The 140053-nt window shown below is 47.3% G+C and overlaps 9 protein-coding genes across 21 annotated transcripts in view; 5 read left to right on the forward strand and 4 right to left on the reverse strand.

The window, feature by feature from the left end:
* The first annotated feature begins 621 nt into the window (after positions 1-621).
* On the forward strand, positions 622-6806 carry LOC114509948 (olfactory receptor 8A1). The gene is made up of 2 exons (XM_036014081.1): positions 622-1026; positions 5640-6806. Exon 2 carries the CDS (start codon positions 5659-5661, stop codon positions 6586-6588), a length of 930 nt encoding a protein of 309 aa, XP_035869974.1. The 5' UTR covers positions 622-1026; positions 5640-5658; the 3' UTR covers positions 6589-6806.
* Positions 6807-11787: 4981 nt separating this feature from the next.
* PANX3 (pannexin 3) lies at positions 11788-18196 on the forward strand. Its single transcript, XM_028528748.2, has 4 exons — positions 11788-11968; positions 13186-13328; positions 15612-15826; positions 17483-18196. The coding sequence occupies exons 1-4, from the start codon at positions 11788-11790 to the stop codon at positions 18120-18122; spliced, it is 1179 nt and encodes a 392-aa protein (XP_028384549.1). The 3' UTR covers positions 18123-18196.
* Positions 18197-21576: 3380 nt separating this feature from the next.
* TBRG1 (transforming growth factor beta regulator 1) lies at positions 21577-28743 on the forward strand. Its single transcript, XM_036014508.1, has 10 exons — positions 21577-21938; positions 23596-23666; positions 24532-24764; positions 25345-25481; positions 25771-25917; positions 26506-26603; positions 26864-26974; positions 27540-27682; positions 28361-28568; positions 28605-28743. The coding sequence occupies exons 1-9, from the start codon at positions 21789-21791 to the stop codon at positions 28504-28506; spliced, it is 1236 nt and encodes a 411-aa protein (XP_035870401.1). The 5' UTR covers positions 21577-21788; the 3' UTR covers positions 28507-28568; positions 28605-28743.
* Positions 28744-29309: 566 nt separating this feature from the next.
* On the reverse strand, positions 29310-66760 carry SIAE (sialic acid acetylesterase). 4 transcript variants are annotated; one of them, XM_036014505.1, is made up of 11 exons: positions 66610-66745; positions 63534-63695; positions 57376-57551; positions 47945-48083; positions 44278-44455; positions 42757-42866; positions 42049-42182; positions 35065-35222; positions 33805-34000; positions 31948-32245; positions 31720-31730 (listed from the first exon to the last, which is right to left on the reverse strand). In XM_036014505.1, the coding sequence occupies exons 1-10, from the start codon at positions 66674-66676 to the stop codon at positions 31994-31996; spliced, it is 1572 nt and encodes a 523-aa protein (XP_035870398.1). In that variant the 5' UTR covers positions 66677-66745; the 3' UTR covers positions 31720-31730; positions 31948-31993. The 4 variants fall into 4 exon arrangements, with proteins under 4 accessions (XP_028384068.1, XP_035870399.1, XP_035870400.1 ...); XM_028528267.2 differs by having other exon boundaries at positions 29310-32245; positions 66610-66760; XM_036014506.1 differs by lacking the exon at positions 66610-66745 and adding an exon at positions 66504-66526 and having other exon boundaries at positions 29310-32245.
* Positions 66761-66841: 81 nt separating this feature from the next.
* SPA17 (sperm autoantigenic protein 17) lies at positions 66842-78515 on the forward strand. Of its 5 annotated transcripts, none has more exons than XM_036014511.1 (6): positions 66842-66949; positions 68009-68189; positions 73653-73723; positions 75482-75507; positions 75580-75622; positions 78192-78514. In XM_036014511.1, exons 2-6 carry the CDS (start codon positions 68036-68038, stop codon positions 78333-78335), a joined length of 438 nt encoding a protein of 145 aa, XP_035870404.1. In that variant the 5' UTR covers positions 66842-66949; positions 68009-68035; the 3' UTR covers positions 78336-78514. The 5 variants fall into 5 exon arrangements, with proteins under 5 accessions (XP_035870404.1, XP_035870405.1, XP_035870403.1 ...); XM_036014512.1 differs by having other exon boundaries at positions 75482-75488; positions 75561-75622; XM_036014510.1 differs by having other exon boundaries at positions 66842-67011; positions 75482-75622.
* Positions 78516-110491: 31976 nt separating this feature from the next.
* Positions 110492-115812, forward strand: NRGN (neurogranin). Its single transcript, XM_036013861.1, has 4 exons — positions 110492-110669; positions 114114-114340; positions 114573-114590; positions 114995-115812. Exons 1-2 carry the CDS (start codon positions 110655-110657, stop codon positions 114333-114335), a joined length of 237 nt encoding a protein of 78 aa, XP_035869754.1. The 5' UTR covers positions 110492-110654; the 3' UTR covers positions 114336-114340; positions 114573-114590; positions 114995-115812.
* A 251-nt stretch (positions 115813-116063) lies between these two features.
* On the reverse strand, positions 116064-121264 carry VSIG2 (V-set and immunoglobulin domain containing 2). The gene is made up of 7 exons (XM_036013860.1): positions 120733-121264; positions 120161-120324; positions 119163-119370; positions 118252-118410; positions 117169-117288; positions 116909-117053; positions 116064-116249 (listed from the first exon to the last, which is right to left on the reverse strand). Exons 1-7 carry the CDS (start codon positions 120791-120793, stop codon positions 116120-116122), a joined length of 987 nt encoding a protein of 328 aa, XP_035869753.1. The 5' UTR covers positions 120794-121264; the 3' UTR covers positions 116064-116119.
* Positions 121265-121744: 480 nt separating this feature from the next.
* ESAM (endothelial cell adhesion molecule) lies at positions 121745-129790 on the reverse strand. The gene is made up of 7 exons (XM_028528211.2): positions 129557-129790; positions 126048-126241; positions 124849-125050; positions 124487-124642; positions 123150-123272; positions 122733-122859; positions 121745-122525 (listed from the first exon to the last, which is right to left on the reverse strand). The coding sequence occupies exons 1-7, from the start codon at positions 129624-129626 to the stop codon at positions 122285-122287; spliced, it is 1113 nt and encodes a 370-aa protein (XP_028384012.1). The 5' UTR covers positions 129627-129790; the 3' UTR covers positions 121745-122284.
* Positions 129791-133466: 3676 nt separating this feature from the next.
* The window catches only part of MSANTD2 (Myb/SANT DNA binding domain containing 2), a 28124-nt gene continuing 21537 nt past the window's right edge, over positions 133467-140053 (reverse strand). Inside the window, exons 1-4 of one of the 6 annotated variants that reach the window (XM_036014736.1) lie at positions 139630-140053; positions 139042-139297; positions 137482-137542; positions 133467-134977 (exon numbers count right to left, since the gene is read on the reverse strand). The exon at positions 139630-140053 is cut by the window's right edge and continues 985 nt beyond it. In XM_036014736.1, coding sequence (XP_035870629.1) covers positions 134125-134977; positions 137482-137542; positions 139042-139117 — 990 coding nt within the window. In that variant the 5' untranslated portion in view covers positions 139118-139297; positions 139630-140053 and the 3' untranslated portion in view covers positions 133467-134124. Of the gene's footprint in view, positions 134978-137481; positions 137543-139041 lie in introns of those variants that run through there. The other 5 variants (XM_028527923.2, XM_028527924.2, XR_004900562.1 and 2 more) reach the window with 5 other exon arrangements.

The following is a 140053-nucleotide window of genomic DNA, read 5'->3' on the forward strand; positions in this document are numbered from 1 at the left end:
ATTGTGTTTGGCAATATGCCCTCTCCTGAGTGTGTTGTCGTATAATTTTGCAAAATGTTATCACCGGGGAAACTGTATGAAGGGTACAAAGTATCTCTATATATTATTTCTTACAACTGCATGTGCATCTGAAATGATCTCAAAATAGCTTTAAAAATCTTCATCAGCAAAATTTTGTGGATTACATATTACACAATATATTCTTGAAAAGTACATTTTCTTATGAACATATTTCACTTATGAATGAGAACATATGTATGAAGGGTTCTTAGAAGTCTATCTTCTCATGCCCCTCAACCTCCTGCTATTCTATTCTGTCAGTGCAGGTATGGTGGCAGGTTGACAATTTAATGTACACTACGGCTTCACATCCCTTTGCTAAAGTTGTATGACTGACATTAGTAAAATAGTTGAATTAGCTTCAAGACCCTTCAAAATTAACATTTTAAGCCAAGTTGATTATGCCTAATGATGAATAAGGATATGGTAGTAACTGGTGATGATATTGATGGTAATGACTGAGGTGGTTTTGGTGGTGGTGGTGGTGGTGGTGGTGGTGGTGATGATGATGATGATGGTGATGGTGAGAGTGATGATGCTGAGGGCGATGATCAGGATGACTGGGTTGTTGTTCGTGAGTTATTTGCATGCTAGCATTAGATTCTAATTTTTCCAACCTGCATGGTGACTGTCTCAGTAAAAGGAAAATTACCATACCTGGGAGACAGAACTTGATTCAGAGCAGAGGTGTAAACCAACACTTTAATTGCCCCTGTTGTAAGGGCTCCAGTCTCTGCAGTGACTTCATCCCACGAGAGCTTCTGCCCATGTACATATAAAAAGACACCCAGGTCTCCCGAGCTCAGTGACCTCCCCTTTTTTATGGCCGTGATAGCCCCTTTGAGTAAATGTAGAACTAGAAATAAACCTGTATGTCCTCTCATTTTCTGATATTTACTTCCTGATTGTTGAAACCAAGGACATCCTCTAAAACTTCCAGAGACTGTCCATTTTGCCTCAGCACAGGTACTTACAGATTTAAAGCAATTTTACGAAAACAGTATTTCTTTCACGAACTCCCGCTTTTAATGCAGGATGTTTCCGACCTATGTTCACCTTCATCTCTAAGTGTTTTTTTCTTTGTGTGTTGTGTTCTCAACAGTAGTCACGAGCCTCTGATAATGGTCTGGTGAAACCGGAGGTAATAGTTTATATCCAGTGTGGGGGGTCATGTCTCCCTATTTGTGTCATTAGATGACCGTGGGAGTGAAAATTAAATCAATGCTATCTACGATTTTCCCATTTGCACTGTGCTGGGTGAATGGTATCGACTCTGCACTGCTTTCTAAACAACTCTGAATTCTGGTAATGGTATATTCAGGTGGATTTTCTGTCTTTCTGATTGTCTTTAGAGGTGGAAATTAGGTAGGAGGGGATATGTGAGAATTTTTAATCTACTGTTATCTAGAGGAAATTTGTTTTCTCCTTTGTAATAAATGGAGATAATAGTCAAATAATCCTAGCTATCTCTGGTAGTAGTTATTATGAAGTTAAATACCTCTTAAATACCCCACTGCTGATAAGATAACAAATAAAGGTCAGGATGCAATGCAGATTTTCTTCTCTTTAGCCACATCCTAAGGATTTAAAGACTCTTTTTTTAAAATATATTTTATTGATTATGCTATTACAGTTGTCCCATTTCCCCCTTCACTCCCCTCCACCCTGTACCCCCTCTCCCACCCACGTTCCCCCCCTTTCGTTCATGTCCATGTGTCATACTTGTGAGTTCTTTAGCTTCTACATTTCCCATACTATTCTTGCCCTCCACCTATCTATTTTCAACCTACATTCTATGCTACATATTCTCTATACCTTTTCCCCCTCTCTCCTCCTCCCACCCCCCTACTGCTAGCCCTCCATGTGCCCTCCTCCATTTCTGTGGTTCTGTTCCTGTTCTAGTTGTTTACTTAGTTTCTTTTGGTTTTGCTTTAGGTGTGGTTGTTAATAATTGTGAGTTTGCTGTCCTTTTACTATACATGTCTTTTCTTTATCTTCTTTTCTTAGATAAGTCCCTTTAGCATTTCATAAAATAAGGGCTTGGTGATGATGAACTCCTTTAATTTGACCTTATCTGAAAAGCACTTTATCTTCCCTTCCATTCTAAATGAGAGCTTTGCTGGATAGAGCAATCTGGGTTGTAGGTCCTTGTCTTTCATGACTTGGAATATTTCTTTCCAGCCCCTTCTTGCCTGTAAGGTCTCTTTGGAGAAATCAGCTGACAGTCTGATGGGAACTCCTTTGTAGGTGACTGTCCCCTTATCTCTTGCTGCTTCTAGGATTCTCTCCTTCGTTTTCACCTTGGCTAATGTAATTATGATGTGCCTTGGTGTGTTTCTTCTTGGGTCTAACTTCTTTGGGGCTCTCTGAGCTTCTTGGATTTCTCGGAAGACTGTTCCCTTTGCCAGTTTGGGGAAGTTCTCCTTTATTATTTGTTCAAATAACTTTTCCACTTGTTGCTCCTCCCCTTCTGGTACCCCTCTAATTCGGACGTTGGAACGTTTAAAGGTGTCCTTGATGCTCTTAAGCTTTTCTTCGATTTTTTGAATTCTTATTTCATCATGCTTTCTTGCTTGGTTGATTCTATCTTCCTTCTGGTCCACTGTATTGTTTTGAGACTCAGATTCCTTCCTTTCACTATTGGCTCTCCTCTGCGTATCTTCCTGCATCTCTTTTATGGTAACCTGCATCCTTTCATCTAAATTGCACCTAAAGTCAACCAATTCCGTGAGCTTTCTGATCACCAGTGTTTTGAACTGTGCATCTGATAGATTGGCTATTTCTTGGTCGCTCAAAAGGATGAGTCCTGGGGGACTGATCTGTTCTGCTGGAAACACGTCTTATGTCTTTCCCTGTCTCTCCTATTATTTTTTTTTTTCGGTCTGGTCGCTCTTGTTATGGTAGGGGGCAGAGCCTTAGGTGTTCACCAGGGCTGGGCACCCCAGTCGCTAGATTGTGATGTTATATGTGGGGGTGGGGGGGGAGTGGAGACGGGAGGGAACAATGGCAACAGTTCCGTTCTCCTGGGCTCAGACACTTCCCTGGGCTCCTGAGCTGCGAGCTCTGCCCTGGTCCACAGTTGCTGCCTCACTGGGTTCCCCAGCCGCAGCTTGTGTACTCAGGGACCACCGCTGCGTTCTTACGCCCCAGATGGCTGTCGCGTCGATTTTGCGCCAAATTTCCCCCGACCTCCGTGTGCCGCTGACCCGGGCCAGCCCCGCGCCCGCCTGGCTCGTCGTCCCCTACCAGTCTGGATGTACGGGTCTACTTCAACTTCTTGGCTATCCAACTTCCATTCAGATAAATCCTCTGACAGTTCTGAGTGATATTATGTCTGTAAATTATTGTTGTTCTATTCTTGGTTGTGTGAGGAGGTACGGTGCGTCCACTTATTCCTCCATCTTGCCGGAAGTCCTCAGGATTTAAAGACTCTTACAGCTAAGTAAATGCAAAACAGTTAGTGCAGAAGTTACTATTATAGGACCCAAATGAGACAAAGGGTTTTAAATTGCTATATTAAAAAACAGGTTAAGATGTTTTAAAGCTATTTATACACTTACACATGTGTAAATACATCCACTCATTGAAAAATGTAGAAGGCAGTCATCGCCAGCGTTGATCTCCACGGAGCAGAAAATGGTATTTTATTTTTGCTTATTTGTATTTCTTTTCCTCCTTCTTTTAACTTCTTATTTTTTTACTTTTCTATTTTCATACCTATTTTGTTTTCTTTCCTATTTATTTATTTATTCATTTAATTTTCCTTATTTGTATTTCACATTTTCTACAGTGCAGATATACTACCTTGTTAATTTTCTTCAATGTACCTAAAATTGCCAATAAACTCTTCCTTCTACCTCTGAAAATTCAATAATTTTAGTGAATGATAACAGATTTCTACGCAAAGAGAAGCTACAGCAAAACAGCAGAGCTTAAGAGGAACAAAACGCACTGGTAGGCAGAGGTTCCTGGTTTGGGGCCCAGTTCTGCCTCTTGCTCACTGCATGGTAGGATAACGAGGTGTTTAACTTTAGAGCTTCAGTTTCCTAGAGAATGGAAGATAATGGAGATTACCCTTATCTCCTACTCCGTGCACAACCTAAGACATCAGGTGGAAAGCACGCTGAACAGCATTTCTTAGCGCTGGAGGTGTGCAGGTATGTAAGGCTGCGCACATGGGCCGAGGGGAGAAGCCAAGGACCAAGGGAGCAGTCTGAGTCCCAAGTCCCAGTAATTTTGAGTCTGGTGCTTCAGTTTTCTCAACATGAAAAAGGGAATAAAACTCCTACTCTAAACATGTTTCTCCTCATACCCAAAACTTGTAGCAGGGGTTAATAACATGGACCTTTGAAGAGCACTGTCAAAAAGTTAGTAATTACATAAGGAAGCATGAAAATGCTGAGGGTTTATGGTTTTTACCTTAGGAAATTCGTCTCAGAGACAGTTTTACCTTAGGAAAACTGTCTCAGAGACAGTTTGTCTACAGGTATCATATCCAGCAACGAAGATCTGTGTATCCTAGGTTCCTATCTATAATTTGAGTACCATGCCAGTAGGTGGATAATGGGGCCACGGTTTACTCAATATTATGGTCTGAAAATAATGATGATGATAATAAGAGTAATAATAATAATAATAATGGCTGTTGGGCACTTAATCTGGAGTATATTATGTGCCTGGGACCAGGCTGCAACACAGATCAGTGAAATCAACCACTGTTGGTAGAACTCACACATCGTTCCTTACTTTGAAAGGCTCCAGGTAGTTACAACATACAGTCAATGTTGAGAACCACTGTCTCATGGCCTTAAGTTCAGTGAAAAACAAAGAAACGATTCTAACAACCTAATGACAACTCACATTTTTATAGCAGCTGAGTGCTTGAAAAAATTTTCTGAGTGATCATTGACCAATATTAGTTTTACAACTACTTTGGAATTGATATCGATAATGTCTTCATCTTGCAGATACAAAAATCAATTTGTACTCAGTGTCACAGATTTAACTACTGTATCATCCTGACACTGCATCAATTTGAGATGGGCATTCATATATTCATATGCAGTAAATATTTAGGGATTGCATAGATTACAGCTAAATTTCATTTGTTAAGCAAAGTATATCTCCAGCTATAAAATATGAAATATAATGCTTATTACCTACAGGGAAGAGGGTCTCAATCTTTAGCATGCATTGGCATTGCCTGGAAAGGATGGTGAGCCTAGACTGAGGTGCCCCATCCCCAGAGTTTCCGACTTGGTAGGTCTGGGGTGAGGCCTGAGAGTTTGCCTCTCTAATGTACAGGTGCAGCTGGTCTGGGGACTACACCTTAAGAAATGCTCTAGGATATTTGAGAAACATGCAAGTGTTAAAAGACCCAGATCTCGGCCCTGTTTCCCTCCCATCTTCTTGAACTTTGAACACCCAGGATCCAGTCTTTCTCTCAGAGACAGCAGAAGGAGAGAAGGATGCATCTTGAAAGAACCCAGAATCATTCAGCTGGTTCCAAATGCGCAAAACCAGCTTCACCAAGCAGTCCCAGATGCATCCTCTCATGGAGTTCTCTCTTCCCCTCACAGGGCTCCCAAATGAGGGAGAATGGCTGCAGAAAATCACTCTACAGTGGTGGAGTTCATTCTCGGGGGATTAACAAAGCGACCAGAGCTCCAGCTCCCCCTCTTTCTCCTCTTCCTTGGGATCTACTCCGTCACCATGATAGGGAACCTGGGCATGATGACATTAATTGGTCTGAATGCTCAGCTTCACACCCCCATGTACTTCTTCCTCAGCAATCTGTCATTCGTGGATCTCTGCTACTCTTCTGTCATTACCCCTAAAATGCTGGTGAACTTCTTGTCAGAAAAAAACATCATCTCCTATGCAGGGTGCATGTCACAGCTCTACTTCTTCCTTGTGTTTGTCATTGCTGAGTGTTACATGCTGACAGTGATGGCCTATGACCGCTATGTTGCCATCTGCAGGCCTTTGCGTTACAACATTATCATGTCTCATCACGTCTGCTCCCTGCTGGTGGCTGTGGTTTATGTCATAGGGCTTGTTGACTCAACAATAGAGACTGGCCTCATGATACAACTGCCCTATTGTAAGGTCCTCATCAGTCATTACTTCTGTGACATCCTCCCCCTCATGAAGCTCTCCTGCTCCAGCACCTATGATGTTGAGGTGACAGTCTTCTTTTTGGCTGGATTCAACATCATAGTCACCTGCTTAACAGTCCTTGTTTCCTATGCCTTCATCTTCTCCAGCATCCTCCGCATCAGCACTGCAGAAGGAAGGTCCAAAGCCTTTAGCACCTGCAGCTCCCACCTTGTGGCTGTGGGGATGTTCTATGGATCCACTGCATTCATGTACTTAAAACCCTCCACAGCCAGTTCCCTGGCCCAGGAGAACGTGGCCTCTGTGTTCTACACCACAGTGATCCCCATGCTGAACCCCCTAATCTACAGTTTGAGGAACAAGAAAGTAAAGGCTGCCATCCAGAAAACACTGAGGAGAAAAATGTTTTGATGCCAAAGCTATCATTCTTCCTTATTTTGAAAAGTAATTGTTATAAATACCCACAGGAAGCCCTCTGAATGCCCAACCAACAATGGGGAACAAGCACTTTTCTGCAAGGTTGGGCAAAAACCGCCTTTGCTTCTTCCCTCTTCCTTCCTCCCATCTCACTACTCTCATTGCTTTTTGAATCCAGCTGATTTCAAGGTCACATTTCCTTTTATTTGGGGTCCATTTTCTCTATCCTGAGCCTTTTGCATTGAGTTTTGAGAGTCATCATTGTTTTGTTATCTTTAGATAGAAAATATTACTCAACCGAATTCCCTCTCTCTCTCTCTCTCTTGCATTTAGGAGTACACAAAGCAAAGAGAGGTGAATTTGAAAACCACCAAGACCTAATACACAGCTCATTTCTCAACTCAACTCTTACTCTCCTTTCTAGTTATTCCTGCACAAGAATTTCTACCTGGTCTCTTTATGTAATTTTCTTAGTGATAATAATACTAGCTGTTAGCATGGTTTTTGTTGCTTATTCTGAGTCTACAACTCTTCTCGATGCTTTATATGTATTATTTTCATTGTACTTCACAATAGTGAGGTATTTTTGTTATCCCACTTTGCAGATATGGAAACCTGGTTTAGTTACCTCTTTAAGGTCACATAGCTGGTAAACAAAGACACTGGGATTTACACCAAAGCCTAAGTGACTCTAGAACCCACGCTACTGGCTCTCAATCATTATCCCCTTTGCTATAGGTGAACACTCCCTTTGAATATCCAATGAAGTCTGCCTACTTATGTTCTTCTAATTTCAAATGCCTCCTGAAAATACAAGGTCTGGAAAAAATTCCAACCATTGTTAATAAAATGAGAATGATTTGTGTGACATGGATGTAACCTGGCAGTCAAGGAGATTGGACTGGAATGCACATGTGTGAACAATGACAACTTCACTGTTCTAGTCAGTTGGGGCAGTAGATGCCATTGAGTGAGTATGAGTATGTAGTGTGTGGTCATCGTATTCAAAATGACTGAACAAGAAGATCAACAAATCTGCATCAAATTTTGCGTTAAGCTTAAACATTCTTCTGTGGATACTATTCCAATGATTCAAAAGGCCACAGCTACGGGTAACTGGTGATTGGCAGCTTCAACACAACACAACATATTCACTCATTCGTCACATTGTGCAGAGTTTTTTGGAGAAACATCAAATCAGCTAAATGACTCAGCCCCTCTACAGCCCAGATTTGGAGCCTTGCAACTTCTGTCATTTCCCAAATCTAAAATCTCCTTTGAAAGGGAAGAGATTGCAGGCCATTGATGAGATTCAGGAGAATATCACAGGGCAGCTGATGGCGACTGGGAGAACTGTATGAAGTCCCAAGATGCCTACTTTGAAGGGGACTAAATTATCATTGTCCTATGTACAATGTTTCTTGTATCTTCTTCAATAAATGTCTCTTTTTTGTATTACATGGCTGGATACATTCTGGAAAGACCTCCTATTTTCTCAGACTCCCCTCTTTTACCATCTGCCCTATCCTCTCCCATTCATGAGAAACTTCTTCAAGATGACCAAGGAAAGCTTACACTAGAGTGACCAACTCAATCTGCTTTTAGAACTGAAAGTCCCACCACATCCTGGGAAACCCTCCATCCCAAACAAACCCGGCTGCTTGTTCATCCTACATTACACATGCTGCAGAATCTCTGGCCATGCTTAAGTAACTGATAGATCTACTGCCAAGCTCACTCAGCAGATCCAGTGGCCATGGGACAAACTTTGTACCCTTCTTTATAGCGACATCAAGGATGCTTGTTTTAAACTTAGCAGCCTGATATAGTGTGAAGCATTTGTGGACATCCTCTTGTCATTTCTAGCTATTTTTGGTGTAATATTGTATCAATCAGTGGTTATTATGAGAAAGAGGACTAGTTTTCTCAAGCAGAAAGAGATTGCATACAAGGAATAACTTGCTTACAGTTTTTTGAATGACTGAAGAAGGGGTGAGGGCCCCCCAAACTGACTGCACAATGGATATGACTCAGAGGTCAGGAAGCTCCTGCTGCCACTGTGACCCCTGCCACCATGAAAAAATGCCTGTCACACTCACAAAACTGGTAGTAAACAACTGCACCCCAGTTTGAGTGTCACATGGAAACTTGCTGGCAATGAAAATTTGGGGGCCCTGCTCCACACCTACAAAATTACCAGGTGGGGCCCTCCAATGATTCTGCTATGTACTGAAGTGTGAGAGCCACCTCACAGTCTTCCCACTCCTCCCATCTTCCCAGTCTCACACAAGTGCACGTACATACTGGAAACTGATTCACATCCAGGGCTCCAGCTACAAGGGAAATTGGGATATGTATTTTAGCTTTTTGACCTGACTACAAGGAGGGTAGAAGGGATATTGAGAGAGCTGTTACTGCCAAATGGCTATTCTGCCCTTTTTCCTGGCCTCCTTCCAGCAGGAACTGAGTCCTCTACCACTATAGGTCCCCTCTAATTCGGAGAAAATGTAAGAAAATATCTTTGTTATCTAAGGATGAGAAACCAAAAAGCCAAATAAATTGGTGAATATGATAACTTTCAAAATTCAGATTTTTGTTCAGTAAAGGACAGCAGAGACAGACTTAATAGAAATACAACAGAATGGAAGAAGACATCTCACTGGCACTTATTAGAAACTTCAATATCAACAAAAAATATAATGGGCACGCTATGTAAAACAATTTACAGAATAGAAACTTTGAAGTGCCACTCAGTATATGAGGACATGCTCAAACCTATTGCTATCAGAGAAGTACAAAATAAAACAAGATCTATTTTTACACTCACCATGGGATAAACAAACAGGTAAAGTGTAGTGGAGACTTTGCAGCAGTTGGAAGCAAAGGATTAGCCACAGGCAACATAGCTTAGAGCCTTAGAGCCATAGTGACATGTGAGAAAAGAAAGTTAATGAGATGTGAAACAATGTTATTCATGTATATTAAGTTACACATACACAAACCAGAAAAAAAGCATATTTAGAAAAACATAACTAATAAAATACTCATTAGGCAGGTTAGAATCGTTACCCAGAGAGCTCAGATGCATGGAAGTAGGGAGGGAGAAAAAGAGAAACAGAATCAAAAACTGCTTTTCCTAGATCCACCCCAAGGTGCATACGATGCACTGTGAGAGATGCCCAAGATGAAAGCGTGTATACACACGACTCCACTTCCATAGGGTGCGATGAGACACAATCCATCTGTGCTGTTAGACGTCAGGATAATATACCCCTTTGGGGATGATAGTTATGAGAAAAGAGCACAGAGAGAGCTTCTGGGCTGTTAGTAACATTCTGTTTCCTGATCAGATGAAAGCTGATTGAACTGTCCACTTATGTTTCTATGAATGTATGTGTTTTATACTTCACTCAGTAAAAATGTAAACTATTTTTTAAAATCGAAAGAAAATACATGGATACAAACCAATAATAAACATTTGGCAAAAACACACATGATGAAAAGATACAGAAATGAGAGTGTGGAGAGGCTAAAGTGAAAGGAAATAAAGGATCCCTGCTCTCGTCCCCATGCTGGGTCACTCCAGTTAGTGTGTGCAGGGCTGCCGTGAATCAGAGCTGGCCCCTAGCCTGGCGATGGGAGAGAGACAGGCCCAGGCCAAACATTTCTAGGCCCAGGACAAACAGTTCAAATAGAGGCCCACATACTATTTATCTAAAAATTAAATGCTATAAATAAAGCTAGCAAACTGTTAAATAAAACGTGTTCTATCTGCCTACCTTGACATATTTAGGCACACACACACACCCTTTCATAATGATCAGGGATGCCAGGTTTAAATTTAGAATTCTCAGACTCCCAAGGTCCCTTCCCAACCCAGCAAAGTCCCCACATTGCAAGTAGCCTCATAATTGCATGTGTGGGCATCCCAGCACTTCTTAATTCCACCTGAACTCCCACAAGGAGCCATTCCTTAGTGACAGGGGTGCACACCAGTGACCAGATTTGCCCACGTGAGGATGCACCCAAGGAAAAGGCCTGCACAGGCCTTGGAAACATGCTGGTGCCTCCTGGTCATGGAATTACAGCACTCCAAGTGCCAGGAGTGGTATAGAGCAGACACATAGGCTCTGAATGTGTATATCCCTTTGGCCCCATGGACTCTTTGCCTTGTAGAAGGCCACAGCCAGAGGGGACCAGTGTGAAGGCCAAGGTCAGGGCCTCTCAGGGCAGATGGCCTATGCCCCAGTCCTTTCCCACAGATCCAACCCCACCAAATGGAAGTAACTTGACATTTGCCCTACACTTCACAGTTTACAAAATACCTTCACATATAATACTCTTAATCAATCCTCTCAATCTTGTAAGATTACAATACGATACCATTTGATAGATGAGAGCACTGAACCAAAGTAACTTCCTGAAGTCACACAATAAAAAAAAAAAAATGAGTGCTGCCAGGTCTCCAGTAAAAGACTTTTCTTTCCCAATGTCAAAGGTCATGTTCTTCCATTATTCAACACTGCCACCCATCCCTTAGTTTTCTAAAGAACAAATGGAGGCTTAAAATTATAACTATATGGAACTCATAAATATGAAGCAGGGAGGGGACTTTAACACCAAATACAGAGTCCTTTCTGAGAAAGAGCCTGAGCCCAAAGCAAATCTCATCACTAGTACAAACAATACTATGTAGGAGTAGCAGTCCTAGCTGAGTCTTGGGTTCCCCACCCCCACTTCAAACCACAAAATGAGGACCTTCAACACAACTAAGCAATCTCCACCCAAATTCTGCACCAATTACATGGGTGGGGGGAGGCCTAGCCACACAGCCCGCCTTCTCTCCACCACCCCACCAAAAATACTTTATTAATAAGAGGGCAGCATAAAGCCACGGGCCTCCATCTGCTCAAGGACAGTCCAGAGAGAGTAGCCTGGCACCAGCCCCGGCTGATACCCGACCCTCCTCTAGCAAGGACCCACTAAGCTATGCCTCCCTCTAATTACCAGGTGTCTGGCCCAGGGCCTGGCCAGTTATTTAGAGAACCAGTGCCTGCTTCTGGCACAGATGTCTATAAGGCTGGGGTTGCAGGCACTATCTGCTCAAAACCAGCTGCTTGAAGCTGTCATCTCCTCACACTACTATCCTGGGACCCCTCCTGCTGACTGCGCACCCCAAAACTCAGCAGCATCATGTCACTTGCACACACAGCTGCAGAGTACATGCTGTCAGATGCCCTGCTGCCTGACCGCAAGGGCCCTCGCCTCAAAGGACTGCACCTAGAACTACCCCTGGATCGCATGGTCAAGTTCATAGCCGTGGGCTTCCCCCTGTTGCTGATGTCCCTGGCATTTGCCCAGGAGTTCTCCTCCGGTAAGTGGCTTCCAAGACCCAGTGTATAGGAGACTCTACCTTGTTTTCTCTTTACATCATGGGTTCTGAAGCAAGGCAGCTCCCACATCATCTAGGTGTTATGACTGGCCTGGGCATTACCCAAAAGGCTAACTATGCATGAGTTTAGAGTACCAGCAAAGGCACCAACATTTTTTGAAAGTTATTTCCTAAATTTGAAAAAAAAAGATTTATTTTAAATTTCAGTATTCATGTATTTTATGTCATTGCAATAATTAAACTTTTGATTTTATATGGATGAAGGAGATTGGGGGCTCCATAATCTTTTCAGGACTCAGGACTTCTAAAGGTCTTGGTCATCCACACTTTTGATAAGCCTTGGAGCCTTCTTCCTACTCCCCACCTCCCAGATTACTGACTTAAGAAGATGTGTTAAGTGCCCAACAGAGCTTAGCACATCACAGGTGAGTAAGTCCACTCCTTCCTCTCCACACACTAACATTAACACACACGTATGTAGTGTCCTATGGGAAAGATTAACTCAGCAAATCTGCCCCCTCTATTAAAGAGAATTGGGATTTCTGGCTTTCTTTCCCAGCTGTGTGAGTAGCTTGCTACATTTCCCAAAGAAGTGTGCCAACTTCCCACCGCCTCTCCCTTTAGCCACAAAGGGGAGAAGAACTGGTTCCCATTTCTGCCTCTTTCTAAAGAATGATGGGAAAACCAAAAACGAGAGATTCTGCCTCCAAGCCCACTTTCCTTCTAGCACTATTTATCTACCTTTTTTCTTTAGGACCAGGAATCCAAGCAACTAATCCTCTAAATTTTAGAACCCAAAGGTGTCAGCTCTCTTACCATGAAATTGAAAGCCTTCTGGTGTCAAACTGCAAGACTGCAGGGAGCCTCTTCTCCTCCGACCCACACCCCTACCTCCGACCCTGTGACCCCATGCTGCCTGCCTGTCTTGGAGTCCAGGGGGAGCTCAGAGAGAAAAAAACTGGCAGGCATTACAGGGAAGTCAGTACATGGGCAGGCCTGAGTCAAAGAGCAGAGTGCTGTCCTGTCATGCCCGTCTGACGGTGACACGGGCTCACCAGACCCGGAAACTTGGGCATGGCAAGAAGAAGGTGCCTACCACGTATACAAATTGGCAGACCTGTGGGGTGGCTCCTAGAAAGCTTTTAGCTGAATGTCCCCTGGATTCCGAGGGCTTCCTCAAAGGTGTATTACTGTTCCAGGGTCTCCCATCAGCTGCTTCTCTCCCAGTAACTTCAGTGTTCGGCAGGCGGCCTATGTGGACAGTTCCTGTTGGGACTCACTGGTTCACCATGAACAGGGTGAGCCTGGGAGGTACAAGCTGAAATCCCTCTGGCCTCATAAGGTAAAGTGGGCTCGGGCTCAATCAGGCCAGCTTCATGGCTGAGTGGGGTGGGCCTGGACTACATCATTATACACATTTTCTCTCTTCTTCTTCACCACCCTTCCCCTTTCATGTGTCAACCATTGATGTTCACGTTTCAGGCATTCTTCGAATGCCTGGTGATCTGTGGTTTCTCACTGTTATCTGATTGGAGGTTTTGTGCTGATGGATAAAGCTTGCTGACCACCAGCCTTCAGTTTAAGGAGAGCCCTTGGGCCATTTCATCAGAAAAACCTCCAATGTCAGCATCTGTAATTCATTCTCTCAGGCTGGTCAGTTTTTACAAGGAGAATGACTCAATCCCTAATTTGTGTGGAGGGGGCAGGGTGGAGTGGATGTCAGGCTGAGCTGCCAACCCTGTGGGAACTCAGATGTGGTATCAGCATTCAGTATTCATTTAACTTCTGCCAGGTTCTCAGTGTGGTCCCCCTGCCCTCAATGGACCCAAGTGCAGAATCTCCCCGGTTTCATGTTTCTAAGGAGTAAACCATGGCCTTCTGCCAGGGGAGGGACGGGGCAGTCACTGCGTGCGTCCTGTTACAGAATCTGCAGGGCTGGATTTTCAATATTCCTGTGTTCAGCCCCCCTTTCAGAGGCACCTGGTGTCTCTAACTCCTGAGTCTTTCTGGTTCTGCGGTGCAAAAGAGCTTGCTTGCTCGCTCCTGCCTCAACTCCCCATCCACCCGCAGGCTGCTGTCCTTGGTCACGCAACTGCTTTTCAGTTTACAGCGTTTTGTTGTTCTTTTGTCCTCTCCTGTTTTCTTTGTCCTCACAGGATTATGTCATTTTGATCTCTTTACTGTTGTTCGGGAGCAGAAGTCATTTATACATCCAGTTCGCAATGTTTAGTCACAAGTCACTCGTAACATTTTGTTGTTACGACAGGTTTACCAGGTCTCAAAACACTGCAGTTCTCAGACACAGACAAAACCAGAAAATTAATGCGAAGAGGCCACGAAGTGTCTGTCACTGGAAGTGTTTGAGCAGGATCTGGAGGGCAACAGGTTCAGGACAGTACAGAGGGAATTCGTGTCAGAAAAGAGTTCAGTCTCTAGGGATGAAGAGTTTGTTTTCAAGAAATGTCATTTTTTAAACAGGCGTCAAAAGGTTCTAATTTTTTCATGTACCTTTCCCAACACGTTTCTCTTTAGTTCTGAAACTCTCTTACACACACATACACACACACACACACACACACACACCACGTCCCTCTATCTAGATGCAACCAAATATGCGCCCTCCCTCTTATTCTTCAAAGTCTCCCCCCAGATCAAAGTGCCCTCCCTGGTTCAGAGAAGCTGTAGCCAAGCATCATAAGGGAATACGCTCCAAAATCAGCCTGCTGGGTCCCAATTCCCATTTGCTTACCTTCTAGATGTGAAACTTGTACAAGTTACTTAATATTTTCCCATTTCAGTTTCTTTGTGAGACAGAGACACTAATAGTACCTACCTGATAGCACCTCTGTGGAAATGAAGTGAAAATATGCGTGTTAAGCACCTAACACAAATGTGGCTTTAAAAGCCTTTATAGGTAGTTTTTACTGTGGGCAGGGTAGGGTCCCAACCTGGTAGGTATGATAAGCATGTCGAGGAAGCGAGGAAAAGTCCCTTATCTCAGGTAGCTCAAGGGAGGGGGCAGAAAAGGAAATGGGATTTGATCTCTTCTCTGGAGAGTCTAAATGCAAATCAGCAATGTTGGGGCCTTTCGCTGGACTTAGCTAATGGGCTCTAGATGTTTGGTGATAAGAACCTGAAACAGTCAGAGAAAGAAAAGGGGAAGACTGAGAATAAAGACACCCTCTCCTGGGATGCCATGAGCATGTTGGCCTCGATTTCTGGTTAGCTGCCTGGGCTGACAAGCAGGGGGAACAGGGACCCTTCTAGCTCTCTCTACAAACCTTCCCCCTCCCCTACCACTCCATCCCCCATCTCTCTTACCTCCTTCTTTCCTTCCTTCCACTCTCCCTTCCATATTCCGTCTCTTGCCTCTCTGCCTCTTGCCTCTCTCCTTCCTGAGAACCTACACAGACCCCAGATCAGAAAAGCGGAGCTGGGGAGGGTAGAGATCCACCATCCCTTCTCTCCTGGGCCTCACTGTATTCAACCAGGTCAACAGAGAGCCTAACAGCCTGGGCATGCAACAGCTCTTCCCCCTTCTGAGGCAGAAGCCCCACAGTCAGAGCTCTCCCCACGAGGCCCCAACACCCTGGGCCTCCCTCCTCAGCTCACTCTCACCCCACAGGCCCTCCCCTACTCCCTGCTGGCCCTGGCCATGGTCATGTACCTGCCAGTTCTGCTGTGGCAGTATGCAGCTGTGCCGGCCCTCAGCTCAGACCTGCTATTCATCATCAGTGAACTGGACAAATCCTACAACCGCTCCATCCGCCTGGTGCAGCACATGCTGAAGATCCAGCAGAAGAGCTCGGATCCTGATGACTTCTGGGATGATCTGGAAAAGTGAGTTGTCTCTTCCACTCCTTTCTGAAGACTTGGTCAAACATCAACGTGATTTCCTTGCAGAGTAATGTTTCAACTATCCTTACCAGGGTGGTCCAACCTGCGGTTCACGGGCTGCATGCAGCCTAGGATGGCTGTGAATGCAGCCCAACGCAAAATTGTAAATTTACTTAAAACATTATGAGATTTTTTTTGTGATTGTGTCACACTGTATTTAATGTGTGGCCAAGACAACTCTTCTTCTTCCAGTGTCGCCAAGATGCCAAAAGGTTGGACTCCCTTGCATATCCACCTTCTCTGAGGTGCAAACTGACACACCCTCTCATTTATTTGCTATCACTGGAGTACAGGGAGAAGAGAAAGGGTTCTGCCTCTAGTTTACAGGTGAACACAGAGCCTCCAAGGGATTGGATGCTCCAAACTACCACTTTCATATGCCACTCCCCTGCTCAGGAACCTCCAGTTGCTCCCCTCACGCATACAGAAGAATATCCACGAACTTCCAAGTGTTTGTCCAAGGCCCTCTACACACACTGTCACCAACCACTTTCTCAAACTTCTAACTACCAGGTGACAGAAATTTCCCACTCTACCTAGCAAGTCTCCTTCTTTTCTCCTAACAAGTCAGTCAACCACCATTTATGAGTACCAGACACTGGTCTGGGTGCTTTAGAAATACATGTCTGTGTGTGCACGGGGAGCAGAGGTAGGGAGGAGACAAAGCTACACCGACCCATATGGGGCTTATTCTCTACTGAGAGAAAACAGACACGAATACTCATAACACATGTGTAAATTGTAGGATAGAAAATAAGTGGTTTGAAGGAAAAAAGTCAGGCAGGGTGAGGGTGGGGTGATCAGGAAAGCTGGACGTGGTGGAGTGGTGCGGTTTTAAATAGAACAGCCAGGGCGGGCCCCACCAACAGGACAGTCGGGCTAAGATCTGAAACCATATTCTGTCTCATGTTTGTGTACGTACTCCTGAACTCTATCTTTTGAAGGCCAACTCTGCAACAACGTTTTCTGTAAAGGTTTCTGAATACTCAGCCCATACTGTTATCCTCCCTCTCCTCATTTATAGCTACCACGGGTTGTACTCATCATTTTAACAAACCAAGCACTATTTTTACTTTATGTTTGTGTATCATAGCTGCCCCTTCCCCACAAGCCAGACTGTAAACATCTTCAGAACAGAGACTGGCTTATGTGTACCTGAATACCACAGCTCTCAACGAGTACTTGTTAGCACATTTATTTTTATGAAATAACTGGATTGACCTAAATGTCATACAGAATATACAGACCAGGAACCAGAATATGCTTATTTAGACTCCCCGTCCAGTGCTAATTTAACGAGCCTTACTGCTTGCTAAAAGGTTTCTTCTGCCTTGCTGGGCAGAAGTAAACCAGAGTGACAACTGATTGTTCATTGATCATTCACTGGGTTTACTGCACTGCACTCACTGCTTGGAGAACTAAGATATACTTACTTGCCTCCTTTTGGGGAGAGGGGTGGTTATGCTCAGAGAAGGCAGACTTTCAGGAGTTGAGAATGCCATGTTGGATAGGCAGATTCTGTGGCTTCCCCACATGGCTCCATTAGGATATGGTTCTAAATGGTCCCTCCTAACCTTGCCTCATTTCTTCCCCACCCAGGGCTCGGAAAGAACGATACTTTGAATTCCCCTTGCTTGAGCGGTACCTGGCATGTAAGCAGCGCTCACATTCACTAGTGGCTACCTACCTCCTGAGGAACTCCCTCTTGCTCCTCTTCACCTCGGCCACCTACCTGTACCTTGGCCACTTCCACCTGGATGTCTTCTTCCTAAAGGAATTCAGTTGTTCTGTCAAGACAGGGCTGCTAAGTAATGAGACCCACATCCCTGATCTCATCACATGCAGACTGACATCCCTGTCTGTTTTCCAGATTGTTAGTCTCTCCACTATAGCAGTATACACCCTGCTGGTTCCAGTGATAATCTACAACCTCACGCGGCTATGTCAGTGGGACAAGCGACTCCTATCCATCTATGAGATGCTCCCAGCATTTGACCTCCTCAGCAGAAAGATGCTGGGGTGCCCCATCAATGACCTCAATGTGATCCTTCTTTTCCTCCGAGCCAACATCTCCGAGCTCATCTCTTTTAGCTGGCTGAATGTTTTATGTGTGTTGAAGGACACAAGCACCCAGAAGCACAACATTGACACTGTGATCGATTTCATGACTGTACTAGCTGGCTTAGAACCTGCAAAACCTAAACACCTCACTCATCAGGTATCTGATGAAAACCCATAGTTAAGAAACGATGGGGTGGGAAATTTTATGGGTAAAAGTCTTTCTCCTTCCTCCCAAGCCTCACTCACTAACATTAAAAAAAAAAAATCCACTTTAAAATTGCTAAGCTTGGATTCAGCTGAATTATATATCCTGTACCGTGTTATCCCAAAGCTGAGAAGATATAATCAACACATGGAAACAAATTGGAAAGTTAAGGCTAAAGAGTCGAAGAACTAAAAAATTAGGTCTAGAGCATAATATGATAGGGAAAAAAACCTACAACTAAAATTAAATCTAGGCATTCTGCAAGGAAAGAAGGTTCTAAAGGCTATTTATGGAGGCAGGTTCTTCTTCCTATATCTAATACTCCATGGCCCTTCTAGGATACACACTCAGCTTACCCCAAAGAGCAAGTGGGTTAATCTGGTAAGAGAATAAAGATATGAAAGCCCTGAAAACCCTTTGGTGTGGCCTCAGATCCTAGGAACATGTCCACCTTGCTTTGTGGAAGACACCAACCTTGCCCAGGCCCTCTGCGGCCTGCAAAGTGGTCAGGAGATAATGATGGCAGGAACTTGCGATATGCTCTTGGGGCTTAAGGACAGTGTCGAACATGGTCAGGGCCATGCATCAGCTGTAGCTGGAGCCACACAGTGTGCAGATATACCTTTTCATCATTTAAATCAGGAACGCACTTAACCACGGGCTGGGGTGGTTACAGGATGTGGACCCCTTCACAACTCTTAGTGGGCCCATGTGTGCTTTTAATAGCCCAGGGGAGGCTATACGTCCACTTGCAGCCCATCACTGAAGAGCAACCACTTCAGTAAACTGCTGGTGATCCCCTTCTCTCCATCCTCTGACTCATCACCCATCTTATGTGCTAACTCCCATTCCTGTGTCTGTATTTAACGAAAACTTGATCCAACTCCAAAAGCCACGCTCACCCACAATACCAAATGTCTCCCAACTGGTATTTCTTTTTCTAGATGCATATTATACCCTTCTTCACACAGGTATGTAGAAAAATGATGTTGTTCCTGACAAATCTGGGTAAGTTTACCCTAAAACAAACAAAGGGGCTGATACATAAACATTCCTTAATGGCTTCCTATTGTCATTGGTAAAGGTCTGCCTCTTCAGACTGCTACACAAGACCCTTTGCTATCCAAACGAAGCCTGCCACTTTGGTCCTCATGCCCCTCTCCACATTCCTTTTTCACTCTAATCAACTTCCTGCAATTCCTATGCTTCTCATGATGCTAAGCCTTTGGATGTACTGTCCCCACTGCCCAAGATGCCCTCCTGTTCTTCTCTTTCAGGGTAAGGGCAGGCACATTTCCTTCAAGAAGCCTTCCCTAGCTCCTCCCCCTTCCCTAACAAGGTGCTGCTGTATCATCCAATACCTGCCTTTGAGATAAAACTGACTACACTGTGTTTATATGGCCCCTTTTTTCCCTCTTAAATAAGTCTCCTAAATGTTCTGCCATAATAAGCTCTATTCTTCTGAATAAATAAGTGACTCAGTGAGTTGTTCAGGAATATTACATTGTTGGGGCACACAAACCCAGCCTCTAAACAATCCTGTGTGAAAAAAGCTTTGTGCACAAAGATGCACTTTGCAGCAATTGATGTCCAAAAAGTCAAACAACATGAAGATAATCATGTTAAATGACTATGCCATAACTGAAATATTAAGCAGCCATTTAAAATTATAAAGAAATCATAATAACGTTGCAAAATGACTATTATAGTGGTAAGTGAACAAAAAGAAACCTTGTGTTTAGTATACAAAGATGCATGGAAATATTCAGTATGATACACCCCGTATAAAGATGCATGAAGACACACATACCAACGTGTTACAAATGGTTCATTCCATGTGGCAGCATAGGGATTCTTAAACTTTTTGTACTATATTTTCTAAGTTTCAAAAGTTTGAATGAAATGTTTTACCTATTGTAAGGAGATGTTTCTAATGAAGAACAAACAAGAAATATTTTAATGAAAATTCCACTGAAACCCATTGGCCAGAACAGCTTGCAAACTAAGGCAAGCGGTAGCACTTTTCCTCCCACTAAGTATGAAGAGGAATAATGAAAACAAAAGACAAAGCCTGCAGTGACAAAATACAGCTAGGCAGCCAATAAACCTGGCAGTTAGGGAATAGGGGTTTACAAAAGAAAAGAAAAATACCCCAAACCTCTTCTGATCAATCAGAACTGTCTGTTTTCAGGGTCCAAGGTAAAGTGCCAATTTATACTATCAAAGGCATGAGTGTGGATATTTTGTAGGCTGAAAAAATTCCTGGCAGTTTCGAAACATGAACTTGTGTGGCTGCCTTGAGTGTGTCTGTGGAGGCACACTGGCACCAGGAGGGGCTGCTCTGCTAAACCTCAGCCCAGCCCCACAAAGGGCAGCTTACAACATGGGTGGGCATAAAAGGACTTCTGTGAAATCTATTTTTGTCAATACCCCATAACCATTTTTACAATTTTCAGAAATGAAATACCTGGGTCATCGATCCTAACCTCTCTTTTGAACTCTGATTATGTTACTTATTCAGTATTAGACTTTTCTCCAGTAATTCAATAAATGTACTACTTTTCTTAATTTCGATATGTCACCCTAGAAGTCTATATTTTTAGACTTTCTTCATTTGTATATGCCACTCTAGAAGTCTGTATTTTTAACCTGTAACTGTAATTCTATTTCATATAAATAGTGCCTTGCAGTTTAGAACTCTCGCTCACATCCATTACTCCACAGCATATTCAGTTTTCGGAGGAAACATCTGTTGGCCCAGAGACTCAGTCAAGTAGCTAGCGGCACTGCTGTGAGAATGAACAGACGCCTCTGTCTTCCGGACGGATGCACCAACACTGCATCCTAAAGAGTTTTTTCTCTTCATTTGATTTTAGATAGACCTGGACTACACATAAATAAACGTAAAGGTACAGAAACTTACTTTTGGTGCCATCAGACAAACTATGACTGAGTGCCTACCTGTGCTTGCGTATTATTAAAGCTGTTAATTCTTCCACTTTTCCTGCTACATTCTAACCTGCGGGAGCAGAGGCTTTTTGCTATTCAGCCCCGAGCCCGGACTCGCACTAAAATCACGGCACTACGCTGCCAAAAGGTAAGGAAGCCAGGAAGACAGCCGGTCCACACAGCTGCGTACGAGCGCGTCTGAGTCCTCCCCACGCTGTAGCGCCGGGAGCACTCTGGGTACCGAGTGTAAAAAGCTGGTGTCGGCCGCAGTCGGCTGCGGGAGCGTGTCACACTCGCGCGGGGAAGGTTTTTGCCGGCTCCTGCCTCAGCCCAGCAATCACACTACTAAGCTAAGCATGGGCACGTGAGTCAGGGAGTGTCACAAGGGTACCGGCCCCCGAGCGCGCGCTCGGGGCGACCCTACGCTCAGCACCCGGATATTACGCCAGTCGGCGCCGTGACGTAACTTCCGGTCGGAGTTACTTCCGAGGCAGACGCAGAAGTACCGGAGTCCGGGGTTTGACTGCGAGGACTCCGTGCCAGCCGCTCTCCTTGGTAGCGTTCTTGGAGAGGTCGGTCCTTCAGGGCCCGGTTCCGCCAGCGCAGACCGGACGGGACCGATGTCCCGCCGCCCCTCGGCCAGGCGCTGATGCCCGCTGTGCCCGGGAGGCCCCGCAGCGGGCCCGGGTCATGAGCCTGCTGGGCGGCCTCACCCCTTCTCCGCGGGCCGCGTCGCAGGCCGCCAAGGCCAGGATGAAAAAGCTCCCGAAGCGGAGCCAGAACGAGAAGTACCGGCTGAAGTACCTGCGGCTGCGCAAAGCCGCCAAAGCCACGGTGTTTGTGAGTTTGATGCCGCTCGGTCTTTCCAGTCTCCACACTCCGAATTCGCGAAATCTTTCCCGAAACCGTCCCCCATCCCAGAGTGGCAGTGGTAGTGTCGCGTTAGCTTTCGCAGTTTTACATCGCTTCTCGGTAGCCCTGTACCCTTGGACAGGTCACGTGTTTCTATGATTTTGTTTTTTATCTGTGAGAATTAGTAACTGTCTTGCTGAGTTGTGAAGGTTAAATGAGGAAAGTGGTGTCTAGAAGATGTGCCAGTTTTAGCCATTATCGTTATAACCTCAAAACTCTTGGAAATGCGTTTGATTCTCAAGAGAACCCTGAGAACGAGGCACTACTTTTAAAATAACACTGAATCGCCGAGAGATGATTTGCTTACAGGCACCGTGTCAGAGCCCTGACACCAATTTAGACCCCGCGATTCTAGTTTATTACTTTCACTAACCCAGCCTATTTCCTAGGCGGCCCATGTACCCCTTTCCTAAACAGACACATACAGGAAGCTTTCAATAATTTATCCCCTTCTAACTTCTTCTGAGTCTTCCCAGTATTTCTGCCATTTTTTCAATTGTAGAGGCACTGGGTTTATTGAATGAATGAACTGGTTGGCCAGCCCCACGCTTTGTGTTAACATGTTCTGACTCGCTCAAGCTTGCCTCAATGCAGGGAAATATAAAGAGTGGAGTCCCCAAAGGTCCTCCCACATCTGAATTACCACCTCGCCTGGTCTTTCTACCCAAAACTTGAACATCTCTCGGCTTTTTTTGGAAGCATAAGGAAAAGTTTGTGAATTAGCACATTCATTCCAAAAACATTTATTTAGCACTTGCTGTGTGCACTGGAGAGAAATAAGAAAAGTATAATTAAGAGGATTTGATACTTTTCTTTTATTCCCTACATGTCAAAGGTACATGAAGCTTGGAGCCTGTGCTGTTAGGAGGACCTTGGTTCCATTCACTACTACATGAAGGTTTTGTGAAGAAAAGGGCTATTGTTTTCGACTCACAGGCAGAGTTTGAGGTCCCACCTATGGAACATCTAGATTGCAGCATCACCCCAGGACTGCTGCTTGGGAGACAGACTGAGTCGTCAGTAAAGAAAGACAGTGCTTGAATAAGTAGATGAGGAAGTCTAAGAATTGTACATACTGGGGTTGATTTTATTCCTTCCAGTTATTCTCTGACGTTCATATTGCATGGGATGCTTCAGGTTAGGCTGATTTCATAAGCTCCCCCAAGAGTCAAGGTACTTGGGAATGGCTGGTCCTCATATTCACAAGGATTGAATTTAAGCATCCATGGATTTAAACAGGATGCCCTTTTCTCTGCCAAAGGCGACCCTAATTAGGATGACTACACATCTTGGTTTGCCTAGAACAGCCATAGCCCACCATATTGTTCTGGCATAATCACTAATAGTGCTCCCTTTTCACTCAGAGGTACCCCAGTTTTGGTAAATTCTGTAATTACTCTGCATATAGTCGAACTGGACTCCACTGTTACCTGTAGGTTCTTTTGTAGTTTGCAAGGTAGCCTAGTTCTTCCTTCTTTTCTAGCAACATAGGACTTCTTTGGTTTGAAATATAACTCATCTTCCCAGCATGATATTTTGATCTTTTATTCATTTTATGTGATTATAATCAATTTTTTTCTTAAAGGAAAATGCTGCTATTTGTGATGAAATTGCTCGTCTTGAGGAAAAATTTCTTAAAGCAAAAGAAGAAAGACGGTGAGCTGAGTTCATTTTGTGTTTAGAGTCACAGTTTTGGTGATTGATACGCCGTTACTGCTCTGGGGATTGTGCTGCAGTGGGATTTTTGTGCACCACTCGGCCTGCTGGCTGCTGGCAGCACAGAGAAACAGCCTGTGATGTCAGCTCCCGTTTATTCTAGCTGCGTTAGATCAGTGATGAGACAGCTCTCTATTTATCTCTCTAATGAAGCCCTCTTGCCACAACTAATAAGTAATCTAAAAAATGTAACTCCCCAGTTATAAAATAAATTGTCCCTCATTCTGCAAATATGTGTTCAGTAGGTACTAGTCTGTGCAAAGTCCAGTGGGTATGTGTGCATATGCAGTTCGTGGTGCATGCCTTTCCGAAGTCTAACACTTTCCAACCTCAAGTTACAACCACTCTCCAAGTGCACAGAGACACACTACAATTCTTCGCTTCTGGAGTATTGCCCTTGGACCTTCATTATTCTTAGGGTCCAATAAGAATATTATTTTTTAAGCCCTGGCTGGCGTAGCTCAGTGGATTGAGCGCAGGCTGGGAACCAAAGTGTCCCAGGTTGGATTCCCAGCCAGGGTACATTCCTGGGTTGCAGGCCATAACCCCCAGCAACCGCACATTGATGTTTCTCTCTCTCTCTCTCTCTCCCCCTCTCCCTCTCCCTCTCTCTCTCTCTCCCCCTCCCTCTCCCTCCCTTCCTTCTCTAGAAATAAATAAATAAATAAAATCTTTTAAAAATATATTATTTTTTAAGTGTAATAACCTTGTACATAGTTTTGACTTTTCCCAGTAGTTAAGTAAAACATTGACTTGAGATAAAATGGAAGCTCACACCTCTGCTTCCTTTCCTTCCCAACCTCAGGTACTTGCTAAAGAAGCTTCTCCAGCTTCAGGCTCTAACTGAAGGGGAAATACAGCCTGCAGCTCCTCCCCACAGCTCCAATTTGCCCCTGGCTTATGGTGTGGCCAGCTCTGTGGGAACTCTACAGGGAGCTGGACCCATTTCTGGGCCCAGCACTGGGGCTGAGGAGCCATTTGGGAAGAAATCCAAGAAGGAGAAAAAAGAAAAAGGCAAAGAGAACAACAAACTGGAAGGTACCTGGAGGGGATATCAGTTGTGCCGGTGGCTCAGTACCTGTTGACAAAGACCTGATACTAACTGGTGGACACACATGGCCACCACCATGCCTAAACTCTCAGCCAGTCCTTAAGCAGCCCTAACAGCCCTTGGAAAACAAGCGGATCAGAGCCTTTTTGAGAGAAGGAATGCCAGTTAGACCTGGTTAAATGTGCAGGGAGCAGGCTAAGTCTTCCACCTTCTTCCCTATCCCCAGCTCTCTAGGCTGCCTTCAGTTCCCTCTTTCCTAGGGGCAGGGAAGTGAGCTAGGTGGCCTTTGGAGCATATTGCTGGCTTGGGAAATTTCTGATGTGTGAAGTAAGAGGCCTTAAAAAGTATAAGGCTTTTGGGTCCTGAGCAGTAATATTCAAATTGGTTACTGCCAGGTGGGTGGCTTAGAAGGATACTCAGGGCTTTGGGGGGAAATCCCATGTGCCCATTCAGTGAGTGTGTGGAGCCAGGATTGGCTTATTGCTCTTAGCATTTACATGTGAATTTTCCCCTTCCCCTTAGCATTGGGAGGGGCCTAAAGTGGGTGACCCCAGATTTGCGTTTCAGTTCTGAAGAAAACATCCAAGAAAAAGAAAATGGAGGGAGGTGCTCGCAAGCTGGTTCAGCCCATTGCCCTGGATCCCTCAGGACGGCCTGTGTTCCCCATCGGACTGGGGGGTCTAACAGTATATAGCCTGGGGGAGGTGAGTGAGACCAGCGATACCTAGAGAGGAGCTTCAGAAAGGTGGGAATGGGGTTGAGCCTTCCCTCCCCGTTCCCAGTAGCAGCAGCACTTACTGTTCCAGACCAACACCAGGAAATCTCCAGGCCGTAGGAACCAGGTCAGTTTGGTCTGCCACACAGCCTGCACACTTTCTGTGACGTGCATCACTCTTTGTAGCACCGGAGTGGTTCCAGAGGTTACCTGTGGCACACTGGGCTTCTAGATTCTCCGGTGACTTCATTTGCAGGTTGGGGGAATCTTTTTTGTAGATCATCACCGACCGACCTGGCTTCCATGATGAGAGCGCCATCTACCCTGTGGGCTACTGCAGTACTCGAATCTATGCCAGCATGAAACGCCCAGACCAGAAGTGTCTGTATACCTGTCAGATCAAGGATGGTGGTGTGCAACCTCAGGTATTTTTCTTCACAAAAATCTTATTGAACTTTACAGAAAACTAGTCAAGGAATTTTCTAGCCAACCTTTAAGTTGGCTAGAAAGCACTACAAAAATTTTCTTGGCAAAAATTTCTCAGTATAATTTTGATTGAACCGTTTATAAATAGTTAAGGTATTCTGCAATTCAAAAAGTAAAGAAAATTAACTGAAAAGGGGATTTGCAGTCAAAATGGCCCATGAGATATTGTAAGGTTAACCCAAGATTACATGGAGAATGATCTCATTGGTTTTTAGGATACCATTTGCTTTTGTATTTAGACACATAAGTAAGTGGATCGAAAGGGGTCTGGAGAGGCATGGAACCAGTTCATTGTTGACCTCTGGAGAGCAGTAAGGCCAGGAGTATAGAACTGAAAGAGTCAAAAGACTTTGTCTTCTTGGATTTATTTGAATTTTTAATGGCACTGCAGGAAACTGTACCCACCTCCTAGTGTGGTACACATCAGCTTCACGTTCCAGAGTGGAGAACAGTTATAGGACAGTGTGACTTCCTCTCTCCTACTTCTTCCTCCAAGGTTGCTCTCATGGCTCCTTTGTCTTCCTCAGTTTGAAATTGTTCCTGAAGACGACCCCCAGAACGCCATCGTCGGTTCTTCTGCAGAGGCCTGTCATGCAGAACTGCTCACGGCCGTAAGTGCTACTGCGTAAGTTGGCCAGCAGCTTGAAGACAGACAGAAAGACCACTTTGGGGACAGCTACAGTGAGACCTTTTCTCCTGCTGCACTGAGTGGAGATCTCTCACTGTATAGAATGCTCTCTTTCATCACCCGGCTATTGTGGCAACTAAAGTCTCCAGAGTGTCCAAGCCAAGGCTTGTGTGGCTGATCGTGCCCGCGTCCCAGCCCGAAACCCACTCTCATCTCCCTCTAAGCTCTTGAATTAAAATTCTCCCTCTCCTATTCAGGGGGAAACCAGTGTCTAATGTGCTTCCATCTGGAGCAGACTTTTTTGGGTTTTCTCACCCAACCATCCACAACCTGATCCAGAGTTGCCCCGGAGCTCGAAAATGTGTCAAGTAAGTGTGGTCGGATCCATTCCTTTCAGAGAAGCTATACAATAGCAGGCCAGGGACATAAACCGTTTTGTACACTTACTGAGCTGCTCGTGCACATAAAGCATGCTTGCTTCTTGACCACTGTGCCTGAGTATTGCCTTAGTCCTCTGCACGGGCGAGCAGAAGCCAGTTCCCCACTGTACCGTAATCGTTTTCTGTGTACCATGACAGCAAGAGGAAGTCCTACAGAATAATGTGCCACTAAAGAAGCCTATCCATCTTTTTAAAGGTGTTTTTGTTGTTGTTGTGTTTTTAGATATATATTGGAGAGCTCTACAGAAAAAATGGGTTGTGGCTAACAGCTTTTTTTTTTTTAAGATTTTATTTATTTTTTAGAGAGGGAAGGGAGGGAGAGAGAGAAATCAATGTGTGGTTGCTGGGGGCCATGGCCTGCAACCCAGGCATGTGCCCTGACTGGGAATCGAACCTGTGATGCTTTGGTTCGCAGCCTGCGCTCAATCCACTGAGCTACGCCAGCCAGGATGAGGCTAACAGCTCTTGACAACGATGTCCTTTGGTCCTGCAGTTACCAGTGGGTGAAATTTGATGTGTGCAAACCTGGAGATGGGCAGCCACCCGAAGGCCTGCTGGAGAGTGAGGCAGCTATAAGCTTTGAAGCCTTTCAGAGACAGACCTTTGATGAAGATCATACTGATCCCATGCTACAAGGTATCTTTTAATGTTATCTTCTGGTTTGAAAATTGAGCATATTCAGGCTGCCCTCCCCTCTTCATCCATAGCTGAGTACCCCAGATGTCTGGGCAGAGGTACAAGCTTTCACTGCTCTGATCCTGGAGAGTCCTGTGCCAATAGAACCCACTGTCCTGTGCGGCTCTCCAGCAGTCCTCACAGAAGTCACAGGGCACGGCTGGGATCATAACAGTAAGGCAGGGCCCACCGAGAAACTAACATTTCTTATTTTCTCCTGAAGTTGAGACCTAAGTGGGACTCCAGGAGCAAATTTACTGTGCAGGTCTAAGATTCCAGGTGGGGTAAAGGGGATTGCGTCACGGTCTCAGTCCCGCCTGTATCCCACGGATTCCCTACCGTAAATGCAGGGAGCAGCCAGGGCATCAGCACAGGGATCATACCGGCAGAGCTCTGAACTAGAAATGAGAAAGTGGAATTAAAATTCCCTCTCTTGGCCTGATACACTACATACCTAGGCGAGTCACTTAATCTACTTCAGGCACAGTGAAAGTAAATACCTTCATTGTGAAAGTATTGTCCTATCTTACGAAACAAGGGTGAAATTGGGATGTTAGGGATTTGAAAGAACATACATGTATCTGATCGGTCTCCTGAGATTCCCAGACAACACTGGAACTTAAGGAATTTTTTCCCCAGGACCGCTGGACCTCCCGGAGCTTCAGCCTGCAGCCTTTGTGTCATCTTACCAACCCATGTTCCTGGCACACGAGCCCTTGGTTGACAATCACCTAGAGCACTTGAAGTCTCCAGCGCAGTGTAGCCCAACGCAGTCTCTAGACTGAACGAGAAGGGGTCAGATACCACAGCATTTTCACAATGACAATTTTTTTAACTTAATCTAAAACTTAGAATAAAAGCTTTCTTAGAAAAAGTTCTATTTCTTAGAATATATAGAAGAAAGCAGCAGTTCAGAAGAAATTAACACGTTTTGTTGTGGAGCTTCCCATGGTGGCAGTTTTCCCTGAGAAAAACTTCACCTACTTTATTTTTAGTAATAAATTTCTCTTGACAATTCTGCTTATTTTCATCTTGTCATCAGATAGAATCTATTTTGCTTAGTTCCACCTCAGGTAAACTTAAACCCTTTGTTAACCAGAGTAAGAAATGGCTGCTGACTCAGGAAGGAGTCAGTACAGTTCTGACGACCTTCTACCCTTGATTCTGATCCTACTTCAAGGACTGTTGAGCCCCAGCCCCTGCACCCCAAGCAGCCGTTTTATTTCTGTGTCGGTATCATCGAAATCAAATCCTGTGCATCCCCAACCTGGCGTCCAGCCCAAGGCACACTTTTTGCCCATTCACATTTCACATTTCTCCAAGGGGAGCAAAAGGTTCTCTAGATGCTTTCTACATCCTCTTTGTGGTTTCTTATCAGAGGTGTGCTGTTAGCTAAATACACTGAAACTGCGTGATAACACATTTAGATAGGACTGGGGGGTCAGCTCCCAGCCTCCATCACAGGCTCACCGTGTCATTAGTCTTTATACGTTTGTAAGCTTTTACAGTGCAAAAAGGTATAATTTGGGTTATGGCAAATCAAGGGTGGAAAGGGTATTACTCAAAGCTGTTAATATTTTAATGTTTCTTTTCTCTGTGTAAGTTGCCTGAACATCATATCTGTACTTATACAGAAATGATATATGCTGCTTTTATCCTATAGAAAATACTTTTCCATTCTATTACAGCTTGAGTAAATCACATATTAAAAGAAAGCTTCATTTTAAGAAAGACATTTAAAAATATTTTAATAGGTTAGTGTGCTATTTACTCTTATTAAAGAATATTCATTTTGTAGCTTTCCTAGAACAGAGAGAACCCATTTGTCGTTCTTAAACTTAGGGAGTCAAGTACTCTTTTAAAATTAAAGTAATCAGGCTATATTGGAATGCATCATGTGCCAAAAAGGTTAAAACTGGTGTCAGATATAGTATGTATATATATATCACACATGCAGTCACATGTATGGGGATACATGGAATGTCAAATGTTTTTCTTATGGACCATCATGTTTAAAGACTTGAAAAACAGTGCCATAGATCTGTCATCTGCTGGGTTGTTAGGGATTTCCTAAATTGGACCACATGCAGTATCGGTGAGAAGGAGATGAAAAACGGGACTGCGCCTGGGCAGGAGTAGAAACTGTTGGACTCCTGAGAGGGTGAAGCTGCAGGTCTCACAACTGTAAACATTTATCCCTAAACCCGTTCCTGCATGTTAAGGGTCCTAGAGAAATTAAGTGTGGTATGATGTTTGCAAGTAACCATTATCACAGTATTAGTTTAACAGTGAAAAAGTGGGAGAAAACCTCTTAAGTCCACTAGTGGGCAATTGGTTAAAGCATGGGGCTCCCACAAAATGAAACACTCAAATCTGTATACAGTTTAACAGGGAAATTATTTTGCTGGAATAAAGGAAAAGCACAGATTATAAAGTAATACCCAATGTAGTGTATACAGTGCAACCCAGACAAATGAAGTGACTATTCACCAAAATACTGCTTCTCTCCAAATGATGGATTTGGGGTGATTTTTTCCTTATATTTTTGTTAGCATCCAAATCATCTACAGTGATTATAAATATCATTTTTCAAACAGTAAAATGTTATCTGGGAAATAAGCTGAGTTCCCACAGAATGTTTTAAATTATTCAACCATTAAAAATAAATCAACTTTTACATAAGTTTTCATTAGTATGTCCACTCCCTACACCTCATTTTTCACACTGTGCACTAGGTTATCAGGGATGAAAGGAACCCCAATTGCTTGGTTGGTCTAGTTTAAAAAGTAGTTTCAGTAAGCCAAGGTTAATTTACTATGGAAGAAAACATTTGTACATAAACTCAGAGCGGCCTAAGAGCCGCGTTTGTGAAGTTGACAGCGGTGAGCAGGAATGTCCTTGGCCTTCACACGCACCACTTCCTGCACTGCCTCACCCAGAGCGACTTCCGGTCCTGCCAGCCCCGTTCTCGGTGAGTGCCCTGCACAGGTGCACCGTTTTATCTTTCATTCCGTGATTTTACTGTACCTCTCGTATGCTTAGATACGTTCAGGCACACAAACACCACTGTAGACTGCCAACAGTCTTCAGTACAGTAACATGCTGTATGCAGCCCAGGTGCAGCAGGTAGGCAGTGCCACCCAGGTTCGTGTGAGTGTACCTGTGATGTTCGCAAAATCACTGAATGATGTGCTTCTCACACTGTGTCCCCATCAAGCAGTGCATGACTATGCTTTTATTTCTAACTTCTAATAGACAACACACAATTAAAAAGTGCTGTTAACCGTTTTTAATCAACCAATAAATATTATGATTCTTAATAGCACACACAAAAGCCCTCTTTCACATTTGTCCCATGAGGGTTATTTTTCTAAATGCTCATCACGTAGCTTTACTCTCAGCCTCCCTTTTTTCTTCCATCTGGACTATCCTTTTTATAGTTAAAACTCTTACCTTTAAAGAGCCTGAAGTTTCTATTTAACTGCAGTGGCCTGTTTGCCTGTCAGTGACCTCCAGAGTCACACTCTTTCTAAGCTTGTGATCCCCCCGGACCTGCTGCTGGCAGCTGGGGTGTCTTCATTACCACGGCCTCACCTTTTCTGTGTTCCTGAGGCTGGCCCTCCGCGCCTCCCCTGGTGCATACACGTGGTTCTGCCTTGCTAGCTCTCGGCGTTCACACTGCTGCTACTCAGACTGAAAGAGGAGAACTGCTTTTGATGTGGAGTGCAACATGGAATACTTCGTCCCCCCACACCCGGAATTGTGTAAACGAGGCTGGAAGGACCTGCAAGGCCTTGTGGGCCAGCCAGCTGTTTCACCCTGATGAGGAGGAAGTGAATGACACTGAGGTTCTATCTGTGGTCTGGCATGAGTCCAGTATGGACACCAGCCTAACCAGAGCTGCGGTTCCCAACCTTTTTTGGCACCAGGAACCAGTTTCACGGAAGACAATTTTTCCATGGGTGGGGGATGGTTTTGAGATGGTTCAAGCGCATGACATTTAAGCTCCCTTCCTGCTGTGTGGCCCAGTTCCTAACAGGCCAGGACTGGTGGTACTGGTCCGTGGCCTGGAGGTTGGGAACCCCTGAACTAGAGGACAAAAGGCAGGCATTTCATTACCAGCCCTGGCTCATCTCAAAATATAGAAACAGCCACGTGCTCGCTGGGAACTGTCCAACAAGTTTCTGTTAATTTCCTTTAAAAGCAAGTGTTGTCCTCATTTAAACTAAATGCCCATTTCTAAGGGACCCATGCTTCTGTGATCATACTGCATCACTTAGCAACTCTGCTGTGAGATCTAGGCATCTGGTCTGCCATGAAAGCAATGAAGGGAGGGGCTGGCAGGGTGCTGCTGGGGTGGTAGAGGGGACACAGCTTATATTCACAAGGCCATGCGGTCCAGGCATAGCGGACAGCAACCACAGCACCGGAACACAAACTGGTATTCAGGGCCAGCGTCCAGGTGGAGAAAGTGTTCATGGGAGCTGGAAGCCACGTGCACTGCTGGTCACCACAACATGAGACCTGGTGAGAGAGCCGTAAAAAGGGAGGGTCAGGTCCGGCCGAGGTGCTCCTGGAGGCTGGGAACTACCCTTTCAGACAAAGAGCTACTTTCAGCCAAGAACCCACTTCCTCTGGTGACCAGAGCAAACCTGAGTCTGGGTCTGGTGAACACGGCCACAAGCTGACGAAAATGGTCATGTGATGAGCAAGTGACTTAAGTCACTAAAGCATGAAGTACCGAGGGAGGCAGGAAGCACAATCACAACCAGCATGTGGGGAGGGTTCCCCAAGTACCCTCGCTGTAACCCTCCCAACAGAGGGCCACGCAGGAGTCGAGCGAGCCGAGCACTCCCGCTGCTGCTCCCCTCAGGCGCTCCCCAGGAACTGAGGAATGAAGCGGGGGAACAGAGACACGGGATGCCAGGCCTTCCTGCAGGCAGAAAGTACTCCAGGGAGGGGAACCAGAATGATCCAGTACCCAAAGGTTGAGTGCTGACCCGACCACAACTGTGTTTCTGGGTCCAGGAGATGGACAGACTGCCAGCAATGGATGGAAGTGGAGAACACAGAACTCGGAATCTACCTAAAACCCGGTGTCCAGAGTCTCAGTGCCGTAGTGCTGACCAAGCACCTGAGGCAAGTGGACACTGAAGTCGGGACTGCAGAGCAGAAGCTGCCCCAGACTGACTGTGTCACTAAAGTGTGTTTCCAACATTCTCTCACCTCCTCCAGGGCCCTCTTTTCGCACCCCGCCAATTCCAGCCTAATGGTGTCTTGGTTCCCAGGCACTCGCACAAACATCCCATCTAGGAATGCCCCCACCCCACCCCCAGCAATGGAAGGCCCTTCAAGGAACCTCTTTAATCAACAGCCCCAGCTCCACAGTGGGGTGATCGTTGCTAGGTGTAGAAGAAAGTCGTTTCACTATATAAATTCACACTAAGCTACAAATCACCAAGCTTATGCCTCTTAAAAGAGACACCAACTCAAAAGAGTTTCAGATTTAGGATAAAAGACATCCAAGGATGAGGAAAATATTCTGGAACAAGGGTCCTTTCAATGCAACCTACGAATACAGTGGCAGCCTTGCCCAGAGCGAAGATGGTTGCTCTGGGAGGGAAAACATGAAAGGTGTACTATTTTCATTTGGACGCCTCTCCCCTTCCTTGATTGTCCCATCGAAACTGCCTCTAAGACAGTGATTTTCAACTGGTGTGCCTGCCACAAGAATGTTTAAAACATGCAATACCTGACTATTTAGTCAGGGGCACGGACTCTTCCCTTAGACTGTCAAGGAAAAAAATGACGACAGCCAGCACGGCTCCAGCTGTCCAGTGTGAATGAACCAAAATTACACCTACTTTTTTGTCAGACTGGCAAAAACACTCTTCTCCGGTGTGCTGCACGATTCTGGTAATTTGTGTGTGCTGTGAGACGAAAGAGGATAGAAACCGCTGCTCTGAGCAAATGAATGAGTGGCGGCTCACCTGCCCCTCCAAGACAAGCCCCGCCGTACAGTCACTTCAATTCAGAGACGGGCCTCACCGTGGAGGGGCCCCCGTTGTTTCTGCCATCCTCACCTCAAATATCCCATCATCCTTCTTCTGCACCAGGATTCGCTGGGAATACGTGAGGTTAAGCAGCCCCTCGTCCGCCAGGAGCTCCATCTTCTCAGGCAGCGGCCCCTGAAAGGTCAGCTGCTTCTCACCGTAGGCCACAGCACGGGCCCCCAGGTGCAGCCGGTAGGCCACGGTCTGTTTATCTCGAGGGTGGATGCTACGGGGTAAACAAGGAGAGAACTTTGGGTTTGAGCTCAGTAATGACTACATTTAAAAAGAAGAATAGGGTGGTGATTGCGGGGGTGAGGGGGAATAAGGAGGATAAATGTTAACAGGAAAATACAATAAAAATAAATAACTACAAACAAACATAAACGAGAAATAATATACAAAGCACCCTTTAAGAAGGTGAGAATAGAGCTGACTCAATCAAATAGCCAGTGATGAGTGGCTGCTACTCAGCTTGAGAGACCCAGTGAGTGGCAGGCAGAGGTGCTCTCTGGGCCTCCTGCGGGTTGGGAACCTTGAAATAACAGGAGGAAACAAAGGGAGGCGGGGAGGATGCTGGAACTGACCTAGGCGAGCTAACTCAACAGACTATTCCAACTAACATATCCCGTGTTTCCCCCTGCATCAGCTATTTATTACTTGGTCCTCTCCAGGTTTTAATTTGTTCAATAAATATTTATTCATTCAAAAATAAATGAATTATTAGTTCAAGCTCCTACCAGTGTCCAGACACTGTGTTGGGCTGCTGCTTTGGAACCCCCTCGTGTCCGACAGCACGTGGCAGTCATGGGCAGTCACACGCCAGTATACCACTGCTCCTCCTCTGAGCCCACGGTGGAACCACGGTTCCACCCCCTGCAGCCGGGCGTGGCCACAGGGCTGCTTTGGCTCCAGCAGAGTGGGCAGAAGTGACTGGTGCTGTTCCAGGGAGAGCCCTTCATCGCCAGTGTGGCGCTTTAAGGTGGCTGGAAGTACAGGTCAGTGTTGGTGCCTGTTTCCCTGGATCTGTGAGTGACTGGGGGAGAGCCTCTCGGTTGACCTCGGGACATGTAGTGTGAACAAGAAAAAATTTCTGTTGCATTGAAGCCCTGGGATGTTGAGGGTTCCTTTTTATTACTGCAGCACACTCCAGTGTAAGTGATTACAAACAATGCTTCTATGGTCCGATCCTCGGCCCATCTACTCTCTCCCCTCACAAGTGAACGCATGTCCCAGTGAAGGTCACAAAGAACACACACTATTATTCAAGCAAAGCCCAAGAAGCACCCATACCTGCCAAAAGGCGAGGTCCTGTCACCAAGATCCATTGCTACAGCCATGAAAGTGTTGGGCATCCTCAGGTTGGGGACATAGCCAACGTCTGCCGTTTGATGCCAGCGGATCTGGGAAAATCCGTCATCCAAGGCTGCACCAGACAAAACGGATGACAACTAAAAGCAAAGAGATTATTGCATCAGAACCCTGCACTGGAATCTTTTTCACCAGTAAACCCTGGTTGTGTTTCCCTCATTTGTACAAACGTTCATTCAACAAGTCTTTGCTGAGCTCCACACCGCAGTGGCAGAATCCCTCTTGTCCCACCTGCCACAGGGTAGCTCTGCCACCCCTCTCATCACGAGGGGGACTCTGGGTCTCCTCCCATGGAATCTAGGCTACATCTGTGACGTTCTCTGACCAATAGAATGCTCACAAGTGTGTATAGCTTCCATGCCTTTGCCTCAAGCGCCCTGCCTCCTGATTTCATCTTCCTAGAACCCTGAGATGGCTGGGTTAAGAAAACAAGTCCAGCTACCCTAATGGAGGAATGACACAGATAGAGGAGCCCTGGAAACTGGAAGATCGTGAAGGAGATAGGCATCAATGTCCCAGCAATCCCAGCAGAGGGGCCGGTCATGTGAATTCTAGAGCCTTCGATTCCAGCTGCAGCCACACAAGCAAGCCGACTGGTAGCACCAAGAGTGGAGTGAGCCATCCCAGTTGGGACCACCTGGCCAGCCCATGGACTCATGAGCACAAACAATGGCTGATGTTTTAAGACACCAAGTGTTGGGGTAGTTTGTTGCAAAGCAGTAAGTAATGGACACACCTGTGTACAACACAGGGCTGGGCACCATTTTGTACACGATAGGGGAACTCAAGAGTTGGAAAAATTTTACTTTTAAGTTACAGTTGTTAATAAGCTTATTAACTATATACAATAATTAATGCATGTAAAAAGCTATCGTTTCAGGAACTGAACGGACACCCACCCTGACTCCAGGAGACCACAGGCAAGTCAACCTTTGTGCCCCTAGAGGACTACCAGCCATCATGCGTGCTCCAGGGAAGAGACGTCCTGCCACCCAGGACACAAAGAGTCACTGCCAACAGAGGAAAGGGTGCTAGGGAAATTGCTGGACCACAGCTTTTATTTGATTAACCTTTTCCCTGAACTCCACTGACCATCAGAACAAAGTGTCATAAAGATTCAATCCTTGTCTCTACTTGTTGGTTCTGGTAGTGACAGGCAGCATGAACGCTGACTTTCCTGGTTTCAGTGTAGGAAAGCAAAGAGGCATCTGTCCTGGAGTGTGTGTGCAAATTGCATCAAAGATCCCAATTCTTTGCACGTTCCTATAGCCACACCATCTTGTCATGTGACTTTATGGTTCCTCCTATGAAGAGAAAAAGTATATTTACCTCCCCACCCCTTGATTCTGAGCTCAGCCATGTGGACTGCTTTGGCCAATCAGTGAAACAGAGAGTTACAGTGGGTCAATTCCTAGACTAGGTCTCACTTACTCTTTCGCATTTCTGCTGTCACCATAAGAATGACACGCCCAGGTTGGCCCACTACTCTCGAGAAAAGAGCTGTCTCGATGACAGCTGTAGAACAGAGCCGCCTCCTCTAGCACAGTTCAGCCCAGCCTGGACTGCACGGAGCTCCCTGGCTGACCCACAGAGATCCGTAACTGCCCCAGGGAGCTCAGCCAAGAGCGGCCAACCCCCAGCTGCCCAGGCACGGGAGCTAAAATAATAACTGTTCTTTTAAGTCATAGAGTTTTGCGGTGATTTGTTACCTAGCAGTAGCTAACTAGTACAAGTACTTCACAGCTTTGCTGGGGGGACAGACCTGCACATGAGAAATGTTAATAAAAACTCTATACAATAGTATGAGTTAAATGCTGCATTGGTGGCACAGACAGCAAGTGCTCTACATTTAGAACAACGTTTATTATTACAAGAAAACATAACCTCAGAATATGTTTAAAAAATGAGTGGGTACAGAAAACATGAGAGGCCATTGCAAACAGGACTGCTCGTATGTCCCATGTTAGAACCTTATGAGATGCAAAGGTAAAGGATAAAGGGAGTTTTGAGAGAGAGAGCAATCCAGTTGGAGTAGAGAATTTACGTGGGAAAGACAAGGCTGGAAAGACAGTCGGGGATGTGTTTGGACAGAACTTACACTTTGTAAGTGACAGGGAACCACTGGAGAGACAGTCACAAAACACTGTGAATGTACTACATGCCACTGAACTGGGCACTTTAAAATGCTTATGTGAGAATTTCACCTCAACTTAAAAATTAGAGACACTGAAATTATTAATATGATAAATAGACTATTTCAAAAGATTCATCTAGTGGTCATACAAATGATCTGTGAAGAAAAGAAAGAGACCCATTAGTTCAGAAGGTACTATAATATTCTAGACACAAAAGAGACAGGGCTAATCTAGAACGATAATAGTGGGAAGGGCATGGTTAGAAATAAGGCAATCTAAAAGACAAATGGACAGAACCAGGCATCCAGTTGAATGCGGGGACAGGAGAGAAAGGGTGATACCCAACATGCAGAATCTGTAACATCCGAATTATCTGCTTGGGGTTCTGCAGATGTAAGTACGGTCCCTCATGACAATTGCCTTCAAAATAACCGAAAGCTAGAGTATTATGGTGAAGTCAACCCAGTCGTCAGAGACTTTCTCCTGCTGGCCTTCAGGAAGGAAGCTGCCACGACTTCTACGGCTTCAAGGAAATGAATTCTGCCGGCAGCCACATGAGCCTGGGAGGGAACACTAGGCTTCAGATGAGACCCCGGCTCTATCCAACACCTGCACTGCAGCCCTGAGCAGAGGACTCAGCTGAGCTACACCTACCCAGACTCCTCAGCCACAGAGACTGTGATAGATCACAGCATGGCCTTGGTTTACGCTGCTAAATACGCAGTAATTTGTTGAGTAGTGACAGAAAATTAATATACTGGGAAATCACTTTCCAGGCAGAAGGGGAAAACTATGGTGGGCCCCGAGGTGGGAGTACACCCGGTGTGACTGAAGAAAGCACGACAGCCATTGTGGCTAGAAAATCAGGAGGTTAGAGGGTAGTGGACACAGGGGCAGACCGTGTGTGGCCGGGACGGGGGGACCAATGGAGCCTTCTCATACAGCATACGTGTCAAAGGGCTGCTTTAACTTACATACTGAGAATATCCTAAAGGGGGAGAAAAGGAAGCAGTAGCAGCAGAAAGGATATGGCATGAAGGGTACGTGGATGGAAAAGGGGCCACACACTAACCCTGACAAGCTCAGGAGTGGCCCGCATGGCGGGTCATACAAACTCAGACACAGAAGGTGAACGCATAGGAGGGTCTGAACATAACGGAAAGCGAGTCACAGTGGCTAATGACATCCAAGGCCTGCAGATTCCTTGACAAAGGTCAGTCTTTACCGGAATGAACCTGTTCACTGTCCCTTTGCATCTATGATAACAGGCCTGTGGAAGGTCAGAGTAATCCCCTTTTCCAGACCCTTCAGGGCACAACCTCTGCACCAGAGCACGAGACCCCAGAACCCCTCACTGCTCTCTTGTTCCGCCATGCCATCTCTGTGTGCTGTAAATGTTAGTTATTAACTGTCCTGTACCCGCCAATGTAAGAAGTATGTGTCTTTCCATTTTACTTTTTACGCAATATTAGAGGTTTCCCTGCTTTGCTCTCTCCCACCTCTTTAATCTAACACCAAGGGATTCCATGTAACCCCCTCACATCTCCTGCTTTGATTGTATAAAATAACCTGCAAAACGGCCCTTCTCTGCAGCAGATCTCAATCTATTGAGATTGAGCTTCCCAGCAATTGTCTTCAGTTGGGCTGCAGGTTTGGATGTTTGTCACATTGACAGGTATGATATGGAATGTAGAGGACATTTCCAATTCTCTTAGTAAAATCTCTTATGCAAACTGGCTTCAATCTGTACGATAAGAGGTGCTGACGTTTCACAACGCAATCTCATGAAAACCAGAAGATGAAATAGATCGGTGAGTTATCCCACTTCTTCCCCCACAACTCCAAGAACACTGAAAGTGGAACCCTGCCCATGGTTCCCAGTCAACGCCATGATGGGAAGCACAGCAAACAAGCTACCAGAAGGATCTAGAATAAGTACCAGCCTGAAGCATGACAGGGAGAAATGCTAACAACAGTCACTCACGCCAAGGAAATTTTCTCAAAATGGCAGTCTTGCTGAGAAGTCCTGCCCTGTTCATTCCATTTCATTGACTGCACTAGCGCACACTGGCCACATGGGGGCACCAGCAAACTAAACTCCACAACTACATGGTTTTTCCTAGTGGGAGATATAGTTCAGTCTCCCATGGTGATTAGCAGAAACACTGCTGCTTATGAAGGCAAATAGCCAAGAATATAAAGGCGGCCACATTCACAGGACTTTACAATAATATACTATAGTCCGCAGTCTCTTCCACTGGTCCCCTAAACCCCTTTTAAGAAAGCACAGTCCCAAGGACTCCAGTCCCCTAGCCTCCTGCTCCCTTCCCCTCCCTGCTTCAGGTCACCTCTCTATGAATGACTCTCTGACACACGTGTCTGGCCCTGGCCTGCCCACTGAGTTTGATCCTTCATCTCTCGTCGCTCCAGCTGCTGCAACCACCAGGTCAAACCCACAACCTCATCCTTTTCTACAGACCAACTGTCCTCCAGATGTTCTGCCTTCTCTCACTGATAAAAACAAACACTAACATTGTTTGTCATGCGCCAGGCTTTCCGTGAATTGACTCACTTGATACCTAATAACAAAGAAGTCTGAGGTCTTGTTTGAAATCACACAGCTGAAGAAGTGCCAGAGCCGGGACTTGAACCGGGCAGCCTGGCTTCAGACCCACGCTCTGGACGCCTGTATGGTCAAGTCTGACATTTCCCTTGGGAGGCAGATGTCCACAGTCTCAGTCTCCCACAAGCAATCCACATATTTTCGCTGATGATGTAAAGCGAAAGCCCAGAGGCTAAGGGGCTTCTGCTAAACCGTCAGGCCTCAGGGCAAGGGCAAGGTCTCTGGGCTGCATGCTGTTTCTAGCCCTCACTCAGCTCCTAGCACATCATACACATACAATACAAACTTTTGGTTTGAAGTGGCTGAAGTCACATTTAAATCACCACATACACAGGCTAAGAGACAAAAAAAAAGTCCCTCAAATCTAAATGTAGTTCCCACCAACAGTAACACAGAGCTGGTGACAGGAGTTGCTATTTTGATAATAATGAGCAGAATAATCTTGTTTCAAAGTCAAAATAAATGTAAGAAAAATGATTTTAAAGTAATTATAAGTGCAAGGAGTATCTATAAAAATCTTTATCCAAAAAAAGTACGGTGAAGTAGGACAAGGTAGAGGAGACGGGCGGATGGTGGGAAGGAGGGATCCGTGGACTTTCAGAGGCAGCCGCCTGGACGTATTATGTCTGATTCAAACACTGAAGCCCGTCCCATCACTATGTTGTGAGCCGGGCTTTGTTTTCAAAACACCTTACCTGTTTAATTTCCTAAGTTCCAGCAGAGTCAGAACTGCCACCCTACTAAAAAGTCTAGGTCTTAGAAACAGGTGGGGCAAGGCAACAGTGAATTTCGCTAAACATGTGATTCCTTTCGGACAAGGCTGAGAGCAGAATCTTTTTGACTGGTTGCCACTAATTAGAAGTACATTTTCTCTTGGGGCATATTTTATTCATGTGTCAGGCCACATTTAACAAGTGTCAACCAATTAGATACTGGGGACACACACATGACCCAGGAAAATATGGCCACGCGAGCAATCTACATGCGAGGAGAAAGGGCAGTGGAAGGTGCTACAGAATCACCCATCAGGGGAAAGCGGGTACCTAACCCAGACTGTGGATGGTCCCAGAAGGCTTCCTAACTTATTATACCCAGGCTGAGGTCTATAGGATAATTGAAAGTGAGCTAGGAAAGTACGGGAGAGAGAGGTTACTTCAGGCGCAGGGTACATGGAATGGGCGGGCAGTGAGAAAACGGGGTTTGTTCTAAGGAGTGGTGGGGTGACACCACGCTGGGGAGGGTGTGGGGAAGTGCGCATTCTCGCACGCTGTTGCTGAGGGTATGAATTTACACAAATTCACAGACTTTGACAGAGAAATGTGAGAACATGTTTAAAGCCTTAAAAAGTATTTCATGTAACCCAGCAATTTCATTTCTGGGAATTTCTCTTATGGAAATAATCAAGCATGTATGCAATGATTTAGCTACAAGGAATATTAAATATGCCACTACTTACAAAGCAAAATGTTTAAAGCAACAACCTAGGTACCCATCAACTGAGGACCAGTTAAATAAATTATAACATAACCATATTTCAGAACACTCTATAATCATTATAATTATGCCTAAGGTTAATATTGGTTGGCGTGAAAAAATATTCACAATACAACACTGTGAGAAAGAAAAGTAAGACATGGTATAGTATTATGGTGTGAATCCTACTTCAAGAATGAGCAGAAAAATCTGCTTATTTACGGATTGTGGAATTACAAATGTTTTTAGCTTATCTTTTTAATGTCTCTTTAATGAACATGTAACATTTTTTTCCTTTTTAATTGTTAACACTACTCCAGACGTCCCTGTTCTCCCCCACTCTGCCCGCCACCACCCAGCCCCCACTGCTCCCCTCCCACCGGCCACACCATGCTGCCGTCCGAGTCTCTGGGCCACACACGCGTGTGCTTTCGCTAACCCCTCCACCTTCTCTGTAATGCTTTTTTAATAGGAAGAAATATTAGTTAGTTATTAACTTTTTCAAAAGATTTCATTGTCCCATCAGTGAACAGAGATGAATTAAGTCTTATATTCAGTTCCTGACCAGCGGCTAGGAGGGTGAAAAAGGAAGAAACACGAGGTCCAGGAAAGAGATCTCAACAGCACGTCCCCACAGCGAGGCCCATGCCCTCTTCCCCCCAACCCAATACGAACCTGAACGAATCCAAACGGGAAGAGACGCTCCGTCTGCCCCTGAGAGCCGTGGTGGAAGGTCTGGCGCCAGTCTGCGATGAGCGCGGGGAACGTGCAGTTGTACAGGTCTCTGTGAAAGTTCACATTGGCCTCCCCTGAAAACAGACCAAGTTGTCAGAGCAGCTGGGGGGTCCATGCAAAAATGGCCGCACATTACCCTCAACTTCCACCATGTCTTTAGGAAGGGGGCCTTCCTGCAGACTCTCTGGCTTGGCCTGTGACTTGCTTGGCCCACAGGGCAGTGGCAAACATGATGCAAGCAGAGACTTGCAGAGTGCTTCAGCTTAGGGGTCTGCTCTCTCTGGACACACCCGGAACCCTGAGACTGCTATGTAAACAAGAAGTCAGTCTGAGCCAGCCAGCTGCAGGCAGGGGCCACATGAGAATCACGGGCCCCACGGAGAGAGCTCCTAGTCCTCACACATGAGGGGGAGGCCAATCTAAGTCACCCAGCCGTTGGACAACCTGCCAGGTGGCCAGAAACACGTAATAGATTTTAGCACAAATTGGCTGCAGCAACACAGACACAAAAACTACCCTGCTAGCCAACAGAATAGTGGGCTTACAACAAAATTATTTTTGTTTTAAGGCACTAAATTCTGGGGTCGTGTGGCATGCAGCACGGCTAACTGACACAGTGAAGAAAGAGTGCACGGAACGAACACTCACCCTGGTACCATATCACGCCTTTCAGAGTCACACTGCACAGGGGATGGACCATGGCGTTCCAGAGAACCGAGTGCTTGCTGGGGCCAGTCACGGAGTCGGGTGGGATGAACCTGAAATCAGTACGATGCACAAGTGTCGCAAGAGAACTAGTAATTGGCCACATCAGATCCCGAAGCTGGGCATCTATCCAGCTTTCCCTTGGGGCGAACTTCCGATGAAAGCAACACAGAATTAACATGAACCACTCTGTTTCACAGGTGAACATGAGAACAGTCTCTGAATTTCACCCCCAGGTTCTTCCCAAGGTAAGTGTATCAACCAGTTTTCTATGAGTTCAGAGTGGGCCATCCCAGCTTCCAGATGAGGTCATCAAAACCACAGAGAGAAGTGTTTTATTATGAGTCTCTCACACGGGCAATACATTTATTTAATTCACACTCAATGGATAGACGCTTAGATTATTGTAAGCTGTTGGCTTTTATAAGCAATGTCATGACTGTCTTTCTTATAGCTTGATCATTACATACAGACTTAAATATTTTCTTTAGATAAATTCCCAGAAATGAAATTGCTGGGTCAAAAGGCGTATTTTTAAGATTTGCAACGAGCTCCTAAATCTCTCTGTGGAATACTTGTGTGAACTCATATTTGCAGCCGCTGTACGTGAGAATGCCCACTTCCCTACACCCTTGGAATTGTCCCTTCCAAGCGAGCTGGAGGCCTGCCTTCGGATTCCTCCTACTTTCCCACAGGCGACTCTTTCTGCTCCAAAACTAAATGTGCTCACACAGGCATGCCTTTCTTTGCCCAGGCCACACCAAGAGCGCAAGTCCACCCTCTGCCAGAGGCCCTCCCAGAACTGAAGGGACAATGTCTGTGAAAGCAGTCCATGTGTTGCTCACGTCCAGCTTTGAGGGAGTGTCCAGGCTGCCTCCACGAGCCCGTTCTCCAACCCCCACCACGCCACCCAGCATTCTTCCCAGTCCGTCTCTTCCTGAGTGAGCTCCCACAACCAGTGTGCCACACACGTTCGGTTACACGTCCATCTGTTCTCCTCATCACACTGCATGTTCCTACAGATAATACGGTCAGTGCTTCAGAGCATAGACACCGAAGCCACACTGCACCACTGACTTGGCGTCCGTGAGCAAGCCACTAAAGCGCTCTGGGACACAGTATCTTTACCTACAGTAAGTTAACAGTGTCCGCATTTCAAGAGGTTGTTGTGAGTATTAAGCAAGTTACTATATATAAACTGCTTATAACATCTTCCAGCATAAAGCTTTTGGCAAGCATTAGCTATAAGTATTATTAAGAAAAAGAATCACGATTGCTTCTTGTCATATTCTCAGGTGCCTGTGGTAGTGACGACAGTGGAAATAACAGCTCACCTAGCGCGGAGTACATTGATACACATTTGGACATTCAACACACGCCTGACTCCCCAGAGGAGCCCATGGGCCTTCTGCCTTGGATGACCTCCCGGCAGGCTTGCTCCTGGACTGGAGGGCGCTTTCTTACCCTTGCTTAGAAACCCCGCAGGCTTTCAGGGACCTTCCAGATGACCAGGCTTCAATGGGGGTCCCACCCCATGAGGAGGAGATCAGCCCAATGGGGTACTGCAGAGTGTCGTGCAGGTAACGCCCGAAGAGCCAGCACACAGCTGACATGTACTCGAAACTACCATGGCCTAAGTTTTCTGTTCGGAGAAACGGTTAAAGAAAAAGAGTTAGGGAAGAGCAGACAGCTGCGAACTGCAGGTGCAGATGGGTTGAGGTGACAGGAGTGGGTGCGGGTCACCCTTGTGTTCCTTGCTAAGAATTTCTGAAAGCAGGGTAAGACTGAGAGGCAACTGTCCCCTGGGCAGAGAGTGAAGCTCCCGCACTCTTCCTCAGACCCCCCGCCGGCCGCTACCCTCAGGAGCTCTCCAAGCTCCTGAGAACCCGGAGCACGAAGAGTTCCACTGAGCAGGTGAGGGGCAGAAAGGCCATTGTCCCCTACACTGCCCTCACCTCGCCTCTGCCTTTACCTCCGCATTCTTCCCCAGGTCACTCTGTGGAAGGGAATAAGCAAGCTGGGAACACATCGAGAAAAAAATTTTTTCTGGGTAATGTTATACCTGGTTTTATAGCTGTGGTGATGAAAATGTGGACAAATCAGTAATGGGAGGTCTGGATAAAAGGGAAAGCAACAAGAGCCATCTGTCCACACAGCCCAGTCACCACACACACCGGAGTGGGCCTCTTCCCTGTCAGAAGAAAGCGGAAGAGGGGAACGCGCACACACACACCCAACAGACGGGAACGTTCAACCTAACGTCTACTAAAGAACTACTCTGTGCACGTCGCTGGCTTGGCGCTATCAAAGATGCAAATTCAATATACCAGTAGTTCTGGCACTCAAAAAGTTGACGATGTTATAGAGGGAATTCAATCAATTTGAAATCAATTAAAATTGGCTGAGCACCTAGTAGGTGCCAGGCACTTCTAGGCGGCGGTAGGACAGTAAATAAAAAGAAAAGGAGAAACATGCAACCTCTCCCCATAGGTCTTATATTCTACAAAATAAGGCATCTATTCAGCTGAATAAAATATATGGCAAAATACAGTTAAGTCCCTCAAGAGGCACTAACATATATTAGGGGGTTTAACAGCAAAAGAACGAATATAAAATGAAAGGCAGAACATAAAAAGCCCAATAAAGACTGACCTCCTCCTGGTGCCTCCATCGTATCCACTGCATAGTGTTTCTCTTCCCCCACCAAACTATTAGTTTCGTCCACCCTACTCAGTGTCTGGACCTCCGGAGAGTCAGCAGATGTTTGCTGGCCGGGGCAGGGTGGCTGTGGGTGGCTGGTATGAAGCTGGACTCATTGATGCACAGGGAGAGAGAAATGGCAACTAAGAGGGACAGCGAGAGAGGTGGGGGAGTCTTGGAGGACAGACAGAAGTTTAATAAGCAGAGCTGGCATTCAAGGCAGAGAAAAGTGATAGATAAAAGGCACATAAAGTAGGAAAAAATGTGGAAGTGCTTGACTGGAGCACAGGTTAGTTACAAAAGGGAGAGAAGGTTGGAGGGGAGGCTGAAGTCGCACCCGGGGGTAAAGAAGGGGGAAAGCCACTTGGAAATGCGTAAGAATGAAACTGCATGTAGGCAGAGCAGCCCCTGAAGATGCCCCCACCGAATGCCTGTACCCTGTGAACATGGTCCCTCACGTGGCTAAAGGGACTTTGTACATGTGACTAGGGTTAGGGACCCTGAGAAGGGAGATAATCCTGAATTATCCAGGGGGGACCAATCTAACCACAGAGTCCTTGAAGTCAGGACCCCCCCCCCAGTTGCAGGTGGAGGGACGACAACAGGGGAGGCAGGACCGACTGGAAACGTGAGACGGACCAGCCCGCCGCGCTCTTCCTCCGACATCCGCACTCTTTCAGGTGGCGCTTATTACTGAAGCGTCATCTTTCTCCCACGGCCATTCACACTGGGAACCACTACCCACCCTCACCCCAAGAGTCCCTACTGCTCCTTTTCCTGATGAATTTTACTTATTTTGTCTCATTGGCATGTATCACCATCTAATCTCTCCCTTGATGCCCCCAGATGTATTTGGTTTCTAAGTTCAGAGAATGAAAGGGAGGTGAAAGCAAAGTACAATCACACCATCCAAGTCGGAGTGATTCCAGAGGTTTGGATAGCATGTGGTGAACGCTCATAGACCAAAAGATTCACCCAAGAAGTTACCAGAATAAACTTAGTTTCTAAGTTCTTTTTTTTTAAGATGTATTCATTTTTAGAGAGACGGGAAGGAAGGGAGAAAGAGAGGGAGAGAAACATCAGTGTGTGTTTGCCTCTCGCACACCCCCTACTGGGGACCCAGCCTGCAACAACCCAGGCAGGTGCCCTGACTGGGAATTGAACCAGTGATCCTTTGATTCACAGGCCAGCACTCAATCCACTGAGCCACACCAGCCAGGGCAGTTCCTAACTTCTTGAAGGGAGAGTTCAGATAATGTGATACTGAATAATATCAGACACTTCCTACAAAACTTACTAATGTTATGGTCCCACTGCTCTAGAAGGCAAGCTCCATGAGATCAGATGTCCTTGCCTGTTTTACTCACTGCTGTGCCCCCAGAACCGAGACCAGTGCTAGCGCACAGTGGACACTCAAGTATTTGCTGAATTTCTTAATACTTGAAAATGCAGGAACAATCGAGATTACCAAGGTAAAGCACAGGCAGACAAAATAGAAATGGGACTAGACAGAGCGCAAGGGGCCACAGCTGGAAGCAGGCAAAGACACAGGCAGGGAAGACAGAGGAGAAGAGCAGAGAAAGGAAGAACCAAGCTGACAGCAGTGTGCGGTTCCTAAAAGGGGGGTCAGCTGTGCTGCATGCTGTCAAGGTACCCAGAATGTACAGTCAGACGAACAGCAGTCACGTCGAGGCGAAGACGTTGAGATGGGAGCAGAAGACACATTATAAAGGGTTACAGAGGGAACACATGGAAAGGCAGTGAAAAGAATGAGAAAAAAAAAAGGTGTTCTAGAAAGGTTTAACAAAGCAGAGGGGAGAAATAAAGAGCATGTGAAGGATGTTTGTTATGTCCGACTCTGCTTTATTTGTTATAATAAAAGAAAAGCTAAGGTTTGAGAACAGGGACTGTGTCTGTCCTGCTCACAGCTGTCCCCTTGGGGCCTAGCACAGAGCCGCACAGAGCAGGCGGGAAATAAAGATTTTCTGCTGAATGGGCTGTGGGGTGGAAGAACAGAGCTATGGGGGCAAGAAGAACCTGGAGGAAGTAAGAGCCTTCCTCAGAGGCAGCCGTGAGAGGGCACCGGCCAGGGTGTTCAGACAGGGAGACACAGGAAGGAAGAGGAGAGGAGAGCGAGCCTTGAGGCGCTGAAGAGAGATGCTGGCCGAGGTCATGCCGATGGCCTCCGTGTATCTGGGAAGCTGAGGGTAGAGGCATCTGCGCGTGGCAAGGAAGCAGACTCACCAGCGGAGTCTTGGGAATAAACTTAGGGAGTGGCTACCATCAGGAACGGGGTGGAGAATCGGAAATGAAAAAAGGATGGTTGAATCATAATAAATTGGTAAAAAAAAAAAACCCTCAGGACTACAGATCCCACCTGGGTCGCTGACCCCTTCTAGAGGAGACGGCACGTGCCCCAGCACGCACTCACCTGCGGTGGGCTTCGACCATTCCAGGTCGACCGCAGCAAGATCCTCCAGCTCCTGCTCTGCCTGAGTCAGAGACACCGAGAGGATGCGGACGGACTGATAGGCGGCCGTGTCGGACAGCTCGCTGGTAGCGTTAAATATCTAGGACAGAAAGAGGAGTGCCATTTCTTACACCACCCTATTCAGCAAGGGGTCAACTGTCTGACTGCCTCTTAAACACTACGAACTGTGGACAGAAAAGGGGCCACAGCTAAGCCTGACAAGCTCAGGGGAGGCCCCCCTGGGGGGGGGGGGGCACCTACAAACTCAGAGGCAAAAAGTAACCACACAGGATGGTATGAACATAAACATTCCTAACTAAAAGCAAGACACAATGGGTAGTCCAGTCCCAGGCCTGTAGCTTTTTTGACAAAAGTCAATCCTGACCTTAACTGAGCCTGTCTGTTGTCTTTTTACATCGAAGATAACAGACCTTTGAAGTCAGACTAATCCTCTCTAGACCTCTCACAGCACACCTACAGTGCCAGAGCATGAAACTACAGAACCCCTTATCTTGTTGCTTGCGTACAATCTCAGTAAATGTTAATTAACTATCCTGGACCCACCAATGTGGAAGAAGTTTGTCTCTCTTCATTTTACTTTTAATCCAATTCCAGGCTTTGCTTTCCCCCACCCCTTCAATCTACCACCGAGGTGGATTTCCTGCGATCCTCCTCACATACCCTCCCCTTCAGCTCTAATGCATGACACAAGCTGGGAAACTGCCCTTCCCGGAGCATTTTCTCAGTCCATTGAGATTCTGCTTCCTGGCAATTGTTGTGAGTTTGGCTCAGATAAACTCATTAAAATTCTCTACAGGTTTGGATGTTTGTTATGTCAACACCACCCTCTGAGCCTTCAGTATACCCAGATCAAACCAATAACCAAAACCAGTGAGGGGCTGGTGGGAGTCACCTTGACCCACCCTGCCCAAAACAGATGGTGAAGAGTCTTGTCCCCAAAGAAGACAGGACTGCAGTAAAACCTGAGATCTCAAGGAGTGAGTCTGTATTAGGTGAGAGGGCAATGGAGTGATTTAGGTTAAAGAAAAGCGACCGTCAATAATACCACTGTGATATGCTGGGATGCAAACATGCTTCTTTCTATTCAGAAAAAGCACCTGATAACATGAAGCCATGGTGTTCAATTTTTTTTAATGGAACCGAAAAGGCCGTGGGGAGGTAGATTTGTGTAATCCATCCCCCCTAAGAGGAGTGCATTCGAAAGAAACACACCTGAGAAATGACTGCTGAACTGCTGCAGCATGCTGAAATCCGTCTCGAAATGCTTATGTTCTTGTCTGGCTCTCAGCCAATCACCAAAGAAGAGCGAGGGAGACATGGCAACTTGAAAAGTAGTGTTTAGGGTGACCAGTGAGAACAGTGCCAAGAAACTAAACAAAAGGGTCCCTCCAAAGACCCACCCCTTTCCCCCAAACCACCGTGTGACCCCTCATCCACTGCCCGGAGAGCAGGAAGGACTAGAGATTCTCTGGACAAGAATGTGTGTGGTCTGTGCTGTGTCGGATTGGGCATCAGCCATCTCTGAGTTTACACATTAGTGCTATTTCCTTTAATCCTGATTTTTTAGTTATTTTTTTTATTTTAAAAAGAATGTAACATAAGTACATTATTTTGCTTTATTTGTGTGTTGGCTCTTTCTTGTCCTGTCTCTATCCCCCTGGACTAGTCTGGTTTTCCCCAAACAAAGGGCAAATGGGAATGTCAGGAAGCCTGGCCAGCACTGGCCTCAGGGAACAGGCGCCCCAGCTGAGGCAGGACTGCCCAGCGAGGAGCCCAGGAGGCTGTATACCTGCCATTGGCCGCCAGCCGCAGAGTGCGCAGCTGGCTCCCTTCCCTCCCGCCCACTGCGGAGAATACAGCTGGCCATCCAGCCCACGCTGTAAGGGAAAGAGGGAGCTGCCAGACTGCCCTCACAGAGCAGTTCGCTGAAATGTGCTGCCCCCTGAATTGCCTCTTGACTTGCCACTGCGCCTGCTGCAGTCAGTAAGACGGCCAGACGCAAATGGCTCTTTCCGTCACCATGGAAGCCACAGCCTGAAATGCTCCCTGGGTGGCAGCAGCTCTAGCCTGCCAGGGTTACTGGTCTTCCCACTATCAGGGCAGATTACATACGGTCTCAGGAAAATTCCATAGGAAAACCAGGTCTTTTTGTTCAGGATCTTGCCTGGCCAGTTTAATGTAAAACAAACTTTTTTAAAAGAGTAAGGGCAGGCGAATGCACTCACAGTATATCCTGGCAGGGAAACTATTTTTCAACAGCAAGTACCTGTAAAGAGTCGCCTCTCCTGAAATTCAGTTCTTTTGCGAAGTGCTGAGCATCCGCTGCTGCTCCCATGGAAACAGTGGATGGGACTGCTTCCCTTCCCTCCACCCACGCTAGCTTCCGCACTGGCTGGGAACTCAAGTGCCTCGTCGCCCGGGATGCCAGCTTGGGGAGGCAGCATGGTGAACATGCTCCCCGTCTTTTAGACCCGTTGCTAACACTTAGAGTACTACAAGGCCAACAAAGTCGGGGTGGCTGGCGCTCTCCTACCTTGTTACCAGCACACAGAACTGGATCTAAACTGTTGGCTGAAAAGCTTCCATTTTCAAGCTCAACATTTGTGTATTATTTCAAGCCAAAACTTGAAAGCCACAGAGAGCTGGAACAAAAAATGGGGGTGGGAGAAAATTCTTGCTGTCCCTGATGACAAATACTTGTGAAATTGGTCTCTTCTCCCAGTATCACCAAGCCTTTGTGATGGATGCCATTTCCTTGGGGATATTGGCAACAAATTTAGGAATAAAGAGATTTCAGGAAGATTTTCATTTAAATGACACATGGCTTCCCTGCTGATGAAAGGGGAAGCCTTTCTCCATCTGCTGAGATCAAATTTCATCTCATCAAACACCTCAGTGTAATTATTTTTCTACCAAGTATTTAAATGAGGATGTAAATGAACACCAAGGTATCTGAAGTCATTAAGGCGGCTGCGGCTGAGAGGGAGCAACGCGGGCTCTCTGGGGACGGGCAGCTCACCATCAAAGCAGCTGGTCACGGGGGTTCAATTTGTGACCTTTACACCGCATTCTTGAATTAATGAAGAAACATCAAGAATTTGTTTCCTCTGAGAATCTTGGCACAGGGTCTGCATGGGGAGCAAGGCTGTGTGGCTCTGTGTTTATGTGAGTGTGAGTGTGTGTGTGTGTGTGTGTGTGTGTGATGGGGGTGCGTGTGCATTGTGTATTTCACCTTCTACTACAGTATAATACGGCAGCTCTAAAGTTGAGGGAATAACTATAAATAAGCTACCCATCATTACCTCTGTGCCTCTTTTACTGTAATGTGTTACTGGACCTGGATTTTAATTTCTCTACTTGCAGAGGAGGAATGTCAGCGTCGCCAAGATATTGAAAAGCAGGTTTGCAGCCCAGCACTGGCCATCTTCTTCTGAGCTCAACTAGAAATACCCAAGTCTTAAGACCTACCCTGTCTGAGGAGGCGACAGATGAACATTTAGACTTTTCTCCATTTATAAACATCTCACTCAGTGTTATAAATAACACTCAACTTAAAAATTCCACTTTACCCTAACAACAAGATGGGCATACAATCTGCCATTTCCTTCATTTGAATGCGAAGAGTGGTAGGTTATAGTGGAAATCCTACCTCCCCAGAAAGGTCACATGGAGGAAGGGAAGGGAAAGGAAAGAGACAGACACCCTGTGTGTGTGGTAGGAGGGGGGCGTTTGGGGGGAAATGAGCAAAAGGAATAACGGAGAAGTCACATACTATATCCTTTTGATCAAAAATAAAGTTCTACAGAGTGTGAAGAGACTAGCAAACTTGGCTTATAGTGCTGTCAGTGCCTAAAGCTGTCATACAAACTAAATACATGATTTGAACCAAAACCTAAAAAATCAACACTTGGCTGTGTCAGGTGGAATCTTTTTTCCATTTTCCTGTATCTGAGAGCTTGTAGCCCTCATTTAATACAGAAGATGCTAAAGAGTAAATTTTAGGCAGAGAGAATGTGTTCCCTCTTAACAATCAAAAGCTGATTTAGCTCAACAGAAAATGGGATGCAATCCCCTGGCATGGACTGCTCCTGAGAACCTGATGTGTAAATAAAACCAGCTCTGGCCTGTGCCTTTCTCTGCAAACAGACAACTGCAAGTCAAGTATCAGGAAAGTGAGGTCTTCATTAATGGGTTAACAGCAATGCCGCTTCTATATGAAACCATGCTTTCTGTAAGAGCTAAAACTTCCCTTTTGCTTCCATTTACTTATGTTAAAAGGGAGTCCAGTTAAAGTTCATTTTAATAAACATTTACATTCAAAATGTTTCCATACATTTAAGTAGGACAGGAAGCAAGAAGAAGTAAAATATTGGTTAAGAAGACATAAATGCAAGAATTTAGATTTTGAATTAGAAAACTAACAATGAAATGAAGTAAATAGGTCAAGAGTATATTCTTCTTAGCAGCATTATTAAGTAATTAGTTGGGGAAAAAAGAATAAGAAACTGTAAGGGATAGAAGCAATAAAGGCAAAATAAGAAATCATAAGGTATGTGAAAGGACTCAGTTTTATAATTTTTTTAAAAAAAGAAACTGAGATCATGGTCTAGTTGTAGAGATTTTTAAATCTCAAATTTAAACATTTCTCAAAGACAGAAAATAAAAGAAAGGCAGGAAAATAAAAATCAGCTTGAGGAGAAACGGAGTATTAGAGAAAGAGCTAGGGAAGACAATAATCTCAAGTTTTTAATCTATTAAAAAAGTATACAGAACATATTGATGCCAATCAATAATGCAAATTATTTATTCCTAAGGTTTTTATTTAAGTAATGTGACTATAATAAACTGAGCCTTTGACAGATATTTCAGAGATTAAGTCAATAACAATTTCTTATTGTTTAAACTTTCTTTTAGAAATTATAGTTATTTATTTCATGCTCATATTTTAAAAAACCAGAAAATACAGATTAAAAAATCAATCCCAATTTCAAATGTGCCGAATAACTCATGATAATTTCTCTGGAGGGCTAATAATGAGTAAAATACATTTACTAATCTTTCAGCAATAGTTTAAAAGCTGACATAGTTTAAATATGTCTATGAACTTGGTATTACACTGTCCAACCCTGATGCTAATTTAAAGGAAACAACAACAGTCCTCCTTACTTTTATTTTTAAATCAGATAGCTGCCACCAAACGAATGAAGCAAGGACAATCGAGGCCCAAAGCACTAGCCCCATCACAATCTATCCCGAAACCCACTCTCTCTGTTCTAGACTACTCTTGTGTGTAACTAGAAAGTAGAGTTGATCCCCCCGCCAAAAATCTGAGTGCTAAAGACTTACAGCACTAAGGCTTTTGTTCCGCCATGGTCACCTTGCTAGAATACCAACAGAGCTATTACGAGCCTTGCTTCCCTTGATAACTTTTTCAATGTCCTTTTTACCCAGCATTACTTGAGAGACCTCACTCCTAGTCCATCAGAGGGTCCCTGTTCTCCGACAGCAGTGGAGACGGGAACACTTCAAGGTGCATTTCATCACTGACCAACATATCGGCGAGTCAGCACCCTCCTAACCCGTCCACCAGATCCTTCAGGTGCTGCACACACCCATCCCCCTCCTTAGGAGCCTACACGGTGCTCGTGCTCCCAGCGCTCTGGCGGGGTGCAAAGAGCCCAGGGATGCCTCAGCCCATTTATAACAAAGGAGGAAAAATTCTAGTCTCAGAACTTAAGAATAGTTCCTCTTCAAAGCTAATGATTGAAATACAGGAAAAATAATTGACACTAACAAAAGAGATCACAGGCTGTGAAAATGCTAAACAAAAAAAGTCATCATTGGCCTATTATTTCTTCTTTCTGTGAAAACAAAAAATATATATAAAAACAAATTAATTTGATATATGAATATATATTAATGTGATATATGACACCTAGTTGAACTGCTAGGATGTCTGAAACTTACCTTGAGATGGCGCACAATAAAAAGAAACTAAATATGGCAAAATATTAACACCTGTCCATCCAGGGAAATGGGTATATAGGTTTTTGTAAGTGTCTTAGCTTTTGGGTATGTTTGCAATTTTTATAATAAAATATTGAAAAATAGTGACATTTTATATTTAGACAGCAGTTTTCAATTTATAAGGGCCTTTGAGAGATAAAAAATATATAATTTACTCTTCCATAATGGCCCTGTAAATTAATTAGGTCAAATATAATCACTGTATCATAAAAACAAAGCCTCAGACATTTAACAAAATTCAACATACTTTCATGACAAAACCCCTTAGGCAAGTAGGAATAGAAGGAAAATGTCTCTATGTGATAAAAGTCATTTATGAAAAGCCTACTGGCAACATCACACTCAGTGGTAAAAAAAATGAAAGCTTTCCCCCTAAGACCAGACAAGACAAGAATCTGCTCTCAACACTGTTATTTAACATTGTACCACAAGTTCGAGACAGAGCTTTAAACCAAAAAAAAAAAAAAAAAAACCCGATTGGGAAAGAAAAGAGGTGAGAGGTAAAACTATCTCTGCCTCTATATGATATGCTTCTCTCTATATTGAGAAAAATCCCAGAGTCCACAAGGAAACTACTAGAGCTAATAAATGAATTCAGCCAAGTTTCACAGTATAGGGTCAACATGCAAAAATCATTTGTTTCTATACACCAGCAATGAACAACCCTAAGAGAAAGTTAAGAAATTCCATTTATAATAGCATCTAAAAAATTAAACACTTGAGAATAACCCAAAAACTATGAAACATTGCTAAAAACATTTAAAGACAATTAATGGAAAGACAACCCATGTTCACTATAGAACCCATGTTCACTATCAATACTACCCAAAGATTCCAGATTCAAACACAATACCTATCAAAATTCCAATAGCCGTTTTTTAAAAAGTGAAAAAGCACATCTTCATATTTGTATGGAATTTCAAGAGACCCCAACTAGCCAAAAACAATATTTAAAAAGAAAAATGAAGTTGGAGGACTCATACTTCCCAACTTTGAAACTGATTACAAAGCTATAGTAATTAAAACAGTATGGTCCTGTACAAGAAGAGACCTATAGACCAATGGAATAGAAAAGAAAGCTCAGAAATAAACCCTCATATGTATGGTTCATAATTGACAAGAGTGTCAAGACCACTCAATGGGGAAAAGACAGTCTTTTCAACAAATGGTGCTGGGAGAACCAGATGTTCACCTGCAAAAGCATGAAGTTAGACCCTCACCTTACACCATCTACCAAAACTGATTCACAAAGAATCAAAGACCTAAACTTAAGAGCTAGAACTATAAAACTCTTCGAACATTGGGGAAAATGTCCATGACATTGGATTTGGCAACAATTTCATGACTAGGACACCAAAAGCAGAGACAATAACTAAAAAAAAAATTAATTAAACTTTATCAAAATAAAGAACTTTTGTGTATCAAAGGACACCCTCAAGAAAGTAAAATTATAACCTAAAGAATGAATTAAAATATTTTCAAATCATTTTCATATACCTGACAAGTGATTAGTATCTAGAATATATGAAGAACTCCTATAATTCAACAACAAATAACCCAATTCAAAAAATGGGCAAAGGACTTGAATAGACATTTCTTCAAAGAAGTTTTACAAATGGCCAATAAATACTTGATATCATTAGTCATTAGGAAAATGCAAATCAAAACCACAATGAAATACCACTTCACATCTACTGATAAGGCTATAATTTAAAAAAATGGAGAGCAACATGTTAGTGAGGATGTAGAGAAACTAGAACCTCGGCATATTCCTGGTAGGAATGTAAAAAATGGCATAGCCACTGTGGAAAATGGTTTGGTGGTTTCTCCAAAGTTAAACATGGAACTAACAGATGACCCAGCAAGTCCATTCATGGGTATGTCTCCAAAAGAATGGAAAGCAGGGACTGGAACAGGTATCTGCACACCAGTGTTCATAGCAGCATTATTCACAACAGCCAAGAGGTGGAAACAACCCAGGTGTCCATCAACAGATGAATGGATAAGCCAAATGGGCATATACAATAGAATACCTTCAGCCGTGATAGATGCTACAACATGGGGGGACCTTGAAAACAGTATGCTTAATAAGTCAGATGTCAAAGGTCAAGTACTCCATAATTCCACTGACACAGGGGGACTCAAATCAGCAAATTCACAGACAGAAAGCGGAAACAGAAGTTACCAGGGCTGGAAGAGGAGGAAGGGAGAATTACTGCTCCACAGGTACCAAGTTCATGCTAAGGATGATGAAACAGTTTTGAATATAGACAAGGGGGTGGGTATACAGAGCACTGTGAATGGGGGGTGGGCAAAAGTAGGTTTACAGGTGAATATGCAAAACACAGAGTTTATTCTTATATTATTATTTATAGATCATTGTATTATTTTTCATACAAGTAACTGTTAACCTATTTTTGCCCCACCTTGTATATTTAATGCTATTGAATTGTGCACTTAACCAGTAAAAGGATAAGTATGTTATATTCACTTAAGCACATTTTTAAAAGGATGTTTTAAAAACAAAATCTCGAAAGTGTCAAGCGATTTCCTCTCTGAACCATACCCTAGTAAAAGACAAAACCAACATTCAATCTTAATTTTTCAATCTCCATGACAACAAAAGACATAACAGTGTATTAGCTGTTCAGCATTAAAGCAAAATCAAATTGTTTTGATTCCCTGGGCTCTCTCCAGGAGATCACCTTCTAAGACCAGTCAAGAAGAGTAAGCTACTTAGTCTTCACTTTGCTATGAAATCGCCATTACCAGGAGATACATATGCTCTAGCTTCTGCCTGTTGTCCAGGAAGGTGGGCAAGGCATGCCTGGCACACTGACCACACGCTTGCCCTGACTTGCAGGCTCCAGAGTCCAATTACCACCTCATATCCTGGCTCCCCTATTAACTGTGACCAGAGGCAGGCCATTTAACCTAAGTGGTCCAGTTTCCTAGTCTGTGAGATGAGAATACTTACCTCATAAAGATGTTAAATCACCCTGGCTGGCGTAAGCTCAGTGGATTGAGTGCGGGCTGAGAACCAAAGCATCGCAGGTTTGATTCCCAGTCAGGGCACATGCCTGGGTTGCAGGCCACGGCCCCCAGCAACCGCACATTGATGTTCCTCTCTCTCTCTTTCTCCCTCCCTTCCCTCTCTAAAAATTTAAAAATAAATAAATAAATAAATAAATGAAATCTTTAAAAAAAAAAAGTTGTTAAATCAAATGCGCAAAGCACATGGTAAAAAAGGTTTCTATTGCTTTCTCCTCCTTGCCCCTTCCTCCTCCTCCTTTTTCTTCTTCAACATCAACATTCCTTATTATCACTGAGACTCTGCAAATTACCTGGGAGACCGTCATCTGCATGTTACTCTGCCCACTGCAAAGCCAGACGTCTCCAAATAAGACATCGTGAACGCCGAGGGTCAGGTTCCTTCTCCCGAAAGTCTGCTGGGCCAGGACTTCATAAGGTCCGCCAGGCTTCAAAGGGTCCAGCACCACCATCCAGGTGTTAGAGTGTGCTGAAATAATAACAAGGCTCCAAGGAATTAATCGGTCAGTTAATTAAAACGAAATTAAAGCCCAATCCTGTCAAGCATTGTACTCATTTGCGGCCTTTCCCAGCTTCAGTGATCGACTGAAGTCAAAGCTGTACAAACTGGCCAAATTTCAGCCAAGCAAATACAAATGACAGCAGCGGCGGAACTTCCATCCTTTATCGGTGCTGATCCCGCCTTACTTTTGACTGAGGCGTTCACAAGAGAAGTGAATTAGCCAGCTATAATCCTAAATGAGGAGAGACAAAAATACAAAGAAATTAAAATTCAAGGGTGTTTACCTAAAAGCAAAATAGAAATTGTTATCATACTACCCAACTGTCACTATTAACATAATCATAATCTAATAGATTGACACAGTGCCCCAAATGTGAGCACAGGTTAGAAAAAATCAGTTGTAACCTGAAAACTTCCCTTGCCTGACGGTGTCATCTTTGTCATTACCATCCCCCGCCCCCCGCCGCCTCCTCCCCACCTCCTCCCCACGCTCCTACCAAGGATTAATACTAGCAGTAGTTCCGGGTCCTCCTGTCCCAGAACTGGTAAAGGGTCAGTGAGAAAGTTCCATATAAAGAAGTAGTGGGAGACATAAATTAGTAGCTCTGTGAAGAAGATATTTAGATCTGCCCAATTAATTGCTTTCCCAGAGTTATTTACCAGACTTAAGGTTTTCACACTCAAGTTAAAGAGATGAGAAGGCTGCCCAAGCCCCTATTTCAGAGACTCACGGCGTATTCCTTGGGAACCACCTCCCCGCCACCTTCCTACCTCTCACCCACTCACACTGCCACCCGTGCAAACATCACGCTCAGAAACTTAAGAAAAATATCTTCAAAGTGGCAAAATTATGCCCAGGAGAGCCACACCACATGAACAAAGCTGAAAAAAGGAGAATAAGAAAATAGATAAAACAGAGAAATAAGCCTTTAAAAGGAAATACAAGGAAATATTCTTGGCATGACGCAGATAATACGAAGTGATTAATAACTTGTGCCCGTTGGATCAACATAAATTCAAAGGAAAAGAACAGCAAAAACTGGGAGTGGGGCATCCCAGAGTTATTATGCCAGCCTGCAAAAATAATAATTATAAAAATACTACCTAAGTGACTACTACGTGCTAGGCAGTGTGCTCAGTTCTCTGCAGTCAGCAAGAGCTAAGCGGAAGCATACGCAGTCTGGATGCATGACAGGAGATCAGGAAAAGCCCCAACCAAAAAGGGCTGCACAGTCGGGGGCGGGGGAGGGAATGTCCAAAACCTGCCACTGTGTCAGAGAAAGGGCGCGTGTTTGCTCCCCTAGGAAGCACAGCTGACTCAGTCTGCTCCTCCCAGCCCTAAGAGGCCAGTCAGGCCCAGGACTACACGTCTGCTATGGTTTTTATGCCACCGATAGCCAGACACCAACACAGCAAGTGCGTAATTCACCTAAAGCAGAAAAACCACTGCTTTGGCGGCGGCGGGCAGCCGGTGCAGACTGTGCCGCACAGGTGCACGCGCTCCGTGTGTCCGCATGGCTCGCACTTCTGAGCAGGCAGACACTCCAATCTGTCCCCGCTGCAGTCCTGCCAAGGTCTTTCTAGGCTTCTTGCAGTGACTTATCTCACCGGAGCTCTGTCCTTCTGCCACCGCTACTCACTCGTACTGATGAGTTCAACCCCCAGAAAACCAAACATGGCAATTTTTTAGCCTTCTACGGCTATACAATCCATCCTCATCACGGCTGTTAAGTGGTATTGTCCCTGCACCCCAGCCCAGGCAATGTGGCTGGTCAAGAAGACTGCCTTCACCAGAGTTTCTGAAAGTTTTGCTGCTCAGCAGTAAAAAGACAAATAAAGGAAGGGGGACATTTGGGCAAAACGTGACAATACCACCCTACCACAGCGGGAGGATGAGCTCTCCCTACAGGAGCGGAGAGGACTCCACGTCAAGGCCTGAGCCCTATTCCCAGGAACTGTTCAGAGCAAACCTCTCACATCGCTTGAAGACCTGGAAGAACCTTCTTCTGTTCTAGTCCCCAAGTTACAGTTGACAGCTTTTTCCTGCTTCCACTTGATAGAAAAATAAACTCTGGTACAGTTGTGAGTGTTAAGTAAAAAGTTAACTGCCAGGCAGGGCAGAGAAAATCAGATCTACTACAGAGAGGTTTCTAAGGGTCAAAGTTACTCAGAAACAATCTACTTAAAACAATGAGAATTTACATTCCTACATAAGTACACGTTCAAAGGAGAGCAGCCTCTGGGAAGACCTTTCTTAGATCAAAGGCAAGGGTGGGATTATACAGGCAGAAGCCACTGCGTTTCACAAGGAGAACTGACTGGTCCTCGGCCTGTCAGTTCAGGACTAACTGGACCTCACCACAGGATGCTGAAGTCCAAGTTATAGTTTTTTAGAAACTGTGCTGCCCCACCAAGTCCAATAGGTTGAGTCCAAATAATAAAACTGTGTCACTGACCACAAGAGTTTGAGGTTCACCATCCAGCCGGCCTCCTACTGATCCTGGTGGGCAGTGGGCGTCATGAGCAACAGTTGCTCTGGTTCCTTCCTTTGGGCCCTAACCTCGTGCTACGGTGTAATGTCTTTCCCAGTCCAGGCCCAGGCTGCTGTAAGATGCTCACCACATTCCTGTCTCTGCTTCCGCACATTCTTTCTTCTCCCGTCTGGGAAGACTCATCACCTTCTTCCATAACAGAGCTGGAGTGCACCAGGAGCGCCATCGTGTGAAAGGCAAACAGACCCTGCCCTCGGCCGACCTGACGACAAAGCCTAGCAGACTGGCTGGGGCTTCGTGTCTCCACGTCTGACGGCTAGCCTACCTGGCGGCCCATTTACTGTTCCTCCTCTCGTCACACTCCAGCCAAAGACACAGGTCAGGATCACTCCATCTCCCTCTCCTCTACATCTCCCTCCCCTCTACATCTCCCTCCCCCACCCCCATCTAAAAATGAGAAGAACAAACAATCAAAGGGAAAAAAATCAAAATAATTTGTCTGGAGACATGATTAGTCATAAAGTGCTTTCTTTTTTCTTTCTGCTATTCACATCAGATGTTAATTATTTTTCAGGTTGTTGTGCCAAATCTCAGATGCCAAGAACAGAAAAGGGAAAATTATCCACAACCTTTCCCTTCCCACGAGGAAAAACCTAGAGCTGGAAGAAGCCACTCTGTTCACTTCCCACGCAGAACCCTGGCATTCGCCAGCTGCAAACGGGTTCAGTGACCTGTGGAAGTGCCTGGGAGGTAAAGAAAGCTTCACGGGCCAAACTGCCCCTTTCTGGCCTGCATTTATTCTGTATAAAATCCACCTCCACCACCACCAAACATAAATGTAAAAAAAAAAACCTTAAGTACCTGTTAAAACAACTGTTTATGCAAGTCACTTCAACTGTAGCATGCTGTGGCAGACACGCCCTACGATGACCCCCAACAAGTCACACCCTGGTCTAACCCCTGCCCCTCAAGTGCAGGCAGAACCTGTGATCTGCTTCTAATTAACAAAAAATGGCAAAGGGGATAAGATGTCATTCTCCTGATTAGGTTATGCTGTATGGGAAAGATAAAGGGGTTTTGGAGATGTGATTTTAGTCCTAAATCAGTTGACTTGAAGTTAATAAAAAGGGAGATCACCCTGGGTGAGCCTGACCCAATGTGCTGAGCCCTTCAAAAGAGTATCTAGAGGTCAGAGGTGGGAGGCAGCCACGACGCAGCCATAACTCCTAAGGCACAAGGCAGTGAACCTGACGGAGCTTGGCAGCAGATGGAGCCTGGCAATGGACCGGTCCCCAGCTGGGCCTCTGGACACAGCGCAGCTCGGCTGATGCCTGGGTTTCAGCTCAGCAGACCCTGAGAAGAGTACCCAGCTACACAATGGCCGGGCTTCTGACCTACAGAAACTGAGACAGTAGAAGTGTGCTGTTCTAGGCACCTAAGTTTGTGGTAATTTATTATGTAGCATAGAAAACGAGTATGCAGGCTAACACTACAACCAGGGACTTTTTATTTTCTAAGTTAGAGTAAATATTATCTGTTTACTTCAATGAGGCTGACAAGTCCAGGCAGACACAGCCTCATCCTGTCATGCACATGTGCATCCCTGTGTGTGTCAGAGTGAGAGGACGCACGCTATCCCCCAGTTCCACTCCTTGTGCCTGGACCACCCTGCGTCCTCTGACGATGTGGTCTGAGGGGCCCAGTGCCTGACCATATGCCCAGTCACCCAGCAGGTTTTAATTTCCCCAGTGCTTAAGTGTCAGTCTCCCAGCTAAAAACCTTTACGTTGTTAAATTCCACTTTGTTGTGGGCAGCTAGGGGGTTACAAGTAAAGTAACACATTAAACATTAACAGAGAGACACAGAGTGGGGAGCTGAGGTAGTCTGTCTAGCTGAAAATTCCCAGAGTCCTCGTGGATGTGGAAATAGAAGCCAACCCTTAAATATACCCTGTAGTGTCTCCTTCGAGAAACATTTTCTTTTCTGCCCTTCTTTATTCCAAATAACACTTTATTCAGTTTGCTCCATGGGCAGGACAGAGCAGGATGCCCCATGAAGTAGGCTTGTGGATCTACACAAACCAAAGCCTAACAAACAGATCGACCCCCACCCCCAGCACCAGCACCAGCACCTTTATCTCCTTCAGGCAGAGGCTCCTGGGTCAGGCGGCTAAGTCTCACCTTCTTGACCGTCCTCACAGCAACCACCCGGGGCAAGCCTCCCTGTCTATTGTCTGAACATCCTAACGGCCTGCTAACAGGTCCCCCCACTTCCAGTCTGACCCATCTCCAATCACTCTTCCCCAGGGCTGCCAGAGCAATCTAAACTACAAATCGGATTGTGTTATTTCGTGCTTGAAGTTCATCCGTCCAAAACAGAGCACTCACTCCTTAACAGTGACGAACGAGCCCCAGACATTTCCAACCTTGTGGCTCTTGTCACTCACCACCAGTCACATACTCCCCTGCTCCCCACCGGCTTGCCTCTCCTCCAGTGGCCCGAGCTCAGCTCACTGGTGCCTCCCTGCCTTTGCCCAGGCTCTTCCCTCTCCCTGCTTTGCCCTACTTGTCTTTCAAGGTAAACCTAAGGCGAAGTTAATTATCCCTGCTAAGCACTCCCACTGCACCTTGTACTTCGCCACTGTGGCACTTACCACACTTAACAGTAACTGCCTGTTATTTTTCTGTCTCCTTGCCTAACCTATTAGCTTCATTAGGGGAGAAACCACATCTGTTTTTCTCATTACTGTATCACCAGGACCTAACACAGTATCTGGCACATAGTAGACCCTCAATAAATATTAGAGTGACTGGATAAAATAATAACAATAACAACATTTAACATTTATTCAGTACTTAATGTGTGCTGGGTACTGTTCTAAAGTGCTTTATATATATTCATTTATTTAAAATCCACATAATCCCAAATACTATTATTATCTCACTTTACAAATAAATAAATAGTGACACAGAGGTATTAAATATCGTGTCCAAGGTTATATAGCCATTAAGCGACAGAGTCAGGACCTGAACCGAGACAGCGAATTCCAGAGCCCAGGTTTGCAACCACTCCTCCATACTGCCTCTCCTGGATGCATGATTCAGCTCAAAGGCCACCTCCTGTGTAAACCGTCCCTCACCGTCCAATCTGAGGCAGATGCTGCTCCTCTGCACCCCATGGCACCCCATGGCACCCCATGTCCCCCTCCATCACAGCAGCGATCACACTCTATAACTGGGTGTCTACTCCCTTATTCTATCAGCTCCTTGAGAACAGGCCACTTGGCTCAGTCTTCATTTTCTTTGTATCCTCAGTGCCTAGCACACGGTAAACGCTCAACTTCTATGAAGGGTGGATGGATGGATAGCCTGAGCTGGAGAGGAAGCTTTCATTCTCAGACAATCCAGCAGGTGGCAGGAGAAGACAAAAGCTGAACAGAGAATGGGGGCTGCCTTACCTTTCACAGGAGTCACTTTCTTCATGATGACTTCCTGATCTTGACGAAGAGTCACTGTCACTGTGGCTCCCGGTGTGCCATAGCCCCAAATCACTGCCCCTGCGGGCTCCTTCTGTAGCACCATGTGATTATGGATGTGTGAAGCAAATCGAAAATCAGCAGCTGGAAATTTAGCAAACAGAAGAGCATTACTAGGAAGACTCAGTACTGATAGAATCTGGTTAATGAGCGAGGAACACGCTGTCTTCATACCAGAGAATTTGAATATAATCAGTACTTTTAATCCTCTAAACCTAGATCTCATTCCCCCTAATTAAGTAAGCAACATCACAAGAACAGTTTCCAACAATATGTACCACAGTACAAGACCAACAAGGAAAACTCCAAGAGCCTAGGGCGTACCCCAGACCTCTTCCCTTGCCGAGCCCTTGATCTGCCTTTGCTCTCAGACTTGGCCGTAATGCTTCGCTCTCTCCTCCCAAATCACTAAAATGCTCCTTTTATGCACCCTGCAGATGGTGTTTATGAGAAAAATAAAGCACTTCCTTCCCTTCCTTTCCTTCACCACTCCCACTGCCGAGTAACTGGGAACTAAGAAGCCTGCCTCTCTCCGACATAGCCTCTCTAAACTGTCCCCCACTTCCCACCCTGCCACTGTGAATTTCCCTCAAGTAATTCCTCTTATTGTGGTTTTAGGACAACCCACTGAAAATTCTAAATAAGCATGTATGAATATCTGTGACAAGTCTGCTTCCTTCTAAGGTAAATTCAGATAAATCAAGGTGCAAAAAATAAGGTCAGTGCAAGTTAGAAAGTCAAGCTGTCTGAACAAAGGTCTTTTGTCATCATTTTACCCATTTCACAAGCTAAATTATGCACAAAGAACGAGGAAGAGCACTTGAAACTGTGGATTCTATTCTAGAGTCACTAACAAGACTGAATAAGAACTCATTTTAACAAGATCATTCCTATTTTTAACATCCAGCCTATATCAAAGTATTTTATTAATAACCAGCATCTATCCACATTATCTGTGCACTCCTCATCAAAACTTAAAAGGGGGGGGGGGACCCTTAAGTTATAGCTTTGTCTAAACAGACCCCAAAATCCTAGAAGAAAATAATTAATACAATTAAGATTTTGAAAAATGATAGGCAGGAAAGAGAACCAGACCTAACAGGGCTGACATTTCCTTCCCTAGAAGCTACAAATGATGACGGCCCCTCGGGCTGTATTCCTGAGCACACAGCTAATGGGGCCTCCTACACAGACTCAGTGGCCTATTTGTCCCGCACTTCAAATAACAGCCCCAGTCCCAAAAAAACAGCCTGGGCTCTCTCTTAAGAGTTAGTTCCATCATGAAACCTACGTGACAAAGTTCACCCAGAAGGCCCGCTGGGCTGGCAATGCATGGCTGCCTGGAGCAAATGCTCTAAGAGATTAACATCACACCAGGGGGAATTGCATAAGCACCTTGGCAGCCTGCTGGAGGGAAGGGGAAAAGCATGTGTGTGGGAAGGCCTTGTCTTGGGTAGGTGCTTCTTATGGAACAAAATTGAAAACGAAAGGCCTGAAGAGGGAACGGAGTGAAGAAATCTGGCTGCCACTGGCATAGGAGCCGGTGCACACGGAGCCGGTGCACACGGAGCCAGTGCACACGGAGGGTTCTAGTTGCACACAGCCACCGTCCCGGAGGCCGGGGAAACACCTTCCCAAATCAGTCTGTCTTCTCCGGCACACACTTACTGAACCTCTTTGTGCACGGCTCCTGTTCTCAATCAAAGAATTTTAGATCCTTTAGAGGAAGGATCATGTGTGTCCTGTGATATAATCATGTTATTTACTGATCAACAGACTAAGACCCAAGGAGATTAGATATTTTTTTAAATAGCTTGCATACTTATTAACTCAACAAATATTTATTGATGCCTACTATGTGCCAGGCACCATGTTAAGCATTGAAAAAAGACACACAAAATCCTTACCAGCAGGGAGCTTACATTCTACCGATGGCTTACTTGCGGCAGGCACTGTGCTAAACACCCAGCAGATACTAAGTTTCTGCCCAAAGAAACTTAGCATAGTGCCAGCCAAATACTGGTTATCAAATGAGCCTTCAACGGGGGAAACTAATAAAATAATGGCCCTGCTCTTCTCTTTATCTTCTCCTCACCTCATACGCTAGACTCAAATGTCCCCATGTGAGGATGAGAGAAAAAGATTCGTTTATACTTTGGTTAAGTCCAGAAGAACCACCTATGCACTGAGGTTTGTCTGCATCTGGGTACTTTCTGGATTCTTAGGGAGAGCAACCATCGTATTTCTGCACTCCAACAGTCCTCCCACCTCAACTTTCATTTCTTAACAGGGATTTTTGTGGCCTACTATTTGAGTGTTTGAAAGAAAAACTGGGTCCAGCATTATCACTTTAACTTGCATTAGCAGACAGAGCTTCTAGTTTTTCTAGTTGTGACCCAGTGTCCAGCTTTGTGTGGTCAAATGACAGGAGATGACTTGGACAATAGTCAGCGAGTCACTCTCCTCCCCTGTGCCACCCATATTATCCCACCACCAATATCCGTAAGCTGCACCAGAAACCAAAGTTGAGCCTGAAATATTCTGAGCTAGTGAGGGGGTTGTACGTCTTAGCCCAATTAAACTAGTAAGATTTAATTCCTTGCCTGAAGCAAACCCTCCCCCAGGGTATCACTGAGGGGGCTGCACTGAAATGTTTTGGATGACTCACGCACCTGTTTCCAAATATTACCTAACTGGCTCTGACCCTCCTCTTCCAGCTCCGCAGCAGTAATTCAAAGACCCTGCGGGCCTCTCCACTCAGATAAACCCAACTCTGCATCTGCCTAAAGCACTGCATCCTAACGGCGGGACTGGAGGGAGGAAGCGGAAGGGCGGGAGTTCCAACCAACACCACCAGCTGTGCAGGCCTGGGTTGGAGGCCCCTTCCCCGACCTTGAGAAGGGGAGTGTGGGGGCGGGGGAAGGGGCGGGCCCGAGCAAGACGGATGTCGGACTCCGCGCAGGCTGGCGGGGGGTCGGGTCGAGCCAGGCCGCCTCACCTGCCCTGGTGCGAGCCCGCAGGATTAAGGGCAGCAATAGTCCCAGCACAAACCCCGGCGCGACCATATTTGCTAACTATCGCCTCCCAGCGCGGACCTCAGGGCGACGACCTCCGGGGCGAGGATGCCGAGTCCAGGCGGGGCGGAGCCTAGCCTGTGAGGGGCGGGGCCGTAGGGCGGGGCAGGCCTGGCCCCACCCTACCAGGCCTTGTAGTCTGCGAAGCGGTCCGCGAGAAGGGGCAGCCCTTCTCGGCCACCGTAGTCGATTGAATAAACGGTTCCTCGGCAACGAGAAAAAAAAACAACTAGAACCATCGGCACCAGCTCTGAGAAGCAAGAGGTGAGGCGGTTGACCCCACTTCCCGTCCGAAACCGAGACCTCCTCTTTTCCCTTCGCCTCTCGTAATTTTCCGAGGGTCCCCAACACATTCAGGGAACCCTCGGGCAGATGGGGAGTCCAAACAGCCGGCTGGGAAGCCCCGCTCCTCGATGTCCCGCCCCTCCCACGGCCCTCGGCTCCTCCGACCCGCTCGGGGGCTCGCGAGTCCTTTTCACACCCCGAAAAGGATGTAATACCTCATCTCCTGTACCCTCGAAAAAGCGAAAAAAATAACGCCGACAGATTAGGCCTCATAAAACCGTCTAGTCCCATTATGCAGCATTGACTCACAACAGGCCGGGTCCAGAGTGTGTTTTGCTTGCCCCGCAGCGCAGCCCGCTGCCTGGCAGCTCTCCATCTAGCCGTTCTGTGCGAAGGCAGGAAGGCAAGACCTGGTCAAGACAGAACCGGAGAAATAAGAATCCCAAGACTTTGGAGGATGGGGTTGCAAAATTAGGACTGCCCCTTGCCCGCCCTACTGCCCCTGCCGCTCCTTCCAGAATATATAGGCGCTACAAGGCATTGTAAGTCATACTTTAAAAGTGTGAAACTTAAAAAATTAGAGTAATTTCTAGAACCAGGAGCAGTTCGGACTTTGATTTTTTTTTAAATTTTAGACCCTAAACTGGATCTTCTCAGCAATTTATGGTGAAGTTTTGACAATCGTTCTCTCTAAATCCCTGTTAGATAGCAAAAAAAAAAAGAAAAAAAAACCCTCACCTTTTAAATACAGAAAGACAACGAGATAGAAAGAAAAAGTACTAATGCTTAGTGAAAAAAATCTGATTTTTGTAATTAAAAGAATGACTGGACCTATTAAATAGGCCTGTATTTGTAATAGTCTAATTAATAATGGAGAATTCAAGAGTCTTCAGAACAAATGGGTGGACTGGGATTGTGTTGGGGGAAAGTACTTAAATCCAGGAAATTTGGTGCTCAAAAATATTGTGTTGCTGTAGTTGTGATCGTGTGAGTAAAATCGGACACATTTAAAGACAGCGCTCTTTAATAAATCTCCAGGTACAGTAGGCAGTTCCTTCCAAGGAGATGTCGATCCCATTCTCCAACACCCACTACCGAATTCCACAAGGATTTGGGAACCTTCTGGAAGGGCTGACGCGTGAGATTCTGAGGGAGCAACCGAACAATATACCATCTTTCGCAGCAGCATATTTTGAGAATCTTCTAGAGAAAAGAGAGAGTAAGCTTTTTAGAAATAGGCACTTTTTAAGTAAATAAGAGACTGAGCCCTCGGTTATGGTGAAACTTGTTTAAGACCGCCCCTGTTCCATAGACACAGCCTTTACGGGGCAGGCGGCATCGGGTGACGGTTCTTGCGGTTGGAAACAGCGGGGCCTTTGGGGCAGGTTCTCTTAAATTCCGTTACTTCCGGTCAGCGAAGATGGCCAGTTCATTCCCCAGACCTTGGTGGCGGCCGTCTTAACGGACACGCTGGCCGGAGGGGACCTCGGAGATCCCCAGTGCGGCTCTCCGTTTCCCTGCGGGCGCTCCCAGCCCCCAGGGCGGTTGACTGCCTCTTCTTCAGGGCAGGGGAGATGTGGTTTCTTACATGTTTGCTCTTTTTACTTGAAAATATTGTAAGTGCTGTAAAAGTAACTCAAAACTCCTTAGATTGAATGGATTGTCGTTCACTGAGGGATATGAAACTGGTCTACAGTACAGGCGCGGAGAAAAGCTGCTTTGAAGGTGAACTTCCAGCCTGGGAAGCCGATGTTTATTCTGCTTCTGTACCTGCGAGGCCCCATCCCGCCCAGAGACTAAGATTCTGGCCGACAGTGGCTCTAGTTGAGGGCCAAGCAGCCTCTTCATTTCCGAAAGTAAGGTTCAAATTTCCAGCCTTGAAGGTTCATGACTATCCAGACCCGATTTAATGGTCAAAATGGGAATTATCACAGCTATAAATTTCTGTTAAAAAACTTATAAGTGGAGCAACCATTTTAATGTAAGCTTTTGTCATTACTTTTATAGGGGAGTATATGGAAATCTCAGTGTATTCTACTAGTTTATTTATTAATTTTTATTGAATTTACTAGAGTGACCTTGGTTCACAGAACCATGCAGGTTTCCAGTGTACGACTCAGTAAGACGTGATCTGCACCCTGAATCACGCGCCCATCATCCCAAGCAAGGTCTCTTTCCGTCCCCACCCCTCCTAGCTTTGTCCACCTCCACCCACCTCCCCACTCCTTTATCATTACTTTTGGTCACAGTATTGTAACCAAGTGCATAGGTGCCTAGAAGTAGCCACAAGTAAATAAACCTTCCATTTTAAATCGAGTTAGAGGGAGAAAACCTCCGGCAAAGCCTGGATTGAAAGAACTCCCATGGAGAGGGCAGAGCTCTCCGTCCCCTTGTCCTCCTTGCTCTGCCCTGGCAGAGCTCAGGGCCTCTGCCAATTTCCCGAATGTTGCTGATCTTCTCCTTATCCAGTCACTGAATATTTGTCACACAACCTAAAACTTAAATGCCACTAAAAAGCTATTAAGAAAAATCCTTTAGATTAAGAGGTGAATTATAATGAACATTAATTTAATTTTGTTATTTTAACTTTATTTTACAAATTCATGAGTGAAATGTCTTTAGTCATTTGTTTAATTTTAGACCTCAGAAAACATCTCATTACAAAAACATTTGAGTCATTGTTACTGGCTCATGACAATTAAAGCAATCGGTGATTCAGAGTGATAGTACCGGAATACTGGCCCTCTAACTAGTACAATTGGGTGAAACTATCGGAAAAGATTGTAAGCATCATACCCATGTTCACTCCTGTAAAGCAAAGGTGAGTTATTCAACTGATGTAAGTGTTAGAATTTAGTCTCTCCAGAAGGGAAGCATAAAGTCCTCTGGCCAGTCTCACACACAAGGCAAGAATCCCCCTACCAGCATTCCTCACAGGTAATCAATCACTAGTCTTAATTCTGGGGTTTATGACTGGAAACATGTGGGTAAGTGAAGTAAGTGGTATCTCAAAATCACTGGGGAAAGGGGGGCTTTTTACTAAAGATATATAATGAAAATGGGAAAAGATAAAATTTGATCTATTCCTTACATGGTTCACCAGGACAAGTTCCAAATTGATCAAAGATTTAAATATTTAAAACAATGAATCCATACAAATATTGGAAGAAAATATGGATAGATTTCTCTAACATAAAAAAGGGAAAGATGGCTAGCTAAGTTGCTATGATTACTTTAAAAATCCAAGAGCAATCAGGGAAGAGATGGATAAAATTGACAATATTACATGACAAAAGTTGCCATAAGGGAAATAAAACTACACATGACAAACTCAGAAAAAAAAAGGTGTGCAATTAATATCACAGCTGGTCAATTAACCTAATAAAGAGCTTGTAAAAACAGTGAAGAAGCCCTGGCTGGTGTAGCTCAGTGGATTGAGCACAGGCTGCAAACCAAAGCATCGCAGGTTCAATTCCCAGTCAGGGCACATGCCTGGGTTGCAGGCCAGGTTCCCAGTGGGGGCCATGTGAGAGGCAACCACACATTGATGTTTCTCTCTCTCACTCCCTTCCCCTCTCTAAAAAAATAAATAAGTAAAATATTTTAAAAATTTATTTAAAAAACAGTGAAGAAAAACTAACTGCTATATTTTAAAAAATAGGCAAGTGATATGATCCAACAATTCACACAAAAATAAGTGCAAATGGCCCTTGACCTATTAAAACATATTCAAACTAACCCATAATAATAGAAGCCCATATCAAAACTACACTGAAGCACCACCACCCACCACCAACAACCCCACTCATCAGATTGGCAAAAAGCCAAAAGCTTGCTGATTTATTTCAGGCAGGGCTGGAGGGAAATAATTACTTGTATATATTGCTGGAGGAAGTATAAAATGATACAACCTCAAGGAGGGGAAATGGCAGCATCTACCATAATTATATACATATTTAACCTTTGACCCAGAAATTCTACTTCACTTTTCACTGCATTGTTATTTGAGGCAACAACCCAAATATCGATAATAGGGATTTATTGACTAGAGTACATCCACACAATGGAATATTGTACAGTGTTTAAAAAACAGAGGGAGGAAGATCTCTGTGATGCTATCGAGTGAACTTCGAGATAAATTAGTGAAAACAGGTGGAAGCATACATTAGGGTTAGTGTGCTGCTCGTTGCCTAGTGAAGGGGTGTTGCTATGAATACATAATGTTCATTTATATTTTTTAATGGAGGAATAATTTGTTTAAATAATACCTCTTGGGGCAGAAGGAACAGAGTGGAGGGAACAAAACAGAAGGCTAGATTTCTCTGAATATATCTTGAGTTTGAAATCATAAATGCTAGCATAGTTATAAGATAGAATGAAACTTAAAAATTGTTAAACAGTTTCTAAAATTTAGAAGCAAAGTGCAACAGACAAACCCAACTAGTACTGAATGGATAGCATAACCACACAGATTGGAATTATTTCAAGTGACTTTATGATGAAGTAATCCGATGGTACATCCCTGATGGATGTAGCCTAAGAGCAAAGTGAAAAAAATCTTATATTATTTTTAACAATTACTGTTAATATTATAGTATAGTTACTCTGTAATTATTGTGTATAAATTGTAGGACATAGCAAACAAGTAATCTCTCCTACTGTAATTAGGAATAAGATGTTTAATTTATTGATTTTAGAGAGAGAAGCATTGATTTGTTCTATTTATTTGTGCATTCACTAGTTACTGCTTTTTTTAAAATCACTTTTTATCATTATTATTGATTTTTTTAGAGAGAGGAAGAGAAAAAGAAACAGACTTGTTGTTTCACTTACTGATGCACTTATTTGTTGATTCTAACATGTGCCCTGACTGGGTATCAAACCTGCAACGTTGGCATGTTGGGACAACTCTCGAACCAACTGAACTATCTGGCCAGGGCTCTGTACATTTTTAGGGCTCTGTACATTTTTAGGCCTCAAAACAAAAACCAATACAGTACCAGTGAGCACCGGGCTTCTTGGAGAACTAAGTAATCCCTTGAACTGGATAAGAAATACAAAGATGAGCCTGAACATCCTGCCATACCAGAAAATAAGGAAACCATCAAAGATTACTTGAGTTGTTTCCAAAGGACTCAAGAGCATCTGAGCACCCTAATAAGCCCCTACTGGCCAATTTTTGACAGGCATCAATTAGAATAAGAAAGACAATGGGTTAGAATTCATCCAATTTGTTAAATATTCATGAGCTTACAATGATTAAAAGGAAGCAGCTCCTTCAGAGGATCCTAAGGAACCAAATGATTATTCTGAAAACTGGTAAATAAAGGGAAAGAAACCTTTAATCTACCCTTTCTGTAAGAACTGTATTTCAAGGTAACCAAATAGTTGATGAGGGAAACTTTTTCTTTATTGAGTGCTCCAGAGATGAAGTAATGGTAAAATTTGAACACTACCATTATGCAACACCTAAAGAAATGATCTAAGCAACCCTCATCATCAATGGGCCCATAGAAAATGTAAAGACAGACAACTAGGTGTTATATATCTCCTGACAGAATTACACTGCACTACTTGTATTTTTGCCAAAAACAGTCAAACCTGAATCACTGGAGCTCTAACTAGCAGTGTACAGGAAATTCAAAAACAGAGGAACTTGTTAAAAATCACCATGGAAATGGAATAAAAAATATCTAGACTATGGAAAACTCCAAAAAAAATGACCAAATTTTATCAACGAATACGTTGCAAGGAAAAAAGATGGGGTGGGAGGTAGGGAGCTTTCAATGACAAGAGATTTAAAAGGCATAAAACAAGTTTGTGTGTGCCCACTGTTTAGGTCCTGATTTGAACAACCCAACAGTATAAATAAATAAATAAATAAATACTGAAAAATATTATTAGACAATGAGGGAAATTTGGGTAATTGATATTAAGGAATTATTAGTATTTTTAGGCATGATAATGGTATTGCGGCTTTATATCTTAGAGACGTATACTGAAGTAAATATTGGTAGATAAAGAAATACGATGCCCAGAATGGGCTTGAAAATAATCAGAAGAAAACAGAAAAGTGAGTGAACTTTCAGATAAAGTAAGATAAATTATGTTTATAATTGTTGAATCTGAGTTATGTGCACATGTGAAGTTGTTATAGCATTCTCTATTTTCTAAGTTTGAAATTCTTCATAATTAGAAGTTAAAGAAAAATTTTGTTCAAATATAAATACTTGTTTCTGTCTATGTCAACTGTCCATATAACATGCCTCAATTTTAAAAAACATTCCCATCCTTCACTTTTCCAAACTTTCTTACTATTTAACATTTATTTTTATACATTTTCCTGTGTTTACTAATTTATGCTTATAAGTTTCTATACTTATATTTAAGTATTGGCATTTGTTCTCTCTCCCCATTTTGTTATAAACTTTATGAAGGCAGCACTTAACGGTTTTTTACTGCCTTTCTAAATATACCCAACGGCTCATCCGATGTTTAATTCATCAGCATCTATTTCATGATCGCTGGTTAGATCTGCAGTGCGAGGCTGTGTTCAACAGCAGTGAGATTTGCAGCTAGCAGTAATGAACCTGGGACTTGAAAAAAACTTGTTGTGTGTTATTCTAGATTTGCTTTAATGAACTCAAAGTAAGTCTAAAATTATTATATTTGTTTTACTTAGAAACCAACTTTGATCCAGCAGAATGGGGGGCTAAGGTAGATGACCTCTTCTACAACAAGCATGCATTCAAGGTATGGCCCTCTGAAACTAATGGATCTGGTTACTTCTTCTCCCTGTCTCCAGAACAGAGATTTTTGGGATCTCCCCAGAATCATGAAAATTGTGAGAGGCATCATAAATATCTCATGAAACCTTCTTAATTGTAGTGTTCTTCCTGATGAGAAATTCTTTTCTGAAGTATATCTGAATCACACATAGATACATAGTTTGAATTTTAGATGATGAGCAGGAAGAATGTAATGGAAAGTTATAGAATAAGTATTCTTTAGATTTTATTGGGCATTACAGTGCTTAGCAGTAGCAGATAAATATTTGTTGAATTAATGAGTGATATTTCATAAAATAAAACACTTCATTTAGTTATTTTGTTGACATTTTACAAAAGACTGAGTAGAATTAAAGATGGTAATGGTAGATAGAATTTTCTTTACAAAGCTAATCTGTTCAGAGACTGAACCTATCTTCTCTCTAGTACTATTCTTTGAATCAGTCTTTCTCAGCTAAGGTTCCTCAAAATATTAATAATTAAGCCCTAAGCGGAAGGCACCCATTGCATATAAGGAATCACTGTCTCTCCTTTGCATCTAGAATGCTTCTAGTTATGTATCATCCTTTGGAGAATTGAGAAAATAGTCAAAGTATTCTGTTTTGTGGTCCAGATCAGGAATACTGGTTGAGAAATGCCAGCATCATTGACCTCAACTGGGAGCTTGGTGGAAATTCGGTCTCAGGCCCTCCCCCAGGTCTACAGATCAGAAGCTGAGTTTTAACGAGATCCCCAAAGTAAAATGTTAGGTGCACTAAAGTTTGAGAAAGCACCACACCAGATAACCGTGATAAAACATTAGCCACAAAGCCCCTGCAGATATTGTAATTAAAAGGAATTAACAAAGTTCAACTTTTGATAGTGTTCCATTGCAGATTTAGGGAATTTCCTGGGGAAATATCTGTCACTTATTCCAAGTTCAAAAGTGAATTTCCACCCATTTGTACCTGCCAGATAAGGGGGGGAGGGAATCTGTTTATATCCATTTAACTGGATTCTTTGTGTTCACACTTTATTGAAATCAAAGGAAAATGTTGAAAATTTAAAAATATTTGTGAGATACCAGCTGTTTCTTCTTTTTTGAATTCTAAAGACTTGATTTGATTAGTTATATGTCCTTTCTGTTTTGTAGATTAAGGAAGCTCTTCCCATAAATTGTGAATTAGCAGTGTCTCTGTTTTGGAGAAATATTTCAATAACATGTCAATACAGGCAGGGCTGGTTTCCTTTTTTCTATCTGAATCGCTCCCCACAAGAAAGTTTACTTTTTTGACTTAGTTTTTAATTTACAAACTTCATTAAAAAGTCACCCTGATTTCAGATTATAAAACACAATGACATTTATTTTGTTTCTGCTTTAGAAAATATTGGCACCTCTTCTTTACACTTTGCTCAGGACTCATTACAGCATCTTACCAACCTTCAGTGTAAGACAACGACCTGTTTTAAATGGAAAATAATGTTTCATACATTCCAAAAGCAAAAAAGCGATCATTTTGTTTACCAGTTCTTTCATTTTTAATATTTGTTTATGCACGTTCCTTTAAGAGTGCTCATTTATTTCTTCTTTCGTCATCCATTTTCCTTTTTTAAAAAATCAGTATTTTTTAAATTTCCACTTCTTCTCAATATCTTAAAGTAATATTGAATCACCTTCGAGCAGTCTGATCCAAAACTTTACTATTTGGAAACATTGCCTCTTTGGTCTCTCCCTTCTCTCCAGGAGCAAGAGCCACCTGAGAAAGAAAAGTCTCAGCCACCTGAGAAAGAAAAGACTCAGCCACCTGAGAAAGAAAAGTCTCAGCCACCTGAGAAAGAAAAGTCTCAGCCACCTGTGACAGAGGAGGCACCAGTCACAGTCATGGTAAGTTATATTTTCCATATACTGTTGGATTTTCCTAGAAAGAAAACACTCCATCTAAAATTATACCCTAAATGAGAATCTAGTTTGTTATCCATGTTGTTAAAATGATTATTTTGCTTCCTAGATAACTAACATCAGTGAGAAACTAACTGGTGGATTATTTTTGGCCATGCCACTTATAAAGGAAAACTCATTTCCCCTCAAAAATAAAATCTTATTTCCCAAGAATGTCAACAGATGGGTAAATCTCCTCAAGGGGAAGAAAGGCAGAACTCACCAGCCCCATTCTCCATCCTTCAGATTCACTTCCCAGTTTGGGAGCTTTTCACTGCTTGACCCTGTTACCACCACACAGCGACAAAGGTTCAGAGATAACAAAAGGAAACTCTTGGGGGACGACACACAACCAAATGAAATGGCTTCACACAATGTGTCGTACTCACCGTGCATGCATGCCCTCTGCAAAAATGACTTCCTGCTTGACAGCCTGCATCTAAGTAGTAAAACCTGGGTAGATACCTGCACGAATTCTGTATTCTGTGTGCTAGCCAGCTTGCAGCTTTCAGGAAAGGGTTGAATATATCTCTACACAACCCAGTGCTCAGTAAGGGCACTGTGGTAGCTTGAAATCAGCCCTAGAAGGAATATTAAGACCATGAAAATACTATAAATCAGGACTTTTTTCTGGAGAGCCAGTTTTTAAAGCATTTGCCAGCATATCGCTACCCATATTTTTCATAGTCCAGACTCAAGAGAACCAAGCCTAGTGAGAAAAAAGAACTTAACTCTCCACAATACTGAAGGCCAAACTTCTGAGTTCCTTTTCATGTCCCAGGCAGTCATCCAATAATTGACACCTAAAATGGATATCCCCCTCAGGGAACACCTTACTTCCTACCCAGTGGGGCATAACTTTTCCCTAGAACCTTTATAAATTATTCCTGAATCATATCAGCCTAGCGTAAGAGACACTGGGAGGTCAGGGAAGAAGGAAGGGAGTATTGTTTCCTTTCAACATCAATAGCTGCCCTTACACAGGTTTTCACATGCGTGTGAGTTGAGATCTCATTGATTTCCAACCTCAGAGTAATTTACTCGCCCATATTGGAGCATCATCTCAGAGGAGTTTACACCATTTTGTTTCCGTTTGAAAGGTTAAGAGCTAGCTTTGCCTCATTATTGTAATTCGGGGGGAGGGGGGGAAACAACCCAGAGGTCTGTCAGTAGGAGGCAGAGTAAGTACATCAGAGCCCAACAATACAATGTAATGCAGTGGTGTCATGAAACAAAAAAAAAAGAATGGGCAGAGATATGTACTGAATAATAACATAGATGACGAGAACCAAGGTATGTTGTTACATGGAAAAAATAGTACCAGAACTCATTCTTATGAGGCACACATGTACCCATATGTACCCACAAAATAAAAAGGCATGTATGTACCCACATGAACACTCTGTCTGTTCAGAGGTTTTGGAAAATTATATGCACTCAACCATAACAATAGTCACCTCTTGGGAGCAGGATTTGGGAAGGGGAGGGAAACTTCCACTACCAGTGATACTTAAGGGTTTTTTTTGTTTGTTTTGTTTTTTAGAATTTTTTTTTAGATTTTATTTATTTATTTTTAGAGAGGGAAGGGAGGAAGAGAGAGAGAAATATCAATGTGTAGTTGCTGGGGGTCATGGCCTGCAACTCAGGCATGTACCCTGACTGGGAATCGAACCTGCGACACTTTGGGATACTTAAATTTTTAAATGTATACATATCACTTTTATAATTTAAAATATTATGAGCTACATACCTATTGAGTTTTACACTTAATGTGTATTTCACCCTCTGTAAATCATACCTAAATTTAAGAAGAAAAGGAACCTGACACAAACTTTAAAGCAATCATGTTAAAACTGCCATTATTGGACTAAGGCTTCTCTCTGGCACTCCACTTTAAATGTGCACTTTTGGTCAGCTCCTTACTGAGAAATTAAGAGGTTAACACTTTGATTCATTTTATGTAATCATGATTATTTTGAAACAGCACATTTGTTATCTTCTCAACATTTTGCTCAAGGATTCTTTCTTTTTCTCCACCCCCCAAAAGTGTTACTGCTCAGGAAACTGTGAAATACAAGCTATTTTGCTTTGTAATTTTTATTCAGTAACTTGAGAGAGAAATATTGATCTGTTGTTTACCCAGCCATGCATTCACTGGCTGATTCTTTTATGTGTCCTGATTGGAGATCAAACCTGCAACTTTGGCATGTCGGGGTGACATTCTAACCAACTGAGTGACCTGGCCAGGGCTGAAATAGGAGTTATTTTGGAGGGGAAAAGTTGGCAATGTTGATTTATTGCAGAGACATATTAAAAAATGACAAAACCCCTACCATTTTGGTAATTATCATTGGTACGCAGACAATGTGGCAAACGTATAAAATTCCCTTGGGAAGCAACAGAACTCGATTGTTACACCAAGCCCTAAACTGATTAAATTTATGCATTATTTTTTTCTGGCATGAAAATACTGTATGGAATGTTTACCAAGTCTCTTTTGCTCCTTTCCGTGAAGGAAGTTTCTGAAGAAGATAAGGAAAGAGAGGAGATCGCTGCTGTCAAAATCCAAGCAGTTTTCCGGGGCCACTTAGCCAGGGAGGAGGTGAAGAAAATGAAAGATGGTGATGTTCAAGAAGAGAAGAAACAGGAAGACAACTGAGGAGACTGGTTTTGCCCCCAAAAAAGCATGAAAAAAAGAATCCAAATCCATCCACCTTGTTGTGATTGTCGTTTTTTTTTTTTCCTTAGTAAGGGAGATTCGATGTAGTGAAGTAACATTTGTTGCTGTTGTGAAAATCTGTCGTGAGCGTTTGTTTAATAAACATGCCATTGAACACATGCTTCTTGAAGATGCCTCTGAGATCATCAGTCTGTTTATACTTCTCCCGAGTCTATGTATAGAGACCCTTGGATTCGAGGGGCAGACCGGGAGCATCTTGGGCTCTCAGAGATCTCAGAGGACACACGGTCTAACCGTCAGCTCACGGCCACGTTCCATCACAAACCTGTAAAGCGGTCTTTCAGATCCCGTTTCACTCGTAGGGAGAGAATTCCACTGCCTTTCGAGAGGAGCTCGTTTAATTTTAGAGTAACTTATTAGATGAGCTGAGTCAAAAATCCATCTCCTTGTAAGTTTTCATTTGTCATGCCTGCATTCAATCCTTTATTGAAAAATGTATTGTGCAGAATTCATGTGCTGGGGTATAGTAATGAATATCTGTTCTTATATTTATGCAACTGACAGTTTTTTATTATCTTGCTCTCCAGAATGACACAGAATAAGACTAATGTATTTGAAAAAAATGAAAGCTTTGATAACATCATATACAAGTAGACTCTTCTCTAACCAAAACTCCTGGTGTTTCTTTCATGTATCAGTGGTAGTACCTTCATCACGAACTCACAGACTTCTTTCAGGAAGCCATTCAAGCCTGATTGCCTAATTTTTAGAAAGTTCAGTCTCTCCTTTTGAGGCCTCCCTACCCTTGAATGTTCAAGAAACTGCAGGGGTTTTGTCTTACACCAAAAGCTGCAGTTCCCTTCCCGAAAGAAAATGGAGAGAAGGTAGATTCTTACCATTTAATGCTGTTGCCTTCTCCCACAATGAGGCAGCCCGGTCCGGCAGACTGATGACATATCCTGGCTGGTTCCAACTCCTGCCTGCCACACACTGGGCCCCCCAGGCTTTGGTCCCAGCATTACACCTCTCTCAGTCCGCAGCCACACAGCCGTTTCCCTAAAGCTCAGTAACACATCTGGGTGGCTTAGTCTTGAGGAGCTTCCAAACCAGCCATAGTGTATGCATAACAAGTGGTCTGCAGCAAACACTTAGATCTCTGCCTTAGGCTCAGACTCTGTCTTTGTGCAAAGCAGTGTTACTTCAGGTGCCCCACGCCCCTTCCTGGGCACTGAGCCCTTGTCAGACCACGATAGCAGCTTACCCAAGTAACCGCCACTGAAATACAGGTGACTTATGCCAATGCTTTCAAGATGGTGGCATTCATTCTCTATCTCCACTCACTGCTGGACAGCCACCCCCCTTCTGAGGTCCTGCTGGCACGAGAGAGCTGCTTGCCAGCCAAACACAAGTCTCAAATACCCACTGGACTCCTTCCTCCCGTCCTTAACCCCACTTTTCCAGTTCTGGAGAGAAAGAAAATCAACTCTTCCAGCATTCCACCTGCTCATTTCCAACGGCATTCACAGTGCCAGCCTCCAACCCCCTTCTCCTCAAAGGCACCCTGCTTGGGGGTTGTCAGCAGGACCCAGAATGCAAAGGCTTAGCTCCTCAGTCCTGAAAAGCAGATGAGAAGGAAAAAGACATTTCCACCCTAGTGAATATGCAGTGTGGCAGGGCGGGGGTGGGGGTGGGGAGAGGGGAAGGTGTCTGTTAACTTTTACAATACTTCTGTTATACATGTAAAGTGATTAACACTGTGCTTTCCAGTACACACACGTGCACACACACACACATCTAATAACCTAGTGGCAGTAATGAAGTTTTTGGTGAGGGAGGAAAAGGAAGAGGAGAAGGTAGGGAGGAATGAATGTGGTAACAACACAGGAATATCACCTTGTTAGCACTTACTACTTTTCATCTTGTCTCTCTGGCTGCTCCTCAATCTCCTCTGCTGGTAACTCTTCAAGTCCCCAACCACTAAATGCTAAAGTGACCCCAGTCCCAGTCCTCGGACCCCTTTTCAAGCAATCGAACTTAACTTGTTGATCTCATCCAATCTCATGGCTTTAAAAGCCGTCTGCATGCTGATTACCCCCAGATGTGTACTCGTAACAGTGGACCTTTCTCCACTACGGCGCCAAACTTGTGGATTCAGCTGCCTACTTAACATGACTGCTTGGATATCCGCAGGCAACTCAAAGTTAACAAGTCCAATAACTTGTTACTGCTTCTGATAACAGCTCCTGATATTACCCCTCAAATCTTAAATTCCCTCATCTTCCCATCTCAGAAAACGACCGTTCTAGTCTTCTGTTTGCTCAAGGCAAAAAAGTAGAACTCATCCTCAACTCCTCTTTCCCTCACACCTCATTTACAATTTACCAGCAAAGCCTGTGTGCTCTGTCAACAGAATCTGACCTGTTTTATTTTTACTACCCTGGTCCTAGTTCCTATCACCTCTCTTGTGAATTATTGCAGTCACCTCTACATAGGTCGGTCAGCCATTGCCATCCCAAAGTCAGTGATTTCTTTTTCTCATGGGTCTGTGAATCAGAAGCACTTTAGCTGGAGCTAGGCCGGACTCCAGACTTCAGGTTCAGGACTGCTCCAAGCAGAGGGTTTGTGGGTCGGCTGGGGAAGGAAGGTCTGCTTCCAACTGTGAGCCCAAGGGTGAGTTGTGGCACCTCTTGTGCGTGCATCCTACTCAGAGCCAGTGCTGAAAGCGCTGCCCAAGGCATGCTCTTCTCGTGGTGGCCACAGGAACACAAGCAGGGAAAGCCGTAATGAAAGAATATTTCAAGCTTTTGCTCATAGCACTTCCAGCAACATCTCATTCACCGAAGGAACTCATCTGACCAAGCCCAAAGTCAAGAGGTAAGGAAATACACTGCTCACCATGCAACCACAGCAAAGACCTCATATATGCACAATGCTTCCACAGGGTGCTGGAAATTTGTGAAGAGCCAGTGATTCAGCTGACCACAGTCTTCTCTCTTGGTTATAATCATTTGCATCCTTTTCACATGCAAAATACATTCACTCCTATCCCAAGACCCCTAAATGGTCCATCAAATCCTTGAAATTCAAGATCTACCTTAGGTCCAGGTGTGGCTGTTCTTGATGTACAGACCTACAAATTGAAAGAGCAAGCATTTTCTCATATATCTAACACACAACAAATGATGGACAGGGACAATACGACCAAAACAACAACTCTTTCATTTAAAAGGGGGAATGAATCATGGAAGCAAATACCAGTTACTGGATCATACAATTATTAAGTACCACTAAGCTAAGATGGTCACGTTTTTCTATTTGGGGAGGGGAGATGATGTTCAATGATTAGGCATCAGTTCTCCTCCCTGTGAATAACTCTCCAGTCCACTCTCCATAGCTCTTGGTTCTACAGTCTAGGTTGCTTGCCTTAGTCATTTGGAAAGGGCATTGGCTAATATGCCCTTCCTGGTGGATAAGGGAGTTTCTCGCCCGATTCTTGCCCTTAGGAAATTGAGAGCCCAGAGGTCTCTTTACCTCTTGCACATCTTCAGTCTCTCTTAGTTGTTAGTAATGCTTTTGCCCACAGACTTTTCTTTAAAGCCTTGTGAGTTTCCTCTGTGTTTGATTCCGGTCAGCTCCATATGCCAAATGCTGTACCCACAATGTCTTTCAAGATATGCCTCCCTCTCTCTAGGTTTAGTTCTGTTAAGAGTGACAAATTAGAACCAGTATTTTAATGTCCTAAAGCCTCATACCTGTCATAAGCATTCTCCCTGCTTCCACCCTTTCTGCCTGTCAACACAGCAGCTAGAGTGTGCTGTTATAGTTGAAGCTATACCATGTTATGCTGCTTGAAACCCCCGCTGGTTCCTCGTCTCATCCAGAGTAAAAGCTAAAGTCTTCATAGTGGACTACAGAGTTCTCTGCAGAGCTTGCCTCCCGTCACCTCTCTAAGCCCCTTCCTTTATCTTTTTATTTTTCTCCTTGGTTCTGAACACCATCATTTTTAAAATATATCTTTTTATTGCCTGCTTCTTTCCCCTAGAATGTACATTCCAGAGGATAGAGCTTTGTGATTTTGCTCACTGCCTAGCACCTATTTTACATGCAGCAGGAAACACTGAATCATTTCTAGTGGCCCATACTGAAGTGGCAGGAGCTCTAACAAATAACTTCTTCCATCAAAGTAGCTTCAGTTGGGTTACATACCCATTGCTTAAGGAATCATTGAGACCAGGAGGAAAGAATATGCTAATTACCTGGCTGTGGAGTAGAGGGTCAGTTCTATGAAAAAACCTAGCTGAATGTCAAGAAACCTTAAAGTTCCTTCTAGAAAACAGAGTAATATAGTCAGGAGGAAGGGTTAGTGGATACTGGACAGGCAAGCGACAAATACCCACCACATGGCTCCTCACTATACTGTACTGTTTGTTAAACTGTTGGTCAAAACCAAAGGTTAGGAAAGTATTAGGAATGAAAGGAAAAACTTAAAACAGCAAGTAAGGGATTAAACATGGGACTGTAGAGATTTGAGCAGCCTGCTACATAAACAGCAATGTGTAGAGCTGGGCAGTGCAAATGGGAAATCTCTCCAAAGTAAGAGCTTTGGAGGCTGGGAGAATATGAAAAGTCATGTAAGGAAGAACTTAAACTGTTTTTTAAAAGATTTTATTTATTTATTTTTAGAGAGGGGAAAGGAGGAGGAGAGGGAGAGAAACATCCACCATTTCCCTCTCACGTGCTACAACTGGGGACCTGGCCTGCAACCCAGGCATGCACCCTGACTGGGAATTGAACTGGTGACCCTTCCGTTTGAGGGATGATGCCCAACCCCCTGAGCCACACCAGCCAGGGCAGAACTTAAACTGTTTTTAAAATCCATGCAAAATTTACTCTGTGGGAGGCTAAGTGTGAGAGTTTTTTAATGTGAATTTTCCATAAAACACTCTTATGAACACTTGCTGTAGAAAAGGAGTCTTCTGTCAAAATCATCAATCAGTCCTTTTTAGTAACTGGAAGCCAAACATCACCTGGAGGGACCTGCTCTGCGTTGCACTGTGGGAGCAGCTCAGTCAGTGCCTCTGAGTGGACGGTGAACCCAAGATGCGGGTCTGAACCCTGCTGTCCTGTAGCCTTTAAACACAGGACCGTACTCACCGCGGCTGCTGTTCTCAAGCCCACTCCGCAGCGACTTCCCAGACTTCTCCATGACATTAGCCCAGCAGCCTCTCTCTGTTCCTCAAGTTGACCTGAGTTTTCGAGCATTGGGAAACATTTCACCGGGTACCATCTTTTCTTAAACTGTGGGTTTTCTCCTGTAAAATGATTCCCATGTTCTTGACTGTTGGGAGGGTGAAAAGGTTATACAGGAGCCAGGTACTAATTTCCCACATGCGGCTCTCTTGGCCTGAGGATATTTCTAAAGAGCACATTACACACGTAGAGTTAGGAATTCAACTCTTCATTTTTGCTTCTGTTTTTCCTCTCCTCTGTATCTATAATAAGCATAGCATGATGACCCATTTTGTATCAATTTATGATGTGGATAAACTCATTTGCAAGCTGATGTGCTTTTGACAAATATAGCTACTGAGATCGACAATTATTTATATCTGAAAGGCTCTCAGGAGAGACCGAACATGCAAAATACTTCAAAATGTGAACTTATTTTCGTGAATGAAATGTTTTGGGGAGTAAGCAGGGTTTGTTGTGCAGAGCCAAAAGATAAAGGACTGCTGGGTGGAGGTGACATGGTAACTGAAGCCTCAAGGGTCACCACACTCATTACTAGTCACCTTAGCAAAGGACAGTCAACACTCCACACCAGGAGAGCACCACAGGAAGCGTATAAACACCCTGTCCCCACAGGTCAGACATAATGGAGAAGGTGTGAAGTCTGCCATTATTCTGTCCCTGAAGACACTTGTCTCAGAGGTTTCTGACCAACTAAACATTCTACTACTAAAAAGTAGGGCTCAGTGTGACAAAGCAGACATTAAACCAATTTTGAAAGGTGTCAAAGAACTTGGCTTTGAAATCCTGAAACAATAGAGAAGATGCTAGTCTGGAGACATTTGGTAGAGAAGCCTGCTCACTGCCCTGCTATCCCAGTAATGAGTCTGGAGTCCCTGCTTCTAGATTGCTAGGGCATTGTCACGAAGGCTGTGGCTTGTTGCCCAGATCTGCCCTCGCCCCGCCCCCTTTTTTCCAGGACTAAAGGCTACTTCCTTTCTAGGAGTTGCCTTCAGCAGCTGCCTCTGCTGCATTTTACCCTGGAGGCAGCTTGCATGTGCTGACTAGTCACTGCTGTAAAAGGGCCTGAGCCCTTGCTTCAAGTGGAGACGGCTCTATTTTCAGCCGTAGGATGTATCCTGGTTCAGCTTCATCTTCTGTCCAGGCCTGCTGTCCTACTGTCCTTGTTGTTGGTCAGGTGTTGTTGCTGGAGGTGCACGCTCCAATAAACCACCTCTACTCAAACTCTCAAAGCCGTTGGTCTCCAAAACCATTCCCAGGAACCTGACCTATAACAGGTAAACTGAAAATCTCGGACATGCCTGCACATTTAAAAATTCTTTGTTCCTTATAATGTCATCTGCATAAAAATCCAGTGGTGGGCATACCTGTGGATCAGGGGCTAATCTATCACAGAAAAATATACACTTCTATTTCTTCTCTAAATGAATTATAATTACAAAATCCCAAATAGTAATACTATGTACTGAACTGTGTCTCCAAAATTCACACGATGAAGTCCTAACCCTCGGTGTGATAGTATTTGTATAAAAGATCTTTGGGAGATACTTAGGTTTAGATGACGTCCTGAGGGTGGGACCCTCACGGTGGAATTAGTGCCTTTACAAGAAGGGACACCAGAGATTGTCTCTCCATCATCCCCTCTCTCTCTCTCTCTACTAAAATGAAGGGTTAATGGCAAGAACTAAGGGCTCATTGATTATCATATATGAAAATGGGAGACAACTATACTTGAACACCAATAAAAATAAAATAAAACTAATATAGATTAACACTGAATGTAAACCATAGTTGAAAAATAAAAATATACATATTAAAAAACTGGAGAATTCTACTGATTCCATTTTTTCCCATAGGGAATGTCATTTGAGAATGACAAAGATAAAGATTGTGGTATTTGGAGAATACAGTAAATTTATTGATCCATAAAACCTTTATCAATAGCCAGTTACTATACTAAAAGCTGGGATACAAAAAATAAGGAAGAAAGTTACTTCAAGGGGTTCACAAAGAGATGAGGGACTGAGTATTGAAAGAGAAAGAGAAAGGAAAGAAAGGAAAGGAAGGAAGGAAGGGAGGGAGGGAGGATGGAAGGAAGGGAGAAAGAGAGAAAGAGAGAGAAAGAGGAAGGAAGGAAGGAAGGAAGGAAAGAAAGGAAGAACGGAAGGAAGGAAAAGAAAGAAAGAAAGAAAGAAAGAAAGAAAGAAAGAAAGAAAGAAAGAAGAAAGAAGAACGAAATAAAGAAAGAAAGAAAGAAAGAGAAAGAAAGAAAGAAAGAAAGAAAGAAAGAAAGAAAGAAAGAAAGAAAGAAAGAAAGAAAGAAAGAAAGAAAGAAAGAAAGAAAGAAAATGGGAGAGGCAAAGTGGTCACTTAGCTGCCACTTTGGGCCTAATGTCAGATTGTTCCGGGGCGGCTATATCTTGATTATCCAGTATCACTTCCATCTTCTTTCCTTCTACTAGCACACAGCTTTTCTTTTGTGCTTCTACCCTTTGTAAGCACAGACCAGAAGCTGACACAGCTCTAGCAGCACTTTCCAACCTCAGCAGACCCGCATTGTGTCAGGACCAGACAGATGATGTAGGCTCATGTAATTAGGATAGAAGCTCTCAACCAGTGGTGACTTTACTCCTCCCTCAGAAGACATTTGGCAATGTCTGGAGACGCTTTTGGTCATCACAGCTCAGGGTGGGAAGGAGGGCTGTTACTGGTGTCTGATGGGCAGAGGCCAGGGATGCTGCTTAACATCCTGCAGTGCTCAGGACAGACCCCTTCCTCTCCAGAAAGAATTTTTCAGCCCCAATGTCACTATTGCCAGGTTGAGAAACCCTGAATTAGGCATCAAACCCTAAATATGGCTGCAGGGGAGGACAAGCTTAGAGAATAAAGCTGACCCAGCAGGAAGCAGGACAAAACACAGAGACATCATATCTGTCCTTTAATGATCGTGTCAGTGAGCCGCAGAATCAAAGCTGAAGTCTGAAGATCCTCCACTTGCGTGAGTCCGTCAGTCCTCTTAATTGTTAATAGTTCTTAGCTGTAACTGATATTCTTCTAAACTTATGAGTCCTGCATAAAAGATTGGGAAGGGGAAAGACAGATACGAAGAGAAAGGAGAAGAGAGGAAGGACAAAAGCTAGTGACTCGAGGGGGCAGCAGCTAGAGCTGGAGATGCAGAGAAAGACAAGCGGCTCTCCACCACTCTGGTCTTTTGGCCTGCCCGTTGGGAGTTGCTGGAACTAACACTGCAGAGGACGAAGGAAGAATGTAAACCGTGACCCTTTCCCCAAGGGAGCGTAGACTTTCGGCAAGAAGAGAAGACATGCAATCACAAAACGAGCACAGCAAAGATAGAAGAAGGGTTTTAAAAATACAACGCAAAAAACACAAACTATGAAAGAAACATCTGATAAGTATGGTCACATTAAAATGTAAAACTTTCATATATCAAAATGCACCATAAGCAAAGTGAAAAACACAGCACAGAATGAGAGGAGGTATTTGCAATTCAAAATGCATAAAATTAACAAAGGATTAGTATTCAGAATATAACTCCTACTCAGTATAAAATCTTTGCATGGGAATGATAAACACGAAATTCAGGATAGTGATTACTGGGGAGGAGAAATAGAACTGGGGAAAGGGGCCAAAAGGATATCAAGTATAGATGTTTTATTTCTTTTTAAAAAATCTGAAGGAAATTGGATAATGAATGAAGAAGACAATTTAATTAGGCTGAGTGGTAGGGACATTAAATTTTTTTTATTTTGTCCTCTAGTCTTATCTATATGTTTCAAATGTATTTTATAAAATTTTTAAATGAATTTCAGCAAATCATTAAGAAGAAAAAAACAGAAAAATAGGCAAAAAATACGAGCAGAAGAGCAAACCCAAGGCCAATAGACACAGGTAAAAGAAGACGCTCAGCCTCTCCCATAAGAAAAATGTAAATTAAACAATAGTGAGACACAAGTTCTCATTTGTAAATAAGCAAAATTTAAAAGTTTGACAATATAAGTGGATGATGTGCAACAGCTAGAACTCACTTACATTCATTCCTCTTAGGAATGGGTATAGTTGGCACAGTAGCTAACACACTTGTTGAGGATAAGCATACTGTTCATGTTTAAGAAGGGCAATGTATAATACCCCTCTCTTCCCAACCCAAATTCTGAACCAACTGAGGGAAATTAAGGAAAAAAATAGGATCAAATAACAGTGTTTGAAAACAGAATATTCTGATGGGACTACAACAAAATTTGATCAGTAATTAATATAATCAGCAACCGTGAGACTATCTCCCACAAATACAATTGCTATTTGGATTTCGTGGCTCCTCATTTTGGAAAGTGAGAGTGATTTTTGTAAAAAGCTGGAAACATGGAGTTGATTTTGTTGTTGTATGGAAGTCCTAACATGCTCAGTAGGCGCACATGGCTCTGAGCCCGAAAAGGAAGATTATGCCAGTTAAGCTGTTGTCCCTCAGCCTCGAGCCCACCTGCTTGTTGGCTTCGTGATGCTGGGATCGTGCTCTGAACACCACGTTTCTCCTCTGCCAGCTGGATCTCTTTGAGGCTCTGACAATAAGGGCCATCGGGAGGGACTATCTAATTCCTCCGGTAGAGGAATGGATAATCCTCTACAAAGGCCACAGATCTTGCCAAACAGCCTCTCCTATAGCTACTCTCTCCTGGTTCTAGTAACCTCTTCCTCCCCTTGATCCTGCAAGCCTACATTTACAAGGTTCTGCCCCTGCATTTTTTTAATGCTAGTGTATAGCTAGCTATTGATACATTAATGCTGCATATTCGCCACTCCAAGGTCTAATATCTTAGAGCAACCACTTGTTCTCCTAGATCTGCAGGTCTGCTAGAACTTGGTTGATTTAGGCTGAGTTGGCTGGGCTCGGCTGGGCAGCTTTTTTTTTTTTTTTAGAGTTTTATTTATCTATTTTCAGAGAGAGGGGAAGGGAAGGAGAAAGAGTGGGAGAGAAACATCAATGTGTGTTTGCCTCTCATGTGCCCCCCAACCAGGGACCTGGCCCACAACCCAGGCATGTGCCCTGACTGGGAATTGAACCAGCGACCCCTTGGCTCACAGGCTGGCACTCAATCCACAGCCACACCAGCCAGGGCTGACTAGCCAATTTTCCAGAGGGTGTACAACTGGAAACTGGGTTTTAATGTTATGGCTGGAGCACTTGGGAAATGGCATTAATAGTCAACAAGGTTGGCCAATCTCAACAGTAAGCTTTAGCCAGCAGGAGGAAAATTCCAGAACTTCCCTGGCATATTACAGAGTGAGAAGTCTAAATGCTAAAGAACATGAATGCCAAAATGGATTTGTTACAAGCAACCTGCCCAACCACCCCCTTGCCATATTCCCTCAGGAGGTCTCAGAGGATGCTGTACTCTTCCAGGCATGAAGAACCAGATTGAACCAATTCTAATTGTAAAACCTGAAATGCCACCTTGGTTCACTAGTCAGAGTGTAAAAGTCAGCTAAGAGATACAGTTTTCACCCAAGTCTAGTGGGACCAGGGATCTATTTCATATACTTGGAATAGAGATACTTAGGAACTGGAAGAATCCTCATGCTGGTTCCCTGACCCACAGAGTGAGGGCAATTATGGCCTAGAACTACCTTACCCCAACACTACCTACCCCGCCAAGCTAGTGATCCAACAGCAAACCCACTATCTTAGAGGCATCACAGAGTTAGTACCACCATTAAAGATTTGAAAGAGGCAGAGGTGTGATTCCAACCCCAATCCGGTTTAGCTTCCTTTCTGGCTCTTGCAAAAGCCAGATGGCCTTGGAGAAAGGATGCAGATACATTATCACACACTTAATCAGTGGTGCTGTGTGCAGCTGATTATGGGTGTGGTAACTTTGCTGGAGCAAAACAACAGCAACACTTGGAAGCTGGTGTACAGATAGATACTGGCCTAACGAATTCTCACCCATTCCCCATTCCTATAGCCAGAGATAATCAGAAGAAACCTGTCTTCCCATGGCAGGGACCACAACACTCCTTCCTTATTAATTCTACTCTTTGTTGTAACCTTAGAGAAACCTTGATTGTCTTGATATCCTGTAGAACATCATAGTCCATTACATTGGTGCCATGGTAGAAGGCTCCAGGGCTGGCCACGCTAGTGCGGTTCCTAAGGACCTAGTGGTCTAGTTCACATCAGGATATACTCTCTATAGTAGAAGATGGCTGGTTGCATCTACCTACAAACAAACAAACAAACAAACAAAAAGTGCTTGGCAGGACTCTTTGGATCTAAAGGCAACATATACCACATAAGAGTGTGTTGCTTCTACCCATTTCTCAGGAACTCATAAGAAGGCTGTCAGTTTTGAGTGAGGTCTAAACAAGAAAAGACTTTGCATCAGGCCCCTGAGGGAACAATCCTGCCACTTTCGATTGTATACGACAACGCTAATCAGTGTAAAGTAAATGAGACAGGTAGTGCACTCTCCACAGCTATCTGGCACAGCTACAGCCAAGGAAATCTTGCTGGGGGAAAAAGAGGCCTGGGTTCAAATGTCGGGAAGGAAGGGTGAGTTCACTCTAATCAGGGAAAAGCTCGTGTATTTGCATTAGCTTTGTTTCCAAAACTCCAGCCTCAGGAAGAAGTATCATTCTTACTTTAGAGAGGTCACATGGAGCTCCAAGTTGCCTGTCCTCTGGAGACGCAGCTAGCATTAGGGACCACGGGCTTCTGCTACCCCAAGGTCTTCCAAACCCCAGTGCATTGATCTGTCTTAAAGCAAGTCTTTGCCAGCAGCGCCACCTCTGGCCAAAACGGTATCAGGCGGTGAGACAAAATGGGGAGAAAGAACGTGATGTCCTGGGTAAATCTGCCCAGTGTCGTGGTTGTGGCCAGTCCTGCCTGATATATACAAGGGTGATTTTAAAAAATTGTTTTTCGTTCTATAACAATAGACTCCTTCCTAGGAGCAGCGTACAGCCATGCCAGAGGTGGTTTCTCTCTGGACCAGACCTTAACGTTGGCACTGCGAGCCAGAGCGGGGGAGAAGTGGAAAGGACGCCCTGTTTAGCTTCGCCTTCCCCCGGCTGCTGCGGTGGCCCGTGTCCCCCTCTCCCCGGCCTCTGGGAGCGCCCAGCGAGCCGTCAGTGTATCCCAGGTCTCATTTCAGGACCAGCAGAAAGGGATGGAGACACAAGCTGCAGTCCACCCCCGCACCGCCCCTGCCCTTGCCGGGATCTCTCCGGGGAGAAACGGATCAGAACCCCGTCTCCCAGTCGGCGCTGCGATGGCCGGGGAGGCGGGAGCGCAGTGAATCCTGGCAGAGCGCCCCCTTCGTAGAGGGGGCGGAGGTGGGGGGTTTGCAGAGCAGCAAAGGCTAGGTGGCTGAGCGTCCTCCCATCTCCAGGGTTTCCAACGCCGCCTGCGGACCAGGCAGCGTCCTCTTCCCTGAGGGCCCTGGTCCCTGGCAGTGGGGCCGCCGCCCTGGAGGGAGAGCCGGCGTGGGAACAGCGGGGACAGCGGGGTACAGAGGGGACAGCGGGGACAGATGGGAGACAGATGGGACAGCGTAGATAGCTGGGTGACAGCGAGGGATAGTGGGAACAGAGGGGTGGCTGGCTGCTTGTCCGGGAGAGCGAGGGCGGCGCCCTGTGCTCGGGACCGAGATGGTGCGGTTTGGGGAGGAGGGAGCATCAAGCAGTGTAATGACTTGTTTCTCCTCAACCAAACAGTTGCTGGTGGCGGCTGTTTTATTGTCGTGGCTAGCACGTGGCAGCCCTACCCCCTCTTTCTGGACCCTGAGCAGCCCTCCCACGGCCTGGCCCGCGGGGACCTGGAGCCCCAGCAGGCTTTCGCTGCTGCTCGGTCTCCTCTTCCCTACCCATCCCCGAGACTGCTGCGGGGGAGGGGAGGCGATGCCGAGGTACTCATTGTATTAATGAAAGTGGCAAACACATCCTTCCCATCTGGCAGCACAAAAAGGAGAGGCTGTTGGGGGTGCAATTACCCACTACGGGAAAGAGTGAAATATTTGTCAGGTTTAACAATAAAACTAATATCCCCAATTACTAGAACCTCGCTAATGAGATGAATACAAAGTGCCTTTCCTGTTTGCAAAAGGGAGAACCTGTCTCAGAAAACCCACCGGGTCGTGTTTCCCAGGAGCCTCTGCTCCTGAGGCAGGCGGTTTCCCTGTTGGAGGACTTAGGGTAGTAAAGCTGACGATGGAGCTCCATGGCTGGTCACGCACACCCTGACACTGCAAACTGGGATTGTGTGGGGGTGTGGGGGAGGGGGGAGGGATGTCCATCTAAAGCCTGTGCCCCTAGGACCCCAGAAGGCTCTGGACAATCCCCAGACCTGCTTGACCGGATGTCCAAGGACCCCACGTGCCTGGGTCACTTTTTCCACACCATCTCTGCAACCTTCCGGGTCTCCTGTAGCAAGTGGTTGTAGCCCACTTACAGCCAGATATTTCTGTAGTTTCCGACATTTTTTTTTCCTTCATGAAATTTGTATATAGCAAAAGCTGGGTCTGCTTTAGGCTGAGCATATGCTTCATATTTATTGGAATAAGGTTTTTAGTTCCCTTAGCATTCTGTTCGCTGATATTCCTTATGTTAAAAATATCTCCGCTTTCCCCCCCGATACTCAATAGTAGGCAGCTGCAGTTTCCCTCTGCAGGTTTGGGGAGGGGGTTAGAAATTGGAGCCTGCTCTCCACAGTCCAGGGAGGTGTTCAGCCCCTTTGGAGAGAATGACCTGATTTCCCACCTGTGAAGAGAAATACAATTTTCTTCCTCTCCACCAGTTTCACCTATAATGATATCAGGCAGCCTGATTCTGGGAAGCGAAGATTCTTGTTTTAGAAATGAAAAAGCTAAGGCCAAACACATTGTCTCTCACTGAGGGATTCTGAATTCTGATTCCTCTCATAGGTCTACAGCACATTCGGTGTAGGAAGCAAAAGAGGCTCTGAACACCGCAAGGAGTCTGGGATTCCAGGTGATTGCAAACAAGCTCAGTGGGCGTGCCCTCCCCAGGAGGAGTGGGCTGATGCCCCAGGGACCTGACAGACTGAGCCCACAGCTATCACAGCCTCCATGATTTCCCAGAGGTCCAATGGGGAGGCCCCGTCCCTGCCAAGCTCCCAAGAGACTCGAGGAGCTACTGTCTCAGCGATGGGGAACTAACTTTCATGACAACTCCAACAGCAAAACGACAATGAATAGGCCAGACCTCTCCACATTTTAAAAACAGATTTTGGAGTTGAAATGGTAGAATTAATATCCAAACTCATATGTATGTGCATGCCTGTGTGTGTGCATATGAGAGAGAGGTGGGGGGATAAAAGCAGAGACAGAGACTGAGACGGTGCAGTGATGTGTACAGCTGAGGTGAGAACAAACCACTCCTTGGGGGGACCTCAGCTGAATGTGCCCCCATCTGCTGGAAGAGTGGGGTGGGGATGAAGCTGCCAAGGTCAAAGCTGATTCTCCATTTTACTGGTCCCAACAGCCCCTCAGAGATCTCCTTGGAAGACCTTCCCCCTCAGAACCATTTCTACAATGGACCACAGCTTCTTGTCCATTTCCCAGAGCCAGGAAGCTGTCAGACCTGGGATCCAGGTCACGCATGGCTGAGTGGATGGACCCACTAGCAGGTGAGGTACCCTCCCTGGACGCTGACCTGACTTCTCTGGGCCTGGCCTCAAAGGGAGTCTGTAAGAAGATGAAACTTAGAAACTCCTTATGTTTCTAATACTCTTTCATAAGCCAGTTCTCTTTCGGTCAAAATGCCTTCTCTCCCATAAACAACATGAGTTTGTCCTCACACTCAGCCATCTTTCACTGAGTGCCCACTACACCAGGTGCTGGGGACACGATGGTGAAAACAGACCTAGAGGTTACATTCCCAAATCGGTTCATTAAAAAGCTATCTAATCAATAATGAAGGCAACCTGATCTTTGTGTGGGAGAACTACATTCTGAGCTCCATCTTGCGCTACCTGGAAAATAGCATTCCCGGTCTTGGCAAGAGCAGCTGCGGTTCCCACCTGGTCTCGGAGCTCCGCAGCCACGAGCAAGCCGCGCAGAGAGCGCTGTGTGTTCCATGCCTGCTGTGCGTCTGTGCTAGCACCTCACACACAACCGAGGTCTGACTCCGTAAGACAGACACAGTTGCTCTCAGTTTACAGATTTAAAAAATCCAGTTTTCAGGAGCTAAATAAGTTGCTTCAGATGCCCAGGCTGCTGACACCAAAGCCCATGTTCTTTCTACTAGTCTTCAACTGACTGCCTTAGCTGGGGCTTCGGCCCAGAAGAGTGGAGTACTTTGGGAAGGTGGGGACTGAGGGCACCTTCCCAGGGCTTTGGCCACAGGGTGCCAGCGGCCACAGGGAAGTGAAGCTTGCAGACGTATAGATGCTTTGTAGTCAGTGATTCTGAAACGAAGCTCTGAGGACAGTAGCCGTTTCTGGGATGTGGCTTGTGGCTGTAACCACCCTGCTGCCTATCCTGGAATCCTTACAAACAGACCATGTCCTCTAGTTGCCAAGACTCAGCTGGAACTAGAAAGCCTTCTCCTCTGCTGCGTTTTCCAGGTGAGATGCTGTAGGAGACTCACAGGAGGAAGCGGAGTGTGAGTAGTCAACGAGTTGCTTCCGTCGTAGGAAACCACACTGCCGGGGGCCCGGGCTGCTCCGGAGCCAGGGAACCAGGGAGCCAGGGAGCCAGGGAGCCAGGGTGCTGTACCAAGTTTGCCACTTGGATCTGCCCCCTTGAGCGAGCCACCAACCCTTTTCCAGTTTCCTCCCCGGAACCTCGACAGGGTGGCACTCTTCCTCCCCTTCCCCACTGAGACACTCCATGGAATGACAGTGTAGCGGCCACCAGGAGCTGTGTGCACCCCGAGTGACATCCTTCTGTTTCTACCCCCTGCCCATAGCTCTCTCACCCTTGGGTGCTCATTCTCCATGGCACGCCACAGGGGTGGCTCCCATTTGCCCCTCAAATGTCTTTCAAATTATCTGATGTTCCTAAGACGACTGTTTCTCCCCCCACCCCTAGGGGCCCAGCAAGGTTATCATGGCTTCTAATTCTCTAGCTGTGTGCCAAGCAGGGTCGACAGCAGCTTCAACTTAAAATGGAATGAGCCCTGGCCTGGATACCTGCTTTCTGGTTTCACCTCTGCCGCTAATTGGATCCTGGGGAAGTCACTCACCTCCCTGGGCCTGTGTCTTCATTTGTAACAGAAGGGGATTAAACCAGGTGTATCTAAGAGTCTTTGCAGTTTCTCAGTTTTGGCCCCCTTTCCTAGGAATCCGAGCATTTCTGTATACTTCCTTTTATTTCATAAGCTTAGGAGGGACAGGGCTCCATGGGCTGGTTCAAATGGACACACCCAGACCATGTGCACACACCCAGGCCCCATCTAATCATCATGTGCCGGGTTAGACACCTAGTGTCAGCTTCTGAGAGGCAGCCTTCCCACCACTGCCATCAGGGGACGTCTTAAACTAGGGCAGCCGCTGTCTCCCCAGCCCTGCACCTTCTCCCCAGCGCACAGTCCTTTGCCCTGGTCCAGTTCATGCAGGGTTTCTTCTGCACAGCAGGTGCCCGCCCCCCAGACAGTCCCTCTCTGAAGTTAGAGGGGGGCAAAACTGTCACTCGGAGACTTCCTCGCCCCAGCCACCCGCATCTCAGCCCCAGGACAGCTTCACTTTGCTCCACACGCCCTACGTGGGCTGGCTCCTGTTGCTAGGAGAACCTGACCATTTGCATTTCCGCTGCGTTTATTTAGATCAGCAGCCACTGCTGCGGGAACACAGGGTATTTTAAGAAAGCCAGAAAAGGAAAGGGTGAGGGGAGCACCTGGCGTGAGACCTCCTTCCCAAAAACACTCAGACAAAGGCAGCAGGCAGACAGGCCCCCGCCCCGCTCAGGCCTCCTGCCTCCTCTTCCCTGAGCAGCACCGTCTCCCGGTCCCAACGCCTTCGCAAGCACCTTCAGGTACAGGAACAAAACAACACAGTCCTCTCGTGGGACTGTGGTCCTACAAGACAGTGGTGGGGCCTGTGCTCAGCCTCACACACACAGCGCCTCCCTTTCCCCCACGTGAAAACAAACAACGAGAAAAGCATCCAGACTACACGGCAGTTCTCCAACCAGGCCAAGGGCTGGCCCTCCACAGACGGCTCGTGTTCTCTCCCTTCTCCCTGCCCCTTGTCCCCCAGTCGGTGCCCCCGCCCCCCGCCCCCGGCCCCCCGAGATGGGCCTTGATTTTCCTTCAAGACCTCGAACATGTCGGTTACCTTCCCAGATCCCTCTTCTCTATTAATCTCCTGTCCCCATTCTGAAAATACCTGCCCACTTATGCCCATTATCTGTGTTTCGGATCAGCAGGCAGTATTTCTGTTTGCCCTACAAGACTGAACTCCTAGAAGCCAGCGTCTACATAGTTTTTAGTTTTTAACCCCCTTCTTACCTCTAGAATATTCTGCTCACAGTAGTTGCTCATTCACACCTTTTAAAATTTGTTCATCTGCATCAGACTCCTGTTGAGCCCAAGAGGTGTCCACCATAGAGATCATGAGACCGTCTCCATTATTCAGGAGCTCTTAGCCCAGTGGAGGAAGACAAGCACACAAACAGTTTGAAACAACGTGATGAATGTTGCAATGAAAACATGTTCAGAATTGTAAGACGTTTCCTGAGGCAGGGGTGGGGGTGGGATGGAGTATGAGAAAGAGGAACCAGGATGGTTTCCTGGAGATAACTCATGAAGGGGATTAAAAGTCCACCATGGGAGCCCTGACTGGCGCTGACTGGTGTGGCTCAGTGGGTTGGGCATCGTCCCACAAACTGAAAGGTCACAGGTTTGAATCCAGCTCAGGGCACATGCCTGGGTTGTGGGCCAGGTCCCTGATTGGTGTGTGGGAGAGGCAACCGATTGATGTTTCTCAGGTGTTTCTCTCCCTGTCTTCTCCTCTCTCTAAAAATGAACCTGACCTTTACTGAGACAGAGACTGCAGCAGAAATCCTCAGTTGTCTGCCATTCTCTTCTTTTCTCATGAACAGAAACACTGATTTTATGTGAGGCTACAGCATGATTCGCTGAAGGTCCGTGTCTCCCACCCTCTCTTGCAGGGGTGTGGGCAGCAGGGTGGGGTGGATTTCTGGGACAGCTCTTTGATAGGGGAGCAGAAAACTGGAGTGGAGCTATTTTGCCCCACTCCCCCACCCTGCCTTTCTCGTACTTCCTACCTAGAGGATAGATAGACAGCTGTGCAGCTAAGCCTCTAGCCATCTTGCACCACGAGGTGACCTCAGAGACGGCCTCACATGCTGGGAGTGACACTGTGGGCCACCATACCAGTTCTGACGGAAATCCACAACTCTCCCCAAAATGCTGTTCACATGCACATGTGCAGTTTGCAAACAGCTTCCAGGTCTTCCTGCCTTAGAGGCGTGGGGACAGCCACCTCTACCAAACTTCTTAGATCGTTTTTGTTAAAGTGGGGAGAGACTAGGACTGAGTTGTGACTGTCCTCCACAACCTGAGCAGCGCTTTCCTTCCCCCCTTGATTTCCAACCTCAATACTTGCGTCATTCCGTCATTCCTCATTCATTCTTCGGAATGGCTCTGAGGCAGGGCTGCCCAGCTCCCCTCACCTTCTCCCCCACCCCCACCCCTCAGCTAGTCTTCCTGGGCTGCCAATCCTCCTCCAGAGTCACTTAATACCAGGAAGGAAATTAACCATTTGTGCTGGGACAGAAAGTGACACTGTCCAGCTCTCACTGTCATTCTGCTCTTTTCTAAAAAAAAAAACCTTTATTTATTTATCTATCTGTTTACTTGCTTACTTACTTATTTATTTTTTTAGTTTTAGAGACAGTTGGGAAGAGAGAGAGGGAAAGAAACATTGATCGGTTGCCTCTCACATGCGCCCTGACTGGGGACCGAACTCGCAACTGATGTGTGTGCCCTGACTGGGAACCAGAACCTGAGACTTTTCTGTTTACGGGATGATGCTCCAACCAAATGAGCCACACCAGCCAGAGCTGTCATTCTGCTCTTAATTAATATTTAACCTCAGAGAGATTGTGTCGTAGATGAAAATGGCTGATGGGAGAACAAGGCCTGGACTGCCTCCCCCACTTCCAGCTCCCTGAACCTTCGGGCTCCGAAGGAGGCAGCCAGCCCAATGGGAAGTGAGGAGGAGTGGCAGAGGATGGCCCGGAGGGCCCTCGGCTGCACTTTATGAATTTGCTTCCTTGGATGTTTTGTGTAGAGAACGCTCCTGCGACCGAGTGAGAGCAGCTGGAGCCCAGAACCCGTCCCAGTGCCCAGAGCTAGATCCCGGCCTGGCCTGCCCCAAAGGATGAAGAGACAGGCGAGGGGGAAAAAAAAAAGCAATGCAAATGTGCCCCTCGACAGATTATATATAAAGCTCTATTTTTAGTTGCCTTCAATCCCTTGGGGCTGTCAGGGCGGTTGCAGCCCCACTCCCCCGGGAGAGGAAATGACAGGCATTATTACCCAGCCCAGAACACTGGTGCAGCGCGTGGTGGGTGGGGGAGGTGCTGCCTTGCCAGCTCCAAAATTTGGGAACTTAACTTCCAAGGGGAAATTGAGGATACAGGAGAAAGATCAGGTTACGTACAGAAGGCCCACAGGACCCCCTCCTCCGTTCCCAGCTGGCCTGCCAGACCATCCTCGAATCCACAGCCACTGGGCCCAGACCAGGAGTGTGGGAGTCTCCTCAGTCCCCAGGCGGCTGGAAAAGTAGGTTATACAACACCCCTCACTGCCAAGTTCTTCCTTCTCTCTAATCTTAGTTCTGCCTTCGGTCTAAGCCCATTTCCCCTTGCATGCAGAGGCACGGGAGGACAGCTGGTCGCCACCCCCCAGCCGGAGAGCCACCCCGCAGCCAGAGAGCCCTTCTCCTCTGGGCTTTCTCTTCTCCAGCCTCTGAGTCATTCCTGTTCCTTTAACCTTTCCACACGTGTCGTGTTTTTAGTTCATCTCCTTGTCACTCCTCTAACTTTGCTCTAAATATATTCCCAGGTTCCTCCTTGGAAGCTGAACAGGCACTGCACCTGATGGGGCAATGGAGAGTTGGAAAATTTTAGCTTTAAGTAACAGTTCATAAACTTAGTAATTTATGCAGTAAAAAGCTATTGTTTCAAGAACTGCAGGACCCACGCTGACTCCAGGAGACCACAAGCAATGCCACCTCTGTGCCCCAGGGGGACTGCAAGTGATTAAGTGGTATCTGAGCCACTGTGCTCCAGGGAGAGACATCCCCGCTGCCCAGGACACAGGAGACAGGTAAAGGATTGCCCAGGAGACAGATGCCCAGGACACAGATGAAGAATCTCTGATCAGTGGATGAAAGGATGCTGGGAAATTGCCAGACCACAGCTTTCATCTGATTAACCTTTTTCCTGAATACCAAACCCCTTACCTACACTTTTCTTCTCCTTATGAAAAAAAAAAAAAGCTGGCTTGAAATGAAATGTAAGATGGTCTTTTAGGGTACATAACCCACTGTCTTCTTAGATCTCTGGCCATCTGAATAAAGCATAATCCCTGCCTCTGTTTATTGGTTCTGAGGGTGACAGGCAGCAAGAATGCCAACTTTTCCCATTTCAGATCTTCTCCAGGGAGCACCTGAGCACCAATTTGAATGGAAGACCTTACCACATCCTGTCTTGAAAGGTTTTTTTTAGGTTGTCTTAGTTATCTTGCCTCACTGCAAGACCAAACTCTCCTCACATATCACGTCCTCTACTTCTGTGAGCTCCCTCACCCTCCTCTATACCCAGCTAAGTGCAAGGCTTATAAGAAGGGGTAGGTACACTTTCATTGTGTTTAGATTCAAATGAGATGCATATATGAAGCATTTTCAGCAAAGTAGTTATCATTTACTATGCTTTATAAATTCGACAGTGGCAGCTAAACAGTAACTTTTATTATTGTGGTGCTTGTCAGACCTCTGTGGACAATGCTTGTTTCTAAACTGTAGCATTGCAAACTGTGGCATTCTCTTCCATTCACTCATTCATTCGATAAGCATTATTGAGTTCCCGCTCTACGTCAGGCACAATGCCAGGTGCTGAGATGTCAGAATGAAAGACCAGATCCTGGTTCTACAGGGGTTCACAGCCTAGGGAGGAAGGCGAGATGTAAGCCATGACTGGACAGCGTGGTGACCGCTAGGAAAACACGCACAAAGTGCCAGGGGATGTGGACAAGGACGGGACTGACCACGACTCTCTCCAGTCGTGATTCCACTTACTGGACACTGATGGGGACATGTTTATAATGGCCAGCATCTCGTCTCAGGGTTGGCCTGGTGCATTGTCCTGGAGTCAGTTTCGTGGGCACATACCCAGGAAGGGCTATGCAGGGCCCTTTTTACACTATTTGGGATATGGACACATGGAGATGGAGAATCTCTTTCTTTAAGGGTTTTCAGCCCATCTGCAAGCTTCTCGGCAACCTGAGGATCAGCCTAACCCAGAGACACGTGCGGGGGAAGCCCTGCCGGAAGGTGGGTGGGGGACAGACACATGACAGCACTGTTCTAAGCCCCTCGGTCCAGCTGTGCCAGCCCAGTTAAGTGGCTCAAGAATTCCCTGTTGTTGTTTTATTTTTGTTTTTTAAGTTAGTGCCTCCAAGAGAAAAGAGAAGCCTGAAAAGAGTCCTCAACACCAAGATGGCCTTTCCTGGAGGGGAAAAGAGGGGTAGAGGGTGGTTGCTCAATGGTTTTATGACCCTAATTCATACACACAGAGTGAGGAGGAATCCCTCCAGGCAGGAGAGGGGGCCAGTTAATGGAGAAGCTCCGAGTTAAACAGACTCAAAAGGAATTCCAGATTTTCTGCCTACCAGCTGTGAGACTGTTTTCAAATTCCTTAACCTCTCTGTTTGCCCACATGTTCCTTGCCTGTAAAACATGGATAGAAGTATCCATGGCTACTGTGAGCCTCGCAATGACACAAAGTCCTGAGACAGGCATTCATACTCGGTCAACCTGGTCTGAAACGACCCCCTTTGTTTTGTGGAACAGCTCTTCGGCCGTTCTAATCAAGTGGTTCTGGAGGGCACTGCCCGTCACCTAAGGCAGCTGCCCATGCGGCTATGCCACAGGCTGGTGAGCCGTAACACCATGTGCTCACGGCTGAAGGGCTTGCTGCAGGAATGGCACATGGCCCAGGTCTGGTTGGTCAGAGACTCACCTGGGAATTTTTTTTTTAATTTTTTAAGATTTTATTTATTTATTTTTAGAGAGGGAAGGGAGGGAAAAAGAGAGAGAGAGAGAGAAACATTAATGTGCGGTTGCTGGGGGCCATGGCCTGCAACCCTCACCTGGGAATTTTGCAATGATTATTGATGAAGCTGGGATTGAAGAAAGATCCTTCCTCTATGACCCAGAGCTGCCTGCAGCCACAGTGCCGTTATTGTGGGGATGGCAACATCATGCAGAAGGAAGGAGAGACCAGAGATAAAAAGGGAAAAAGAGAGTCTTTTTTTTAAAGTTCTGCTTTTCTTTTTAAAAAGATTTTATATTTATTTTTAGAGAGAAGGGAAAGGAGGGAGAAAGAGAGGGAGAGAAGCATCAGTTGACTGGGGACTGAACCTGCAACCCAGGCATGTGCCCTGACCAGGTGTGGAACGGCGACCTTTTGCTTTGTGGGATGACACCCAGTGAACTGAACCACACCGGTCAGGGTGGAACCACACCTGTCAGGGTAGAAAAACAGAACCTTGGTAGGATTTTGTATGACTGGACCTGGTTGTTCCTGAAGCTCCACCTCTGCCCCTGCTATGAATTAAGGTTATGCTAATGTGAGTTGGGTTTCTGTTCCTTACAACCAAGAGTCTTGGTCAATATGGCATATCATATGAAGCAGATAGCATGTAATAATGCCAGGAATAAGTGTTTGGCACAGAGGTGCTTCCAGGAAAATGGTTTGGAGTCTTCCAGGCTGATGAAATGTCTAATTTAAGGTAAATTCAGAAGCCCTCATATATATGTACTGTTTACAATAATGATAATCTTTAATAATAGTATTAATTATTAAATTAGTACTACTAATAGTATGCCAGTGTCCTAGAGGTTTCTGCTTATAGGGACAAGCCAATCCTATGTCGTGGTTACAAGTAATGCCCATTTTAAAGGAGACAAGGCTACTTTAGCCAAAGAACCTGCAGAAAATCTTCGTCTTGAGCATATCTCACCAACTCTTCAGAACATCAGCACGACTGGAGGGGCAGCTGCGCGGGGACCTTACAAGCCGTCAGAGAAGTGAGGGAGGAGAGGAGCCACGCCCTGAAAGAATGCCGAGGGCTGCATAACAAGGGATTCTGGATGAAAATCTACTCTGCCTTGCAACTGTCTCCTTCCAGCGCTAACCTTGGAGGGTTTTACTTTTATCAAAAGAGGCGGGAAGTTTCTTCATTGGGTAGTCCGATGTGGTTCATGCCAGTTGCCTTGAATAGGTTTATGTGTTAATGACTTCTGCCTACGGAGCTAAACCAATGGTGTGTTGGGTGGATGCAGACCAGCCCACCACTGCTGTTTGTAAGGGATTGAGCCTCTGCCACCCACCACTTTTAAAAACCAATATAGATCAGTCATCTGATTAGAATAAAATGCCCAAACCCACCCAGTTCTCATCTATCTCTGAGTTCTTTGTATTTTTTAAAAAGAAAAACATGTCTATTAATTTCAGAGAGGAAGTTAGAGAGAGAGGAAAAAAACATAGATGTTAGAGAGAAACATCAGTTGGTTGCCTCCCACATGTGCCCTAACTGGGAATTGAACCCACGACCTAGGGAATCAAACCCCAAATGTTTTAGTGTATAGAATGGTGCTCTAACCAACTGAACTACAGCAGCAGGGGCTTGCCTCTGACTTAAAGAGGTTTTCCTTAATCATCAGTGTATCTAATTACAGCAAGCCTGCACAGCAGATGTGCAACAGCTGGGAGAGGCTGGTGTGATGGAGGTGCTGAGAGAGACCAGGGGACAAAGGCTTTGTGCATGACTACAGAAATCACAAATGGTCACTTAGAATCCTGCACTGGTACCTCCAGTTAAGCAGAGCCAGCCTGGGACAACCAGTCAGGAAGGCAAGCAGTACGAGATCGCATAAACCAGTCTGAATCATCAACTATTCCAACTTAGACTTTTCAGGGTCTGCCATCAAATAACTTGCAATCCCCATCTTGTCAAAATGACAGGTGTGTCGTCAATCTGACGCACCAGAACCTCTCTTGCATTATTACGGCATACTAGGAATTCATTTGTGTAATACTTTAGAAAGCTTGAATGATGATGGCTTAAATATATACAAGTTTTTTTCCTCATAATTTTAGCATTTGACTTGTCGCTTCATGTTAAAAGACAGCTGATGCAGCTCCAGACTTCAGGTATTCGAGGCAGAAAGAAGGGGGACCAGCGGTGCCAGCCACATCTGCCTCCTTCTGTCTGGAAAGCAAAAGCTTCTCCAGAAGAGTTCTCAGCAGAAATCTGCTTATACCTCATTGGCCCATCTGGGTCTCGTGACCAGCCCTTGTTGTCACCAAAGCTGAGAAAGGGGAGACAGGCTTGTTCTGTCTCTGATTCTGAAGCTTTGTCAGGTATAGGCGCATGACTGCCCCCAGCAAAATTCCCATTCTCTTAGCAAGCAAGAAGGGGAAATGCATGCATATTGGCTAGATAACCAGCAGTGCCTGCCTTCATAGTTTTAAGATCTACATGTCTTGCCCTGGCAGGTGTGGCTCAGTGGATTGAGTGCCGGCCTACGAACCAAAAGGTCGCTGGTTCAAACAAGGTCACTGGTTCGATTCCCTGTCAGGGCACAAGCCTGGGTTGTGGACCAAGTCCCCAGTTGAGGGCATGCAAAAGGCAACCGGTCGATGTTTCTCTAGCACACTGCTGTTTCTCTTCCTCTCTTTCTCCCGCCCTTCCTCTGCCTTCCCCTCTCTCTAAAAGTAAATAAATAAAATCTTTCAAAACAAAGATCTTCATATAGTATTCCAAATATGGAACTTCCCTGTTGCTGTGAACCGACATACACTTAGCAAAACATAAGCCGGCAGAGCTCAGCCACCCGGTTCCAGTAGAACAGAAAGTGTTCTCCTCTTTAAAGGCCAAGCCTTGTCTTTCTGTGAAGAACGTCTTACACAGGACTGTGTCTGCTGGATAGGTCTACGATTCTGGCTCCTCCGTATATGTGAAAACTGATCACCTGTAGAAAGGCTATGCAAATACCTTAGGCTTCGGGGTCAAAAGGACAAGGTGGTTTTACCCGGCTTGCCTTCTCCCTACGCAGCAGGAACATCTCTACTAACAACCCAATCCAAAAACAGCTCGTGTTCCAGCACTCCCCACCCTCACCCCACTCCAACACACAATCCCACGGCAGGCAAAGCAAAAATAACAAAAGTGTACCAACCTAAATACCGATCAGTACTTACCTCCTTGAACTTAAGGGCTCCACCCAAATGACAATAGAACAAAAGTTAGTGGTTATTAACCCTTGACTTTCCAGTGCTTCAGTCTGACAAAAAAAAAAAAAGTCATACAAAACAAACATTGCTTCCCAAGGTTGGAGGCAGGGTTAATCTGGGTAGAACTACTGAAAGACACTTAACCAAATGACCAAAGTCCTGTGTCCTAATCTAGTCCCCAGGGTGTGTGATGGGCTTGTCATGTTGAATGGTGCCCTCAAAGGAGCTTTCTCTTACAGGTGGCTGCCACCAGGCCCTGCAATGGCTGAGTTCTAATACCTGTTCCCCTACACCTTGGCCATGCTGGAGGACAGGCTGCTAGGACAATTCTGTCAATGTCCCCTTCCTTTTGAAGTCCAAAAATGAAATACCTTTTCATGCCCACACTGTCCTCACAGAAGCTCATGTGAAAATTCAGTAGAAGACCATGCCTGGTAACACCGTTGCCAGCCAGATGGCTGATTTGTATTGGCTTAAAAAAGGTAATAGGTCCCTGACTGGTGTGGCTCAGTGGATTGAGTGCTGGCCTGTGAACCAAAAGGTTCCTGGTTCAATTCCCAGTCAGAGCACATGCCTGGGTTGCAAGCCAGATCCCCTTTGGGGGGTGTGAGAGAGGCAACCACACACTGATGTTTCTCTCTTTCTCTCTCCCTTACCCTCTCTCTAAAAATAAATTAATTAATTGTTAAAAATTAGGTATCAAGAGTCCTTATATTTCAAAGACACATATTTAAACATTTATGAATTAAATGATAATGGGGGAATCATTCAGAATGTAGATTAAATAAGTTTGGTGATGAGCTGAGAATTATTGAATACGGGTGATGGGTACAGTGGAGTTCATTATAGACTATTTACTTTTGCATGGGTTTAAATTTTTCTAAAATGAAGCAAAAGGTTAAAGAAGTATTGCTATGACTATAAGTGCTAGAGGCCGGTGAGTGTCAGCCGTGGCCAGTGCACCCGGATCCAGACCATCTATCTGTCGTGCTATCCGATGGGAGCAGCAGCTGGGGGCAGCGGGGCCGGGACGCTGAGCACGTACACCCACTCCAAGAGATGCTCGTTCTGGGTGGTGGTAAGAGGGTCTGCATCTCTTGAATAAGAGTTTCTCCCTTCTGCCCTGACGGAAACAAGAGGGGAGGATGGCCTGAACCCCATTGACACACCTTGTGGTAGAACCAGGAATTTCTATGTAATTGTCTGGCTGAACCACGAAAGGAGAATGGGTCTTTAAATGGACTAAGGAATAAGATAAGAATTATATCTCATGTAAATCTTTTTATAAATACTAATTAAAACAAGAATTTGTCTGGTTCAAAACTGAGGTGGTTATTAGGTTTGTGCTAGAGTCTGTTACTAAAATATTAACAAGACGGTTGTTACCTTGTTATAAAAATGATTGTGTTGGTCCAAGGTTCACAGGCAGGATGTGTAGGCCCAGGATTGCTTGACCATCACCAGCTTTTATTCAGAGGGGAAGGTGGGAAAGCAAACTTAAGAAAGGGAAGTGGAGCCCTGCTTGGTGAAGCTCACTGGACTGAGTGCCAGCCTGTGAACCAAAGGGTCGCCTGTTCGATTCCCAGTCAGGGCACATGCCTAGATTGTGGGCCAGGTCCCCTGCAGAGGGCACACAAGAAGCAGCCTCCCTTTCTCCTCCCTTCCCCTCTCCCTTCCTCCCGGGGGGGGGGGGGGAAGAAGGGAAGTGGAATGGTACAGAACAAGCAGGTGTTTGAGGCAACATAGGGACAAGTAGCAAACCAGGCCCAGGACTTTGAACTACAGTGAGACACAGAGAAAAAGAGGGTGGGGGTGAAGGAAGCAGACACCTGAACACCAGTAGGAGAAGAGGTAGGTGTGTGCTAGAGCTCCAAGGAGCTGCAGGGCTGTGAAGCAAGCATGAGCACCCTTGTGCTGTATACCTGGAGGTCCTGCAGGCTCCAATATGTCACCGTAGGTAAAGTTGGGGCACTGGGTTTCAGATGTAAAACTCCACGTGAGGGGAAGGAGATTTGGATTGCTGTCCTCGGGGCCCTTCTGGACTGGGGAAGCATAAGCTAAGAGTGACACTCCGTGTAGTGCCTAGGTCACAACACTGCCCCAGCCTGAAATGTCCTCCTGACCATTCCCAGCCCCCTCCACCTCTCTGGGTCCTGTTCTTCCTCCAAGCCATCCTCCTCCAGGAAGACCTCCTTGATCATCCAAATGCTCAATTACTTCTCTCACACCTCAACTCCCATAACATTTACTGTGTGCATCACTCATCTGGGTCCATAATTACTTTAGAAGATATAACTCTATCTCATACATATGTACATAGATATATATTTATACAGACATATATGTGCACATACATATGTATTTGTATCACCAGACTGTAAGATCAAAGAGGGAAGAGACAATGTCTGATTTGCACTCGCCATAACAGGTCACTTAGCCCAGTGCAAGTGCTGAGAATAATAATACACAGCAGTTTAGGGGTGAAAACACACAGGATTTAAAGTCAGAGCTCCTAGTTCCGCAGCTCATGAGAGGACGACCGTTAGACAAGTCACCAGTCACTTAACAGGGGTTTCCTAGGCTTGGCTTCCTCCTCAGGAAAGGGGTTAAAAATACTAATACCCACCTCATGTAGTTCTCAAGAGCACAAAATTAAACATGGATGTGGGAGCACTTTGCAGAGCAATATTCAGAGTCAGGATAATTTTATTATTCTGCTCGGAGTTTTAATCTGGACTTTCCCATTTGATAACTGTGTAGCTTTGGGCAAGTCGTCAACCCCCAGAAGCCTTCACTTCCCCAGCTGTAAAATGGGAGACATAATGCTAGTCCACTGGGCTGTTGTAAGGCTTACATGAGCCCACACGTGCAAAGCGGCCAGCACAGCGCATGACACCCAGGACTCAGAAGTGTTGGTTCCTTCCCAACACACTATATTAAGCTTTCACACTGTGTCCCTGCACCCTACGCAAGGAAGGTCAGAAATATTTACTCCACTGGATCATGCTGCTGGCGATAATGCTGCTGATAAGGATTAATAAGAACTGTTGGTGAAGATGAGTTAGTTATTAGCCACCTAATGTCCAGCAAGCCTGATTTTACATTTGAATCCACCCACTGAGCCCTCTGTTTCTCCCCCTCTCCTCGAGGATATGTGGGTGAGGGGGGAGGCGGCCTCCCGTCTGGCAGAGGCCCCTTTAAAAGTGTGTCTAGGCTCCTCCTCTGCCAACCAAGTTGCTAAAAATACTACTATAGCAAAGCTGAAATATTTGCACAGAAAACTGAATTTCTTACTACATCCACCCCTTCCACTCAAATGGGTAAAATCCTGACCTGAGAAGCCCCCAGATCAGCCCCACGGAAGGCACAGGCCTCTTCTGATCACGAGTCCCGCTGTGAGCTTGCACTGCGATGTTTTGCTCTGAGGGTGCCTACTCCAAGGAGGCAAAGCCACAAGTGTTGGCATGCAGCTCACTGTGTGCCTTGGTTGTCTCTCTGCTTACGAGGACCAAGTCTCTCCAAATCCCTTTCATCTGTCCCGAGAAGGATCTGTACTGGACCCCAGAAACTTCCCACGAATCCATCTTGTATCCTCTCTTTTGCTAACCACCTCCTCCTCTGCTGGTCTGGGTGCCTAGTCAGTGCCTCTCCCCCTCCATGCTCCTGGCTGGATCCAGCCCACCCACCCACTCACCCACCTCCCTCTCTGATCTGGCCCTTCCAGAGTTCATCTGCCTCCCAGGACTGTAGTCCTTTTCCTTCAGTAGCTGTAGGGTCCAAGAGTTTTTGAACAATGACAGGTCCAGGTAGTTAATAGATAATGATCCATAAGGTGAACTTGACACCAAGGCCCTAGGACACTCTGTGGGGGGTGTCATCTGGCACTGCTCTGCCACGGTCCGGAGCCTCATAGAGCAAGACAACCTGCTCCTCACAACAGCCAGGCCCAGGCATTCGGTGTTGGTCTGGGTCCCGTTTCCTAGCTCAACCATTTGAGAATCAGAGGCTCAGAGTTCCACCCAAGCCACCTGGTCCAGAAAAGGAACCAGCCCCCTACCAGGGGGAGCATGAGCCCTTGATTCATGGTGGAGGAGGGGTCTGCTTTTGTACATGTCTTATGGCAATGTGCCCACAGTGCATGTCTCTATAAATGTGTCTGAGCTTCTGTATCTATGTGTGTATGTGTCATTTAAATGAGGACATATGTGTTGCTGCTTCTGCCTCTGGATATTTGAGTCTGCGAGTGTCTGCCTTCTCATTATGGTCTCCATCCTCCTCTCCTGTCTATCCTTTTCCCTCACCTCGGCGTCTGCCCATCCCCCAGGGCACGGCTCTGCGGCCAGTTCTGCGTGGGCGCCTCAAGTGGGCTGTTGCTGAAATGGCTGTGTTGCGGATGAAACGGACAGTTACCATCCTGGTCTCCCATGGGCCCGCCAGTATTGAGAGACACCTCGCCCCACACAAAGGTGTCTTTTAGAAAGAGAAGAGGGCTGCGCTGCCTGCGTGGGAGTTTGGGGGGAGGCGCGTTGTAAAGATACCCTTCAACTCTGACCAGCAGGAAGGGGGCCCAGAGGCAGCGCAGGCTGCCGAGGGACGTTGCCTAGCAACTTGGGAGACTTTACTGCAAACTCACTAAATCCCGAATTCTAAATTAGGAAGAGAAAAACACAGAGTCCAGGCCTGATATCCACTCTGCCCCTCAGTTTCCTCCTTCCTTTCCCCTCTCCTCTGTGTTCCGGAGTTGAAGTCCAATGAGAACTGGCACAACTTAAGGGCCCAGATGTGCAAGAGCCTAGTTCGCGGGACTCTTTTGATGGAGGTGGGGGATGGAGGATGTGCCAGGGACAGATTGGGGAACAGATTTTCATTTATAAGGTGGGTGGGTCCCAAACATGCTGGGAGAGACACCCTTACACCCCTAGCCCTGGAATCGCAGCCAGCCACCAGCCCAGCTTGGGAGCCCAGGCTGGCAAACCCTGTCCCTATCAGGAGTGGCCACTGGAGTTGCCCTCCCACTCATTTTCCCTTTGGCAAGCAAAAGCCATGGCACAAACAGTCAGATAGGGAGGCAGCATGGTTGCTGTGGCCGGCCGATGTCTGTGGGTTCACTGCCGCGCCCGTTTCAGAATCCCTGGCCCCAACCAGAGCCCCAGGGTGCCTTTCCCTCCTCGCTCCGCTTCAGGCAGTGAGCCTGAGTAGCAACTGTCCTTTCTTCCTTCCCACTTATGGGACCTCAGTGGAAAGAAAGACTTTCTAGTTTTCTCGGACATGGCCCACCCCACCCACCTACCAGACAGGCCACACTGCCAGCTCTAGAACCCTGACCCGTTGGGGGAGGCCGGTATCCACAAAAGTGGTGGCTGCTCCTTCTAGGTGCTTCTGCCATATCACCCCTTCCCAGACTCCTGTGAAGCCCACATCCTTCCCCTCTTGTGGACCCAAACAGCCATGACTTTGGGCATTTCCCTGTACTGGGGTTTAGGTATCTGTCCCCCCAGGGGCAGGAGGGGGAGGGGCCAGTGTTCCTCTTACTCTGAAGCACTGGATCCAGAGCTTAGGGAAGCTCTGGTACAGAAAGTGGGAGGAAAGGGTGCTTTTCCCAAGTCAGCATCCATATATGAATACTTACAAAAGGAGTGTTGTGCACACCAGACTTTGTCTGGAGAAGGGCATGCAGATGGATGGAAGGGTAGATAATAGACGCGTCAGGCAGACATGTCGGTGAGGACGATTGCCCACGTGGGCTCACACACAATCTGCATTTGTCTGCACACTCTGTACTCGGTCCGTGCAGTTATATTATTTGCAGGTTGTGTCTGTAGTGGCTGCACGCTGAAGTGCTTGCTTAGTGAGCCTGGGAGAATCATATATGGACACGTGGGCTTGTGAGCATTTGTGTTGTATGTGCCCACCACCCGATTGTGTACCGACAGCGTTCTTCATTCTGGGTGGAGTGTCGATGAGAGTTTTTAATCGGGTGTCTTTTGGGCTTTTCTTTGAGGACCGAGGGTGGAGGGAAGCTAGAGGGAGCCCTATTTGGGACTCTGGCTTGGTTGTGGAAGTGGGGGGAGGTGGCGAAGGGTACGCGGTTTTCTGTATATGAGTGGGAGGGTACTGCGCCCAGATGTGAGTGTGTTTGTGCCCGGGATATCAGGGGCCTCCATCTGCCTGGCAGTCTGCCGCCTCAGCAACAAGGGGTTGGGTTTGGGAGGATGCGTGTGTGGGAGGGGTGGATGGAAATGTGTGGGAGGAGGGGTTCGGGAGGGAGCGGGAGCCGGAGGGGGCGTGGCCATCCTCAGTTTCCCCGCCCACCCTGCCCGAAGCGGCTCCTGATTGGCTTCCAGACTGCAGGGCTCAGGTTACATTCGCAAGCAGAGCGGAGCGCGGGAGAGCGACCGGAGAGCACTGCTGAGGGTTCGGAGCAGGTCAGCACGCAGTGCTTGGCCCCCTACTCTCCACCCCGCACCACACGGACCCACCCCCGCCCCGCACCAGCTCCACCCAGCAGAGGACCCCCAACACCAGTATGGACTGCTGCACCGTAAGTCAGAGGGCCTGGGGGACTGGAACCTTGCTTGGACTGTGGCAAGGGCTCTTCAGAACCCCTTGGAGGGTGAGGGAGAGAGGGAAGTGGGTGCAAAGACCTAGGAGCAATAGGCGTGCCTCCTGAGACGTGATGGTGGGTGGTGGTGGTGGGTGGTGGAAGGCACCCGGCCTGACTTGGGAGGCCTGGGAAAATGCTCCCCATTCGCGGGGGCGTCTGGGCGCCGCTCCTCCAGGCGGTCTGGGTTGGACTGGGAACTAGGCAGGGCTCTGCAACAGGGAAGCTGCAGGTTAGGGGAAAGGAGAAACTTACCCCTAGAGAGACGCTGGAAACCATCATCTAGTGATCCTGCAGCGACTCCCATCCGACTCCTTTCACCTGGCTTTCAGCCCCCGCCCCATTCCCCATCCCGCTGCCCCGGCCAGCCGCCATCGGTCAGCGCGACCCTGGAGCCCTGTTTGGCGCAGAGTAGGATAGTCAGTTTATATTGGTTAGCTTAGTGGTGATGATAGACAGCAAAGAGTCTAGTCTGTGTGATTCTGGGGAGGGGTTGGCCCGGCCCCCAACGCCTTCCAGCCCCAGAGGGGACTGGGTGACCGCAAGAGAGCCCTGCTGGCGAGGGAAGGAAGTGTCTGTAATTTGTCAGCGCCCACGGAGACCTGGGTGCGCAAGTGCCTGACATCAAACTAGGTTGCTATTAAGAAGACTCTGGTATGAAAGCGTCTGGCTCGCTAGAGGAGTACAGTGCTCATACATACATATAATTCATTTTTTACAATGTTGTAGTGATTGATTTGTAGCCCCTACAAGTGGAGAAAGACTGCGGCGGGGACCCCGAATTCTCAGCCATTCAATCGGCCCAGCTGATGATACCGGAGCTTATGACTTTGCTGGCTCCCCACCCTTAAAAAAGAAAACAAGAAAGTGAGGTTTGGGAGGAAGGGATAGCTCAGATGATAGGAGAGGAGACTTCCTTATTACTGGGTACCAAGAGGCAGAAAGAACTTAGGACCAAGACGTTGTGGTTGCTTTGATGATTTTAGCTCAGATTAATGTGAATAACAGTTGTCAGTTTGTGAGTGCTACCATGGATTTAACTCTGTGTGTTTAATCACCGTCATAGCCCTGTGAGGCACATGTTGTTTTCGCCATTTTACAGATTTGCCAACTGAGGTGCAGACGGATTCAGTGATTTGTTTGAGGAGGCACAGCTTCTGAGTGTGGAGGCAGGATCCAGACATAGCCTTCTTGTCTGATTCAAATACTTCACCTCCCCTTTCAATATTTACTGTTTTTCCTCATTATGAAGGTAATAGGCTCATCAGAGAAAATGTAAAAACTAAAGATAAGCCTAAAAAAGAAACATGTCAATCACCCACAGTCCCACTCCCTGGAAAAGCCTTGATAACCTTATCTCACTCCAGTCTTTTCCTCTGCTTGTTCTTCTCCAGGAAGCGATTTTTGGTTGTGGAAGGAGGAAGGGGCTCTTAATGGAGGTTCTTGGGTTCCCCTGAAGAAGAGCTCCTTACCCCTAGCAGTATTTTATAAAGTGGAGGAAATACGTGGATGGAAGGTTCTGCAAATGAGAGGGGAAAAGTAGGCAGTATCATTGAGGTGATAAGAATTGTGGGGGAGGGAAAGCAGACAAGCAGGTGGCAGGGTGAGTGGAAAGAGGTGAAAGAGCAAAGAATCCAAGAGGCCGCAAGAGGCCAGGGAGGGAATGTAATTTGTCTCAGGTGGTCCCTGCGGGTGTAATTAGGGTAGAATTTTGGGTCCCTACCTGTAGGCCCTGGTCTGCCCTGACCGTGCCCTTGAGTGCCCAGAAAGCCAGACTGAGTGAATGCTGGGCGTGTTTGGAATGAGTATCCCCTAAGAGACAAGGAGAGGCTGCCCACCGAACAGCGCTGAAGAAGCAAATGCACACCCATCCCAGTTGTTCTAGCTGGGATGGGCGGTGACAGCGGGGCAGTCTTAGAGGTGCTGGGGGAAGAAACCCCTTCCTCAGCTGGACCCCTGTAGCTGCCAGCTGGGGAGAGGTGGGCTGGGACTGGTTTCTTTGGTCATTGTCCTCTTCTGAGGAGCAGCTTCACAGTCCCCTGAGAATATCCCAAGAAAGTCTCAGGCTCTGAGAATCAAAGAACTGAAAAGCTTTACTTTGGTTTCTAGGTGCAGAATAAGATGTCAGGGAGAGAGCACCAGACCAGGGAAAGATAAGAAGTGTGGCAGGCCCTCCCCGACCCCTCCGGCCTCTCGATAACTCCTTTCAACTCAGTTATAGGCACACACTGAAGAACTTTGGAATCTAAGAAATGAAGATAGCCTTGGGAAACATAGCGAGGGAAGGCGTTTGTAGACCTGTGCTTAGACCCCTGGGGCTTTAAATTTGTGCTCCTGGGGCAGAACTTGGCTGGGGCGGTGATCACGGAAGCTGCTCTGATACCCACCCCACTTCTGTGAACTGGACGGGAACTGAAGAGAGCTGAATGACCTGACCATCTCACGCCCAGGGAGCAAAACACAGTGAAAGCGGTGGAAGTCCTCAGGCCCCCAAAATGAGGACAAATTCCTAGAAGCCAGAGGGTCAGACCAAAAGAGAAACGCCCTTCTGACTGCATAGTAGTAGCCATCCGCATCCCAACCCGCATTAACGCTGTGAACGCTCGTGGGCTCAGGGGTGAGGCCCTCTGCGTGCCAGAGCCTTGCCTCTGAAGTCAGGGCCTCCGGTCAGCTCCCTGACCCTTTCTGACTCCCAGCTGGGGCAGGCTGTGGGAGAAACGGAGACTTGGGGCGTGGGGGTGGGTCTGATTATTTTTAGGTTGAACCATATAAATTTTTTTTTTATGACCACGTTTGGCCTACAGAAACCACTATTTCACATCAACTCATTATTTAAAAGAGTATCTGCCATTTATTGAACAACTAGACTGGGCCAGAAACTTGATGCACATTGTGTTGTTTATTCTTCCCCACAACCCACAGCGGTAGACATTATTATCCTGACCTCAGAAGGGGCCCTTTGGAGCTGGAGGCACCTCGGAGCATGGGGGAGAGGCAGCCACCTCCAGGAGTGCCTGCTGCAGTTCTCTCTGCTCTTCCAGCTCCGCCCTCCAGGCAGCTCTACAGCTCCCCCGACTCTATTGATGGCCACGGACCCTTGGCTCACTCAGGGCTATCTGGCTGTCTTGGATCCCATTCCACCGTGCACTTCTCTTTCCTGAGTGGGGATCACGACTGTGTCCCCTGAACCTTCCTTTTTCCCTGCCTCTGCCCAGGAGGGATGCACACACACACACACACACACACACACACACACACACGGCACACCTGGCTTTAGCCCTTCTCCCCGCTCCCTCTGCACTTCCCACCCTGCCCCAGTCAGCCCTCTCTGAGGCTCTCCAGCCAGCCCAGTGACCGCACAAGTACCCCTTGCCCCGTCCCCAGGAGAGCGCCTGCTCCAAACCAGATGAGGACATTCTAGACATCCCGCTGGACGATCCCGGTGCCAACGCTGCTGCTGCCAAAATCCAGGCGAGTTTCAGGGGCCACATGGCACGGAAGAAGATCAAGAGCAGAGAGGGCGGCCGGAAGGGCCCAGGCCACGGAGGGCCTGGCGGAGCTGGGGGCGCCCGGGGAAGCTCGGGCGGCGGCCCCAGCGGAGACTAAGCCAGGTGAGCGGGCCCTTTCCCAGCCCTGGGACCGGCCTAGAGTGCCCGCTCCTCCTCCGATGGAGCGAGGAAGGGAGAAGGTGGGCTGAGGGAGGAGAGGGGGTTGGGAAGGTGAGGGCGGGGGACTGGGAATCCGAGACAGGAAGTGGGGGGAGAGCTTAGGGCACCGGGGATCCCAGCGCTCACCTCCTTCTCTCTCCTCCCTCCCTGCCGTCCCTCTCTCCCCGGACCGAAGGACTGAGCATTTTCGAAGGTAATGATATGACCTCGAGGTGGCGGGTTGGGTACCCTGAGTGGAAGGGACAAAAGGACCCAGTCCGCACCCTTTCCGGGGAAAATGCACCCTGCGACTGCCAGGTTTCTGATACAGCAAGACGCCCGAGGCTGCCACGGGGGACGCACCTGGACCGACACAGATGCAGTCACCCCACTGGGCTCCATGAGCATGACCGGGGAATATAGCGCCCTGTGTCACACACGTACACACCTACTGGCCACGGCTCAGTTCAGCTCAGTGGCTCGGGGTGGGGGGTGGGGTCCAGGGTGCCTGGGGCCGCCTGGCGCTTCTGGCTCCTGCCCTGGTGTGCGTCTGGGAAGGTGGGGGGAGGGGAGGGAAGTCCCGGAGAGGGCAGGTGCTCAGACCTTCTCTGTCCGCAGTTCCCGAAGAGAGATGGATGCCGTGTCCCCTTCGCAGTGACGAGACTTCCCTGCAGTGTTTGTGACCCTCTCCTTCCCACCAACCTGCCCGCTTCAGGAGCCTCCCTCCGTCCCCAGAGACCCTGCCCCCAGGCAGGCTCCGTCGAAGTCGCTAAATCTGTGCTCTTTCATTTGGTTCTCCGTTCCAGAACGGTCCTGTTCGCCCTTCTACCCCACCCCAGCCCCGACCTCGCACTCCCCAGTCGTCTTTCTTTGCTTCTCGCCCCCGTCTCCCCGCAGCAGCATGCAGCTTTGCCTCCGCAGCCTCCATGCGCTCCCCTAGGTGCACCGCAGAGGGCGCCCTACCCTCTGCGTTGTCCCAGGACGCCACTTTAAAAAAAGTCCTTTCGTTCAGTGCGCAGCTAATGGGGACGGGACGCCTTTCGTCTCTGTGCGGTTCTCGCCGTCGCCCACCCAGCTCCAGCGCTTTGGATCTGGGGCGAGGCGGGAGGGGAAGAGAGTTTTTATGGTGTCGGATACCCCTTGCTCTGATGGAGGGCAAGTCCCTCTTTCACACCCTACCCCAAGCCTGCCTGTAAATCGGCCCTCCCCTCATCCTGTGCACCCCGACAGCCACCCTCTCATCAGCTCTCTTTTGCTTTTATGGGCGCCCGAGCACCGGGGTGGCTCGGTGGGAGGGATCTGTTGTGGCCCTGCCCCTGCCATTCTGGCTCGGCCCCCAACGGGCTCCCGGGGCTTCGGCCAGAAGGTTATCTCTGTGTGTGTGCATGTGACGGTGCTGGGTTGGAATGTGAACAATAAACAGGAATGTCCAAGTATTCCCAGGGTGCCGGAGGGAAGGGTGCTTGAGTGCACACAACCACTGCCCAGAACTTGCACAAGTCTCCTCTGACCAAGCCAAAAATTGGAGGTGGGAGGAAGGAAGGGGCGAGGGACCTCGGTTAAAGCCTACCCTTTGGAGCCAACTAAACGTCCCGACTACAGCATCACACCTGGGACTTGAAGCCCATTCCCTGAGCCGGCTTGGGGGGGGGGGGTTGCTGTATCAGCAAGAAGAAGAGGGAGACAGCATGGTACCCAGAGGCTTTAATTGTAGGTATTCCCACTTGGTGAAGGGGAGGGCAGTCAGACAGCCATGGGGAGCTTGGACTTGGTCTTCATAGTGCTGGCAGAGAGGGGCTTCTGCAGGAGCCCACTGTTAGAATCCGCCCTCACAGAAGTTTGTTCAGAAACCCCAGGAGCCATGGCATCCTCACTGATGGATATAAACATGCTCTTAGTGAAGACCGGAGGCGCCCCTCCCTCTCCCAAACCAGGGACCTCACACTCACTCTACCCTACCCGTGCAACTGTGGTGGAAATGAAGATTCCGGGACCTACCACCCCCCCAACACACACACACACCCACAGCTTCCACTTCCAGGGGGTTAGGAAGTGACCAGAATCTGAATGTTAACCAGCTCCTGGTAATTTCTGTCCAGGTAAACGGGAAGGCCACACTTGGAGAAATACTGCTCTGACCCCCCTTTTAGATCCCACAGTTGACAGCGGGGTGGGTGACAGGAAGCTTTTATCTGTCCTCTCCATGCTGCCCCACACTCAGCTGAGTGGTCAGGGCAAATCTAACTCCTGTCTTCCACATCCTGTTGATATATATGCAAAGATCTTTAAAACGGAAAGATAACAATTCTTTTAAACATGAGGAGGGTGATGGTAGCTTATGAGCCAACCCTGCCACCTATACACTTTGCTCACACACTCAATACACGGGCTACACCGCCAACCCCACCACCAAATCCCAGGGCTGAGCGGCACCCCTTACCCTCAAACACCCCAAAGATGTCAGAGTTTGGAGGCTGACATCATCCTAGCCCCTTCCCCCCTTTCTGTACTACCCCTCACCCTTCAGCTCACCGGAGGTCACTACCCCTGTAGATCTCCTTAGGCCTCTTCCTCCTCTCTTTCTGGAATCTTATTAGGCAGAACACAGCAATGGACAGGAACAGCACGCCCAGGAGCACCCCGATCAGAGCCCCAGCCACGCGGCCTTGGGAAGGGTCTAAGGATACACAGAGTCCTCAGAGCTGCAGACCCTCCCAGGCCCCTCCTCAGACAGCTCCATGCAGCCTGTGCCATCCAGGCCTGCCAGCCTGGCCAGTGCCCCACGTCCCTACCAGTCACAGAGAAGCTCAGTTCACAGGCGGCGCTGCCCATCTGGTTGGTGGCCACACAGCGGTAGGTGCCCGAGGAGGCCAGGGAGAGGTTGCTGAGAATGAGCTGGCCAGACACCTCATCTGGAGGGGAGAGAGGAAGGTTCCTGCACTCATTCCACCCACAGTGGGTGCCCACTATGATGAAGGCATGGTGCATCTCATCGCTATAACCATCCTGTCAGGAAGGGACTGACCTCGTTTTATTGGAGGGAACACTGGCTCAGAGAAGGAAAGTAATTGTCTGGGGTGCCCCAGAGAGGAAGTGCCAGAGCGACTGCAAATCTGTACTCTTTCCACTGCACACAGCTGCCTTTGCCAGCGGGGGGGGGGGGGGGGGGGCTGCACATACATGAAGGGTTGGGAAACTGGCCATGGAAATTGGGGTAAGGTGCTTCCAGGCTGACGTCATGTTCCTGGTTGGGGGAGGGGTGGGAAGGCCTTCATCGTGAGAAACTATCCTCTGGGATACTTATAAGCTGACCAAGTGTTTTTCTAAGCTGCTTACCTTCCCTTTAGAAGGCAGAGCACATGCCAGGAGGTGACCTGGGGGCTCTCTGGACTGATAAAGGCCTGGCTGGGGCTGGGGCTGGGAGGAGAGACGGGGACTGGGACTAGCATGAGGAGGCTGCGAAGCCAAAGCTCTCAGCCAGGTATACAGTTCCTCCAGAGAAGTGGCTAAGTGATCCAAGACAGTCCATGCTATTCTGCCTCCGTGTCCCTTCTAGAAAGTTCGGAAATGATTCATGACCTTTAAGCAACCTAAAAGAAACCCCTCCAAAACAGACAAATAGGAATCACAGAACGCCCCTGCCTTCTACTCTCTCCCAGGACAATGAGGGTGCATTTAACTCGAGAGATGCTTCCAGGTTCACGCAGTCACAGACGGTGCAGGGAGACAGGCAGGAGGGACCAACACAGGAACCAGGAAAGACGTAGGGAGAAGGTATAGCATTTGTCTCCTACCTGCAGGCATGGGTGCATGGAGTTTAGAAACCTGATTGGCCCAGGTCCTAAGACCCCCTTCCCTGATGTCCTGGCTCTCACCTTGCACCACGCTGCCAGGAGAAGGTGTAGGAGAAGATCCGAGGCGGACCCAGTTGTACACTGGCCTGGGGGCTCCTTCGGAAGAGCTGCACTTCAGTACAGCAGATCCCCCCACAGAGATCTGACCGGTCTGACTGCACGAGGGGCTGCTAGGGGGCACTGCAAAAAACCGCAGAAGAACCTCCGTGATCTTGTAACCCCGCCCCCATTAAGTGCTAGATTTCCCGAGTCAATACCCCACCAAACAGTCGTCCACTTTCGTCCACGTTCCACGGCATCCCCAGGAAATGGTGTGCACCTTTGGAAATTCTGATTGTTAGAACAAGATTCTCATATTGAGCCCAATCTGTGTTAATAGAATATCCACCCATTGGCCCAAATTCCTGCCCTCTGGGTCCACAGGAGAAGTGAAAACTCCGTCCCCCACAGGGCAGCCGGTCAGATTTCTGAGGACAGCTGCCATTCACCAGCTCCTAAGTCTTTTCTTTCCCTCGAAACATCCCCAGACTCTTTGGTAGTTTCTTCTTCTGTCTGCCCCTCCCCAAGTAGGCTCTAGTTTGGGCTGAGATAGAAGCGCTGAACATAAAATTGGTGCTTAGTGTGGTGGGGGCCCTTGTTCCTTGAATAATCGTCCCCCTTCTCTGCCACTGGCCTGGCGAGGGATGGAATCTGAGGTACAGAGGGGAAGTTTCCCCAGAGATGGAGCTGTGGGGGGCAGGACTCAGGCCCTATCTGTGGGACCTTTGTTTCTAGGGCCGGGGGAGGGGCACTCTGTGGAAGGCGGAGCAGGTGTGTGGCCGGCTGGCTGGGTTAGAAGGCTTTAGGGAGGAGGTACTTTCCCTCGGGGGCCCCCAGTGCCGCTCTGTGCTCGGGCTGGAATCCAGGGTGTGTGGGTGCCCAGCCCGCCTTACCCAGCACAGTGAGGTTGATCAGCCCCATCCCGTTGGTGTAGAAATCTGGCGGGTTGTTAACGTGGCAGAGGTAGGTCCCAGTATCTGAGGGGCGCACGTCAGTCAGTTTCAGGGTGGCCACTCCTCCTGTGGGGGGGTTCTGAAGCAGGCTGGCCCGCTTTGCCTTAGAACCGGTTGGATACAGGTGTCCATTGGTGAAGTACAGGATCTAGGGAGAAGCAGAAGGCTCACCTACGCGCCTTTCCTGCCTGGCATCAGCTCTACGGTCCTTTCTCAAGGGCCCCTCGCTTACACCAGCCTGAGCAGCTGCTACTCTGCAGCTAGAACCGTGCAGCCCTATGTCCCCCAACGCCAGCCCTTTCCCAAGTGCTAAATAAAATAAACTATATATCCATTGCTTACAGCTGTGTATGGCTCTCAGTTTGGGGGGAAATACAGATATTTCGGGGGGCAGCATTTTATCGTGCTTTCAGTCACGACAGCCGAGCGTCAGTCAGTACTGTTCATTCGCTGAAGCCGGGACGGCTCCAACAGGGGGCTGCGTATGGGAGCCCTGCCCCATGTGTGCTCTGGGATTACGCCGTCGTGTCCTCAGAAGATCTAGAAAGAGTCCACTCTGTTGTTTAAAATTCTCATTTGAGGACATGCTCCCTGATTTTTAGAAAGAGGGGAAGGGGAGACAGAGACAGAGACAGAGATGGAGACAGAGAGATGTGAGAGAAATACTGATGGGTTGCCTCCTGCACACACCCTGACCCAGGACTGAACCTGCAGCCCAGGTATGTGCCCAGACCAGAATCCAACGGGTGCCCTTCCGGGGCTGGGGGCCATGCTCTGACCAACTGAGCCACACTGGTCAGGGCGAGTCCACTTATTTTTTCCATCCAAGCATGCTGACCTCCCAGCACACCTTGCCTGCCCTCATTCCAAGTGGGCCCCCTGTTCCTGCCTCTCCGAGTCTACAGGCCACAGGCCAGAGGCCCCCCACTCTCGCTCACGGGAAGGGACTCAGAGACGGGCTTCCCAGGCTGCACAAAGCTCCACTCCAGGGCGAAGCTGTCCGTCACCGATGTGCTGTAGCTGCAGGTCAGCTCGGCGGTCTTGCCCACCGGCGCGCTCAGGGGCTCCGCGGGCACATGCACCTCCACCGCCGGGCTGGGGGCTGAGGGCGCACAGGAAGGGGCGCTCAGACTGCCAGGCAGTGGCCGAGGGGAGTGGGGTCGGCGGCCGGGCTCCGAACCCCCGGCGGTGTGGAGCCTGGCCCACCCGTCTTCCGCAAAGAGGCTAAGGGCTCCCCCGTTCACCGCTCCCTTCTCCAAAACCTGAAGTTCCAGGAGGGAGGAGCACACCTCTGGGCCGAGTTTTGTGAGTAAAAGGACGAGACCGGTCAGGTATGAGGGTGCGTTTGTCGGGGAGAGGAAAAGAATGGTTCTGCGCTGGTCCAGCCCTTCCGGAGAGGCCCAGCTCGCTGGCGGGCTTGCGCGCCCTGTCCTGGCCCTACCGGCCCAGGGCGCTCCCTCCCCGGCCTGGCGCAGCTCCCGCCGCGGCCCGGCCCTGGCCCCCTCCTCACCCGTCAGGCAGACCAAGCCCAGCAGCGCCCCGCACAGCATAGGGCCCGGCAGCCGGGCCATGGCCGGGTCCTCCCGTCTTCGGTCTGGTGTCCGGGTCCAGGAACGGGAGGCGGCGCCCACAGGGCAGCCTCCTGGGGCTGGGCAGGGGTTGAGACTGGCTATCTCAGAGCAAACAAGGGGAGAGGCCCGTGCCCTCGAGTAAGGCAACGCCTCTCCTTCTCCAGGCCCAGTTCTGGAACCATTTTAGCACTAATTCTCCCCGAGATTTGTGAAGCTGTCAGGCCCTGGGGAAAGGACAGGGCTGGGACTGGGCACCTGAATGGAAGGGTCCGAACTGCAGCACCAGATCCAGAGGCAGAGGTCGGCGGTCTGACAACCTGTGAGCTGCCAAGTGACATCACCACGTTGGGTCCTAACACCGAAGACCCTTTCTGACCCCTTCAGAGATTCTCGTTCCTTCCAAGCCCCTCCTGTTCTCCCTGAGATCCTATCTCTAGCACTTTTATCACCGCGGGCTGTGGTAAGAGTCTCCATGGCAACTACAGCCGCCTCCCCACTCCCATAGTCACTGCTTTCTCCAGGCACAAAGGCCGAGACTCGGAGGAGGTGTGTTCGTCTGGAAGAGGGGAACCCAGGTCAGGGTCCTCTTGTCCGCCCCTGAAGCGGAAGCAGAGATCAAGCGCGCGCGCGCGCGCGCGCGTGCCCCCCCCCCCCCCGCCCCCCCGAGCTCCGAGCGCCCGCCCGGGCTCTGGCAGAAAGCGCACCAATGTCATCTCCCGGCTGCTCGGAGCTGTTCTGTCTCCCAGCCTCCAGCTCGCTGTGCCTCTCCCATGCCACCCGCCAGCAGTGACCCCTTTAAAGGTTCTAGAAGAGCTATACTGAGCCAGTAAGGTGGGGTGGGGGGGACGCCGCGTGGAGAAGCCGTCCTGGGGACATGGCCTGGGTAGGGGTCCTCTCTGCATCACCCTCAACTTCTCCTGGCAATTCCAGCTTTGAAAAGGTGACTCTCACTTTCCATACAAACACGATGTATCTTTATTGAAATTTGTAAAATACAAACAAAAACACACGTTTCAAAACACGCATTTCAAGTTAGTTTAACAAATATCTTCCCTACCCCCTGCCCCGACAAAACCTAACCAAGTCAGCAGGACAGGTCACTTGAATTCGGGGAGCTGGATTGGGAGGGTGGTGTTAGAGGGTGAGGTCCAGATCCAGGGGGCGAAGGACTCGTTGATTGGCAGCGCCTCCAGGGCCTTGGGGGTGGGGAGCCAATCTCAGCAGCGTTCCTCTGCAGTGTTAGGGAGGCCCCAGGAGGGAGTTTAGGCTCTTCCTAATCCCAGGTGCATTTCCTCTTCTCCTGCCTCCCGGAAGTTTGAGTCTTAACCATGACCCAGTTTTTCCAGAGTAAAGAAAGGTGGGGGCAGAGGACTGGCCATCCGGAAGGCGGCCACCCTCCGGGACTCGGGCCTCCGCGCCAGGGCGACCCCCATCGTGGTTTCTCTAGGAAGGGAGAAACGCGAGGGCTCTGCCAGCACTCGGGCTGGGCCGTCACACCAGAGACCCGGCCTGGTTCTGGGCGGGCACCATCACAGGGACAGCACCCTTGCGGCTCAGAGCAGAGGTAGGGACCCTGCCGGGGCTCGGCGTGGGGGTCACCGCAACCGGCCTGCGAGGGCCTTGGGGTGGTCTGAGGGCTGGTGATGAGGTGACTGAGGAAAGGGTCCCATTCTTGGAGATGGTGTCTGAGCCCTTGGGCCAGGGCAAGGTCCGAGGAGCGACGGCATCCTCCCTAGTCATCAAAGAAGCAGCGCGGTCAGAAACAGGCAGTGAGGGTTTCTGGGCCCCTGTCCCCATCTCCCCGCCCCCCACCTCCGTCTCCTCTGCCTTCAAGTCCACCCCCGGGATGACGCCCACCCTTTTGTTGGATGCGAGCTGTCTGCACTCCCAGCTCTCTAAGGAGCCGGGAGAGTCCCCCTGGGCAGGACTAGGCACTTACTTGATGTCATTGGCTGGCTCCTCCAGGGCCTTCCCCTGGCGTTGGCACAAGAGGACCAGTGCGGCCAGCAGCCCCAGTCCGACCAGGGCGCCCACCACAGCGCCAGCAACCACTGCAGCCCCAGGCCCTGCGTAAACCTTGCCGTCAGGGGGGCATCCGGCTGTTCCCCACCGTCTCCAGTCCAACCACCCCTCTGCCCCCGCTCACACGTTCCCTTCTCTGTTCAGAAGAGGTGCCTGGCAAGCAGGAAATGGCCAGTGATCACACATTTGTACAGCCCTTTGCCCAGGACAAGATCCTTGCCCTCTCACAATGACAGACTTCAGTAGACAGGCCTCCACCCCCCCCCACCCCACTTGCAGCCCCAGCCTGACCACTGGCCAGTCTTCTCCTTAACTCCACTTACCCCTCACTGACCTGTGATTACTTCCAGGGTCATGTTGCATTGGGCACTGCCCACACTGTTAGAGGCCCTGCAGGTATAGACTCCAGACATAGACGTGGTAAGGTTTTTGAGTCTTAAAGTCCCACGGATGGCATCTGTGGACACAATTTAGCCATCAGGCCAGGGATCCTACTTCCCATTGGAAAAAAGAAAACCGCGCCCCTCCTCTGTAATATCCCCTTTGACTCCCTGGTCCCTGGTGGGGGGAAAGGCTTGGCGGGGGGCACGCTGGGTTCTGTGTCCGGCTGCAGAACTGCCGGCTCCAGGTCCCTCTCCATCCCCACGGCTCAGTGTCCCGACCCACTCTGAAACAAGGCTAGAGAAGAACGATGCCCAAAAAACCCAAAACATGGGTTTCACTTTTGTTTCTAAATGGCAGCGCGCTGTGAGAGAAAGAATATTACGCTAGGAATGAGGAGGCCTGGGCTCCAAAATAGGCCGTGTGACTTTAAGCAAGTTAGTTGTTCTCCATGGGTCCCAATTTCTTCATTTCTAAAATGGGGCAATAGGGCCTCTGGATAGTGTTGAAGGAATTATATGAAATAAGAATCGTAACAGTTCAAGTTTATTGGCTGCTTATGGCCCACCAAAGACTAACTTCTTTACATACTAACTTATAAAAGTTTCAAAACAAACCTATGAGGGAAGCACTGTGTAAAAAAAATGTAAAAATTACTATAAAATGGACAAATGAAAAGTAGAAGGAAGGCACAAAATGAAAATCCTACCACGTAGATTCAATAATTGCTAACATTTTGCTTTACTTATTTCCTTTTTTTCTGAGACATTTAAAAATAAATACTTCAGCATAAAGAACAAATTAAGGACACTGCCTCCTATAGACAGCTTTGCCATACCTGATCATTAATACTTTTCTAAAAGCATCTAATATTCCATACTAAAAATGTTCCATCAGCTGTATCTCATTAAAATTGAAAAGAAGTTCCAAGAGCCCCAACATGACTTTTGCAGCTGGTGTGTTTTCAGATCAGAGCTACCAATACACCGTTTCAAAAATGAGGGAGTGGAGGTACCACATCACACAGCTGGTGAGCAGCAGAGCTGGAGTGTGAGTGCAGGCGGGCGTCTAGCTCCGGAGCCTCTTCGGGACCAGAGCGGCGCAGCACGTGAGGCACCCAGCACAGGCTTGCACCTGGCGGGCCCTCTCTCTCCGCGCCCCCCCACACCCCTCCCGCTGCCCAGTGCTTTGCAGCGCGGCCTTCCCTTTTCAGCCCAGGCCCTCTGGCGCCTGCCTCGCCTCTTCCCCCTGCCCCAGCCACAGTCTCACTTGTCCCCACAAGCCCCTCACCTAAAGTGGGTGGGTAGAACACCTGGGTAGATGGGGGTGGCCGCACCCACTGGTACAGGGCGAGGGGCTTACTCCTTGGGGTCTGGCAGCTCAGGGTCACGTTGGTGCCCACACGGGGCACACCCAGGAGATGGCAGGATGGGGGAGCTGGAGGAACTGGGGGAGGGGAGATGAGACAAGTTAAAAACTCACACCCAAGAGACCAACAGACCCCCCATACACACACACCCCAACCTCTCCACAAACAGGCTTTTGTCACCCCATTGCCCCTCCTCCAACCTTTACATTCAGCCCTTTGGAGAGGGCCCGCCTGGACTCCCAGGGGCTGGCGAGCCGTCGCGGAGTGTGCGCTTGCCACTCACCAAAAACGTCCAGCTCTAGAGTCTTGCTGCTGTGGCTCCTGTTGTTGCCCTGACGGTCCTGCACAGTCACAGAGCAGAAGTAGGACCCGGAGTCTTTCTCCCGGAGGCCCTGCAGCCGCAGGGACACGTTCCTCGAGGGCATGGAGTAGACCAGGGACACTCCAGCTTCGCTCGACGTGGCCCCACTGATGTGCGACAACACCTGGTGTGGGCGTGACACCTCCCATTATTACCAGCCTGCGCTGTGCCCCAGGCTCTGCCGGCCCTGCCCCCAGACTGCAGACCTCAGATACCCCTCCCCCGGGCCGTCTCCTGTAACCTGTAGGAGCTCCCCCCACCCTTTCCACCCTGTCTCCCTAGCCACCCTCTCACCCCCGGGTCCTCCCCACCATAATGGTTCAAGATCCCCTATATGCTGTCTCTCCGTCTCCCACGTGGGGTGTTCGGAGAGGTGGTCATGTGGGTGAGGACAAGATGTAAATAGGAGTTATGTGTGAAAGGAACTTAGATTGCAGGGGTGTATCCAAGATCTAAAGAGATCTTTCATCTTCTATGTCTTGAAGACACCTCCTGCTCACACCAAACATACACAAGTTCGGGCCTTGTGAACCCTGGATCCACCCCTGCAATCTGAGTTTCTTTCCTACACACCCCTGATTTACTCATCAAATGACCTCACAAAGACACTTTCTGGGGCTTTGGGAGGAGCCACGCAAGTAAGAGGGCCTGAGAACTGTGTCTGTGGCTGCAGGTGCACCTGTCTCCGACTGTCAGCGTGACGTCGGGGAAGGGGCCAGACGGGGGATTGTGGGACTGCCCCTTGCCCCTCAAGGTGGGTACCGAGGCAGTGGCCGGTGACTGCCTGAGGAGGTGAGAATAGGGGACACCCTCCCTAACTCTCCCCACCTCCACCCACAGTCCTTGCTTTCCCACCACCCTGGCAAGGACCATGCTTCCTCCCTTTTCTGTGTGGTGTGTGCTGGATTTCTAGGGAAAGTTGGGAAAAAGAGAACTCTTTGGGGACGCCTCCAAGATCCAAACAAAATTAAACCAGTGAGGGGGACCTTGCTTTTCTCGAAGCTTTTCCTGTCCCTGTTGTTTCCCTGCCCCGTCACCTCCCCACTGCCCCCCTTGGCCGTCCGCTCGCTCCCTCCGCCCCTGCCCCCACGGGTCAAAGCTGCGCTGCTTTCCTCCCTCACCTGTTTCTTATCCTTCCCTTTCTGTTCCAAGAACCACATCAAGGTGAGCACCTCCCACGGCTTGACCTTGGCCGCTGCCCTCTCCCCTTTAAATGTGTACCACGCCGGGAGCACCACGTCCTCTCCCTCCACTGCTTCCAGACTGGAGAGGCCCTCAGGCACGTGCAGCTCAACCTGGACGCAGGCTCCGGGGCCTGGGGAGGAGAGCGAGGGGGCGTGAGCACAAGGCCGGGCGGAGGACGAGAGGGTCGGGAAGTCCCGCCAACACGACGGACAAGGAGGGTGGCCTCGGGGTCCCACTCCTGAATGCTGGAACACCACCACACCACCGGGAGACTGACCCTAGTGCCTGCTTTCTGTGACATCAGCACGTGTTTATTCTCCGACACCCCAGCCTTTGGGGCTGCAGTGGGGAGGGTGACACATTTATGTGCCACTTACTTGTACCTGGAAGTGCAGATTACAGAGCACCAAAGAGGGGGCAGATTTCCAGCGAGGAGGGACGACACCCAAGAGGAAGGGCAGGTTTAATGCTTTGGATCTACGTTCTGGGTAGCCCACTTGCTCCTCCAGTTTCCCAGAGGGCGGGAGCGGGGGTGCGGGGGAGCCACAAGGCTGATGGGGACCGAAGCATTCTCCCCTGGAGGGGTGGAGGGGTTGGGCAGTTACCCAAGGCTTCTGTTCAACTCCCTGGAGCGGACACTGGAGTGCAGGGATGGCCGCACTCCCTATACCCCCACCCCTTAGCCCTACAGGTGCTCTCCCTAGGAAAGAGAAAGGTGGGGACCCAGAAGGTTCCCACGGGCCCTCCGGGGGTCCAGGTGATTTGGGCGGGTCCTCTGAGGTCACAGGGAATCACGAATGAAGGTCCCCAACATTCAAGTGTGAGACTGTGGCTGTGTGTGTCCAGCGTCCAGGTGGACTGGGGTGCTGGTTTCAGGGGGGCTATGGAATCGATGTTGCACCACGGTGTCCAGGAACACTCGCTTCTTGCCCTTTGGAGAGGCAATGGGGCAGCCGAATCCTAAGCCACTGAGGGGACTACCCTCGGGTTCCTATCCCCCTGGGGCTGAGGATGCTGGCTGCCCTACGCATTGGCACTCTGCACTGCCACCTCTGCCTGGTGACCAGGCACAGGGACGGAGGCCAGTCCGGACCCTCCGCCCTCCCGGCAGTCCCGTTGAAGGCCTCAGGCCAGGATGCGCCACCCCCACGGCTTCCCTCCCAGCGTCTTTACAGAGCCCCACACCTATTCCTTAGCCTGCGAAGCAGCACCCCCCTCCTTCCCGTTTCCTGGCGTGTCCCTGCGGACCAGGCAGGAAACTTGTGCCCAGAGATAAGCTAGAAGACAATGATGGGGGGGTTGGGGGGGCCTGGGCCGGAGGCTCTAGAAGCAGAAACAACCACTGTCTCAAGGAACCTAGTGCCCCCCGGGACACCCCCCTGCCCACCCCCACCTTCTGCAGTGCTCAGGGAGGCCAGGCAGTTCCTACAGAAACCCCACACTATGTGCATCAGCAGCTGCCCCCAGGCCCCCTGTGTAATTTCATTTTGCAAGTGGAAGAGGGCGGTTCAGATGGTTAGTAATGGACACACTTCTGGACAAACGCTCCCTGTCTCACCCCCACCCACCCCCGCCAGAAACCAGGAGCTGAAGAGGCCTGAGGCTTTTGCCTTGTTTCTGGGTGTCCGCTGGAGCAGAAGTCCCCCCTCTTGCTCGCTCTGCGATCCCAGGGTCCACAGTGCCATCGAGAGAAGAGGGGGTGGCTGGGTTTGGGTGAAGGAGACGTGAGCAGCCCAGGAAAGGGATCCTCTGTCGCGCTCTCTGGAGCGAGGGCCAGAGGAGAACGAAAACGGGCCTGCTCCCCAGGGCTACTATTTTTAGTCTCCCTCTTTCTCTGAGAAACTCCCCCCTCGGGCTTCTCACGCCCCAGGGGCAGCAGAGCTGGGCCACAGAGGAGCTCAGCGCAAGGGCCTTGCAGAGGCCCAAGTGGGCAGAGCCAGTGGCAGCCCTGGAGCCCAGGTCCCCAGGGCCACTTAACCCTCGCACGGCTGGGGGAGCTCAGCAATCCCTCTGCCACCAGGTAGGGACTTCGAGCCCTCGCTGTCACTGTGAAAACTGAAGCTCAGAGTTTAATAAGGGCTGTGGGGGAGGGCTGCAGGAGAGGGATGGGAGATACCCAGGCAGCCAACCTGCATTTTTCGCCCTTGCTTCGGAGGCCCCCGGCAGGAAGGGGGATGGGGGAGCTGGAGGCAGGATGAGGAAGGGAAGGAGGTGCTGAGGTTGAAGTTGGGGGTGCTGAGAAGTGGGGGTACTCTGGCATAGGCCCAGAGAACCTAAAGGAGCAGGAAGCTGTCCAGGCTCTGGTGACTGGTGAGATAACCTTGAGCCCCACTTTGTCTGGGGCCCCTAATACTTCCTGCCCCAACATTCTTGCGGTAGGGACCAGGCGACAGGGGACACCGGTGAGACTTAGATGGTCCCCACCTTAGTCCCTGTCAGTGTGGGATTTTAGTCTATGTTGTTCCTGGCCTCACTCGTGCCACACCGACCTCCAACTGAGAGACATGAATTCAAGCTGCCCTCGCCTAACCCACCTTTCACCTCCCCGCTCCCCAACCCAGGCACCCCTGAAGAGGAATGGCCAGCAAGTCTGGGAGGGAGCCGCGGTACAGGCTCAGTCCCTGCCGGGTCGTTTTCTCCTCTGTCTGGCCATCTTGAGCTCCTGGACACTCCTGGGAGCTTTCAACGAGCCTTGAGCACTTGCTCCTAGGAGGTGGCCTCCCTCTTTCTTTGAGGCCCTGCTCTCTGTTTTCTAGGTCCCTTCAGCTCGGGGAACCAAGGAGGGTAGTGGACCTCTGGGTGGGGGGGGGGTGTCACAATTCTGCTCCAGTAGGCATTCAAGCCCTCCCCCATTTCCTGTATCCCAAACGACCTCCCGGTCACGCTTTTGGGGCACCTCCCTTCATTCCCAGGACAGGAAGCAGGAGGAGCGGGCCGGAGTGCCGATCTGGGCTGGGGCACTGAAGCGAATGAAGTGCGAGTGTCAAACCGTCGAACCAGGGCCCAGGGAATTCCAGGGGTGGGGGGCTCCTGTGCATCAGCCTGTGTGGGGGGTGGGGGCAGGAGAGAGCTGGAGCTAAGTCCTTAAGCTCTTTAGCCAGCGTCTCATCTAGAAGCTCAGCTCATCCGGCTCTGCTGGGTGGTGGTAGAGAGTGGGGGTGAGGAATGGTTTCGAGCTCACCCCAGAGGCCTACCCTGGCGATGCCCTTACCCTCTCCCCCACCACACACCCCGAAGGGAAGCGGGAGCTGTCCCGAAAGAGTGGAGAGAGTCAGCACCGGCAGGGATGCCCTGGGGGGGAGAGGAGGGTGTGCGTCTGAGTGTACAGTCAGAGGTAGCATCCGGTCCCACCCAGTTTCTCATCAGACCCCAAATCAGCTCCCTCAGGGTCGGGATTACCCCATCTCCCACCTTAAGTCCCCTTCTAGTTCTGGGTTTAACTCACCGAAGGTACTCAGTCCCAGGAACAAAACCTGCAGCAGATTGGTCACAGGGGACCCGGGCAGGGACACCATGACTTTCCCTGGCCCCGATGGTCAGGGGCACCGGGTCTGGGGCACCTTCACCAACAGGTACCGAGGTCGCGCGACAGCCGGAGCTGGAGCAGACTCGGGAGGGGAGCCGGGCCACTGACACTGAGGGCAGAGTGTCTGCCTGTGTGTGCCTGTGAGAGCTGGTGGCGGGGTGGGGACCGACAGGGACAGGGGGCGGGGAATTCGAAGGGGCGGAGAGGTGTCCTCCTGGGCGGGGCGCACGGGTGAGCCTCCCAGTGCTCCGGGATCTCGTGGCTGTGACCTGGTCAGCGCGCAGGGTGGGGTCCGGGAAGCCCGGTGGGCTCCCAACGGCCTGGGGCAGGGGACGAGAAGGGTCCGGATGGTCGGAGTACAGCCACAACCTCACCCTCCGTGGGGCGGGTGGGGGGATGGGCGGGCGGGAGTTTGCGGGGTTCCCCGGCGTCCATCCACACTTTCACACCATAAACGGCTGGCCGTGAACACTTACCCACTAACCGGCTCCGAGCCTACCCGGGCGGCCCTCCTGAAGGAAGAAGAGAGGGACGGAGCTTTGCCATCGGGGCTCCGCAGTGTGGGAGACCAACCGGCAGGGTAGGCGCCAGAAGGCCAGTTCAACAGTCGGAATGAACGCTTTCCCAGGGCGGGGGCAGGGGGTGGTAAGCGCGGGGCGGCTGGAGCTGCGCGGAGGGCGGGTGAGGGAATGGCGTATGGCCTCCTCTGCCCCGACCAGGCCGCCCGACAGGAGGAACTGCGGCACCGAGGGTGGGCGGTGGGAGGCCGGGCGCAGCGGGTGAGGGGGCTAAAGCCGAACTCCCTGTCGGACTCCCTGACGCAACCTGCAGCCCGGGGCTGCACCGCAGGCTTGGCTGCGTGCACGAGTGTGGGCGCAGGGACTGTCTTCATCTGTGGACAGCGAGGAGAGGGCTCGCAGCACGTCCTCGGGACGCTCTAAACCCTGGCCCGAGGGTCATCCGGTCTTGTGCCTGGTCCCCACGAGCTGGGGACTGATTGGTGCGAGGACGCCCCGGGCGCTGGGTGGGAAACTGAGGTAATAGGGGCCGGGCTCCCAGCTACCCACTTCTGCATACTTCCGCCCCCGGGCTTTAAGCTGCCTGGGGAGGAGGGGATTGCGGAGAGGCTGGATGGAGCCCTTCTGCGGCTTTGTTCCCCGTGTCGTCTCGGCTTCCCACCCCTCCTCAGATCTGCTCTGATTCTGTAATTCCTCGGACTAGATCTTGTTCTGGCGAATTTAATTTGCCCGCGCCTCCCCCGCCCCCTGCGCCCCCTGGCGGCCGCGCACCCGTTCTGTCCCGGTCCCCCCAGCCAAAAGAAAGACGCTTCCTCCAGGCACAGCTCAGCCTCCGCGCAAAGGCCACCAAGGACGCAAACTATAACCACGAATTCCTGGCGCTGCCTGCTGTGGGTGACAGTTGACTGGGAAGAAAAGCCGCCAGGGCCCCTGGATTCCCTTCACCCCCAACAGTCCTGATCTAACACTGAGTGCGTACCTCGTACCTGCACTGCACCCAGACCCCTCCCAGCTGCTGCTTCCTAGTGTGACTTGCCTGGCCGGCCGCTCTTTAAATACCTGCCAGGCAGTGGCTTTGAGAACCGCCCCTGCAGACACTACACTGCCAGTGTAAACTCTGGGATCAAAAACTTGGCAGCTCAGGGGCAGAGAAGGCAACAGAAACAGGTAACTGCCAGTCTCATGCCCTTACCCAGTGACCCGAAAACTTGAAATTGTCAAATATTTGTGTGTGCACGGGGGGTGGGTGGAGTTGTTGGTTTGATTTTTCTATTCTATTACACTCAAATTTTTCTTGACTTGAGTCAATATTGCAGACTTCTTGTGAACAGCCCTCCTTTCTGTCCAGACCAGGGTTAAGTCCCAAGTAAGAAACTCCAGAAATGTGGTTCAAAGTCGCTTGGTTGCATATCCCATAAATTCTGAAGCATCTGATTGCACAGGCTGTGCTCATTGCTGCTAAGTGCTAGGTATAGTCTCAACACTCATTCATGTAGCTAACTTTTCCTTCAGAATTCGGATCCTGGATAATTTGCAACATTGGAAGGAAAGCTGCGACCCGAGATTTGCAGGCAGTGACTATTTCCATGGGACACAGCGTCAGTCTTTTCGGGCCTGGCTCACTGCCCTCACTCATCACAGAATTTCCACACTACCTCCTCTTCCAACCCTTTCCCCTTCTGGTAGTCAAGTGGTAGAAGTTAGTGGAGCACTAAATTTTTGCCAAGATGCATTTTATGGTGAACATTGCTCCCTTGTGTAAGGTGAGAACATTGGCACAGATGGCCAACCTGTGAATGATCGCGGGACCCCCGGCATCACCACATTGTGTGCCAGAGCTCAGTTCACGGTGCCATATGCTCAGTGACTCGCCAGCCACCGGCGTTTCTTCCAGTCACACCTCAGACCTCTAGAGCATTTTCTTACGCTCATCCTTATGTTCGACTGGAGTGCCTCCATCCCTCTTGAGTCCGTTCTAAGGCTTCATTAAGGTCTAAATAGCCCACTGTTTGTTTTAAGCCATGTTCATGTAGTTATCTGACACCCTGATGTCCTCTTTTCTAGAATGTTCTGGCCAGAGACTGGATATTCAGTACCAAAGCTACTTTCTTTCAAAGTTTCCATTTCCCAATGCTCAGCCCTGCCCTCTTTCCCCTGTCTCTCACCCATCCAAAGCCTGATGATGAAATCGTGGACCGGACCAGCCTTGCCATCTTCCCCAAGCTGCTCCCAGTGCCCTGGCAGTCTGCATTCTCAGTAAAGACAGGTAGATCTAAAACGTCCCAAGCAATGTTCATAAACTGCTCTGTTCAAGCTAAGTACTTAACAGCCACGGAGGCGGGTTCAGAAAAAGATGCACGGAGGGTAACGTTAGTTTGGGGGCTGGTAAGTGGCAGAGTTTTAGGGAAGCCTGTAGTACTGGTAATAGTGCTTTTTCCTGCAACACTCAGCACTGAGTACTGTGAGATTATTGCTACGAGATGGTCAGTGGAGTCTCAGCCTGCCGGACTGTGACTTCAAGTTTCAGAGAAGGGCACACTCTCGAGAATGTCCGAAGGCTGGCTACCTGCAGACTGTGCCCAGGGAGAAGAGGTGCCACACACTCAAAACATCCCGGAATATGTATGCTCTCTCTGAACTAGCACCGCTTTCAGGAGTTCAATGAGAACCCAGCTAATTACATAAACCTAGACTCAGACGATATTTTTTAAAAATCCTATTGATTATAAGCTCTCTAGCCCTTAGAAAAATAAGCATCAACTAAATGAGACGTATCAGACTGAGAAAATCATTGGTAGTGGGAACAAATATTTTTATCAATATGCAATTTTATCTTCAATAGCATAGAAAAACAGGGTGAATTATAGCTCTTACCTGCATCTGCAGTCCATTTACAGTAGAGCACCTGAGCTCTGGCTGGTATAGTTCAGTGGATTGAGTGCCAGTCTGTGAACCAAAAGGTTGCCGGTTCGATTCCCAGTCAGGGCACATGCCTGGGGTGCAGGCCAGGTCCCCCTTAGGGGGCACAGGAGAGGCAACTGCACACTGATGTTTCTCTCCATCTCTCCCTCCCTTCCCCTCTCTCTAAATATAAATAATAAAATCTTTTAAAAAAATACATAACAAAGAAACATGAAATGTCCAGTGACCTTTAGGATGCTCTGACAAGGGACAACACTGGTCAGTGGGATGAGTGTGGGGAAGCGGAGGACACCTGCTCCGACGGTCCTGTGCATCCTCGGCAGCAGGTCTCGGCGCAGTGCCCGCCGTCCGCGTGGCCACGCTCTGCTACAAAAAGCCCAACTAGTACGCCAAGAGGCCAGGAATAACTTTAATTTTTTAAAAAAATGTTTAAACGGCAACACAACCGTAAAGGGGGTACATCACAGAAACGTTGCAGGCAACACTGATTGGGAATAGCAAAACACTTGGCTGGTGAAAAAAATGAAACTAAATTATATACAATAGTAGCTAAAGGTGATATTGAAAAACAGTCTTATTTACTGTGACTCAAGATTTAACTTGCCATTATCTATTGCTTATTTATTCAGGGTTGTAAATAATACTTATATAGAGACATAGAGATGTGTAAAAATGAAACATTGTGAAAAAAATACAATTTTTCAATTTCATATGAAACTGAAAGTATAAGTTTTGTCCAATATGGAATGTACCTACATTTGTTTATATTAGGGCTCTAACATCCATTTAAAATTTTTTGTTTTTAAAAAAGAAACAGCTGACCCACCATGCAAGTTCGTTGTAAATCCCGTTTGCTCAAAACGAGCATGTTCAGGTGAGGTCTGTTTTGTTTGCTCAGAGTCCACTGTGATTCCTTAGGAGGCGGGCTGGCCCAGTGGTGGAACGCGTTTCCATGGAGAGTCTGACGGCAGCATCTGGGCGGGGCAGTCGGGCAACGGAAAGTGAGAGGAGAGAGGTAAGAGCCCAAATCCTTATGAAGGATGACATTCAGTTGTTAAATTTTAAGGGATACCCGATGGCTTTTTCCAGGCACTCAACTAAAGAGCCAGCGGAAAGAAAATCCCTCTCTACTTCCACAAACTTGATGTAGATAGATTTGGGGGAGACGCCAGGATCCACAATGCAGTTCTGAGACAGAAACCCATTAATACCAACCCAATCTTTGCTGAAGGTTTTGGTATTGGCTTGGAAATGTAGAAATAAGCATTGCTGCAGAGTCCTGACCTCAGCAATCCCGAGGTAGCAGTAGACGATTCGGGTGGGTTCTATTTCCACCTGCAACGAGGCTTGTGCCGAAAGGGTCTCCAAGTCAACCCTGCCCTCCTTTCCCGGGTCCAGGGAACTCTGCTCCATGTGGGGTGAGGAGGGCCTTTCCATACATTCTTCATAGCCAATGGCATAGAGGCCTGGGCTTTTGGGAATGCCTCCCGGTAATAAATACTGAACAACGTTCCCACCGGTTGGTTTGGAGTGGGCAATGGGTATCCAGTCAATTTCCATGTGCAGCTCCAGACACCTCGCCTCACTAATTGTGATCTCTAAAAACTTGTAGTAAACGTTCTTCCAGTTCATCTTCTGCACTCGGGTCATAATGATCCGCCCCTCGGGCTTCTCGGAGTTGAAGTACTCGCGGAGCCGTTTGCCGAGTGGCACCTGGGAGCTGATCTCGGCGTAATGGTAGCGGATATCCTCTTTCCAACGGGTGTTGTAACCAATCCCAAAAATGGCCAGTTTGTTAGAAAGATGAAGCCTTGAGAAGTCTGTCCAGCTCTGAAACAGTTCCCATTTCAACTGCACTGATTCCAAAATCTGGACAATATTCTGCATGATGTCTCTCTTCCTAGAAAGAGAAATAAATATGAAATTCCTCAGGTGTCCAGATCAGCCCTCTCCAGCAGAATGTTCCTCCGCGATGGAGATATTCTACACCTGCGCTGTCCAACGTGGCAGCCACTGGCGACTAAAACATGGCTAGGGTGAGTGAGGTTGTTTTAGTTACAATTTGAAACTATGGTTAAACAAACACGTGTGATCAGGAGCCTCCATAATGGACAGGGCAGGTCTAGGGAAGCACAGTGTTAAAAGCTGAGAAACACTCTTCACTAGGACATTTCTAGGAACGAACTGTTCTCCATTACTTATGTGGGCTGGCTATATCGACCTGAGCAACTGTTGATACCCAAGGCCCTAGGACTTTGGAAACCCAAGGGCCATGCATTTCAAGGGGCTATTACGATGCTCCCCATGGCCTCCAGACCCAACTACCAAAGGCAAGTGAAGAATGCTGTATTCAGAAAGGCATCCAGTATCACGGAAAATAATGAACATCTTAATTTCTAAGCTGGAAATTCTGAGAGTTCAACAATTTTGGCCCATACATGGTTACTGTACAAAAATAGACAACTGATTATGAGTAATGGCCTGAGGCAAAAAGAAAACGACATTTTCTTCTATTTGTCTGAAATTCATTACTACTCTCAAATTTAAAAGAACTGTTAGTACAAAACAGAATTAGGATTTGAGAATTAAGAAGAAAAAGATTAGCCCTGGCTGGCATAGCTCAGTGGACTGAGCGCCAGTGAACCAAAGTGTCGCAGGTTTGATTCCCAGCCAAGGCACATGCCTGGGTTGCAGGCCACGGCCCCCAGCAACCGCACATTGATGTTTCTCTCTCTCTCTACCCCCCTCCCCTTCCCTCTCTAAAAATAAATATATAAATAAATAAATCTTTAAATAAAAAAAAGAAGAAAAAGATTCATGTTAGGTTTGGCTTTTGAGATAAAAATTCAAGAAAATGAATGGAGATTGTTCTAGAAAATATTTTAAAGAAGGAAAGAAAAGAAATTTCGAGTTTGATTTGGACAGTTAACAAGGTTAAGACAGAAAATGCAGGAAATTCTTTTTGCACATGCTGGATCCATGTGTGTGTGTCTGTGTATATACACATGGAATATATACACACACAAAATATATATATAGACACATACACACACAAATATATAAAATTACAAGTTTGTTCTCAAGTATGGCAAAACTTTGATACTGTAAGACCGAAGTTTGTTAAATATTAGCTTAGCAACAAACTATTACCCTCTACATCAATCATAGACTTAAGCTTCAAAAATACTCAACTACCACTCACATACAATCAAACACAAGCAAGAATGAGGGTGTGTGTGCTGGTTTACTAAAGTTGCTTGGGAGGAAGTGGACCCTGGAAACTTCCTATTCAGTTCTCCGACCTAGGGGAAAGCTTCTGGAACAAACTGGGGAATCTCCCGCGCAGTCATTCTCTGTCTGGCCTCCTTGACTTGTTTTGCGAGATGACAAGGAGGTGACAAATTTTGCTCTCAGCAGCTTCCTGGGGCCAGCAGCTTCCTGGGGCCTCCTGCACTGCCCGGGATTTATCCCCCACCCTTCAGTTTGTCTTGAGAGCTTCTCAAGTGTCGAAGTGGCCATCAAGGTGAAACATGGTGTCCCTGGGGACTTGTCCCTCTTCTCAGAGGACACAAAGGCACTTGATCACTTTTCTAATGTTTATACTGTGCTGCTTGTGAGATTAAGATAGCTTGTGCTGCTTGCATGATCTAGAGGATCATGCACCCTGGCCAGTGTGGCTCAGTTTGTGAGGCATTGTCCTGCAAACTGAAAGGTTGTAGGTTCAATTCCCAGTCAGGGCATGTGCAGGAGGCAACTGATTGATGTTTCTCTCCCTCCCTTCCCCTCTCTCTAGAATCAATAAAAGGAAAAAATTAAAAAAAAAAAAGATATTGGACATTTCTACATGGGTCAATGTTTTAAAAAAACAAACCTATTTTCCTGATCTCCAGGCAGATGAGACTAAGGAGCCAGGACGAAGGCAAGAGATCTGCTGAGATTTGTCTGCCGGCTGATGTACCCCAGTGCCTGACATACAGTAGGTACTTGATATGTGCGTTGAATAAATGAGCAGAATGCTGCTTTCCTTTCCAAATGTACACTGAGGTTACCTAAGAGCTTGCTTCTGGATTCTCAAAATGTGGTATAAGAAATGTAAGTGCCCCGCTAGCCCCTCTCTCACACCAGGTCAACTCTCGGTCCGTGACCCATCATCCGTCCGTGTTGCTTACACATCCAGGCATCCACACCCACGGGCAAGCACGTCAGACAGGCTTGCTTTCACGGAACACATTCATTTCTCCTGACGGCATACAAAACCCCCTGCATGTGGGATCAACCGCTGGAACACTGAAGCTCAGAGAACGAGGGGAATGACTGGACACCCTTCCTCAGTGAAATGGCTCAGGGGGCCCTCCCACTAAACTCAGATACATGCGCTTTTTGTAAGGGGCAGCCTCTACTTACTGTGCTTCTTCAGAAGACTCCTGTTTTATTTTTAACGTTCTCTTTGTGACAGGTATTTCATCTGAAAAGCAAAGATTTGGAAACATTATATTTTCCTCAGAGGTGGCATACGCTTATGTAGATAAGTGCTTGCTATTCAATCTACTTTCTAATTTGAGGACTTAATTCTGGTTTCAAACACTGCCCAATGCCAGATTTATAAATATAACTCTTATATAATGAGATGCATACATTTATATGCAAGATCAGAAACCAGCTCTACGAGTATAAAATTCTTCAAGGTCACCAGCAGATTTCTAGCTAGGAGCTTAAAGCTTAATTTCACCGCAAACATGATTTCTAAAGGAACAAGATGAAAATAATTCTGCGTAATTCAGACTTCCCGTATAGGTTTTACGGAGCAATTATTTCCCCAGTATCAGCATCAACATGTTCTGCATGTTATTTTTGCCCAAAGATTTGGGAGACTGAACCCTCCCCGGCCACCAGAGTGCTGGGCACCGCAGCAATCCGGACCTTACCACCGTTGTGAAATTAAGAAGCAGTGACTGGCCCTTTTTATCCTTCTAGTCTTTAAGTCTCTCTCTCAAATTGTGTTGCTCTTACAGTTTTTATAGCCCCTTTCTTCTCTCCCCTCTCTTCCAATATTTGAGAAATTAAAAAACAAAAACGAAAATCCTGTTCCTGTCCGATTAGCATCTCTGCGTCACCCTGAGCTGGGGAAGCACACCACTAGTGCCAGCCCTGCCCGCTTTCTGGGGGCCACCCGGGAGCCTCGGGGCGGAACGGCCACACCTTGGCGAGTGAGCCCCCACCACACCGCTTGCTGCGGAGGTGCAGTGGTGGCGGCAGCCACTCAACTGGTATTTCCAACTCAGGAAAATCAAAACCGGAGCATTCACTACAGAAAGCAACGTACATATACTCTCGTCATTAGGCCCCACGAATGCACAGACTTGATGGCCGGGGGGTTGTATTTTCCACCTGGAATGTTAAGACTGTGGATACATCATTCCGGCCACTGCTGGGAGGGGATGCTCTATGAAGTCTGAAGCAATACGGCCGCTGAGGAAGCTCCAGTAAGGGCCCTTTTAAAGACAACCCAGGCTTCCCTTCACATTTGTTCAGACTGGAGTCTGGGAGGGGATCGTTTCCAAATCACAAACAGCAAGGAAAAAGAATCTGGGATAAAGGAAGGGGAAGGCGGTTACATCCACAGCCACTGAGCCGGGAGTCGGTGTGGTGGCTGCTGCAGCCGCTGCTATAGAACTGAGAGGGGCGGGACAGGCAAAACTGCACCAGAGTCCAGCCCGAGCTGCCTGGGGAGCTCAGCATGAGGAAGCGACTCTGTGCGGTTAGGTTTGCTGGTGCCCAAACCACGACGTGACCAACGCCACGCACTAGCAGGCAGTGTGAAGCTGAACCAACGTCGCCCCAAATAAACTGGCTATATGCCTCGTGCTGACTGTGGGAGCGGTACCAGTCCCGGTGCACACAGAAAGACAGACAGACAGACAGACAGACAGGCACACACGAGTAGCAGACGTGTCGCTTCCTTACCCAATTCCTGCTCTGTTGGGTAGCCATGGAGATCCTGACTGTGGTTTCCCCAGTCCTCCTGTGAATACTCCTCCATAGTGCTGCCATCTGACTCCAGCTCCTGGTACAAGCCACTACTGTTAATAAGTACAGGCTGGCAGGGCTGAGCATCCCATCCTCCCTGACCAAACACCTGTTCCAACTGTTCAAATGTGTAACTGCTCTTTCTTTTCCCAACACCATGTTCTTTCACCCGACTGTAACACCTGCGAAGGGTCTAAGACACAAAGTCTTTTGTTATTCCTTTAAAGCTGTACTTCCTCTTCCAGGTACGGACCACAGATATTAATTACTATTAGACAGACACAGACAGACAAACACAGACACATTGTTACAGGAATGCTAGATTTCAAATTCATTATTATATTAGAAAAAAATACTAATTTAGCATTTACTCAAACATGTTATAATTCAAAAACAATTATTTTACAATTAATAATCCATTAAACAATAACCAAAACAACATTATTGCATGTACCCCATACACATATTTTATACCCCTCCCCCACTTAAAAAGAATAAGGGGAAAAAAAAGGAAACAAGAAATACCAGCCAGCCAATAGGATGCACGCCTGCCACAGAAGAGAGAGAGCTGCTACTGTGCCGGAGTTCGGGGGAAAGTGAGGGAGGGAGGACAGAAAGAAGAATTTCCCAAAGCAAAGAGGAAGCCCTTCCTCACTCTTCATTGAGAAAGAATACAGGGTGAGAACAAACGCCTGCACAAAACCACCAGTAGAACATATTTCTCACACAGTCCATATTCCTTACTAACTCCCTCTGCCTTTGGGAAGCTGCTAAAATTTCAAAGAAGTCAAGTAAATGATGCTGCAGACTCTGAGTCTCAGGGATCAATGAGAAACAACACACCGATGCCTACATCTTAAAAAAAAAAAATAACACTGCCAGCTAAACAAACCAACAAACGAGGCTGATCATTCCTTCTGGGGGATGAAAGTCAGGTGTGGGGGTGTTA

This window comes from Phyllostomus discolor, chromosome 13 (genome assembly GCF_004126475.2).
Source record: "Phyllostomus discolor isolate MPI-MPIP mPhyDis1 chromosome 13, mPhyDis1.pri.v3, whole genome shotgun sequence".
NCBI lineage: Eukaryota > Metazoa > Chordata > Mammalia > Chiroptera > Phyllostomidae > Phyllostomus > Phyllostomus discolor.

Excerpts from the sequence above, each read along its gene's own strand:
- LOC114509948 (XM_036014081.1), top strand. The coding sequence starts at position 5,659 with ATGGCTGCAGAAAATCACTCTACAGTGGTGGAGTTCATTCTCGGGGGA.
- PANX3 (XM_028528748.2), top strand. The coding sequence starts at position 11,788 with ATGTCACTTGCACACACAGCTGCAGAGTACATGCTGTCAGATGCCCTG. Across the intron at positions 13,329-15,611 it reads AATCCCTCTGGCCTCATAAG|GCCCTCCCCTACTCCCTGCT; the intron begins GTAAAGTGGGCT and ends CTCACCCCACAG. Across the intron at positions 15,827-17,482 it reads TTCTGGGATGATCTGGAAAA|GGCTCGGAAAGAACGATACT; the intron begins GTGAGTTGTCTC and ends TTCCCCACCCAG.
- TBRG1 (XM_036014508.1), top strand. The coding sequence starts at position 21,789 with ATGAGCCTGCTGGGCGGCCTCACCCCTTCTCCGCGGGCCGCGTCGCAG. Across the intron at positions 25,482-25,770 it reads CAGTATATAGCCTGGGGGAG|ATCATCACCGACCGACCTGG; the intron begins GTGAGTGAGACC and ends TCTTTTTTGTAG. Across the intron at positions 26,604-26,863 it reads ACGGCCGTAAGTGCTACTGC|GGGGAAACCAGTGTCTAATG; the intron begins GTAAGTTGGCCA and ends TCTCCTATTCAG.
- SIAE (XM_028528267.2), bottom strand. The coding sequence starts at position 66,676 with ATGGTCGCGCCGGGGTTTGTGCTGGGACTATTGCTGCCCTTAATCCTG. Across the intron at positions 48,084-57,375 it reads TGCAGATGACGGTCTCCCAG|ATATTTAACGCTACCAGCGA; the intron begins GTAATTTGCAGA and ends TTTCTGTCCTAG. Across the intron at positions 42,183-42,756 it reads AGGCGTGATATGGTACCAGG|GGGAGGCCAATGTGAACTTT; the intron begins GTGAGTGTTCGT and ends GTCTGTTTTCAG.
- SPA17 (XM_036014510.1), top strand. The coding sequence starts at position 68,036 with ATGTCGATCCCATTCTCCAACACCCACTACCGAATTCCACAAGGATTT. Across the intron at positions 68,190-73,652 it reads TCTTCTAGAGAAAAGAGAGA|AAACCAACTTTGATCCAGCA; the intron begins GTAAGCTTTTTA and ends TGTTTTACTTAG. Across the intron at positions 73,724-75,481 it reads ACAACAAGCATGCATTCAAG|GAGCAAGAGCCACCTGAGAA; the intron begins GTATGGCCCTCT and ends CCTTCTCTCCAG.
- VSIG2 (XM_036013860.1), bottom strand. The coding sequence starts at position 120,793 with ATGGCCCGGCTGCCGGGCCCTATGCTGTGCGGGGCGCTGCTGGGCTTG. Across the intron at positions 119,371-120,160 it reads CCGTCTCTGAGTCCCTTCCC|ATCCTGTACTTCACCAATGG; the intron begins GTGAGCGAGAGT and ends GCTTCTCCCTAG. Across the intron at positions 118,411-119,162 it reads GATCAACCTCACTGTGCTGG|TGCCCCCTAGCAGCCCCTCG; the intron begins GTAAGGCGGGCT and ends GGTTTTTTGCAG.
- ESAM (XM_028528211.2), bottom strand. The coding sequence starts at position 129,626 with ATGGTGTCCCTGCCCGGGTCCCCTGTGACCAATCTGCTGCAGGTTTTG. Across the intron at positions 125,051-126,047 it reads AAGGGAAGGATAAGAAACAG|GTGTTGTCGCACATCAGTGG; the intron begins GTGAGGGAGGAA and ends CGCCCACACCAG. Across the intron at positions 124,643-124,848 it reads TCTAGAGCTGGACGTTTTTG|TTCCTCCAGCTCCCCCATCC; the intron begins GTGAGTGGCAAG and ends CCCCTCCCCCAG.